We start from the raw sequence: 139,127 nt of genomic DNA on the forward strand, positions 1-139,127 counted from the left end.
GGCAGGAAAGAGGGCATTTCAGCTGCAACACTCAGTGACAGACCCGGAGCTCCATTTTCATCCTGCACGTTATTTAGGAGGAAGGATCGGTTCAAAGCACAACACTAAAGGCAATATAAATACAATCAAATTAATAATTGACAAGATAAGCTCGATCAGTAGATATTTCCATGTGTCCAGCACCAGATTTGCAGGCTGGCAGCGAGTGCAGAGGCAGCAGCACCTGCGGGCTCCGCAGCCTCCCCAGCACGCTCCCCCTCCCAGGTGAATCACTGTCTGCGTCCCGGCTGCGCTGGAGCCAGGAAGTGAGCGGGAGCTTCCCTAGCCTGGCATGTGAGTCATTCCCAGGAATGAGAGAGCCAGTTGCTCCACTTGCTCCTGGCCAGGGGAATTTTGACTCTCTGAGCAGGTATCCCCCCCAAAAAAGCCATCGGAAGCCCAAAAATCCTGCTGGCAGCCATGGTCGGTTCGGCTGCCCTCTCCCAGGAATTTCTCTCCTGCCCAGTGTAGCTCCAGGATGGGTTCTGCAGGAGTCTGAGGCGCCTCTGGGATGCAGCTCCGAGAGCGTAAGGCGACGATGGTGACAGGTAAGCGAGCTCTGATCATCCGAAAAGCATTCGATAAGTTGTTCAGTGAATCTGCTAGCACTTTCTCACCCTTGGCTGGAAAAACAGGAATTCAGATATAGTGCTGAAAGACAGACTTGGAACCATAAACTGAATGCTGGATCAATTCGAAGCCTGAAACGTTCTCAAAATAGCGTGCCTTTACCAACCTTTTATTCACTCGTACATGGTATTCATGGTGGCAAAAAAGTTCGGTTTCTACTGATCCTTCCTTCTCAGATACGACTCAAAGTGCAGGTGGGTCCATTGTTTCAGTAACTCGCTTCCTGACAGAACTTAACTCATATGAAATTAAATTCAGCAAATACAGTATCTGAATTTGCTTTAAAAGGGTTTTTACTGTATTCCCTTTCACCTCTTTCAGTACAGGAAAGCAAACTTGAGCTCTCTCTCTATATGAGGAGAATAAATGTTCTCTTCCTTCGTACTTCATTCAAGTCATGTTAAAACTTGTCAGGTTCACTGGAAAAACCACATAGCTCTGAATGAGCAGACTGATCTGATGAGTCTCGCGGCTTGGGAAATATCTGAGGTGCTTGCAAAAACCTCTGTCTTTTATGGAGATCTCATATTGGGAAGGTTGTTGTCGGTTACGGAGCGCTGGGAGAGCAGCGCGATTCGAGGGTTTGTTAAAAATCACTTCTTTGTGCACTCTGGGGCCTGCAGCCCCTCCTGAGTGCTGCATCTGGAAACTGGCAGCACTTCACACTTCTTTCCATCTTTTCAAAGAATTCTGCAACCCTCTTTAGAAAGGGAACCCAGGAAGCCCAGGCAGCCTTTGGCTGGTGTCGCTGATTCACTCGCAGGCGCTGGCCCTGAGCACGGCGCCACCAGCACTTTTCTGGTTGGGGGAAGCTTGCCCTGCTCTGCCCTGGGTGGGCCAGCAGCCGCGGGGCTCCGGCAGGGCCTCTCCTGGCTCCCCATCCATGGGAGGAGGGACGGCAGCGCCGGGGACAGCCCCGACACAGGGACCGAGCAGGGGAACCGGGGCTGGAGGGTGTGCGGGCATGTCCCGCACGGACACCGTGTGTGTGCACCGGGCTGGGGGAGAAAAACAGCAATTTGGGCAGCAGCAGCAGCGAGCCCTCCTCCTCCTGCTCCTGGTCAGCTGCTCGGGGCTGTCCCAGCTCAGCCCCGTGTCCCAGCCCCGGGGCAGGGAGGGAGCTCGGAGCCCAGAGAGCCCGGCCCGGCACACAGCCCGGCCCCGCACACACAGCCCGGCACACACAGCCCGGCCCGGCACACACAGCCCGGCCCCGCACACACAGCCCGGCCCGGCACACACAGCCCGGCCCCGCACACACAGCCCGGCCCCGCACACACAGCCCGGCCCCGCACACACAGCCCGGCACACACAGCCCGGCCCGGCACACACAGCCCGGCCCCGCACACACAGCCCGGCCCGGCACACACAGCCCGGCCCCGCACACACAGCCCGGCCCCGCACACACAGCCCGGCCCCGCACACACAGCCCGGCCCGGCCCGGCCCGGCACACACAGCCCGGCCCCGCACACACAGCCCGGCACACACAGCCCGGCCCGGCACACACAGCCCGGCCCCGCACACACAGCCCGGCCCCGCACACACAGCCCGGCCCGGCACACACAGCCCGGCACACACAGCCCGGCCCCGCACACACAGCCCGGCCCCGCACACACAGCCCGGCCCGGCCCGGCACACACAGCCCGGCCCGGCACACACAGCCCGGCACACACAGCCCGGCCCCGCACACACAGCCCGGCACACACAGCCCGGCCCGGCGCACACAGCCCGGCACACACAGCCCGGCCCCGCACACACAGCCCGGCCCGGCACACACAGCCCGGCCCCGCACACACAGCCCGGCCCGGCACACACAGCCCGGCCCCGCACACACAGCCCGGCCCCGCACACACAGCCCGGCCCCGCACACACAGCCCGGCCCGGCACACACAGCCCGGCACACACAGCCCGGCCCGGCCCGGCACACACAGCCCGGCCCGGCACACACAGCCCGGCCCCGCACACACAGCCCGGCCCCGCACACACAGCCCGGCCCCGCACACACAGCCCGGCCCCGCACACACAGCCCGGCACACACAGCCCGGCCCGGCACACAGAGCCCGGCTCCGCACACACAGCCCGGCCCGGCCCGGCACACACGGCCCGGCCCGGCACACACAGCCCGGCCCCGCACACACAGCCCCGTGCCGGGCTCCAGAACCCGACCCCGGGCACTCCCCTGGCTCCACACACCCTGGGGACACCCAGGGGCAGCACGGCCAAACGGGACGGGAGCCCCGGGACAGGGCAGCGGGGCTCCATCCCGACAGCTCCACACCACAGCGGCACTGCAGAGACCACAGGCTCCTTCCCAGCCCCCGGCACAGAGCCCTGGAGTGGTCAGGACAGGAACCAGGCACTGGGAATGCTCCTTCTCCTCACCTGGTGAGCAGTCCCTTGCTCACCTTCCCAAAGCAAATCTCCAGAAGAGCCTCCTCTTTGGTCCAGTGAGCACCAGCAGAAGCCAGGCAAGCCCCCTGTGCCCCAACTACAGCACTGAACCTGAACTGTGCAGTCTTATCAACAGAGTGGGGCTGGTGGAAACACACCCGACACACCCTGAGCTCCAGACCCTCGGCACACCTGTATCAGCTCCACGGGAGCCCAGGCTGCAGCAGACACCAACCCAGGGCTGCCAGGAGAACTCCAGAGAAAGGAGGCAAGATCCATCCATACATTTCAACATTAATCCTTTCCAACAGAAAAAAATACCGCAGCACCTTAAATGAACTCAAACATTGCACTGTCAACCATCAGAAACTGGGTTTCCACTCCTGACCAGCAATGAACCTCACACAGGGTGCTGCCGCAACCACTGCTTCTGGCTCTTGCTCAAGGCAATGTCAGTGGCATCTAAGGGACAGCAGATGCTGAGCAGCACAAACTGCACTGGGACCAGCCTGTGTCACCCTCCCTGCAGCAGCAGGCACTGCTCGGTGCCAGGAGCCAGAGCTGGGGGGCAGGAGGGGCAGCAGCTCCCACAGCTGTGCCCAATGCCGTGCCCAGAGCCAGCAGAACTCCCCAGAAATAACGGCCTTGCACCAGGCTGGACTTCTCCCTGAAATCCCCGTGTCCTTTCCTTCCTCTTTCAGGCAGTGGTGCTGCTGTGAGTAGCAAACAGCATGGTGTGGCAGCAGGATGGACTGGAGCACAGAGAAACAGGCACACGTGGATTTCTTGGTGCTCCTGTGATGTGAATTAGGACTGCATACAAAAAAATCAATAGAAATTGCTTCAGCACAAAGAAAAATGCCTGAAAGTTAGACTGGAGTTACTGAAAGGCTTAAATGGCAGTGGCTATGTGCACATACCAATAATTATTTTTGTTTCCCAAGATATTTTCTCACAGTGGTCCCTGAGGGATGTGATAGAGGCACAACAGACACAGGTCCAACAGATGAAGGTGCAGTGCTACCAATCACACACTGCATTTCTGTGTTTGTGCCCCAGACATCTTGATTCTTTTAAAGTGTCATTTTGAAATTTTTACTTAACGTTTTTTGCTGTGCAGTGAAATAAGCAAACCTAAAAGCGGATCTTTTCAGTAAAAACCTCTGACTCAAGCCTGACCATCTCAACTGTGGCCTTTGCTGGTGGGCAGCAGAGTGTGGCAGCCACAGCTCTCCCATGGCAGCTGTGGCACCAGTGACAGGGACAGGTACCAGTGACAGGGCACAGGCACATGCCACCCGTGCCATGGCACTGCCAGCGTGGCACCACGCTCTGCAGCAGTGCCAGGGCCCCCTGCTCACCTGCACGGGGGCTCTGGGCCCTGCCCTGCCCGTGGTCGCGCACGGGGCTGCAGCTCAGGGGTGAATCCTGGGTGGGGGCCAAGGAAAGCCTCTGTGCAGGGCCCAGGCTGCTCCCACAACCAACAGCAGCATCTTCTGCAAAGGAGCAAAGGAAACATTCCAGAGCTCCTTTCCTCCTTGCTAATTAGAGGCTGCCTTATGAGAAAACATTCATTATCCCAGCTCTGCCAGCCACTGTGTTGAGCTCTCTTTTTTTCTATCCCCTCCAAAAATCAGCCAGCAATTGCAACCCAGCTTCTCCTGCAGTGAGAGCAGCTGCTCTCCTGCTGCCCAGGTGATGCCAGCTGTGTGGGCAGAGCGCTCAGCCTCATGCAAAAGCCACTGCAGTCCTCAGGAGCAGGGCAGCTGTACCTTGCCATGACCCTCAGAGGTGACACAGCCAGGTTGGGCACAGCCAGGGCCTGACACAGCCACCCTGGGCACAGCTGGGCATGGGCACAGCCAGCCCTTGGCACAGCTGGGCATGGGCACGGCCACCCCGGGCACAGCCACCCCGGGCACAGCCACCCGTGGCAGTCCCAGCTGTCCCAGAGGAGCACTGAGCCTTGCTGTCACTCGGTGCCAGTGCGGGGGCTCTGCAGGGCACAGGTGACACTGGCACGGCAGGGATGGGGACCCTGGTCCCTTGGGCACGGCAGGGATGGGGACCCACACCGCTCCCTGCCAGCAGCGTGTCCCAGCACAGAGCCAAGGAGGGCTGCTCCCGTGGGCATCCCCACCTGGATGCCAGCTCACGGCCGGGCAGGGGTGCCCCCTGGCCACTGCCCTTCCTGTCCCTCCCGAGGACAGACGGACAGGGCAGGGCCCGGGTCCCAGAGAGCAGCCAAAGGCAGAGGGAAGCCGGCTGCACAGCAGCTTCCCAGGGCAGGATGCTGCTCTGAGACATGCGGGAGCAGAGCTGGGGGAAGCCCGAGGAGGAACCTGAAACACAGAAGGGGTGCTGTGCCAGATGCTGGAGCAGCTTTCCGAGCAGATGCAGGTTCCTATTTCTGGCTAGGACTAAGGAGAGGGGCAGCACGAGCCACAGCTGGGACAGTTGTACAGGCATGGGGGCACGGGGGGCACGGGGGGCACGGGGGGCACGGGGGGCACTGCTCTCACCCTCTCCCAGCCAAGGAAGGGACCCTGCTGGCTCTGACACCCCACGCTCAGTACCGGGGCTGCTCGGGGCCCCAGCACTCCTCAGAGCACGGGGGACCCCAGGAGCTCCCACCCCACCCTGCAGGGCCAGCACCAGGAGGTTCTGGCTACAAAACACCAGAACCGTCAGAGTGTACTGCAAAAACACCAGAACCATCAGTGTGCTACAAAACACCAGAAAGAACCATCAGAGTGTGCTACAAAACACCAGAAAGAGCCATCAGAGTGTGCTACAAAACACCAGAACCGTCAGAGTGTACTGCAAAAACACCAGAACCATCAGAGAGTGCTACAAAACACCAGAACGAACCATCAGAGAGTGCTACAAAACACCAGAAAGAACCATCAGAGTGTGCTACAAAACACCAGAAAGAACCATCAGAGTGTGCTACAAAACACCAGAAAGAACCATCAGAGTGTGCTACAAAAACACCAGAACCATCAGAGAGTGCTACAAAAACACCAGAACCTCAGAGTGTGCACAGCCCAGCAAAGAGGGCAACTCACCGAGGCAGGCAGCGACTCAAACAGGAATTTCAGGTTATTCCACTGTGCATTACCAGCACATTAACGTGCTCCTCCACCAAAAGGGAGCTGGACCATTTTTGAGAGAAGCCTCCCAGGAAGGGAAAGGCGGCAGTGCCATGGCAGCTGGGACTGGGCTTGCAGGGAGCAGGAGACAGCACTCAGACAAAGAAAGGAATGCAGGCAGGGCAAACAGAGCATGGAGGCTTGCTCAGGGACAGGGACAGGGACATGGGACAGGTGTGGGTGACACAGAGAGCAGAGGCACAGGCTCAGGCCTGCCTGCAGCAGCTCCATGCACACAAGCTCTTGCCCTGCACCAGTGCTTTCCCCCTGCATCTTTACAAACAACTCTGTGATGTGGTTCTGATGGGCAAAGGAAAGAAGGCTTTGCAGCAGCCTAGGGCAGGTTTAATATCTGCCCCACATGTCTATTGCTGCACCAACCCTGTCATTTACCCATCCTTACGGTGATGGGTGCAGCAGGAGGCAAGGAGGCAGACACCAACAAGTTATGGGTCCAAATAAAAAACATTGCTTGAGACTCTGCAGCCCCATGACCTAGAACAGCTGGTCTAGAACACAAAGAGAGTTTTCTAACTCTAAAAAGTTCTAAATAAGATGAAAAAAGATTAGATTTGAGGATGTACAATTTCTTTAAACAGGAAGGTAACTTAAAGCCTTAGTCACCAGAAGAACTCTGCAGTCATTCCCTATCCACCCGACACTGAAGGCTGCCATTCAGCCTATTATTTCATTTCTTCTCTGAGGTTACATCAGTCATGCACATAAACCAGTCTGTCCGCATCAGCAGCAAGAGATTATCTCATCAACCACGGACAAAGCACAGAAGCTACAAGAAGTAAAATGTATTCTGCTTTACAAAGCTGCTGGATAAAGCAGCAGCTTCTAGTGCATCTTCAAAGCCTTCCAAGCAGAATACATTTGTATAGCAGACTGAGACAGCTGCTTAGGATAAAATTGGTGAGGAAAGTGTCCAGAAAACTGGACAAGGAGAGGAAAGGCAGCCCTGCTGAGCACAAAAATACTGTATTCAGACAAGTAAAAAGTCCACAACTAGAGTACACAGACAGCGAGCATCTGCAAAATACCCTAAAATACTCTTCAAAGAGAGCACAGTCTTCATCTCTTGTTGCAATAAAACACATGAAAAAGAGTGAATTCTCCATATAACAAATGTGTTCCTACTCCTGGAATCTGCAATGTAGCAGGCTTTGTTGGAAAGAATGAAGCTACAGAGGACAGCTACCCCAGCTCTACACTTGATCACTACCCCAGTGTGTAAATAATGAAGCCACACTGCTCTCAGTGCTCTGCCCACCACAGCACCCCTCAGCCTGGCAGGCTTTGATAGGGAACTCTGGAAACACCTTTGGACTGCTGAGTCTGAGCAGGACCATGGCCCTGCATCCCACCTTCCGCCACACAGCAGCTCTGTGGTACAGGAGCACAGCTCTGCATCCCTTCCATCACACAGCAGCTCTGCAGCAGGAGCACAGCTCTGCATCCCTTCCATCACACAGCAGCTCTGCAGCAGGAGCACAGCTCTGCATCCCTTCCATCACACAGCAGCTCTGCAGCAGGAGCACAGCTCTGCATCCCTTCCGTCACACAGCAGCTCTGTGGTACAGGAGCACAGCTCTGCATCCCTTCTGTCACACAGCAGCTCTGCAGCAGGAGCACAGTTCTGCATCCCTTCCATCACACAGCAGCTCTGTGGTACAGGAGCACAGCTCTGCATCCCTTCCATCACACAGCAGCTCTGCAGCAGGAGCACAGCTCTGCATCCCTTCCATCACACAGCAGCTCTGCAGCAGGAGCACAGCTCTGCATCCCTTCCGTCACACAGCAGCTCTGCAGCAGGAGCACAGCTCTGCATCTCTTCCATCACACAGCAGCTCTGCAGCAGGAGCATCCCACCAGCACTGCAGGAGGTGTTTGGTGTGTGGGGAGGGCAGGCAGGTGCAGGTGCAGCCTCTCTGCTCCGCCCTGCAGCCACCAGAGCAACGCTGAGCTCAGGAGTGCTGAGCACAGGGCCCAAAGCCCCCTGGCACAGCTCACACTGGGGAACAGTTTGCTGCTTTCTGTTCCCAGCCACGTTTGTTGAGATCATTTCGGGACATATCCTGACACCAAAACCATCAGGAACAAGAAGACACAGAGAGGCTTGGCCTGCACACCAGCACGCAGCTCCCAGGATGGTTCCAGGGGCCTGGACGTCCCTGGGCAGTCTGAGGGTGGTCACAGCTTCCCTGGGCAGGGACACAGGGCAGGGTCCGCCCTGGGCAGGGCTCGGCAGGGCCACGACAGGAATGGCTCTGGGGACACTGCAGAGGGACAGCAGCTGTGTGCAGCCCGGGGCACACAGAGCCAGCCCCAGCAATGCTGCTGCAGCATTCCCAGGGTCACAGCAGGGCACACAGCAGCCCCAGCCATGCTGCAGCATTCCCAGGGGTACACAGCAGCCCCAGCAATGCTGCTGCAGCATTCCCAGGGGTACACAGGGCACACAGCAGCCCCAGCAATGCTGCTGCAGCATTCCCAGGGGTACACAGGGCACACAGAGCCCCAGCCATGCTGCTGCAGCATTCCCAGGGGTACACAGGGCACACAGAGCCCCAGCCATGCTGCAGCATTCCCAGGGGTACACAGGGCACACAGCAGCCCCTCCTGCTCTGCTCCAACCCCAGGTACCACATCCAGCACCTCCTGCCTTCCCTGCACTGAGGGTTTCATGGAGCACCTGCCTGAAGAGCCTGAGAACAGGGAGATTTCCAGGGGCCAGGAATTATGCAGACTTAAAAGAAACCCAGAAAAGCAGGGAAATAAGCACCTTATTTACATAAGGAGTTAGATATGCATCTTTTCATAAAATCACGTACTCTTTTGATCTCTGCCTGCTGGGCAGAAAAGAGAGCTGCAAATCCTCAACAACAGCAATGGATGGACTATTACAACTACAGCAATGATGGATTACTGCTGCTCAGACACACAGAAAACAAAACACCTGCAACCCCTTTGACAGCCTCGTCACTGTCAGAGCAAACAGCGCCAGCCAAGAAGCCAGACTGGTAAAAAGGTTAAAATACCCAAGTTAAAGGTTTTTACTGATGCTTTCACGCACCATTACTTGCTTTGGTGCCACCTAGTGCCACACAATACAGTTCCTACATGGGGATGGCACCGAGAACAGTTCTGATCTGCAAAAGGGCTGCAGGAATCCCATCCTCTATTTGTTCCCATGAGAACAGTTGGGTCTTGTGGAATTGGTGAGATCTGAACCATTTGCCAGTTTTCCTAGCAAAATTTGTAAGCAAAAAATGAATCCCAGAAAAGTTACTGCATTTGCATACTGATTGAGGCAAGAACAATTTGGAGAACAGCCTTACAAACTGGTACTGGCAAAATCCCTTTTGACAATATCAAACATTGTGATGCCATATGGCATTAATGAGTTTCTGCAGGTTTCAGTGCTCCTTGTGTGCCAGTTTCTATGAAAAAGGAACAGGAACTTGTCATTTCCACCATTTCCACCCCAATTTCGGGAATACACTATGAACTTATACACAGATATCTCATAATTACTGATAAAACTTTTTTGCTTCAAGAAGTGAATGATGATTAAAAAAAAAAAAAATCTACTCACTGAAATGAGCAAGAAGAGGGCAATAATGAAGCCCTGACAGCAGAACCACTGTGCAGTGTCAGCCACCTCACCTCCCTCTCTGGGAACTCCAGAGGCAGCTCCTGTCACAGGGCTCCTCTCATGCAGGGGACATGGACAGGAGCTCCAAGGTGGGCTCTTCTACTTTCCTTTGGTTTCAATTTGGATTTTCTTTCCCCAGAACATCATCCTGGCACAGGCCCTGCTGCATCCCAGACCCACGGCTGCCAGTGGGACTCCTGAAGAGCATTTCAGCCGGAAACCTACAGCAACACAAAGGATGGGGTACAATTTGTCCTATGGAAAACTGCCAGGTAAAATAACGATGGAAATACAAGAGATTGATAAGTGTTTATTTTATTACTGTAGTTCCTACCAGCTTTTGAAAGAAATCAGTCATTGCAGCACGGCTGTGTGAGCACTGCCCAGCCTGCCCCACAGCCAGCCTGCTTGGCCTCACCAGACAAGGTCAGAGCATAAACAACATGAAACAAAACATACTGACATTTATGGCACAGTTTATAAGCTTTTCACAAACATTTACATATGAAATCTTAAAATCCCCCAGAGACTGTGACTTTTGAGTGCATTTAAGTAAACCAAGTTAAAATTCACGTTTTGATAGGCCTGAGGAGTCCCTCCAGAGCCCTGTCCCATGACAAACATCTCAGCTCACAAGTCACACTCTGTCAAGAAAGCCAAGAGCTGACAACCCGCAGCTCTGAGTTATGGCTCACCCGGCAGCCTCAGACTGCCAGAGAGGGCAGCTCCAAACTGGCCAAGTCTGTAAAGCAGCAGAGAGCTTTACCATTGTTTCCTTGCTTGGTCCCATCTGTAAAACAGCATAAAGCTTTACCATTGTTTTCTTGCTTGGTCCCATCTGTAAAACACCATAAAGCTTTACCATTGTTTTCTTGCTTGGTCCCATCTGTAAAACACCATAAAGCTTTACCATTGTTTCCTTGCTTGGTCCCATCTGTAAAACACCATAAAGCTTTACCATTGTTTTCTTGCTTGGTCCTGTCTGTAAAGCACCATGCAGATTTACCTGTTGTTCCCCTCATTTGTCCCCACCTTAAAAGCACCATGAAGCTTTACCTGTAGTTTCCCTCCCTTGGCCCACCCATAAAGCACCATGAAGCTTTACCTGTAGTTTCCCTCCCTTGGCCCACCCATAAAGCACCATGAAGCTTTACCTGTAGTTTCCCTCACTTGTCCCCACCCATGAAGCTTTACCATTGTCTCCCTCCCTTGTCCCCACCCCTAAAGCACCCTAAATCCTTGCCATGGTGTCCCTGTCCCGCAGACAGCCGCCCCAGCCCCGAGAACAGCAGCTGGCCCAACGGCAGCTCGGCGGCGCGGGACGAGTTCACCACCATCGTGCTGCCCGTGCTCTACCTCCTCATCTTCCTGGCCAGCCTCCTGCTCAACGGCCTGGCCGTCTGGATCTTCTTTCACATCAGGAACAAGACCAGCTTCATCTTTTACCTCAAGAACATTGTGGTGGCGGACCTGCTCATGACGCTGACGTTCCCGTTCAAGATCATCCAGGACTCGCGGCTGGGGCCGTGGCACTTCAACTCCTTCCTGTGCCGCTACAGCACGGTGCTGTTCTACGCCAACATGTACACCACCATCGTCTTCCTGGGCCTCATCAGCATCGACCGCTACCTGAAGGTGGTGAAGCCCTTTGGGGACTCGCGCATGTACAGCATCACCTTCACCAAGGTGCTGTCGGCCTGCGTCTGGGTGGTGATGGCGTTCCTGGCGCTGCCGAACCTCATCCTCACCAACGGCTACCCCACCAGGCGCAACGTGGACGACTGCCTGAAGCTGAAGTCTCCCCTGGGAGTCAAGTGGCACGCGGCCGTCATCTACATCAACACCTGCATGTTCGTGGTGGTGCTGGTGGTGCTGATAGGCTGCTACATTGCCATTTCCAGGTACATCTACAAATCCAGCAAACAGTTCATCAGCTCCTCCAGCCGGAAGAGGAAGCACAACCAGAGTATAAGGGTTGTCGTGGCTGTGTTTTTCACCTGCTTTTTGCCCTACCATTTGTGCCGAATACCCTTCACTTTCAGTCATCTGGACAAAATTTTAGATGACTCTGCACATAGAATCTTGTATTACTGTAAGGAAATGACCCTGTTCCTGTCCGCATGCAACGTCTGTCTGGATCCCATCATTTATTTTTTCATGTGCCGATCATTCTCTCGAAGGCTGTTCAGGAAATCCAACATGAGAACCAGGAGTGAGAGCATCAGGTCCCTGCAGAGCGTCAGGAGGTCGGAGGTGCGCATCTACCACGAGTACACCGACGTCTGAGGGCACCCCAGAGACTGTGCTGACCTGTGAGGGTGCTTGTATATCATGTAAATAAAACGTCTCTAAGTGTCTGACCACGGAATCTCATTGAGAGATGTGCAGACACGTTCAGCTTTTCTGTGCCAGCTCAGCAACATCCACCTCAGATTCCATCCCCGCAGGGATCAGGCTCACTCCGTGGGGTTTGGGTGGGTGGGTGGGTGGGCGGGCTGGCTGGTTAGGGTTGGTTGGTTGGTTTGGAAGTCATCACTCCATGTGGCTGGGGTGTTTTGGTGGGTGGGCAGGCTGGCTGGTTAGGGTTGGTTGGTTTGGGGCCACCATGAGGCTGCCTGGGCTCAGAAGGCAGCCCCGGGCCAGGAGGCTGCAGCCAGGATGGGCTCTCTGGCATTGAGCAGACCCACTGGCAGCAACCCTGTTCCCCAGGGTCTGCAGAAGGCAGCAGGGGAAGGGGAGGGCAGGAGGTGGCACAGGCCCCGTGGGGACCCTCGGTGTGCCCAGGGCAGGGCTCTGGTGCCACTCGGCTCTGTGCCACAGCCCCGGGGCTCCGTGTCCCTCACCCGGCACCTGCACTGAACCCTCTGCACCCTGCGATGCCCACGTGGGTCAGTCTGTCCTGGGCTCGCTGGGACTAAATCAGGTTTGTTTAGAGCAAAAACTGCTGGCACAAAACCTGACCGAGCTGGCAAAGGCAGGCTGGAGCTGTCAGGAGCCCTGAGCAGCCTGCGCTCACAGCCAGCCCGGTGCAGTGCAGCCGCACAGGCAGGAGATGGCAACAGCCCATCGGCCACTGTCTGACACTCCAACCACTTCCCTTCTCATACACACACAAAAAAACAACACACCAGAAAATCCTCAAAATGCAGCACCCAAATGACAAAATTAAGCTCCGCATGAGAACATCTTTCATAAAGCTTTCCACTGAAAGAGCAGTTTCTTTCTTCTATTTTTTTTAACACTATTGGTTTAGGTTTAGATTTCGGTTTATGAATAATTAAGAAGTTGAAATGTAAGTATGATAATATTTGGATTAATGCAAGTATTATGAAACCACTTACATGATTAGGAGAGAGTATTTCTGGTAAGGAAGTCAGAATACTTTAGCTATTTATCCTACTTTAAATAAAAATATTTTAAATAGCTAAAATACCACAGATAAACCCTGTTTCTCAATCAGCTTTGTAGAAAACTGTTCGCACACAGCAGACAAGTTCTGGGACCAAATCTGCCATCTTGCACCCTGAGCAGTCCATGCACGTACAAAACCATATTAAGAGAGCCAGCTTGGGGACTGGGTTGCATAGCTTAAATTCTGACAAGCACCAGATGAAATGGAGTGATAGCATTGAGGACTGGAAGATCTGCCCACAGAACTGACGTTCCTAACCAAAGTCTGTCCCCTCAGGTCTTATATGGTTAAAGCCAATCAAGGCTGAGTGCTTCTGGTCTCCCTTTCACAAGTGTCGATCACCGAGGGTTTATGGCTTGTTAAATTGTGCCTGATGGTTGCTGTGTTAAATCCACAACGGCCTTTTCCCAGGTGGGCGGTGGGCTTCCCCCGCAAGCCCAGCAAAGCCCCAGGAGCCCCTTCAGGGGCAATGTCCCTGCTGGTCCCGAGCAGAGGGCACCAAAGGCAGCTGAGGAGGCAGAGCAGGGGCTGGGGCCGGCCCTGGCCCGGGGGGAGCTGCTGGGGCAGCGCAGGGGGGCTGCAAACACAACCTGTGCCTGCATCCCCCGGTGTGCTGCGTGCCCTCCCGACAGGACGCACACTCACCGCCCCTCTCACTGCCCACGAATTTTCAACTGAAGGATAGATTTTCATGGTGCTTCCCCCTAGGAGAGAAACTGCTGAACCCTCACATAAGAGCTTTCCACCAAAAACTCAGTCACCCAAAGCAGCTGCACTCAGGTGATGGCATGGTGCCCTCCAAAGCTCAGCCTGAACATTCCCCCTGTGCAGGGACACAGGCATGAAGCAATCAGCAGCGTCTGGGAAGGGTCCCAGAAGGGAAATCCGTGTTAAATGTGGGAAGGGAAGGCACAGCCATGCAGCCCCTGCACGCAGGCCAGGCAGGAGCAGCCCCTGCATGCAGCTGAGCTCTGATTGCAGGCAGCGCTGCAGCCTGAGCCCTGCATGCACCCTGCACTGCAGCCTGAGCCCCGCATGCAGGCAGCGCTGCAGCCTGAGCCCCGCATGCAGCTGAGCCCTGCATGCACCCAGCACTGCAGCCTGAGCCCCGCATGCAGGCATGCATGCATGCAGCCCTGCACTGCACAGCCGCCCCAGAGCAGCCCCGCATGCAGGCAGTGCTGCAGCCTGAGCCTTGCATGCAGCCATGCATGCATGCAGCCCTGCACTGCACAGCCGCCCCAGAGCAGCCCGCTGTCCTCGACTGGTGCATCTGTGACAATCTGGTCGCTGCTTCGTGCACACCCACATGCATGACGGCTCTTTGAAGATGCTCCTTGGGAAGTATTTTCCCAGGGCTAAATATGAATTGTACAACAACATCCCAATCCCCAAGTACCAGATAACTATATTTAATTTATCCAGATCTGACATGGAAATTTGGTCTCTAAGAGTTCATCGTGAAAGAAAAAGCCCCAAGGAAGTTGTGTGGAAAGTCTCTGACCTGTGACTGCCCTTTCAGAGAGCCTCATCAGAGCAGACATGGATATAAACTCTGGCTCTGCAGCCCCAGAGTCCCATTTTTAAGAGGAAACACAGTTTTCTGGTGGAACTACAACAGCAGATCTGATCCAAGAATGCAAGGAGCAATTCCTGAACAACTCATTAACATTTGGGGTTTTTTACATTCAGGAAGATGTGCATTACAGTGTTTGTAACTCAAATGCAATTATATCTTTCATATTCTGATTGAATAGCCAAGGCAGAGCTCTCCATGCCAGGGCATTATTGTGGCAGAAATGTGATTTGAACCTGTACTCAGAGTCAGCTCCAGATCACTACTGCTGCAGGACTTTTGTCATCACATTTATTTTGCACTCGGTTTCTGTGGTTTTTCTACTAATGACCTTTCCTGTGACTTTATACCAATGCAGCTTCACAGGAATCCTAAAAAAGGAAACTAAACCCACCAAATTTCTAAAAATCTGTCCTTGCATTGGCATCCACCACTCTCGAGGTGGATGAAGCAGTGGGAAAGCACTGACAAAGAGAGTGGCCGTGGCAGGTTCACCCAGCCTGGTCAGGGCTGGAAGCAAAAACCAGTGAAGAAAATGCAAAACTCAACCTGCCATGGAGGCCAGGGTTGGAAGGATAAAGCAGTGAAGAAAATGCAAAACTCAACCTGCCAAGGGGCCCGTGGTGCAGGCGCCGGGGCGGATGGGGCCCTGTGGTCTGTGTTAACCAGAAATGCTCTGCAAACCAAACCCACCCCTACCGACACAGCTGCCCTGTCAGAGCACCCACAGACGCCGGAAGGTTGGGCTGCAGTCCCACCACAGAGCCTCACACATCAGGGGCTACTGAGGTATAAAAGGTACCCCAATTCTGCATCTGACTGGGGCATGAGAATCCAACACAACACTGCAGGGACAGAAGGACGGGTTTGGCCTCCTCACCTCCCCACAAGAGACACCATTTCACAAGATTTCTGTCCTCATCTATGCCCAGTGCTCACCCAGATATAGGCTTGTGATCAAGACACTTGTGACCAGATATTAACCTTGTGACAGATATTAACCTTGTGACCAGAAATGGTGGAAGAATGAGAAAGAGGTAAAAAAAAAAAAAAAAAAAAAAAAGGAAAGAAAAATGTGGAAAAGATAAAGGAGTTATTTGTGCAGTATTTGAGGAGAGTTTGTCTTGCACACAAAATGAAATCAAAAGATCCCCATTTCCTGGAAAGGCTGCAGATGTAGAATGCATTATTCTGAAGTCAAAAATTATGTCGATGGCCTTTGAAGTACAAATGTGCAACTAGAAAAACTGCTGTCTGTGCCTGAAGGACAAGAGGACCATCTGCAGGAAAGCCTGCTTTGACTAAGTAAGGAAAATTACTCGATCAGATCCCACATGAAGGGTTTTCTAGTTCAGTCCAGCCCAGTCCCCTCTCCTGCCACCCCCTAAGGGCAAACACCAGCCTGGAGCAGCAGTGGTGCCACCCAAACGTGGGCACAGCTTGATGAGAGAGCCCCAGACAGATCCTTGTAAGGGCTCAGCAGGCACCCACCCATCACCCAAACAAAACCGAGCAGAAAACATTTGCTGGCAGATTTGACAGGGCAAAAACACAGCTGGAAGTCCTGCAATACTTTTGTAATTAGCTGGCTTCTGGGGGGATTATCCTAAAAACCATTTTTTTTTTGCTCATCCTGCTTTCAGCAGTTCCCAGCGCTGGCCACTGATAGCCCAGGACCTGCATGGATTCGTGCTCAGGAGGGCTGGCAGCACTGGCAGCTCTGCCAGCTGGGCTGGGGAGGGCACAGGAGAGACGCTGGGCACAGACACCCCTCCCCATGGCCAAGGCTTGGGGCTGCGTTTGGAGCCCCTGCGTTCAGAGCTCCGGCAGCACCCGTCAGCCCAGCCAGGGCTGCAGAGCTGCCAGCCCTCCCTGCGCTGCCGCTGCAGCCAGGCAGGAGCCGAACCAGCCCAGCGCCGCTGCCAGCACGACAGACCCGCTGGGACACGCCAGCAGCGCTCTCCCCTCTCTGGGGCACAAACCCACCACCAGGATCCTGCAAAGCATTCCCTTCTTGGGCCCTCAGCTCGGGCAGAGGGTTAACAGCTTCTCTCAATAGCACAGCCAGCAGCTGGAAATTTTGGTGTTTGTGGGAAGAAGCAGACTTGTATGGCTAAAGGTAAAATACATTATCAGTTTGTTCTTCAGCCACCTAAAGTGCATGGCAGAGTGCGGGGCCTTCTAGTGACCATGCTCACTGCCCACTTTATAACCCTTTGGAAACAGCAGCCGTATCTTGAGATCCTTAAACATTGGATTTGGCTGGCATGTTGGAAAAATCCCCATGTTTGTACAACAGAGCAACCCCTGGGTTTGCCCAGCTGCCCAGAGCCATTCCAATGGGGTGAAGCTGTACACAGAGCTCAGGCTCCCCACCCTCTCTTTGAGCCCTTAATCCTCTGCCCTGGACAACTGCTTACTTCTCACTGCAAAAAATTAACTGTGCTGCAACATTTAATCCATCACAGACTGGCATCTTACACTGGAGAACATTGCACATCCTCTTCTTTGGGGCTTCTCTCTCTTAGAGAGCCTGTGGCTTTTAAACCAAAGCCTTATCTGATTCACTCCTCCCCATCCCTGCTTCAAGAAATGACCACAGGGTGCACGGAAATAGAGGAGAAGCTTGGCTGCCTGGTGTCTTCTGGGGAGCCCCTGAGAAGCCTCATGCCCCATTTGTTCAGCCTGATCCATGGGGAAAGTACAAAATTGTCACTGAAGCCAACGCCCAAACCCAACCCCAAAGCCATGGATTGACCACTGCACCTTTGGGCTGTGAGTCTCAGGATGGAGAGGGGACAAGAGTATGGACAAGAATGTGCAGACAGTTCTGCCTCTCAAGATACTCCTTATTGCACTGAGAGATGATCAATGAAATCTGGAGAAGGAAGGACTGGGGGTTCAGGGTAGCTCACAGTGGCCCCATGTAAAGCATGTGGATATGGCAGCAGCACGCAGGGAGAAGGTGCATGTGTTTCCCCGTGGCTTTGGACCCTTTCTTTACACAGATAAACCCTCACAGAAGCAAAGTCCATGAGGAATTGTGTGTTTTCTGTAGGGTTTAGGTGACACACTGTCAAGCAGAGCTCAAGTCCTGCACTAAATGTTTACTTGTTCTAAGGTACACAATGTACATATTTCACAGTTTTTAAATAAACATTTAAACCTCGATTTATCTATCTCCCCAAACCTCAGCTCTCTCTCAGAATATATAGTCCTTTCCTACTTCCACAGAGAAGATACTAGCTCTTCTATTACCATACATTTCCACTAATTCTGTGCTTGATTTCAAAACTTTTGGGAGGAAGAGGAGGGGAGGAAGCCAAGCAGGTGTTTGAGCTTAAAAGAAAATAATAAAGCACAAAAAAGAAGAGAGGAAACAGCCAAGCACCAAGGATCCATCACGAATCCCCAGACGCCGTGTCCCAGCCCCGGCAGGCACCACGCGAGCCCGCGGCTCCGCTTCAAGCCCTGCCGAGCTCCGAGCCGCGGCTCTCGGGGCAGGATGCGTCACAGCAAAGGTCGCGGCCAGCCCTGGGAACAGCTTCGGAAAAGCAAACTCCATCCAGCCCGGCAGTCCAGCCCTCCGGCTGCTGTGCCAGCTGCACTTTCTGTCCCGAAAGGCGCTCGGCGCTGCTCTGCAGCGGGGACAGCTGCGGGCCGGGAGCCGGGCACGGCCAAGGCACGGCCAGAGCTGGGCAAGGGCACAGCTGGGCAGGGGCACGGCCAGAGCTGGGCAAGAGCACGGCCAAGGGCACGGCCAGAGCCAGAGAGGGGCACAGCTGGGCAAGGGCACGGCCAGAGCTGGGCAAAGGCACGGCCAAGGGCACGGCCAGAGCTGGGCAAGGGCACAGCTGGGCAGGGGCACGGCCAGAGCTGGGCAAGGGCACGGCCAAGGGCACGGCCGCAGCCAGAGAGGGGCACAGCTGGGCAGGGGCACGGCCCGGCTCGCCAGCCCTTCCCCTTTTGCTCCGCAATCCTCGCAGGGCTGCGCTGGGGCAGCGGCGGGGCGCGGGCACGGCGGGCGGGCAGGAGCGGCTGAGGCTCCCGGGAGCGGCTCCGCACGGCTGGACCGGGACCGGCTCCGAGGCTGATCCGTGCCCGGAGCGGCTCCCCGACCGATCCATCCCGGGAGTTCCCCGGCCGATCCTTCTGACCGACCCATCTCCGGAGCGGCTCCCTGACCGATCCGTCCCCGGCCGATCTCCTGACCGATCCATCCCCGGGGCGGCTCCCGCCGATCCCCGCTCAGCCCCGGCCGGAGCTCTCGGAGCGGCGCAGCCCCGGAGGCACCGCGCAGCCGCCCCGCTCCGCTGCCCAGGTGAGACGCTGCCTCCAGCACCCGCTCCCGTCCCCTGCAAACGCGCTCCAACACCCTCGCGTGCTTTTGAGTAACTGCCACCGCAATTTTACTGTTTAAATCGGCAAATAAGGCGAGCGTCCGCGCCTTCTGCCAACCACTAACAAACAAGCAGTTCTAACTAACTAACTAACTAACTAACTAACTAACTAACTAACTAACTAACTAACTAACTAACTAACTAACTAACGAAACCGGTACAGAAACTACTATTTCAGCCATGGAGCAGGCTCCAGCTGTGCCAGCAGACAGAGAACCTGCAGGCAAGGATTCTTCTTGTCTGCCTTAAAAAGATATTTTTCTTAAGCAACTAGTTTTGTTTTCATTTATGGCTGAGAAAATGTAACTATATGAAACTCATAGTTTAAAACATCAGAAAATTGAATTTAAAATATTTGAATGACAAATACTACCATTAAAATATAATATTAAAGGGGAAAACTTTCTTGAGCCACGTTTTACTACTTTAAAAACCCAGTTTTAGGACAATGTAACTAATAATCATTAAAATGCTTTATTGACGCAGGGCTCTGGTTTTAGCTGGGATAAAGTTAATTTTCTCCCAGTAGCTGGTACAGAAATGTGTTTGGGTTTGGGATGAAAGCGATGGTTCTCTGATGAACCCTGATGGTTTAGCTGTTGATGAGCAGGGCTTGCACCAAGTCAGGTGCAGCTTCTCATGCCCTGCCAGTGCAGAAGGGCATGCCAGGAAAGCTGACCCACTTGTTTTTCTTGGGGTTTATCTCTCTCCTGTTATTTTCCTTCATTACAATCTATTATTATTGTCATTGTTATTATTATTACCTTCTTAAGCAACTCTTACCTGACCTAACATTTCCTCTCACATCCACCACTCCCTAATTCCAGTATGAAAACTGATGTGAGATAGGAAGGCTCTCAGGGGAGGAATTTTGAGACTTAATTTAAGAAACTGAGTATTTGAATTAGTTCTGAAAATTATGCTGTATGCAAAGAGCTCAAGGCATTGTCCAAGTTTCCATCTGAATATCAGGGTTTGCGCGAATACGTCAGTCTACAATCTTTTAAGGTTAAAAGTGTGCCCAGAATAGTGCATACTCTTGTCTAAAAGTCAGACATAAAAAGAGAATGAAAAATTCAGCTGATGAGGAAGACAAAGCTGTTAAATTTCAGATACCAGAGAGCACAGAGGCTGCTGGACAGGAAGAAGAAATGAAACAGTCCCTGGCAGTTTTGCCAGACAGAAGTACAGTTCTGCCCTTGAGGTGTCCTGACACTGCGCCCAGAGGAGCCATGCTGTAATGGAAATGCAGAACCTTATCTCCTCCTCTCCGTGCACCTGCTGGCTCTGTCCCTGTGTCCTTGAGAGCTCCAGCAGCTCTGCAGGTGCCGGGAGAACATCACAGATCCTCTCCCTGATGTAACACTGCAGGGACACCACCCCACCCTCTGTCCCTCCTCACCACAGCACTCTGCATTTGGCCTTTGGGATCACAAGGGGGATGTCCTGCTAACATGCACAGAGGCAGTCCCACCTGTCCCTCCGTCCCATTTCTGGCAGCCGTGCAGACAGAGCACACCCGTGTCACCAGGGCCACCCCACGGGACACACACTCTGTTCTCAGCCCTGCCACAGGGAGCAGCTGGGGAGAGGCACGGCTCTGTGTGTGCTCTGTCCTTGCACAGCACACCTGAGGGGCCCAGACAGCAGGAGCTGGTGGGCACGGGTGAGAGACAGCGGTGGTTACTGCTGCACTGAGCCCTGCACCGCTGCCTGCAGCCCTGCGCTGCTGCCTGCAGCACAGAGGGGCACTGCCTGACCCGCGGCAGAGCCTCCCTTACTGCAATGGGAACGCCACCCGTTCCTTCTGCCCTCCTAACTCATCCCACTTTCCCCACAGCAGATCCTCCCTCGCTGCCTCCTGCAACAGGAATGCCTTTGGTTTTTTCTGCCATCCTAATTCCAGCATTCGTCCCGTTTTCCTCCACTACATTCTACACCAAACAAGAACAGCTACCACCCAACATGCCATTTCCAGAGGCTAAAATATCCCATTATTTTGCATTCTTTTATTCTCTTAAGTATTAAAGCCCAGACATTGCCCTATGACAAATGTCATAATAAGAACAGTAAATAACAAAATTTCAGTCTCTTGGCAAACTCACAACAAGTCCAGTGCCCCAACCACAGGCACGGTGAGCAGTGCCCTGCAGAGCAGAGCAGCCGTTCCAGCTGGAGCCCTGCAGGTCCCCCTGGCACAGCCCCGGGCTGGGCTCCTCTCTGGGCACACAGGGCAGGCTCAGAGCAGCCCTGGGCACACCAGGCTGAGAGATGCCCTGGGGTTCGGGGAGGAGGCTCCCCCCGGGCAGTCCCCAGCACACTCCTGAGCCTCACCCACAGCTGCCCCACAGGGACACCCACAGCTGCCTTCCACTGCATTGCACAGCACGGACAGCACTGCAAGTTCCACAGCACCAACATTCCGACCACATCAGAGAGAAAATCTTAAAATAAGGTTCTTCTTTTAGCACACTCAGCACAACTTGCAATGGCTGTGGTGTGTGTGGTGCCTCTTCCTCCTGCAGCTTCCTCCTAACATCAGAGGTACCATCCACCCTGATTGCCTCCCCTGATTAACTCCATTTTGCAGTTCAAAAAGACTTCTGGCAATAGTGACCGCTGTCACCAGTTCCTGACCCAGTAACTGTATTAATATTTATTAAACAGCTGCATTCGTTTCCATAAATAGCTAAAATGTGTACTTGGAACAACACAACTTCTGGTAAGGCCAGGGTAAATAAATTAAAAAACAACTTATAAATATTATTCTTATGTTCAGTAAAGCAGGGTGAACTTTGAAACTTGACAGCCATGTCACAGAAGTCAAGAATTGCCTTAATGCTACTGTGGAAGAGTCACAGGGGACAGCACAAGCGTGACCTCAGAAGGGACAGAGCTCTTCTAATGGTTTATGCAGCTTCCCTTTGGTGTGCTGTGCCAAGACAACACGATTTACACACTGAGAAAGTTCAGAACTTTTTTTTACTTTACCCAATCCATCTTGGCCATATGGTGAATCAAGTTTGCTGGTTTTGCACAACTAGCTGACATTATTCACAGAATCGATGTACTTTATGCTGGCCCAAGCATTCAAACAAGAACAGCTGCTTGAGTACGAAAGGCTGTGTGCCACCTGTCCCAAATGGCACTGACACACTCTGTGTGCCACCTGTCCCAAATGGCACTGACACACACTGTGTGCCACCTATCCCAAATGGCACTGACACACTCTTTGTGCCACCTGTCCCAAATGCTGGCACTGACACACTCTGTGTGCCACCTGTCCCAAATGGCACTGACACACTCTGTGTGCCACCTGTCCCAAATGGCACTGACACACTCTGTGTGCCACTTGCCCCAAATGGCACTGACACACTCTGTGTGCCACTTGCCCCAAATGGCACTGACACACTCTGTGTGCCACCTGTCCCAAATGGCACTGACACACACTGTGTGCCACCTATCCCAAATGGCACTGACACACTCTTTGTGCCACCTGTCCCAAATGCTGGCACTGACACACTCTGTGTGCCCCCTCCCAAATGCTGGCACTGACACCCCCCCTGTGTGCCGTGGGAGCCTCCCAGCAGCACAGGTGTGCTCTGCCAGGACACAGGGCTGTGTCTGTGTCCCCCACAGGTGTCCCAGCAAGAGCACAGCCCCGTGCCCGGGGATGGGCAGCGCTCCAGACCCTCAGCAAAGTGCCACAGCAGGCAGCTGAGGGGAGGTGAGGACGTGCCAATGACAGGGAAGGATGGACAGAGCCCGGCCTGGCCAGTGGCCCCCTCTCAGTGACACACAGCTGATCAATCTGCTGGTTTCAGATGTAAAACTCATCTAGGGTGTCCTCTGTGCTGCGCAGACACAGTGGACGTCACAAAGATTTGGTGTCCACATCTGCAGTCACACAGTTCTGAAATAATCCTTTGTTGTATGATGCCTCAGCACAAAACACACTTCGTGAACTTGTAAACAATTTAATACCTACCCCCAAATCCAAGCACAGACAGACCCACCTGGGGGTTCTTGGCTGTAGAAAACCCTGCAGAGAAGGAGCAAGTTCTTAATGCACCGCGTGCAGAGACAGCCTGGAGGGAGAAAGGGAGCAGGGACACAGCAGGAGAGAACAGCTCTAAATACAGTGTGTTGCTATTTAATTTAAAATGCCATTTGCTATTAGTGCCTTTCCAGAAGATGCTTCTGATTTCAGCAGTATCACCCCAAGCTCTACCCTCATAACCTCCCAGCTCTAACACACCTGTACATGTGGTAGTTTAATACCTACACTCCAAACCACCTTTATCGTTTAGAACCCCAGCCAAACAAAACCAAATGCCTTGATGGCAAAGGAGGAAAGGTGCTGCTCTGTCAGGATAGTGACCAGGACAAGGTTCAGTGCAGGCTTTGGGTGTCTCAGGGCAACACACCCACCCCACGCTCCAGAGCCCACCTGAGCTGATCAGCCTTCACACCATCTGCAAGAGGTACAGGACACAAATACACCAAAGGAGACCATTTTACCTATTTGAGAAAAAATGTCAATTTCTAGCTACTGCAAGCTTGCATTCAGGCTCCAACCCACTCCACAGAGACATCAGTTACCGACTCAGAATGGGGATAAAAGGAAATTTGTTATTTTCTACAAGACAAGGTGGGTTTTTTCCCAGCTCCAAGGCACATATTTTCCAGTTGCCCAGGGTTTCACTTGCCAAATACAGCAGCATTATATTTATATCTATATTTGTTCTGCCCTCCCCACAGAGGATAATCCACCCCCACAAACATTCTGGCAAAGAAAAGCAGACAGCAGATGTGATTTCTTCTTGGAGATTCTTTAAAATGTAAATCTGACTGACTTGAGAAGCCAGCTCAAACTCCCACATCACAAACTAACACAGACACACTGCTGGGCTGCTGGAATTTTGAAGTGAGCTCTGCCAGCTGCACATGCAAGTTCCTTGGAAGGGAACACTGGGGTATATTGCCATAGCTGGGTATCTCCAGCCTTGACTAACAGGAGCTTTTACAGAACACTTTGACCAGGAATATTCACATCCCTCGTGTTTCATGGCAAATCAATATTAAAAATCCACATTTAACGTTTAAAAAACACATCTCATTAACCCTGAGTCACCAGATTGCCATGGGTCAGTCCCAGCTCCCAGCACAGGGGCTCATGCCTGCAGGAAAGGGGCAGCCCTGGGCTGGAAGGTAAGGGGTTAAAGTCAAACAGAGAGGGAAATGCGTCCTCTGCTCAAAGCAACAACCTGGAGCATCACCAGAAGGTGAGATGGCCCCGCTCAGAGAACTCTCTCCATTCCCTGCTGCAATGCTGAGCTGTGGAACGTGGCTGTTTGTGAGGGGCACATTGAGCCTGCATGGAACTGAGGGCAGAACACTCAGAGCAGGCAGCAGAAAGCCCAGCACCACCCTGCCCTGCTCAGACACTCTTTTTCTGCTTCCAGGAATGAGGATACTGCAAGATGCTCAACTCCAGCAGCAGCCCCTCGGGCAACAACTGCAGCCACAGCACGGTGGTCAGCACCACGGTCATCCCGCTGCTCTACTGCCTCATCTTCCTCGCCGGGCTCTCGCTCAACGCCCTGGCAGCCTGGGTCTTCCTCTACGTGCCCAGCACTAAGAGCTTCATCGTCTATCTCAAGAACATCGCCGTGGCCGACCTCCTGATGAGCCTGACGTTCCCTTTCAAAATCCTCGCTGACTCGGGGCTTGCCCCTGCCCGGCTCAGCCTGTTCGTGTGCAGGTACTCGGCCGTCGTGTTCTACATGAACATGTACATCGGGATCACCTTCTTCGGCCTCATAGGCTTCGACAGGTACTACAAAATCGTCAAGCCTTTGTTCACCTCCTTCGTCCACACAGTTAACTACAGCAAGGCGGTCTCTGCAATCATATGGCTGGTACTAATGATTGTGTCATTTCCAAACATGATTTTAACCAATGAAATCACTAAGGACAGTTACTCCACAAAATGTATAGGTCTTAAAAGCGAGCTTGGCAGACAGTGGCACAAGGCAACAACTTATATTTGCACAGGGATTTTCTGGATTGTTTTTTTCCTGCTAATCGTATTTTACACTTCTATATCCAAAAAAATATACAGCTCTTACAAAAAATTCCAGAGGAACTCAGACACAGCCAAGAGAAAAACCAGCCGGAACATATTCACCATCATGTTTGTGTTTGTCATTTGCTTTGTGCCCTACCACCTCTGCAGGACCCCATACACCTTGAGCCAGACCAGCTCCCAGTTCACCTGCCAGTCCCAAAAATCGCTGTTCTATGCCAAGGAGTTCACTCTGGTGCTGTCTGCAGCAAACGTCTGCCTCGACCCCATTATTTATTTTTTCCTCTGCCTCCCCTTTAGAGAAAAGCTGTACCAAAAACTGCACCTCAAGATGAAAGCTTCAAGTGAGGTTGAAATTTCTAAATCCAGAAGATCAAATACGCTTGGGGAAAGCATAAACATAGTGTAGGTTTGTGTCTCCACAATAGCACACATTTCAGGAAATTATTCATGAACAGAGAAGAAACAGAGAAACAAGAGCACAGGACAACCAGCAGCCAGCAGGAGAGGGGCTCAGCAAAACACCAGGTGCTACTTCCCTGCCTAAACCCAGTATTGCATGTGGCAATATATTCACTGTGTGCTGTTCCAGCTGATGCCCTGATGGCATCGGGGTGTGACACGACCCACCTGGATCTCAGGAACACAGAGAGGAGAGCCTGGAACAGCACACCCTGGAGCTCCAGGCCCTGGGTCTGTGACAGGACCATCCAACTGTCCCAGCTGATGGCATCGGGGTGTGACACGACCCACCTGGATCTCAGGAACACACAGGGCAGAGCCTGGAGCAGCACACCCTGGAGCTCCAGGCCCTGGGTCTGTGACAGGACCATCCAACAGGCCCAAAGCCACAGCAACAGGCTTCTCTGGACTTGCATGAACAGAAACAGCCCCACACCAAACTGCAGCCACCCCCTCAGTGCTGGTGCAGCAAGAGGCAAGAGCACCACGGAGCCGTCTAGGAACATTCAAGTACAGCTGTGTAAAAACTCTGGTACATTTAAATGCAGAAAGAAAGGTTTGCTGGTTTTCCATGATTTTTACACAGCAACAAATCATTTCTGTCTGTACCAAAGTAAGAGCTGAAGGCCACCAACCTGCTCTATACAAATATAATCTCTGTTACAGCTTTATTTTTCAGAGCAGCTTTTTTTAAATTGATTTTATTATTGTACAGGAAAAATATACCAGGGCCTAAAGTATCACTAAAGCTTTCTGAGAGTGGCTCTGGAGCTGAATGTCTTCATTTTACTTAATAAAGAAGCTATAGGGACATAAATATCTTTCTGCCACTGCTTTTTGTTTTAGTCCAAACAGATCCAAGGGTGGACATTTTTTACAAACTCAGTGCTTTCCCAGCACATCAGGCTGGGGTCAGACAGCCCAAGCCAGCTGCTCACACACTCAGGGAGCTGCTCACATTCCAAGATCTGCTCTCTTCCCGTAACACTTCTGCAGGAAGGGCAGACCATTACACTGTAAAGGTTCACTGAACCATCACTTTGTTTTTTTAGGCCTGGAAAAGTTCCCTGCTCTGTAAACTGACTCTGCAGAAAAGGGCAGACTGACTGACAGAGACACACAGCCAGAAACAACTGCCAGTGCTGCAGTTTGGGCTCAAAAAACCCCTATGAGTATAGGAAATCAGCTTTGCATGAGCAGAACACTACACAATGAGTCCATGTTTGCTTGCAGCTGGACACGGGATCATTCCAATTATTAAGCTTTGCAAACCTTTTGACAAATATGGTCTGAACTTTCAGTTCATGACTAAACCTAGAACCAGACATTCTTCATCTGTTCCTCCACACAGCTCTGGTGCAGGGTTTGTAAATTCCTGTGGATTCTCAATTACAACCAAGGGCCACCAGCTGGAGTTTCAGTATTGCTGTCAGTACCTCACCCCCAGCACGGGTCAAAGCTTTTCTTGCGGTTTCCCAAACCAACCAAACAAAAAATAAAGATTTCCCTGACTTCCCTAATGTGCCATGTTATTTTAATAGTCCTTGGAAAATATCCAAATATTTAGAATGTTCATTGCAATCAGCAGAACCCCAAGGTGTCTTCAGATCTGCCAGCTAAGGTGAAACTCTAAAACAAACACCATGAGATCCCCAGAACCTTGAGGAACAGCTCCATTGCAAAGTCCTGATTTCAGGCAGATTTCAAATGTGAGATACACGTGGGGAAGGGGGAAAGGAGAGCTCCAGACTGACGAAAACAGAAGCAAAGGAGCTGATGCCACACAGATACAGCCCCCACACCTCTCCCCCAGAACAGGAAAGCGAGGGCTCTGGGCTGTTCCGTGAGCTCTTATTGCTTTCTGTCACTGCTCTTCTGGGTAATCCCCACGTGATTCAGCTGCTTGAATCTGGGTTTAACTGCGTCAATCAGCCCCTCTGGAAACCACAGCCCCGTCTGGGCCCAGCAGAGCATCCTGGGCAGCAGGATACAAACCAACCTGGGACAGCAGCCTGGGCAGCAGGTCACACACCAGCCCTGCAGAGCAGCCTGGGCAGCAGGATACAAACCAACCTGGGACAGCAGCCTGGGCAGCAGGACACACACCAGCCCTGCAGAGCAGCCTGGGCAGCAGGACACACACCAGCCTGGACAACAGGTCACACACCAGCCTCGGCAGCAGGTCACACACCAGCCCTGCAGAGCAGCCCTCGGGGACACCAGAACTCTGCAGACCATGCTCAGGACACCCCCGGCCACCAGCACAGGTAAGTGGCTTCAGTCTCTGTCTGTTACAGCCTGTTTAGATCTCCGTGGATGGACAGCCCAAAATCCAGCTGTCAGAGGTCGGGCTCAGCTTTTGGCAAGGCCCTGGCACTGCTCACAGCTGGGTACCCCTGCCCACGGAGCACGGGGACAAGCTGGGCTGCCCTGTGCCCTGTGCCTCAGCCCCGCCACCAGCAGCACTGCTGCCCTCACCCAGAGCCACTTCAGCCCCTCCTCAGCACAGGGACACCTGCACAGAGCCAGCTGCAGGGGCCAGGCTGCTTTCTCCAACGTCTCAAACCACCCGAGTATCTGCAGTCATTTTGCTTTACAAACTATGCAAATCTGGATACAACTTAACAGATTAAATTGCGTGAGCAGTAGTTCTCTTATGTTGTATAGAATATTCTGTGCAACACATAGAAATAGAGTGTTGCAGTCTGATGCCACTGAAGGCATAAATGTGCTGGTTCCAAGAAATTGAAAGGAACAGCCTTTCCCACAGCTGCTCTCTGCAGCAGGCTGACGCAGAGCAGCCAACAAACAAAAACCCCTCTGTCTTTGAGCAGTATTTAGTTAAATTAGGAACAAAATTTTCTACTTTCCTTTTCTACTGAAGCCTACAAAAGAAGTGAGCAAAATTATTTATTATCTGCTTCTTTCAAAATGTGCTTTTCCTAAAGGCTTCACAAAAATACGAGCTCTCTGCTCAAGCAGGAATGGAGAGCAGTTTGCTCTCCCCTTAGGGCTGATGAGGACCATTTGCTCACCCATCTGATATATCTGTATATTGGTTGGACAGTGCATTCCCTCTGAACTCCCAATGCATTTTACAGAAAGGGGATGCTACAAATACTACTTTTTTTTTTTTTTCCAGGTTATGATAGAACCTGGAAACCTTTTTTTTCAAAGGTTATGATGTTTCTGTATGATTGTTATTAACAAGATGCTTAAATAGATCCAAACCTTTTTCTCTAGCTTTCTGGCTGGAGGAGGGCGTTGGAGCAAACACTGCCAGAAAAGCTGCTGTAGTGGAAATGCTGCTCAGAGGGCTCTATTCTTTCAGAAACAAATCCTAATACACTCCTAATTCTTCCAGCATGAGAACAAAACTCTCCTGAATATTTGGGAAGCACCATGAAGAGAGAGAAAAATATTTCTTCCGAACTGTATTTTTTTTTTTAGAATTAATCAAGCAAAATTCTAAGAGAATAGCTACTGTTGCTGAGGAAAGGCTGATGGCATTGATGACCTTTTGGTTCTTTTGTAGCTCTGTGATACCTCCTGTCAGCAAAACCAACTCACACAAGGAGTTTACAATGTCAAGCAACATTTCTGAATGTCATCTCTATGAAGAAATGGAACCCTTTACCTATTTTTACTACTTGATTTTTCTTATGGGAATTATTGGAAGCTGTTTTGCACTGTGGGCATTCACCCAGAAGGAACAGAAACAGAAGTGCATGAGCATCTACTTGATCAACCTCCTCACTGCAGATTTCCTGCTGACTTTGACACTGCCAGTGAAGATTATTGTTGACCTAGGAATCGCATCCTGGAGTCTGAGAATATTCCACTGCCAAGTCACGGCCTGCTTCATCTACCTGAACATGTATTTGTCAATCGTATTTCTGGGATTCGTGAGCATGGATCGCTGCCTGCAGCTGATGCACAGCTCCAAGATGTACCGCGTGCAGGAGCCGGGCTTTGCCAAGGTGCTGTGCGCGGTGGTGTGGGCCATGCTTCTGCTCATCACCGTGCCCAACATGGCCATTCCCATCCGGCACGTCGAGGAGCGCCCGGGCGTCGGCTGCATCGACCTCAAAACCAAATTCGGGAGGGACTGGCACGTGTTCACCAACTTCATCTGCACAGCCATCTTCCTGAACTCCTCGGCGGTGGTGCTGGTGTCCAACTGCGTGGCGGCGCGGCAGCTGCGGCGGCACGGGCGGAGCGGGGAGCGCGGCGGGCGCGCGCGGCGGGCGCTGGCGCACGTGCTGCTGGTGACCGGGGCCTACCTGCTGTGCTTCGTGCCCTACCACGCCGTGCGCATCCCCTACACGCTGAGCCAGGGCCGCGCCAGCGCCGCCTGCCCCCTGCGCCGGGCCCTCTTCAAGGCCAAGGAGGCCACGCTGCTCCTCGCCGTCTGCAACCTCTGCCTCGACCCCCTGCTCTACTACCACCTGTCCAAGGCCTTCCGGATGAAATTCACCGAGGCCTTTGCGGCCCCCAAGGAGACAAAGGCGCTCACGGCCACAGAGATGGCACAGCAGAGCTCAGGGCAGAGCTGCAGCCCAGCCCGTGAAACAGCAGCAGAGCCCAGGGCAGAGCTGCAGCCCAGCCCGTGAAACAGCAGCAGAGCCCAGGGCAGAGCTGCAGCCCAGCCCGTGAAACAGCAGCAGAGCCCAGGGCAGAGCTGCAGCCTGGCCTGTGAAACAGCAGCAAAACCAAGGGCAGAGCTGCAGCCCGGCCCGTGAAACAGCAGCAGAGCCCAGGGCAGAGCTGCAGCCCTGCCTGTGAAACAGCAGCAGAGCAGAGCACACCTGCAGCACCAGCAGCTGCTGGGGGACTGCAGCTGTGGCAGCACTGCTGACAGCACTCCTGATGAGCCATGAGCCCAGGCAGGAGGGAAACACCACCAAGGAACAGCTCTGGCTGAGTGACTGCTCACACTGTGCCCTGAGCATTCACAGCCTCCAGAGATGCCTTCACCAACAGCCCAAAGAACAGTGCTGACCCACCAGGCATCAGCAACGTGTGAGAATACATGTTCAGACTCAAATATACCTTGGAATTATTTATGGCAGACACCTGGACTCGCCTTTACTAAGTTAAATATTGTGCATTTTTGATATTAAAGGACTTGGTGCTATCAAGTGAAGAAATTAGCAAACAGCAGCTCTTCAGCTGCAAAGCTGATTTGACAAGACTAACCAAAAAGCATTTCAGAGGGCATTATTTACTCCAAAAAGGGATTTTAAACTGTACTGATTAAAAACTATTGTATCTGCTTACACCACACCTGCAAGGCTTCATAAATAAATTTCCTCTTCTTGCCAAGTTCCACTGTCTATCCCTGCTGCTGCCTCAATGAATACAAGAAAAGCTAACAGCAGGTTATTGCAGAAAATTCAAGTGAATTGTAAAAGGAAGATAAAAAGCGTAAGTATCCATCATTTCTTTTCATCCAGGATTTCAGATTCACGATATTTCTGTACACAAATGCACACAATATCCCCAGCATTTGCATCTGAGGCCAGCACACTCTCTTACCTCTGCATCAAGTCCAGACTCACTCTAGAGTGACATGCTTTTCCTATTAACTAGTTTGGTTAGTTCTAAGGTGTTTTATTTAATCAATTTGGCTTACTGATAGGAAAGCAACTTCCAGGAGCACTGTGAATACAAAAGGAGTTCTCTTATCTGTGTAAATTACAGATGGAACACAGCCATGGCCCTGTGCTTCCCAGAGCTCCTACAGCTCCCTCACAGAGCAGCATCACCACGGGCTCACGGTCTGGGGCTGCCTGTGCAGGGCAGGACAGAGAAACCCCCTCACCCACAGAGCCCAGAGCTGGTCTGACCCAACAGCCTGCAGCTCTGCAGGAGGAAAAGCCCAGTGAGCTGTGGCTTGGGCTCCCAGTGCACACATTGCTGTCACTTGCACACATTTGCTTTCTTTGCAATGTTATCATATTAAATATAAGCTGGAAGCCAAAGAGAGAAAGTTTTCATGCCCCCAGTTTTCATACTGCTGATAGTCAAATCAAAATTTTACCTGATGACAAAGTTGCCTCATAAAATCAGTGAAGGGTGATGTGCTTTGTGAGCAAGAGGAAGAGGAGCAGTACCCACAGAGCCTCCAGCCCACTCACCACAGGATTTACACACTCATTCCTCCAGCCCTCCTCTGTCCATTTCCAGGCTGTGACTTGCATCACACTGACACATTACAGCAAACAAAACACCCCCGACTTCTAAAGATGTTATCTGTCAGATAGGCATGGTTGAAAAACTCCCCAAAAGCTCCATTTTATTTCTGACATTCTAAAGAAATACCATGTGTGTTTAGAACCCTGCATTTACAGAGCAGTAATGGGATGTAATGTGATAATATCCAGTCCTTTTTCCTTGTGCGCTCTGCTGATCTCACTTGTCCCTCCTAAGCTGGCCACCATCTCTGAAGACTTCAAAATACTTCAAAACACCAACCTGCAAACTAAAGAGATGTGCTTTTCCTTCTTTGCCCAGGATCAATGGAAGCTTCAGAGAGCAGTGGCCACCACAGGGGCTGGAGCCCAGCACAGCTCCCTCAGCCAGGGAGCACTTCCCCAGGGTGGCTGGGAATCACAGACCCAAGGGCATGGAAGCTCCTGCCTCACAGGCGTTCAGCTGCCCTCCTGAGGAGAGCAGAACATGGGTTTGTGCTGAGCGAGGCTGCTGCACACACACACACACACACACACCTCACAGGTGCCCCAGCTGCCCTCCTGAGGAGAACAGAACACGGGTTTGTGCTGAGCGAGGCTGCTGCACACACACACACACACACACCTCACAGGTGTCCCAGCTGCCCTCCTGAGGAGAACAGAACCCAGGTTTGTGCTGAGCGAGGCTGCTGCACACACACACACACACACACACACACACAGAGCCAGGGCAGGGGCTGGAGACAGGAGGGGAAATGCCTTTCTCTTGCCCAAATAAAGCAACACGATGGCACCACCACTGCCGTGGTGAGATCAGTCAGCTACCAACAGAACAGGGATGCTGCACATTTCTGAAGACAACGCAGAACAAAGACTCTGCTCTCCACTGATGCAGACTTTTGCTGGGCACGGCCAGAGCCATTCCCTCTGGGTTCTGGAACTCAGGGCCCCGGCAGCAGCTGGGACAGGAGAAGCTGCAAGGTCCGACCATCAAACATGTCATTTCACTCTTGACTGGAAATAACAAATGTGGAGCCACACAAAGGCTTCCTGTGTCACAAAGGCTGTACCTCAGGGTTCCTCCCTTCCAGCACCACCTTTACACGCACTCAGAATGCATCAGCCTCTCAGAATAACCAGGCTCTGTGCGTGTCTGACCTGGGGTCTTGCACTGCAGCTGGTCTGGCCTGGACAGGCACAGACCCCTCACCAGAGGGGCTCAAACTGCTGCCCCAGAGAGCAGCAGCAAGGTCACAAGGAAAGCAGGCTTGAAGCCGTGTGCTCCTCTCAAGGTCACTGTCAGTTATTCAAGTCACAGAATAAATTTTTACATTCCAGAGAGATTCTGCACTTTGACTCCTTTAGATGAGCAGGAACCTGGTGTTGGATTTGCTGGAACAGTTAAGGATGAAAACACCCAGACAGGTAATTAAGCAATTTGAGCAACCAAAGTAATGCTAACTGCATTATTAAAACTATTACAAGACTGCTCAGAACATGCTCCACTTTCTCAATGCTCCACTTTCTCAGTGCTTGGGAAAACAGACTGAATCTGCAGATATTATTTTGCTCATCTTGTCTCTCTTTCCTGTCAGGCAGCCCAGCACACTCAGATTTGGGTCCCTCACAAATGTAATTACAAATGTTAAATTGAAGCTCCGTGACTCCAAGACCCATCAGAGCTCCTTTCCCACAGCAGGGTGGGGAGTTTTGTTTGTCTGTGTCATTTCCAGAAATGTGATCTCAGAAAGACAAATATCAACTCTCTACATTTGTCACAAGTCCCATTCCTGAGAACCACATTTAAAACAGGACTTTTTCACTCTAAAGTGAAAAGCATCTCTTGGCATCATAAGAATTCAGATGGACTTCAAAGACAACATCAGAAACAAGACTAAATACAAGTACACATCCCTAAGCCTTAAAAGCAGAGACCTAAGTGCATAAATATCCATGGAGTTCCAGGATTCTAATAGTGATTTCAAGAAATTCCACATCAATCCTTTAAGACATCAATCACTCCCTTCTGTCACATCACATTCACTCCTGCACACTGGCTGGAAAATCCTCTACCAAGCTGCATTACCAGGGATTCCCCTACTGCTGAGGGGTATTTTGAGCTGTGCTTAACCAGGCTGTATTTTGCTACACAGGAGACTGGCAAGTTCAGGTTTCTCTAACCATTCTAAACATCTTAAAATGGATTAAAGAGATGAAAAAGCCATTCACTCTCAGTTCCCTTCCAAGGTGGTACCTGTGACAGACTATGATGGATAATAAAATACGCGTAGTTCACACGTTAGGGGAAATTTGAGTGGGTTTAAGCCCTAGGAAAATGACAGGTGAACTCACAGAGGAGTTGTTACAGACATGAGAAAGTCACTACTGCATTCTCCAGATCACCCTTTCGAGGACTCTGTTTCTGCCCAAATCAACTCCTTGCCCAGCTGGAGCTGCAGGTGAGTCACACATGTTCCAAGAATATGGTGTAATAAAATTTATTCCAACTGAAAACTGTACAGTAGCAACACAGACTGTTTACTGGATTTACACCTTGACCATAATCACCACTGTGAAAATCATTCTGGAGCTGTGCACAGGAGATGATTTGAGTCAAGGAAATGTCACATGGAAAATACTTGTGGCCAGAAATAAGGTCAGTAGTTTTCTCTGCAATACTATCTAAAAAGAAAGTGAATTTACTGCTTTATGACACAGAATAGGTTTCCAGATTTTGAGTCCTCCTACTCAAGCAAATCTCCCAAGGAACCCACACAATCAGAGAGAACCAGGAATGAGAGGTCCTATCCTTGCTCAGTGCACATGGCCACATTCACCAGGAGCAGCCCTGTCCCTGTGTTCATTGTGAAGTTGCATCTTTATGGGCCACCAGAACAGTTCAACAGTTGCTATCATTATTGAAACCTCATGAACAAGGAGCTGAGCCTCTGTCAGCCACAGCAAGTGCTGGGTTTGGGTTGCACACAGCCTGCTGGGAGCCCGTGCCTGTATGGAAACGTGCCACACAGGAGCCAGCTGGGACAGAATCACAGAATCGTCCCGGGTGGAAAAGGCTCCTAAGAGCATCACAACAAACCACCGGGACAGCACTGCCAACCGCCACTAAAACACGTGTCATCCAGGGTAAAGGCTCAAACCAAGTACCAAAACTGGAAAAACAGACAGGAAATAGGTTCCAAACATGCTTCACTTGGGCTCACATCAAAACACAGGCAGCGGACAGCTGTCCTTCAAAGAACATTTCTAAAAACAATAACAATGTCACTAGGCAGATGTCCTAGCAGGGGACATGCTATTTACAAAACAAAAATCCTTACAGGCTTACGTGAGCTGCCGGCTGAAAACAGCGCGCACAGCCTCGTGACTTACAGCCTCCTCTGCCAGGGAAAAGCAGAAGTTTATGAAGGGGAAGGAAGCAGGAGACAAAAAGAAGACAAACAGCACCGCACGTGGTGACATCCCCGCAGCGCAAAGAGCGGGGAGCGCCCGACATCCAGCGGCCGTGGGGCGGCTGGGCAGCCCCGGAACCTGCCCGGGCTCCGGGAACCTGCCCGGGCTCCGGGACACCCCTGCCCGAGCTCTGGGAACCTGCCCGGGATCCGGGACACCCCTGCCCGAGCTCTGGGAACCGTGCCCCGGGCCAAGGCAGGGCTGCCCGGTGCTCACCACAGCCCGCCCCGCAGGTGACACCCGAACCTGCACTGCCGAGGTGGCTGCGTGCGTTCCCTGACCACGGCAGGAGGATGGAACTGCATGATATTTAAGGTCCCTTCCAACCCAAACCATTCTCTGGTGCTTTGGAAGTTCAAATGTCAAAATGCACAGGCACCCGGGCACCATCCATCAAGAACTCTGCACCCCCATAGCTAACTAGACTCAGTCTTTAAGCCCAGATGATATAAAATTCTTGAGCCACCTGTAGAGCGTGTGCATACCAGCCAGTTGGTGTGATTCAGAGAAAACCCAGACCCTGTGCTTGCTGCGGCAGCCAGCAGCAGCAGGACATGAGACACAGGAGCTGTGCGTTCCTGAGCTCAGGGTGGGCTGGGCCTTCTGTCGAGCTGTAAGAGAAAACCTATTTGTGTATATTTGAAACCTGGACTGAACAGTTTGCTGAGCATTCTGCACACTGCAGTGTACATAACAGACACGCTGTCCCTGCCAGAGAACACCCTGACACGGAAAGTGAGTGCAAGAAAGTGCCCAAATGCAACTGGATACTGAACTGGGGCCTCCTGGCTTGGCAGGGTGCTGGGCATTACCTTAAAAAACAGCAAAAAAAGAAATGCACCCAGATTGAGAAAAAGAAAAACAAATCCCAAAACCAAGAAAACAAAACAACAACCAAAATATACAAGAGAGCACCTTGGCATTACTGGCTTTAGAAAAAAAACCTGCAAAAATAAGCCCTCTGGAAGCTTCCTTTATGGAAAGCAGACAATCAAATAGAGCAGCCAAGCTCGTCTCTGAACCCCCAACTCATCCACTGCCCGGGGGCTGGGACGAGAGAGCACTCATCAAATTACAGAGATCTGTCATCCTAAACCCTCGCTATCAAGTGACAGGGGATGCACTGCAACGTCTGCAAGCTGTACAGAAGGGCACGGGGAAAGGGAGCCTTTAGAGCATCCTCCAGCCAGGGCTGGGGCTGGCCGGGGCTCTGGGCATCGGGGCTGGGCCGGGGCTGGCCGGGCACTGCGGCTCCCGCACGGGGCTCTGGGCATCGGGGCTGGGCCGGGTTCCGGGGCTCTGGGCATCGGGGCTGGCCGGGTGCCGGGGCTCCGAGCATCGGGGCTGGGCCGGGTTCCGGGGCTCCGAGCATCGGGGCTGGCCGGGTGCCGGGGCTCTGGGCATCGGGGCTGGCCGGGTGCCGGGGCTCTGGGCATCGGGGCTGGGCCGGGCACTGCGGCTCCGAGCATCGGGGCTGGGCCGGGGCTCCCGCTCGGGTCCGCCCGGGCTCGGGGCGCTCGGGAGCCGCAGCGGCGCACGCAGCCCGTCCCGTCCCGTCCCGTCCCGTGCCGCGGCCGCGGCCAAGCATGCCGGCGCCGCAGAAGAAGCTGCTGTTCTGCACGGCCGGGCTGCTGAGCCTGGGCTGCGCGCTGGGCGCGGCGGCGGCCGTGGGCAGCCAGCTCTGGGTGCGGGGCTCCATCCTCTGCAGCACCGGAGCGCTGCTCGTCAACGCCAGCGGCCCCGAGCTGCACAAGTTCATCGGCGCCATCCAGTACGGGCTCTTCTCCGGGCAGCGGGTGCGGCAGTGCGGGCTCGGGGGCAGACCGCTGCACTTCTCATGTGAGTACCGCGGGCCATCGGTCCGTCCATCCATCGATCGGGCTGCCCGCACCCTGCGGCCGGCGGGACAGGGCTGCCCCTCGCTCCGACACCGAGCCCTTTAGTGCGCCGACCGGCAGGGCCGATAACTTGTTCTATGGTACTGATACAGCCTGCCTGATGCCTTCGAGAGTCTATTACTGCCGTTACACCGGTAGCCACATCCCAAGAGATTTATGATACTTCTTTTAAAAGAATATTTTGGGGGTTCAATTAATCTCTGTCATGTGTGCCAGCATTACAACATTACCTCTGTGCTGCCAAAAAGAATGAGCTAAACCAGCAAGAACCTCAGGAAAGAGCTGGGGCACTGGCTGCTATCGAGAAACCAAGCACCCCAAAAGTTGCACTCTGTGGCACTAATTGGAAGAAGGGCTGGGGAGGCTGTCTGGGGAATGCTGGCTGACTTGGTACCTGACACAGAGTGTCAAAGTATTAGTAATGGTTTCGCTTTACATTCATGACATATTAATCTACAAGGATAAGAAGATCAATGAGAAAATTATGAAGTGAGACACAATAGTATCCAGCAGCAGGCAGAGCAGGCAGTAAAAGCCAGTTGCTGTGTGTACAATACCTCCCCTGAAGTTACTACAGCACACAGATCACAATGATTCTGCTACAACAGCACATGTAAACTGCTCACATCCGTGATTTAATGCAAGGGAAGGTTGCCAGACTAGGTACTACAAATTATTTCCTATATAACATTTTCCAAAAATAGTAAACCAAGCTAATTTGATATGGTACCAGAATTTGCTCTCTCTGAATTCCATCACTAGTCTGTTCGTACCACTGCAGTTCCCTGTTGATTGCTTTGTGTGCCATCCCAGTGTTATTGCACCATGGCTGTATTTTCAGAGGGGTCTGTGCCCTCCCAAGGATTTGGGTTGCTGTAGGTGACAGCTAGCACCCAGGGCTGGCCCAGCGGTGGGGTGACACTCAGGGTGGGTCAGTGACAGCTGTGAGGGGTCAGGAGCATTCCCCCCGAGAGCCCTGGGGACAAGGTGCTGCTCCTGCTCCCCGGGGCTGCAGCAGCCCCCTCCCATCACCTCCGTACCCTGGAAGCTCACCAGGAGCATTCCAGAAAACAGGACAAACTTATAAAATACACAGCCACAGCTCAATGCACTCGCTGCACTGCAGCACGTCTGAGGGGAACAGACACGGAAAATAGGCTACGTGATTTAGTTCTGTGCTTGTTCCCATTAAGTGCTCCCCTCTGACCACTGTATCTCTTTTAATTGTAATATGAATTTGCTCTGCCAGCAAACCCAGTTCAGCTGGGGAAAACTTCTGCTCCATTTGTTCCCACTCATTCCCATCAGTTTCTAGGTCAGTGGTTCATTTTCTAAAGGTCTCTGCCATGCACAGCACACATGGGTTCATTCAGGACCATGAGGAATGTTTTACTTTCAAGACAACATTGCTTCTGGAATTAAGTTTTCCAGATAAATCGCATATAAAATGTTACTAACAGAACCAGCTGTAGACACAGGTGCCCAGGGGAGGATTTAATACCATGCCATAACTTGTTTTCTTAAAACAAACCATTAAAAATTGCATTATTAAATACACAGTTTTGCATGTTTTCCCAAAGCATCAGATAGTGTCACAGGAACTATTCCCTGTAGGAATCCTGCAGAGGGAACGCTGCAAGGGGCTCTGAGGCCTCAGGCTGAGCGCCCCCAGCTCTCCCAGCCTGGCCCCTTCGGGCTCACTCTGCTCTGTGTTTGGGCATTGGGGGCAGCTCTGCAGAGGGAGCCCCCCGAGCAGGGCAGAGGGGCAGAATGAATCGCCCTGTCCTGCTGCTCACGCTGTGGCCCAGCCCAGGGCAGGGTCTGGTCCAGAGCCCCCGGCCCAAGCACGGGAGGTGAGCCCAGGGCAGGTGCTGAGCCCAGGGCAGGGGCTGAGCCCAGGGCAGGGGCTGAGCCCAGGGCCCCCGGCCCAAGCACAGGAGCTGAGCCCAGGGCAGGGGCTGAGCCCAGGGCAGGGGCTGAGCCCAGGGCAGGGGCTGAGCCCAGGGCAGGGGCTGAGCCCAGGGCCCCCGGCCCAAGCACGGGAGGTGAGCCCAGGGCAGGGGCTGAGCCCAGGGCAGGTGCTGAGCCCAGGGCAGGGGCTGAGCCCAGGGCAGGTGCTGAGCCCAGGGCAGGGGCTGAGCCCAGGGCAGGGGCTGAGCCCAGGGCAGGGGCTGAGCCCAGGGCCCCCGGCCCAAGCACGGGGGGCTGCTCACCCCCAGCACCCCCGTCCTTCCCTGGGCAGCTCCCAGCACGTTCCCCACCAGCCTGGCCTGGCTCTGTGCTGGGATTGCCCTGGCCATCCCACAGGCAGCACCTCGCACTGGGCCTGGCCCAACCTCCCGAGACATTTATTTCATTAATTTCCCTTTCATTTAGTCAGGGGGATAATCGGATTTGATAGCCCGTTACCTGCTGCCCTGTGCTACTGCATGGAGCTGCAGAGCAGTTTGCTGGTACAGACTTTACACAGAGGAGTAATTGATGTGAGGCTGCTTTACTTTGCACACATTACAGCAAAACGGCACCAGGCATTATTACCTCACTTTAGTCATGCCCCCATAGATCAGGAACAGTGAAGTATATTTCACAGTTCCTTCCAAAACACCTCTTTTTTGCCAAACAGACAGGAATTTTTAAAAATCATTCTCTCTTGCTCTCTGAATGTCTATCTCTGTGTCCTAGACAAACAGGACTGCAATTTGAAACAGTAGCTTAAAAGTTGCACAAAAATATTTAGAGTAAATTATTCCTGAATTTGTGGATCCACAATCACAGCACAATTTCCTTTCCCATGTCACAACCCTTTGCGGGACCTCATGAACACGAATGGAAGAAGTCTAAAGAAATATTTATTGTCCCACTCCCAGAGAAGAGGGGATGGCCGAGCCTTCAGCCAAGGGAGATCAGCCCCTAACACTGGCACTGGAAGAGACCTCAGTGGCACCTTGTGCCAGACCTGCCTCCCCAAACACAGCTTCCTGCATTGTCCCCAAAAATGCTGTCACATTAAGGAGCAAAGAGCACCCTCAGGACGGGGAGGAGAGGCTTTTCCTGGAGCTGGTCTCTCTCCCTCCTGGCCAGTCTATGCCTCTGAGTTCCACAGAATTTTTCTGCCTCCAAACATCCATGAAAAACCATTTCTAGCGAATTATTACATCTGGTTGCATTTAGAAGAGCAGGATCAAAACAAATATCACAAACAAGCAGGAACCCCCAGCCTGACATCAGAGACAACTTTGCCTAATGTGTATAATAATGTTGTGTTTGTTTTGTTTTCAGTTTTTCCAGATTTGCTCAGAATTATCCCTGCAAGTATCCACGTCAGCGTCATTCTGTTCTGCACTGTGCTGATTGTCTTTGCCCTGGTGGGAGCAGGGTTCTTCATGTTCAATGCCTTTGGCAGCCCCTACGAGACGCTGCACGGCCCCGTGGGGCTCTACCTGTGGAGCTTCATCTCCTGTGAGTGCCAGGCTGGGCTGGCACTGCCAGCAGCACCCACTGCTCAGCACAGGGGCAGCTTGAACCGGGCCTGCTTGGGCTCTCAGTGGGCAAAAGCAAGGAAGGAGGCAGGAAGGCGGGGGCTCTGCCACGTCAAAACACGTGTTTTCCAAAGTGAAGTTGGGAGATAAACTGGAAAAATCCCCCACAAGGGGGGTGGCAGGATGGGAATGGGCAGGCAGCTGCAGGAGCCATGGCAGGGACCCAGAGCTGGGGTGGCATCACTGACACCCCACACACAGCCAGAACCAGGAGCCACCCAGAGCAGGAAAGGGGGGAGAAAAACCAAAATATGACAGTGATGCAGCTGGTTCCACAACAGGAGGGGTCCAGACAACGTGAGCAGGGCCAGCAGCCAGAGCAGCAGAGCCTTGCCGAGGACAGGAGAGCTGAGCAGCCAGAGGCAGCAGCAGCACTGCCCTGCAGGGAAAGCAGCCACACACCTGCTCCCTGGGCTGACAGGCAGGTTTACCCCGACCTCACAAGGTGTTACACGTTACAACCACAATTTCACAAAGGACTTCAGTACAAGTTTACGTTCAGGCACGCAGACAGCTCCGTTATGCTCAACGGGACAACGAGCAACTTAAAGCTGAACATGAACACAGACATCTCACTAGCTCAGGGCACTAAAGCAGCCATGCTAAATATTCCTGGTCCTGAGCCAAACTCAATTAGAAAAGCTTACCCATTTCAATAGCCATTGGCTTGGATTCCGAAAATAATCCCTGTTAAAGCTGTGTGGCCATACAAACATTCTCCCTGTGGCACTGGGCTGCAGCACACACCGTGCAGCACAGCTGAGGGATTCTGAGGTAATGAGCATCTCCCCCTCCCTTTCAGGTTCCTGTGGCTGCCTCATCATGATCCTCTTCTCCTCAGAGGTGAAGATCCACCACCTTTCAGAGAAAATTGCTAACTTCAAAGAGGGAACTTTTACATTCAAGACTCACAGTGAGCAGTTTGCAAATTCCTTCTGGACCATCCTGGTTTGCTCCCTGGTGCACTTCCTCAATGCCCTGCTAATCCGATTTGCTGGATTTGAATTTCCCTTTTCAAAATCAGAAGAGTCAGGGACAATCACAGGAGCGGTTGACTTGATGTATTAAAATGATGGGATTTAAAAACATTTCAAGCAAAGAAATTTGTTACTATTACATCAACTACCACCAGATGTACCAATCTGTGAATGATTGCCCTAGAGAAGGTAAAAAAAGGGAAAGTTTCAAATAAGTGTTAATGTGGTGTAAGCAGCGAACAAAAGAAGATGTGCAGTATGGTAATGCCTGGATGGAAAAGCCCTCTAAGACATTTTTTTCCTGTAAACTGTTTAAAAAGGGGCTGGTAAGAAGAAAACCAGGAATCTCAGTAGCATTGCACTGAATCTGGCAAGTCCAATCAATGGGTTCAGTGGAAGCACACACTCACCAGCAGCAGCTCTGCCCTCAGCCCTGGTGAAGGCAAGGATGCAGCAGAGACCAGGTCAGAGCAGCAGGGCCAGGGACAGCCAGCAAGGCACAGGGCAGTGCCCAGGCTCTGCCCCAGCACACCCAGACTCAGCTCATCTGCAGCGCTCAGAGGGCACAACCCAAACACCTGCACTTCCATCTGGCTCCCCATGCATGGCAACAGCATCGTTTCTCTCCATGAAACTCTCTGGGTTTTTCCTTTTAACAAACCAAACCGCTCCAAACCCAAAGCCCTGGGAGCCCTCGTTTCCCCAGCAGCTGCTGCAGCTTGGTGACAAAGCTGACACAGCACAGCAGATGCAGGGGAGATGCCACGGGCTGCTGCTGGCCTGAGGGAGGCAGCCAGGCTTGGCAGAGCTGAGCAAACCCTCTGCAGCTCACCAGGCAAAGGGCATTTCCCAGGGCAGAGCCACGGGACTGAGCCCAGGTACCGCCACCTTCCACTGCCCCCTCCAGACAACAGCCCTGCAGGTTCTCATCAAGCAATGCCAACAAACCCCATCAGAACCCCTGGTGAAGGGCAGCAACAGCACAGCAGACAGGCTCTCCTGCAGGCTGCAGCCCAGCAGGGACTGAAGAACAAACACAGGAGGGTCTGGCATGGGAAGCCAGAATGGATGGACACATCAACCCTCGCCCCTGGACAGCCCCAACCAGCTAAAGCACGGGATGCTCCCCAGGCTGAGCATCACAGCACCAAACGCTGCCCCTGTGGGCTTACCCGGGCACCAGGAGATGAGCTGCTCCTCACAGCACACAGAAACACACAGAGGCACAGAGCCCCTGCCCCATTTATTATCTGGGGGGGCTGTGCCCAGCTCTGGGTGAGGACAATCCCTGCCAGCTGTGGGTGAGGGCAATCCCTGCCAATCCCTGCCAGCTGTGAGTGAGGACAATCCCTACCAGCTGTGGGTGAGGCCAATCCCTGCCAGCATCCACCCCGTGCCCAGGTACAGATCAGACCCAGGTGCCAGGTATCGCAGCCCTCTGCACTTCAGGATCCACCAGCCCACAAGGCCTTACTGACTCTGATGTCATTTTTTTGCATTTTTTTTACTGTGAAAGGCAAAACACTGCCGGGTTGCTGCAAAGGTTTGTCAGCTGCATCTTTCCCAAGGTAGCTCTGCCTCCTCATCTCCCTGGATCTCATCAATGTGGAAGGGCTTCTGCAAGTCAGCACAACTCCCAGCTTCTTTCATCATTTTCTTCATAAACTATATGCATAGTCCTCCTAATGTTAATGTATGTTCTTAAAGCATCATTTGCGTTGCATCTCATGGTATTGTTTACTATACAGCAAACCCAAAAACACTCCTTTACTGAGCAGACAAGAGCAGCCCCAGCCTGGAGTCTGGGAGTGCTCACGGGGGTCCCCGTGCCCAAAGCCCGGTCTGACCACCCCCACATCCCACCCTGCAGCCTGAGGGAACCCCAGGAACGACCCTGGGGGAGTCCCAGCATGGACCCTGGACCCCCTTGCATCCATGAAAATGCCCCTGTTACTGCCCCGTGCTGGGAAATGCCCCCGTTACTGCCCCACTGTAGGACAATGCCCCCGCTCTGCCCCACTGTGGGACACAGCCCCGTTCCTGCTCATGCTGGACAATGCCCCGCTCCCGGCCCCGCTGTGGGACACAGCTCCGCTCCGGCCCCGCTCCGGCCCCGCTCCGGCCCCGCTCCGGCCCCGTTCCCGGCCCCGCTCCGGCCCCGTTCCCGGCCCCGTTCCCGACCCCGCTCCGGCCCCGCTGTGGGACACAGCCCCGCTCCGGCCCCGCTCCGGCCCCGCTCCAGCCCCGTTCCCGGCCCCGCTCCGGCCCCGTTCCCGGTCCCGCTGTGGGACACAGCCCCGCTCCGGCCCCGCTCCGGCCCCGCTCCCGGCCCCGCTGTGGGACACAGCCCCGCTCCGGCCCCGCTCCGGCCCCGCTCCGGCCCCGTTCCCGGCCCCGCTCCGGCCCCGTTCCCGGTCCCGCTGTGGGACACAGCCCCGCTCCGGCCCCGCTCCGGCCCCGCTCCCGGCCCCGCTGTGGGACACAGCCCCGCTCCGGCCCCGCTCCGGCCCCGCTCCAGCCCCGTTCCCGGCCCCGCTCCGGCCCCGTTCCCGGCCCCGCTGTGGGACACAGCCCCGCTCCGGCCCCGCTCCGGCCCCGCTCCGGCCCCGTTCCCGGCCCCGCTCCGGCCCCGTTCCCGGTCCCGCTCCCGGCCCCGCTGTGGGACACAGCTCCGCTCCGGCCCCGTTCCCGGCCCCGCTCCGGCCCCGCGTTCCCCAGCAGCCGCTCCCGCCGCATTAATCATTGATGCTCCGGGCTGTCTCACTCCCCACGGCGGGCGGCAGGGCTCGATGCCCCTCTCGGTGCCCGGAGCAGCGAGGGCAGCGCGGCCCCGCTCCGGACCATGGGTGACCCGGGCGCCGGGCACGCTGCGCCCGCTCCGCTGCAGGAGATCGCCAGCAGAATCTCTGACCTCAGCAAGTGGAGGGAAATCTTTAGTTCCTGTGGGTAAGGCTTTTATTCCGCTTCTTTGACACAGTTTTAATTCCAGGTGGTTATTTAACGCAATTTTTCAAGTTATGTTTTGTTACAAAACTTATGTGACAATGACAAAAGGTCCTTGTGCACCCGGTAATATAAATGCTACAGGTCTTATTCTTCCTTTGTTCTGGGGTTCTCTTCTGGCTGGACTCCGGTTTCCCCACATGCTAGTAATACCTCTGTTGGGTGTTTTCATTTGTACTTTATTTATGCTTTCAGCTTGGAACTCAACAGCACGACTCATCAGGTAACTCCTTTTCCAAAGGTAATATTTTCTGTTTGTCTGGTGAGTTTTGGGCTGTCCTTAGATGGCACACGTCCACACCTGCAGCCCAGGTATCCATGGAGATTCATTTCTCATGCTGCTTCTTTGAGAAACAGACTTCAGATATTTTGAAGTCAAAGGGGCAGACCAGTCCTGCACTTGATTAACCTTTCCATTAAAAACTAATGGTGAGTTTTAGAAAACAAACTAAGATCTCTAAAATGTAAGTATTTGGAAAGCCTGCTGTGCCCTTAGGTTGGGAGACACTGAAGTTATTCCCTGCAATTCAGACAAACACAGCACTATTACCTGCTGCAGTCATCGGCTCGGAGGGATGTGTTGGGAATGTCTGAAAACAGCTGGAATTCAAGGGCACCCCCGTTCCAGAGCAACCCGTGCCCCCAGCCCCCTGCCAGCCCAGGCACTGTGCCCACCTGGGGGCACTGGGGGCACGCTGGCTGGCGCAGCAGCAGCCCCGGTGATGGATGCCCTGCCTGCTCCTCTCCCGGCAGCAAGGACCGAGCAGCGCTGGCCCGGGTGATGCACTGGGGGCACTGCGGGCACTGGGGGCACGCTGGATGGGGGAGCAGCGCTGGCCCGGGTGATGCACTGGGGGCACTGGGGGCACTGGGGGCACTGGGGGCACTGGGGGCACGCTGGCTGGCGCAGCAGCAGCCCCGGTGATGCACTGGGGGCACTGGGGGCACTGGGGGCACTGGGGGCACTGGGGGCACGCTGGATGGGGGAGCAGCAGCCCCGGTGATGCACTGGGGGCACTGGGGGCACTGGGGGCACTGGGGGCACGCTGGCTGGCGCAGCAGCAGCCCCGGTGGTGCCCGGGGGAGCAGCAGCCCCGGTGATGGATGCCCTGCCTGCTCCTCTCCCCGCAGCAAGGACCGAGCCGCGCTGGCCCCGGAGCGCCCGGAGCCGGGGAGTCCCCGGGGTCACAGCCTCCCTCCACCGTCCCCCGGCCCCTCCGGCTCCCTCAGGGCACGGGCGGCTGCCCCATCTCCCCGGACACGGCCATGGTGAGCTGCCTGCTGAATTAAGCATGAGCTGTAATTGAATCTCCTGAAGGGAAAGAGACTGGGGAGCCTTTCCTGGTGCCCTGACTGCAGGGTTCAGCCTGCTGTCAGCTGAACAGGGTGTGGAATGGGGATGGATTATTTAGGAGACTCTTAACAAATATGGCTGGAATGCAACCTTAAAGCTGATACGCAATAATTCTCAGGAGAGAACCAGTCCAATGACAACAGGCAACATTTGCCGGCACTTGGGGGCTTTCCTGACAAACAGCCTCAGGACAGGAGGCAGGATCATGGAATCTCAGAATTGTTTGGCTTGGAAAGGGCCTTTAACACAAATCAGGGAGGGATTTCAGCTCCCGCTGAGTGCCTGGCCCCAAAAGCACTGCTGCCAGGTGCTGTTGTCCAGCAGCTTGGCAGCACTGCAGGCAATGGCAGGACTGGCCCCTGCGCAATCTTCCCCAAAATGTGCACTGTACCCAAATGTGAAATGTAAATGTACAACCAGGCTTCAGCAGAGAGGCTGAGTGCTGTGTGCAGTGCCTGCACTGAGCTCAAACATCACCTTGCTGTGAAGCGGAGAGGCTGGCTCTAGGCAGGTGCTGTGCCCGGCTGAGGGCATACACAGCACCTGCACCTGGAGAGCCCCGAGGGGACAGACCCTCACGGCAGGCCGGCAGCTCTGACCCGGCCCCTCTGCCTCCTGCTCCACAGAGGCTGCAGCAGCTGCTCTTCGGGAGCACGGCGCCCCTCTTCAGCTGCGAGTGGGCGGCAGCGCGCTTCAGGTTCCACCCGCCGCGCTCCCACCTGGCCTACGCGCTGCAGGCAGGACAGGTGAGACCCCGCACAGCACCTGCCACGGCTCTGCTGCCACAGACAGCGTGGGAGCCGGCAGCGGGGCAGGGGCCCCGGCAGCACACACACCTGTGTCCTGCACACCTGTGTCCTGCACCCCTGTACCCTGCACACCTGTACCCTGACACCTGTACCCTGCACATCTGCACCCCGCACACCTGTGTTCTGAACACCTGCACCCTGCACACCTGTGCCCTGCGCATCTGTATTCTGCACACCTGTGTCCTGAACACCTGTACCGTGCACATCTGTACCCTGCACACCTGTGCCCCACACACCTGTGTCCTGAACACCTGTACCCTGAACACCTGTACCCTGAACACCTGTACCCTGAACACCTGTACCCTGCACACACCTGTACTCTACACACTTGTACCTTGCACATCTATACCCCACACACCTGTACCCCGCACACCTGTGCCCCACACACCTGCTCAGGAGAGATGCAGCAGGTTGCAAAAAGCTCATATCTTTTCAGAGAATTAGACTTACCCGATTATTTCTGCTCCACCTAAAAATCCAACAAGTGAAGTCACCTAAACTATAATTTATAATTTTCTGAGATGGAGGTTTTCTTCTTCCTTATTTACCATCACAACGCTGCACCTGCAGCAGAAGGCCAAGATACACACTCGAATTGTAAATCCCCTCACCTTGTCCGGGGGCTGGAACGCTGGCCACAGCCACGGGTGCCACTCCCTGCATTCCAGAGCTCGGTGCTCACGGAGGGAGCACAGCCCGGGTGGGTGTCAGCACGATGGGTGAGCACAGCCCTGAGAGTGAGCACAGCCCGGGTGGGTCAGCACAGCCCTGGAGGGAGCCAGCACGGTGGGGAGCAGGCACAGGCACTCCTGTGTGCAGCCTCACATCAGCCCTGGGCTGCCCCAGCGCCTCTGTCCCTTTGCTGCGAGGCCAAAAACAAACCTTGGAGCTTCCCAGCACAGAGGGTCCCTGGAGCTGGGGGCTATTCCGTGGGACAGAGGAGGAAGGGCACCCACCCACAGGATCATGCACATGGCCAGGGCTACCCTGCAGCTTCCTCTCCATAAGGGCCTCTTGTTGTCCCCCCGGCCAGGGACTGCTGGGTGTGACAAGTGCTCCTTCAGACTCCTCAGATGGCAGGGGCTGTTTTTCTGTTCCTAGGGAGGAACAAGAGCCATTCTGGCAGCTGTACAAGCACACATCATCACATTCCTGCTCTTCACAAGAGAGACAGAATGTACTCACCTGGAAAGGTAAGCTGCTGGGCCTCATGGGATGCATGAAAATGATTTCCATGCACTGCTTGGTCAGTGCCAGCTTCTGGGTTGAGGCAAACCGGATCCAGGTTCAGGTGGGGATATACACTGGGAGAGAAGCCTTGGCTGACCCCCTGGCAAGGCTGCTTCCCACCAAACCCTGATTTGGGGACAGTGGCACATGCCCCCTCCTCTGCGGTGCCACAGCCGCAGCCCCTGGTTTCCCCTGGCACAGGCTGCGCCGGCTCGGGCACAGGGAGCAGGGCCAGGCACTGGCCACGGCCCTGGCAGAGACCCTGTGGGCAGCAGGAGGAGGTGGCAGAGCCGTCGTGTGCCTCGTCACTGCCCCTGTCACCACGATGCCATGTGAAGGCTGCAGGGCCAGCAGCTTCACAGAGAGAGTGAGTATGGAACCGTCTTCTGCCAACGGGGTTTTCCTTAGCGATACCTTGGCCCACAACACAGAACCTCCTGCACCTGCTCCCCCACCAATGCTGCCCTGCAAACAGGGGTCACCCCAGAGCCAGGTCTTGCTGCAGCCCGTGATACCTCCACCTCCCCTTCACCAAAGCCCACCTTCCTTCTCCTGCAAAAAGGAGAATCCTGTCAACACAGAGCTGCTGCCCTGACTCCCTGCACAGCGCCAGAGCCCACAGCTGGGCAAGGGGCACAGCAAACCTTTGCATTGTTCTTTCACTTGACTAATGGACAACAAGATTCAAAAGCTCAGCTTTTTTGTTATAATTCGTGTCTTCTTTGCACCACCCTCACGGTGTCCATGCCCAGCAGATCTGGCTGTTCGAGTTCTCGGAGAAAGCTGCTGCTCAGGAGTTCATCTCTGATCACATAAACTGTGTAAGTGGGGATAACTGCTTTATCCAAGTTATTTTCTTGCTAAATTACATCTTATTTCCCATTCAAATTGGGCATTTTGGACACAGCAGTGTTAACATCATCAGGACATTCACACAGTTAAGGTACAGTTAGTTCATTTCCAGCCTTTTCTATGGGAAGGGATTCTGCTCCCAAGTAAACCCCTGTGACTTTATCCATTATTACAGATCTTTCAGCCCACAAACACTGGGTAAACAGGGCAGTATTTTGGACATCATTCAAAGATGTGATTCCTTGCAGCCTCAGAAAAAATATGGGAAAAAATGTACAAAACCCGTTTAGCCAATAACTGGAAGTTTCTTCTTTCATTTTTTACCTGAACTTATTAAACAAAATTAGTTACAAAATCTTCCTGGAATAACACCTTACTCGTCTAACTTAACACACTCACCTAGGGCTGTATTGAAGCAGAGGAATTGTTTTAATTAAATATTATTTACAGGCCATAATTTCTCCGCTGTGATGCCTTATTTCTTTTTTCAGTTCAAAGGTGAAGGAAGCCATGGAGTGATCCTATTTTTATACAGTTTACTTTTCTCTAGGACACTTGAAAGGTATATTTTGCTTTTTAAACATTTTCCTGTAGTTTGGTTACATCACCTGAAAGGCCTTTTCCTTTCCTCCCATTTCTGGTGGCCAGGCAGGGAGGTACAGTGTTGCCTCTGGCACAGGCCCAGCGCTGCCCTGATGATCTCTGCTTGGCCACACAGGGTCCAAGAGGATTTGGGTGATGCAGCTCCTCTGTTGAACATCAGTTCTGGAAATATCACCTGTACGGAGGTAGGATCAGCCACATGTATCAAGCGTTCTGGTTTTATTATTCCCACATCTAGTTTAGGAAAAAAAATATCACTTGGTAATTAATCCAAAGAAAAAATAAGCCTAAGTTCATTTAAAAAAAATTTGCAATTTTAATCATGACTGTGGACTTAAAAAACAGGTGATGATGATGATGATGATGATGGTAACAATAATTTCTAAAATGGCACTGGCAGCCCGGCATTGCCACAAGCTGGGAGCAGGCCACGGCCTGCACGGGCGTTTGCCGGTGTGCCCGGTGCGAGCGGGCCGTTTCCCGCAGGCCGTGCTCAGCCTGCTCCTGACGGGCCGGGCCAGCCCGCGGCAGCTCGGCGGCGGCGGCGGCGGCCGGGAGCCGGAGCCCGGCGCTGGGGACGGCGGAGGCGGCGAGGCTGCGTGCCCGCGGGGCTGCGTGGGCTTCCTGCGCTGGGAGCGGGCGCGGCGGCAGCGGCAGGTGAGCGCAGGGCACAGAGCGGGACCCCCCCGGCACAGCCCAGGTGAGCGCAGGGCACAGAGCGGGACTCCCTCGGCACAGCCCAGGTGAGCGCAGGGCACAGAGCGGGACTCCCTCGGCACAGCCAGGTGAGCGCAGGGCACAGAGCGGGACCCGGCACAGCCAGGTGAGCGCAGGGCACAGAGCGGGACCCGGCACAGCCAGGTGAGCGCAGGGCACAGAGCGGGACCCGGCACAGCCAGGTGAGCGCAGGGCACAGAGCGGGACCCGGCACAGCCAGGTGAGCGCAGGGCACAGAGCGGGACCCCCCCGGCACAGCCCAGGTGAGCGCAGGGCACAGAGCGGGACTCCCTCGCCACAGCCCAGGTGAGCGCAGGGCACAGAGCGGGACCCGGCACAGCCCAGGTGAGCGCAGGGCAGCCCCACGGGCAGTGGGACCCCCAGGCTCCCGACAAGTGTCCTCCTGGCCAGGTGAGCCCCGCGCTGCGGACGCCCCGGCTGCCCGTGTGGCTGTGCAGCCTCTCGGGCAGGCACAGCGTGCTCTTCGGCACCGACAGCCGGCTGCTCTCCGACTGGAAAGCCGAGAGAATTTTCCACCTGTACTTCTACAGTGGGCAGCAGGAGCAGACCCAAACTGCCCGCCTGACGATAGGTACGGACCCAGATTTACCAGGGACTGAGGTGTGGGCAGCACAGATAACTCGTTCCTGCATTAAACACTCAATACAAACTTTAAACGCACCAGGAAGCTGGACTGTTTCATGATTAGTTCAACATTTATAATAACATTCTCTCCGGCTGCTGGGGTTTTACCCCAGCCAGCCCTGCCCTCAAGCCCCATGCAGCTGCTCACTCACTCACTCACTTCCCCACCCACAGCATCAGGGAGGGAATTGGAAGGGTAGAAGCTAAAGAACTTGTGGGTCCAAACAGAGACAGGGTAATAAGAGAAGCAAAAGCCACACACACAAGCCAAGGAAAATAAAGAATGAATTTGCTGCCTCCATAGGCAGGCAGGTGTTGCAGGGCCCATCGCACACAGCAGTGACTTGGGAAGACAAACACCATACTCAAAAGGCCTTTCTCTTCCTTGTCCCCTGTTCATATACTGAGCATGATGTCCCAGGGTCTGCAATACCCCTTTGATCATTTTGGGTGCTCTGTCCTGGCTGTGCCTTCTCCCAGCCTGCCATGCACTCCCACCTTCCTCACCAGCGTGGCAGCAGGTGGGAGCAAAAAGGCCTTGGCTGTGGGGGCACTGCCCAGGAGTAACAAAATCACCTCTGTAAAATCAGCCCTGTGTTCAGCACAAAGCCAAAACACAGCTCCATACCAGACCAGGGAAGGCAATGAATTGTATCCCAGACAAAACCTGCCCACCAAGGCAGCGAGGCTGGCACGCAGCGGGGCCACCTGCCTGGCTGACTGCGGCTGAAGTCTGTCCTCCTGCCCAGCACCAGCTGCCACCACGGTCCTCGTGTTCCCCATCGAGTTTCATATCCCCTCAGGAGGGATGAACTGCTTCTGTAGCAATGCTTGGGTTGTGAACCAGGCTTTGTGCTTGGGGTGCAAGGTTCGTGTTTCTCTGCTGCTGTGCATCCCTTACCTTCCTCACTGGGTGCCTCCTTCCTTGCTCTCCTTTCACTGCAGCATTTAAAGCAAAGTCAGAACCTTGAAACTAAAGGGTAAATCTGCAAGGAAGCAGAGTGATTTGAGATAACTGTCATGATACCTGGTGTGGCCACAGATACTATCTGAGCATCTGCCCAGAAACGCAATATGCAAACACATCGTGCAAGGAGCCCAGAGCCGCACCCAGAGCAGCGGAATTTCCCGAGGGGCGCTCGGTGCAGGGGCAGTCCCCAGCCCGGGAGGCCCTGCTCAGCCTCCACCTGCTCCCTGGGGCGGGATGGCAGCATATCTACACCAATACAGCTGCAGAGGCTTCTGCTTTTAGCTGTCACTGAAGCCTTTTTGAGTGGGGTTGGGTTGTTAAGATTTTTTTAGACATTTATTTTTCACTTCCTCTTCAGACACTCATTCGCATCACTGGGAAGAGGCTCAGAGGGAAGGCCCCTGCAGCCCAGGGAGGAGGCGCCCAGCCCTGGAGATGGCAATCAGGACCAAGTGGCCAGGTGCGACCGTCAGCTGGAGCGGGACAGACCCCTTCTTCTGAGGAGGGAGCAGGATGGACCCCTGCTCCTGCCGGGCACTGCCATCTCCACACACTGCCAGCTGCACTGGTCACTGCACTCTGGAGCACAAAAAGCTCTCTCCAGTCAAACAGCCTTTGGTGCATTGAAGGGACACCCTGTCCATAAGGCATCACACCCACTGCAAAAGCGTGCACTGCAGGAACAGTGACTTGCAACCCTGTGCCACTGCATGCCTTTTCCAGGTGGTAGGATGCAGGTTCTCCTGCTCCCCACGACAGCTGGCAGGAAAAGGAAAGAGTCAAGCGCTGGCAAAGACGCCATGGCAGCGGTGGAGTCTCCATCCCTGGAGGGACTCAAAAGCTGTGCAGGTGTGTGATTTGGGAACATGTTTAGTGGTGGCCTTGGCAGTGCTGGGGTAGTGGTTGAACTTACTGGGTCTTAGAGGGCTTTTTCAACCCAAACTGCTCTGGGGTTCTGTGATTCAGTGATTTTACTGCCTTTGCCAAATCCTGGCACCCTACGTTCACCTGACAAGCATGGGCAGGGCATATTGCTTCTAGTTGACAGAAACCACTGTCCACTTCCTTTTTCATTGTCATCACTCCAGAACGACCTGTAAGTCACACCCTTACTGTGTTGCTAACAACAATTGAGAACAATAAACCGTCTGCAAGTGATCCAGAAACTTGGTTCCCATTTATTGAATTTTACAAAAAACAAAAAGAAGCCGCGGCACCCGGCCCGAGATTATGCTGGGCCAGGATGAGGAGATGCTGGTTACAGCACACGCGGGGTCTGAGACCGCGCTGCGGGCCCCGGGCACCCGCAGCTCCCGCCGCACCGGGACAGGGGCCAGGGCCGCGGGGCACGCACGGGCCCGGCGAGGGGCACGGGCCCGCCGGCACGGCACGGGCCCGCTGAGGGCGGGCAGTTCCGCTATGGGGCACGCTCCCGGTGAGGGCTGGCAGGGCACGGTGCCGGTAGAGAGACACGGTGCCGCTGAGGGGCTGACAGGACACGGTCCCGCTGAGGAGACACGGTGCCGGTATAGGGACACGGTGCCGCTGAGGAGACACGGTGCCGGTAAAGGGACACGGTCCCGCTGAGGAGACACGGTGCCGTTAAAGAGACACGATGCCGGTAAAGGGACACGGTGCCGGTAAAGAGACACGGTGCCGGTACAGGGACACGGTGCCGGTATAGGGACACGGTGCCGGTAAAGGGACACGGTGCCGCTGAGGGGACACAGTGCCGTTAAAGAGACACGATGCCGGTAAAGGGACACGGTGCCGGTAAAGGGACACGGTCCCGCTGAGGGGACACAGTGCCGTTAAAGAGACACGATGCCGGTACAGGGACACGGTGCCGGTAAAGGGACACAGTGCCGGTATAGGGACACGGTGCGGGTAAAGGGACACGGTGCCGCTGAGGGGCTGACAGGACACGGTGCCGGTAAAGGGACACGGTGCCGGTAAAGGGACACGGTCCCGCTGAGGGGACACAGTGCCGTTAAAGAGACACGATGCCGGTACAGGGACACGGTGCCGGTAAAGGGACACAGTGCCGGTATAGGGACACGGTGCGGGTAAAGGGACACGGTGCCGCTGAGGGGCTGACAGGACACGGTGCCGGTAAAGGGACACGGTGCCGGTAAAGGGACACGGTCCCGCTGAGGGGACACAGTGCCGTTAAAGAGACACGATGCCGGTACAGGGACACGGTGCCGGTAAAGGGACACAGTGCCGGTATAGGGACACGGTGCGGGTAAAGGGACACGGTGCCGCTGAGGGGCTGACAGGACACGGTGCCGGTAAAGGGACACGGTGCCGGTAAAGGGACACGGTGCCGGTAAAGGGACACGGTCCCGCTGAGGGGACGCTCCCGCGCAGCGCCGGCAGTCCGGGGCGGGCCCGCGCGGGGCACGCCGGGAGCGGGGCGGGGGCTGCGCGCAGCCGCCGCTCGCCCAGCGCCGCCCCGTCCATCATCATCATCATCCTCCTCCTCCTCCTCCTCCTCCTCCTCCTCCTCCTCCTCCTCCTCCTCCTCCTCCTCCTCCTCCTGAGCCGCCGCCTCCGCCCCGTCCCCAGCGCGGCCCGATGGTGGCGGCGGTGGCGAGGCGCGATGAGCCGCCCGTCCTCCGCCGGCCCCGGCCCTAGCAAGCCTTGCGGAAAGCAGCAGCAGCACGCCCCGTCCCCTGCCGCCGTCCTGCCGGGGACCGGCGGGGCTTCTCCGCCGCCTCCCCCTCCTCCTCCTCTTCCTCCCCCCCAGCAGCAGCAGCAGCAGGAGCTGACCTCGCTCTTCGAGTGCCCCATCTGCTTCGACTATGTCCTGCCGCCCATCCTGCAGTGCCAGGCCGGGCACCTGGTGTGCAAGCAATGCCGGCAGCAGCTGAGCCTCTGTCCCACCTGCCGGGGCTCCCTCACCCCCAACATCAGGAACCTGGCCATGGAGAAGGTGGCCTCGGCTGTCCTCTTCCCTTGCAAGGTAAGGATGAGCGGCTGGGTAGGGGGACGGGCCCGGACCACCCCCGATCCCTGCACCCCTGCGGAAAACCCTCAAGCATCACCCCGATCCCTGCACCCCTGCGGAAAACCCTCAAGCATCACCCGGATCCCTGCACCCCTGCGGAAAACCCTCAAGCATCACCCCGATCCCTGCACCCCTGCCGAAAACCCCCAGGCATCACCCCCACATCCATATCCCCAGACCACCCCCCACATCCCCCTGCAGAGGACACTCACCCACCACCCCAGTTGTTGAAACTAGAATCCTCTGTTCTTTTTAAAGAAAAGGAATATCCAAGCCAGGACCTCTCCAGGTGATCTGGACGGATCAGGTCTAACTGCAGCAGCAGATCTAAATACAACTCAGCCATACAGCCCATTTTATCTAAGTGCTTGCGTTAGGAAAAAACAACCACAAAAGACAAGAAGAATCCATTTTAAGTGGAAACAAAAACTAAGTAAAGCTCAGCTTGAATCCAGGGCCCCGTACAAGTAATGTAATATTTGCAATGAGCACAGGAGCTCTGGTTGATCACCTGTGTTTGCAGCTGACGGGTGGGAGCAGCGCATACCAGTGCCGGTGCCTTTCCTGACGGCTTGTGTTTGGTCTCTTTCCAGTATGCCACAACAGGCTGCTCCCTGACCCTCCACCACACAGAAAAGCCAAAACATGAAGCCATCTGTGAGTACCGTCCCTACTCCTGCCCGTGCCCCGGTACCTCCTGTGACTGGGAGGGATCCTTGGAAGCCGTCATGTCCCACCTCATGCATGCCCACAAAAGCATTACCACCCTTCAGGGAGAAGACATCATTTTCCTTGCCACAGACATTAACCTGCCGGGGGCAGTGGACTGGGTGATGATGCAGTCGTGCTTCGGTCACCACTTCATGCTGGTGCTGAAGAAACAGGAGAAGTGCGAAGGTCACCAGCAGTTTTTTGCCACCGTGCTGCTCATTGGCACCCGCAAGCAGGCAGAGAACTTCCAGTACAGACTGGAGCTGCACGGCAGCTGCCACCGGCTGACCTGGGAGGCGTCTCCCTGCTCCATCCACGACGGCGTGCTCGTGGCCATCCGCAACAGCAACTGCCTCGTTTTTGATACGGCCACTGCACACCTCTTTGCTGACAACGGAAACCTCGGCATCAACGTGACCATTTCTATGTGTTGCCCGTGATGCATTGCTGGCAGACTCGAGCTGGCTGGAGGTAGTGCTTCACTGGGGTTTGGTTTTGGTTCCTGTTTTTTACGCTGTTCAGCTGTGTCATCTTGTATGCTAAGGTTTCTGACTAGCCAACGGTTGCAGCTTTGGGCAGAAGAGGAACAAGAGTGTGCTGTAAGTAATGTGAGCAGGACAAGGTCTTTTAAAATTCTTGGGTGCCTTAGGAAGATTACACACACAGTTACTTTTTATAATTTAATTATATTTTATGTGAAGAGTGCTTCCATTGGATATATGGCTTAAGAGGCTCCTGTTTGGAGCACACCTATAAGCCTTTTCATTAGCAGTACAGACTCCCTGTGATGCTGCTGAGCTTTAAGAAAAGGCTTTAGTATCACAAGAGGGTTTGGTTTGGAAGAGACTATCATCTGTTCCAATCCCCCTGTCATGGGCAGGGACACCTTCCACTGTCCCAGGCTGCTCCCAGCCCTGTCCAGCCTGGCCTTGGGCACTGCCTGGGATTCAGGGGCAGCCCCAGCTGCTCTGGGCACCTGTGCCAGGGCCTGCCCACCCTCCCAGGGAACAATTCCTTCCCAATATCCCATCTCGCCCTATCCGCTGGCAGTGGGAAGCCAGTCCCCCTTGTCCTGTCACTCCAGGCCCTTGTCCAAAGTCCCTCTCCAGCTCTCTTGTAGCACCTTTAGGCACTGGAAGGAGCTCTAAGTTCTCATGATTTACCCTTAGTGAAGCCACGTTGGCTATCACCAATCACCTCCTTGTTTTCCGTGTGCCTTAGCATAGCTTCCAGGAGGATATGCTCCAATCTCTTTCCAGGCACTGAGGTGAGACCTGACCACCTGTAGCTCTGGATCTTCCTTTTTCCTCTTTCTAACAAAAGAGGGTTATGTTTCCCCTTTCGAAGTCAGTGGGAACTCCTCTGGACTGCCTCAACTTCTCAAACAACTTCTCAAAATGATAGTGGCCAAGCCACTTCCTCCACCAGTCCCTCTGAACCTGCAGGTGCATCTCATTAGGTCCCATGGACTTGTGCACCTTCAGGTCCCTTCGACCTCCTCGACCCCACTCCTCCCCTGCTGCGGGCAGTTCTTTGTTCTCCCACTCTCTGCCTTTGCCTCCTGCAACTTGGGCAGAGTGGCTGGAGCAGCTTGCCACGAAGGCTGAGTCAGAAACATGGCTGAGTACCTCAGCCCTCTCCACATCCCAGGGAACTGGGGCTCCCATTTTCTTCCTTAGAGGGTCCACGTTCTCCCAAGTCTTCCTTTTATCACCGGTGTACCTATAGAGGTTGCTTTGCTTGTTGCCCTTGATGCCCCTGGCCAGATTTAATTCTTTCAGGCTTTAGCATTCCTAACCTGATCCCTGGCTGCTCACAATCCTCCCTGGCTGCCTGTCCTTTCCTGATAGGTGAGAAAGGAAAGAAATCCAAGGAACCTCTCACAGGAGAAGCCGTGGGGGGAACAGTAGGTACTTCAGCAATGTTTCTCCATTCCCTGCTACCTTACGGAAGGGAAGGGCACTGGGTCAGCTGTGGTGGTGGCTTCAACAGGAAAAAGGAGAGAAGGAGCTGGGGTATGGCATGGTACATTTCACATGGAATTGCTGGCTGCTGTCTGCTTTAGGGGGATCAGGCCAGGTACAGGTGCAAGCAGGAGGCACAAGTCCCACAGACTGCAGATGGATGGAGCCAGAGACACAGGGTTGTCCACGTGCAGCTGCCCTGGGACACATTCTACTATTGATTATTGTAAAAGATTCATAATATAGCAAGAGCTTTATGGCCAGTGTCTTGTCATTTGGTATTTAAGTTTTGTTGCCATATTTCTTTTATTTTGCAATAAATATTTTGCAAAACCTGCGCTGAGGAGCTGTGCTAACCCACGAGTGCGCGGCAGCTGCTCCGCGGTTACGCCGCGGGCTCGGCTGGGCTGGATCAGCTGGCATCCCCTGGCATGGGCTGGCTCTCCTGGAGGGGTCCTTGCCCCTGTCACCGTGCTGGCACCACAGCTGACTCTGCCTGCAGCTCCCAGCTCTGCCACGGGGTCGTTGTGCTTGAACCACTGACAGCAAACTGCAGCTCCCGTAGGCTGTGCCAGACCTCGTCCCCGTGTGTGCCCTTTGGAGCAGGCAGTGAGCCACGGGGTGACGCTGCCAGGGGAAGCCTCACAGGAGTGGAAAATAGCAGGGAAAGGGACAGGTGAGACTCGGTGTCAATAAATACAATACAAACGAGGAAAAACAGTCCTGACTGTTCCTCCTGGGAGAGCTCTATGTCCAAGCCCATAGCAGCCATCACCAGCCCTCAGAAAAGTGCACAAGGACAAGTTTAGCCTCAGTGAAGGGAAGCTCAGTCTGGCTGCAAGAACTTGCAAGTAGCCATGGAAAAAACCTCCCAAGGATTTACTCTCTAGGCACTGAACACCAACAATTTAAGATTCTACACCTGGTCTCACACTGTGCTCTGGCAGAACTCTGGCCTGGTGAACTAATTGCCTCCTGCATAAGCAGGATCAAAGTCATGCCATGGTTCCAACACCTGTTACCACCTGTGCTTTCATCAGGATTCATCAAGCAAGAATTCCTAAGGATTTGATTAACTTTTCTGTAATTCAGCAAAACTTGTAGCGGAAGGTAGTTTTCTTACTGACAGCTGGGACATAAGAGGATTTTTGCATAAAGCAGAATTCCGGAGTGTGTCTTTGAATACAGCAGCATTAATTACTCCAGTGTTACCTATAATCCACATTAGATAAGTTAACACATGTTATCATTAGGTCTGTCCAGACCACTCAGTTCTGAAGAAGTGGCAAACTATTGTTAGATTTCACTTCAAAAAAAGCCCACACAAAATAAACCCATCACCTTGTGTCTTTTCTGACTGAAATTGAGTTTAGGATAAGGAATACCTCAGCTGGCACTGCCAAGAAGGGAGGTGTTTCCAGTTCAGGTCACTGAGCAGACAAGTGACATTCATTTCAGGATTCCCTCAGGTTTCAGGTTTTCTTCCCAAGGCAGCTGATACGACTTGCCAAGTAAAAGTTCCTCAAGACATTGAGGTTATTGAGGCCTGCCTGGTTCTCTGAACAGAGCTGACCCTCTCCCTCAGACTTGAAAGGGAGGGTGAAGCACATCCAGACAGAGCTCGCAGCAGACAGACCTGCGTGCCGGGCAGAGCCCCAGCCAGGTGCCCTGCAGCCCCTTGGCTGCTCTCCAGCCCACCAGAAGCACCTGCTGTGGATCTAGAGTTCTCCCTAGAAACTATTTCCACTTCAGACAGAAATTAAAATGTGCCTGTCCAGGGACTGATGAGTTTAGAGCGAGCACAGCTCACCTCGAGGGCCTGCCCCGGCCGTGCTGCCGGCCCTCTGCTGTCGGGACCATGGAAGTGATGTCGCAGTGCTATGGGGAGTTCTCGACACCAGGTGAGCCACCGAGACACTGGCTGCACCTCAACATGCTCTGTCTGAAAAGTACGTGAAACTGACTTCTCCGTTGTGGAACTCACGTGCTAGTAAGACATTGCGAATTCTTACCGACAGCACAGGTAAGGTAGCGCACACCTGCTCTCCCGAGGGGAATCCAAACCTGGCTGGGTTTGTGCAAGACGGTTTTCTCTCTTTTATTCTCCGAACTGTATGTGCAGATTCCTTGGAGAGGTTCGACAGCGCCAAGTCCTACGGGAGAGATCGGGAAGATGTGTGACAAGCGTGTGACACAGGTGTAAGGAATCCACTCGGGCAGGTGTTCCAGGTGCAGACAGGCCGTGTCCGAACAGGCAGTCACGCCGGGTTTGGTATCGCGTGTCACCCCCAGTCCGGCTCCCAGCTGCGCCGGGACGGCGGGACCAGGACCGAGCGCGGCGGCTCGGGCCCCGCCAGCGCCACGGGCCCCGCCAGCACCAAGAGCCCCGCCAGCACCAAGAGCCCCGCCAGCGCCAAGAGCCCCGCCAGCACCACGGGCCCCGCCAGCGCCACGGGCCCCGCCAGCACCAAGGGCCCCGACAGCACCACGGGCCCCGCCAGCACTAAGAGCCCCGCCAGCACCACGGGCCCCGCCAGCACCAAGAGCCCCGCCAGCACCACGGGCCCCGCCAGCACCACGGGCCCCCGCAGCCCCGCGCAGCCCGGGCGCCTCCGGCTGCCCCCTGAGAGCCGCCCCGGCTCCGCTCCCGGCCGTGGCCCCCGGGCGGTGCGGCCGGCACCGCGCCCGCAGCCCCGCCGAGGCGGGCACGGGGAACGGAGCAGCCGCAGCTGCCGCCCGGAGGAGCAGCGCCGCGGGGCAGCGGCGGCCCGGCCAGAGGCGGGCACCGGGCGGAGCGCCGGGGCCGAGGCCGGGCTGGGGCGGGGCCGGTACCGGGCGGAGCCGCCCCGCGCGGTCCCGGCGTGCCCCGCGCCCCCGGCGTCGCCCTGGAGACGGCGGCGCAGCGGGCCGGGCATGGACGGGCCGGGCCGGGCCGCGGAGCCCAGCGGAGGGGCGGACGGTGCGGCGGGCGGGCCCCGCTGGCCCCCGGCCCCCGAGGAGGGCGCAGAGCCCCTGGCAGAGCCGCAGTGCGGGACACCCCCCGGGACACCCCCGGCCGGCCCGCAGCCGACCCCCCCCCCCACGGTCCTGCCCACCCTCCTGGCCTACAGACCCGAGTCCTCAGAGTCAAACGTACACCACGAGGTCAGTTGGAGTGGGCGCTCCCCGCTGCTTCGTACACACGGTTCCACGTGGAAAACAGGGAACCGACGCCCTTTGCCGAGCCCGCAAAGGAGCCTCTTCATGACAGCTTTTTCTTCTGCGAGGCTGTTGAAACAGCCTGGGCAGCAAGAGGCTATGCACCCACCCCCCCTGCATCCTCTGTTGAGAATTTCCCAGCAGAATATTTTGTCTAAATCAGACAAAAAATGTATATAAATAGATACAGCCACCTAATACAAGCAGGGCACAGAGTTCCCCGCAGCAGAGCAAAGTTACCAAAGAGTTAACTCAAAGCATGAGGTGGGGAGCAATTTTGTTTCAGGACATCAGTACTCATCCTCAAAGCACAACCTGCTGTCAGCCTGGTTTGCATCTGGTCAGATGTGACCAGCTCTGTATCACCAAGTCTGCTGGTGCTTCCTCAGAAACTCCCACAACTGGAGTTTTTCTCTCTGTAATGCACTCAAATCCTCAGCTCCAGTGTTCTGTGCTCTCAGCTTCCCTGGGAAGGAGCAGAACTCACAAATACCAATCATTCCCTTTGTTTGGGGGCATTTATTGATTTATTTATAACACATCTGCTATTCTCTTTGGTGGTTTTCTGAACCTAATGTTTTGAGTCATTCCAAGATATCCCAGATGTGGATCTGTTGTGAGTGCCCTTAGGTGCTTTGTCACATGTGTTGCATTTTCACCGTGCTAACCGGTGATCTGGGGGCTGGTGCCCCTCATCCTTTCACCATCGCTGCAGGCAGAGGAGGATGCTGAGCCAACCTGCGAGTACTGTGGCAACCTGCTGAGGCCGTTCCCCTTCTCCCAGGATGTGCCTCTCTCCGAAGACCAGGAGGACGTAAGCTGGCAGGGAGGATGAGCAGGGGTTTGCTGTGGAACAGCCACGCTCACGGCTCTGCTCTCTCACCTCTAGAAATTCTGCTGCAAGCGCAGCCGGGAGCTCTATGAGTTCATCATGAAGGAGAAGAAGAGGCTCGAGGATGCCAGCAGCCTTCCCAGAGCTGTCAGCACCCAGGAATCCCTCAGCGCTGAAGCCAACCTGCTGCTGTCAAAGGAGCAAGACAGCCAGAGGTACTAGGAGGACTGGGGATCAGGTCTGTGTAATGAACAACAGGGAGTTTGAGGGGAAAAAGAGCGTTAAGAAACCACAGGGAGAGGAACGAAAGAAGAAAAACCTTTGCTTTAGGCACCAGTCCTGATTCTCTCTGGTCCCTCCTGGCTCCTCTATTGCCAGGCTGCACAAGGAGGTGGCAAGGCATGTGCTGAGTGAAATGTTAATTCCAATCCTGACAGACGAACTATCTAGAGACAGGTAGAGCCAAAAAACCCCACAGCTGTGGGAAGGGACAGTATTTGGGTGTAGCTTCTACCTCTGGCACTGAAATAAAGCTGGTGTTTGTATTTCTGTTTTGATCTATAAACTGTGTTTGGATTACAGTTTCCAGAGGCACACACAAGAACTCTGCAAGTTCTCAGGCTGTTTAGCAGGAGACCCAAAGCTTGTGCAAGAGTTTAAGCCTCCAGGGAAAGTCTAAGCCACAGGTGTACTGGTTTAGTTTTCCTTTTCCTTTAGGGAAAAGGAAAACTAAACTAGTACACCTGGAAGTAAACTGTTGGTCTCCTCGAAAATCCTTCACAGTCTGAGGGTGCAAGTGCCTCCTACTATGTACAGAGCACACACCAAGCCACTGTCAGATTCACAGGAAGCTACACAATAGTGAAAATATTCTTGGAGATGAGCTGTTTTCTTGATCTTGTGGCATTTGTCCTTCTCTTTCACATGAAATACTGATCCAAACCCCATTACAATATTCAGCTCTCCTTCCTTCACTGCAGTGGCAGTCTGTTCACTGGAATCTGTGTGGGCACAATTCCTTTCTGTTGAGGTATGAGTATTTTGGTGACATTCTGCTGCTTATTACTTGGAATTGTGAGCAGGGAGAAAAACAGATTCAGAAATTGTGTTCCTAAAGCAGGGGTATCCACTACTTGCAGCTTTCTAAACATGATACATGAGGTGTCAACAACACTTCTATTTTCCAGGCAGCAGAAGAGACACCTGGCTAGAGAGTTGGCTGACCAGTCTTTAAGGCTGAGTGCCACTAAAGGTGAGCTGGTATTTCCTTATGGATTTGTCTATTTATCTCAACAGTGCATTCAGTGGAATTGCTGGTTTCCAACTGGGGTATTTTATACAGCGACATGTTCATTCATTGTCAGACATGCAATCTCAGTAAATTAGATACAAATCATCCCTCATACATGAGCACAAGAGGAGGCACATCTTTGCACAGAGTTTGTCATGATTTTCAGTATGTATCTGTGATGTTTCCAGCTGAGATGCACAGAACCTGACCTGAGAGGCTAAGCTGGCAAAGCCAATCCCTTAGGAAACAGGAACTGCCAAAATGAGTCTTGCCCATATTTTGCCTGATCAGGTGGTTATTCCACCAATTCCTAGCCCAGGCTGTAGATGACTGAGCAGCCTTTGGATAGAGGAGTTTTGACAGGTGAACCAGATTTTCAATATGGGCATGTTTTCAGAGAGGATGGCAGGGCAGTGAGGCTTCTGCAGCACTGGGATCTCAAATGGTCAGTTCCAGTGTGTGGAGCCAAATGTTATCCCAAAAAGTTGCTCTTTACACAAATGTGTGTATATATGTAACTGAAAAAAATGCTATCTTTTATCATAATCCTGTGCTCTGAAATAGCTGAGCACTTTGGACTGCTCTTGTTAGAAAATAGCCCGAGACAGACTGTGAGGAGGGAGTGTTTCAGCCAGGAACTCCCACTCCCCCAGTTACAGCAGCGATGTCGGGCAGCCCCGCGGTGGGCGCTGCCGACCCTCTCTGCTGCACAGAGGCCCTCCCTATGCCCTGCAGGGTTACGGCAAGCTGGATCCGCTTCCTACAAGCCTTCCCAGGAACGCACGTCTCCCAAAGGCGGGACACCAGCGCCTCCTGCAAGCGCAGCCAAGCACGAGCCCTGGGCCAAGGAGAAGCACAAGCTCGAACTCGAGCCCTGGCCCGACGAGAAGCCTGAACTAGAATCCCAGCCCAAGGAGGAGCCTGAACTGGAATCCCAGCCTAAGGAGAAACCTGAACTGGAACCCCGGCCCGAGGAGGAGCTTGAGGAAGAGCCCCAGCCCGAGGAGGAGTCTGAGCTGGAGCTTTGGCCTGAGGAGGAGCCCGAGCTGGAGAACGAGCCCGAGCTGGAGAACGAGCCCAAGACCCAGCCCGAAGAGGAGCCTGAGTCCAAGAAAGAGCCCAAGCACGACAAGAAGCCCGTGTCCCGCAGCGTCCTCTGCTACGAATTCAGTCTTCTGGGGAAGAAGGCAGGTACCTGCGGCCGACAGCGACGGGAGTACCTTGGACATGTCAGTGCTGGCAGAGCCTGGCAGTGCCCATTTTCACAGGGCAGCTGTGCCAGACTGCTCTCATCCGTTTTATCCTTCCAATCTTAGGTGGGGAAGGGTAAACTGGTGCAGAAGTACTACAAAAATGGAAAGAAATTCCTTACCATGCTCCCAGACGGAACATCGCAGTTATTGTATCCTTTACAGGGTTCACTTGCCTGCCTTAGTCCAGGGCTGTTGCTAATTTAAGTGTGTCCCAGTCCGCTTTACTACAACCCAGCTCATCGATCCCACTTGCTCTGAGGAGCAGTGAAACTTGACACAGCTCCCGGGCTGAGGTTTCAAAGAACAGCCAGCTCCAATGAGCACTAGCTTCCAAGACCCAGCCCACACTTTTAACACCGTGCTCTGGGTAATATATCAGTTTTTACACTCCAAAGTAGTACCCAGAAGTATTTAGTGTGTAATAACAGATCAACCAAGCAAAGCAGGGGGTTACAAACACCTTACCTAGCAGCAGCTATCCATCTGGAAACCTGGCCATCATCATTGCACAAGCCACCGACCAGCTGATGTGCATAGTACAGGAAGACGAGCCAAGGACAGCCAAAATCCGAGCACTGTTTCAGTCTGATGGCAGGAGCACATGCTATTACCCTTCCGGAGATGAGTGGTGCGTTCAGCAGCTTTGCTGTCTCCTCTGTGTATTGACATCCCAAAGGCCATAAAGGCTATTTTTAACAGTATCCAAAAATAGACAAATTGAGCAGCTCATAGGCCCTGCTTCAGGTGCCCCCAGAGCAGCAAGGCCACCCAGCTGTGCCTTGAGGGGTGGGGAACAGACCCTGCCCCTGCTGTGCCTCTGTCCCATCCCTCAGAGGAATAAGAGACCTTCTGCCACAAGAGCTTACAGGGTTCAGAGCTTCCATTTCCCTTTCTTTAGGATAAATATGAGTATGCAGGGTGGGCAGTATTTGGACCAAGCAGGCAACAGGGTAAGAAGGTGGATGTGGCCAAACTTGTTACCAGAGCCCCAGGTCCCACTGAGCCCCATTTTCATCTCACTGAACCACTACGTGGGGGTCAGGATCCTGGCCCAGGACAAGATCTTCGTCTCCTTCCTCGCCATGGGGCGACAAGCAAAACTCAACATGGGAACCAAAGTGCAGGTAATTGTTCCTGTGCTGAGCCACTCCCCCCAGCGGGAGCGGGGCAGCCAGGGAAGCTCCCCTCCCTCTGTGCTTATCCTGTGGCGGATGCTCCCTATGTTGTCCCATGCTCCGTCCCCAAAAAGAAAGCTGTGGAGATGCACATATTCCTGCCACTCCTATGGAGATGGGACACTTGCCAGCCTCAGCTCTCTGCAAGGGGCCACAGTGTGGGACTCCACTCCCAGGCAGATGCCTGGCAACATCCCCAAGGTCACCCTGGCTCTGTGATCCATGTGGGCAGGGTGCACAGCAGCTCCTTTCCTCCGCAGGCTCCTGTCCCACGGACAGGTTTGTCTGCTGGAGACGGAAGCCCCGTGCCCAGCTCGGGTGGCTCTGCTGACACGTGTGCTCTGTTCTGCAGGTCAGCACTGACAGCCAGCTGCCTCCTCCAGCCCGGCTGGGTGAGGATGAGCTGCTGCTGCTCGCCTTCCGCGTGAAGATCCTGCAGCTCTTCGACAGGATGCGGGGCTGCCTCACCTTCCCCTCCAGTGAGCAGTGGAACAAAATGCAGCCTCCCATGTACCTCATCAGCCAGGCTGTGAAGATCCTGGAGCTCTGCGTGACTGCTGACATAAGTGATGAGCTGGCCAACTCCATCAAGGCGATAGTAAATGCCCAGCAGTTCTGACCAGTGTGTGTGTGGTGTAAGGTGTCCCTGACACTGTGGCACCTGCATGTGCTCAGCAAGGTTTCTCCTCCAGCCCTGCCTGCCCTGGTGCAGAGCAAAGGGCAGTCCAGGGCTGATCCACAAAGCCCCAAATGGGTCTTGCTCAGGGCAGGCGGTACCAGCCCACACTGACAGCACCTTGGTCATGGAGGCACGGGAGGGCTTTGCTCAGGCAACCCCGTGCTCCACAGCAGTGCACTGCTCCTGAGCAGGCTCCCTTCTGTCTGCAGCCCCAGCTGAGCACTCACCTCAGCCCTCGGGAAGGCACAAGGCACAAAGGCACAGCTACAGGGGTACTGCTCTGCCGCTCCTGACAAGAAGGTGGCATCAGCAGGAAGCCCCAGGTGTTCCTGGTGCCCACGCCCACGGCAGCTCAGCCAGCTGCAGGTACAAGGCAAGGTGGTTCCCTGCGCAGAGAGCGACAAATGCCCTCAGAGTGCCCAAAGCAATCACCTATGCTTGGCCCAGGGAGCACCAGCTGCAGCCTGGGACGGGCTCTGGTTCAAGCACTGCAAACACAGAGCTGTCAGTGGGTGTTTAGAGGCTCATGGTGCCGCAGTCAGCCTCTCAGAGCTGCCTTTGAAACTAGGGGTTCACCTGGCCAACTTCCCTCAGGGAGGCCACACCTGAACTGTGGCAGGTGCCTGAAGGATAAGACCATGCCCCATGTGCCCCTCCCCACACTGGAGGTTCTTAGGGGCTTACACAGGACAAATACAAGGTCAGTAACTTTGGAAAGTTGGCTTTTTATGCAGTTTTTCCATTGCAGTTCCAAGAATGTCCATCGGTGACAAACAAGGTACTTCACACAGGAAATGGGAACTCTTTATTTCAATTAATGTTCTTGGGTTCTGTTCAGGACAGCAGGATGGCCCAGCTCATCTCTCAAATGGCCAAGGAAGAACTGCTGGAGCTGGTCCACATGATTAAAGAGCAGCTGATCTTAATTTTCACTGAAGTCACCAAGTGATGTAACAATTCTGCATATAATTTTGCTTATATAATTCAGTATATAATGCACTGTTCGACTCTGCCATAGATTTTGAAAAATATACAAACCTGTTTTAACCACATTAAAGAGATTTGATAGACAGCTATCAATTACTCAACAGTTTAGGACAATATCAGACACTCCTATAACTTCATTTTAAACTACAAAAAGAACATAAATTCATATAAAATACAACAGATTAAACAAACTTCTCTTTTTCCAAGGAAAAATTAGGTTTCAACTCAATCTGCCATAGTGTGAAACATGAATATAAAATAAGTTACCATTAGTAATGCCTGCATTGCTGATCTATGAACTGGTCGAATGAAGTCTTAAAAAAACTATACAGTATTATTGCACTCGTGGCTGTGCAGTGTGGACTGGCCAGCACTGAAACAGGGCTCATTGAGTGTTTGTCCAGGAGGCACAACGTGGCTGCAAGAGAGGCATCCAGCCTGCACCAACAGCAGCTGTCTTCAGTGCAGGCCTTCATGGGTCTGCACCACGTGGCCCGGGAACCACCACCCAATGCCTGCGGAGAGACACCTGGGTTACAGTCCTGCAGCACAGCAGCACACCTGCACTGAGCCAGCCCCAGGATGGGGAATCGTAAGCCATGCATTTTGAAAGCCACAGGTGACACAGGGACGTGCAATGCAGAGGAACAGGGCAGGACACCAGAGCATGACATTGTTCTGCTCTCCAGGGTTAAGCAAGGAATAGACAGCATCCTGTTCCCCAAGGCTCTGGAATTCAACTGGGTTAAAAGCCAGGGAGACCTCAAGCCCCAGGACAGAGGCTATTGTAACGCACAAAGCAGTTTCACTGACATTAGGCCTGCACCACAGTTTCACTGACATGAGGCTTTCTGCCTGTAGTAACACACATTTTCCTGCCTCATGGAATGCCAGCTTCCTGCTCTGAGACAGGCAGAATGAGCTACATCCCAAAACCTCCCACCCAAACAGCCTCTGTGACACCACATGTGGCAGTTTAACATCATGGGAGCTGGTTCTCCAGGAAAACATTTAACTGAACAAACACACAATCCTAAAATCCAGTCTCCAGTGTGCCTGTCTTATGTGGGCAAACGCACTGGAGGAGACTTACGAGAAGTTTCAGTGCTGATCGATGGGGCTATGATCGATGATGGGGCATTGACTCCATGTGCACATTGAGCTTCATCTCGTTATCAAGGATCTGTACAAGCTGCTGCATGGAGGGGAGGTGGCCAGACTCCAGCTTAGACCACACTGGGACATCTAGTGCAGAACACACACGGGAGAGAAACACCATTACACTGGGAGCATCAGAAAACAGGCAGATGTGCTGTAAACACGGAATTGAAAAGCGCCAGGAAACTGTCTGAGCTGGTACTGATCTATGTTGAGGAAAGCATCTGAATCAACAATGCTTCCAACCTCTGGCTATGCTGAATCCTAGCCCAACTAGGAGAGCAGAGTGTCTAATGCTTCCATTTAGAAGTGTATCATATTGATGGAGAGGTGCAGAATATCCACTGACATTCCCCTCTACCTGAAAAATCAGTACTGTTGTCCATCAGTACTGATAATCCGGCAATAGTAATGGATTCTTTAGGATTCCAAAGCTAAAGCATGCTGCAGAACAGACAGGAAAAGCATCTAATTGGAAAGTACATGCCCCTAGCTGATGATTTCTTATTTAATGCCCATCACACACAAAGAAAGAATATAACACAGTTATTTCAAGGCACCAAATATCCCTCTGAGAAAGTTTTTACAGACCTGTTCTAGAATATCTGACATCTGTATAAATTGCTTTATAAGACTTCTATGATTTTCATGATTTATTCTGATAGGCAACACCTGAAGATCCAAATGGATGGCAATGTCCACATATCACATTTGGGACATAAATTTATTGACATCATGCCTCATTCTCCACACCCCACAGCCCTCACATATGTGACACCCCTCAAACAAAGTCTCAGCTCACCATTCAAAGTGATTTCAAAAGCCCCAGTGGACATACACTGGTTCTCAATCATGTTGCTCAGGAAGAAGACCATCATGCAGGCGTACACCTGGAAGGGAACAGAGACCCACACAGACCTCAGCCATGTCAGGCACACCTGCTGTTGTCCACAGCTGCCTCTGAACTCCCTGTCATTGCTCAAGGAATGTTCCCATCTACAGACACCTCCCCTTCCTCCTTTTACAAACTGCACCTTGCCTCCCCCAGAAAAGCACCAAGCCAGCTCCAACCCCAGCCAACTCGCAGCCCTCTGCACCCCTCTGGACCCAGCACAGGCAGCTGCAGGGGGCTGGCAGTGTGACATGGGAACTCCACTGTCCCCAGACACAGCCTGTCACTGTCACAGCAATCTCCAGATCACAGAGCCTAGGGCCCAGCCACAAACAGCAGAGCAAGGCAAGTCACGTGCACAGGACCCTCCTGCACACCTCCAAGCCTTCATCTGGAATCTTCTCTGTGCATGGGTGACTAAGGAGGAAAGGACAGCATCTTCAGCAGTGCAGCTCCTCCCTCACCACCAGCATCTCTCTAATTTCCTTTTCCAGTTCACAGGCACACTCACACAAGTCACTGCAACACCACAGAACCTGGCACAGGGACAGCAGCCACGCACTGCAGCCAGTCCAGCCAGGCATGCAGTTGGCCCATTTAATTCAAATGGAAATATTACAGCTTCTGGGCATGCAAACTGGCCAGTGAGAGACCCAGGGCACTGGGCAGCTCAGCATGAAGGTCTGTAAATTAGTTTAGTTTAGTGGAATAAATCTAGAACAAGATTACTCTAAATCAGAGTACAAAACACTGAATCTACTGGCATCATCAGTACTGACGCATGGGAATATTCTCCCACAACGTCATGCCAGTCTGCTCTCCGAAAACACCCACAACATTTCAACTTCATTTCTCTAACGCCCTTCTAATTGCTGCCTAATCTATCAGGAGTCTGATGGAAGCATCAACTGCAAAACCATTATGAGACAACAGAGAAGGGAAATGGTAATTTTAACATCAACAATATTGGCTTGAAATGTTCTTCTTGAGCCCTAAAAAATAAAGAACTCTTTTATTGTCTTTGTCAGCACTTTAACCTCAGCTGCCCCTCTGCAGTAGCAGCAGCCTGGAAAGAGATCACAGAAGCACATCTGGCTTTGTCAAAAGCATAAAGCACAATTGGTAAGAATTATTCTACCGTAAGGCTGCAGCATATGAAAGGTAAATCAGTCAGAACTGAGGGACCCAGAGTGCACCCTCATGAAGTAACTTTGAAGCTGCTTTTTCAGATTAAAAGAAGTATGTCCTTTACCTTGTTTTCCTGGCCCCACTGCCAGATGCTTGGAGCTTGCATGCCAAAGAAAGCAAACGGGTCCTTGCCAACAATGATTAAGCCAATTAATACTAGTTTGAAGACAGACAGGAAGGATGCTATGTGCCTGTTGGAGACAACACACAGCAGTGACTGAAAGGTTCAGTTCCTACTTCACCATACACAACTGTAATTCACATCACTAGGAGACAGTACAATCAAATGTTTCAGGGAAGTACAAAACTTTCCAAAGTTTATCTCACTGTAAAAAAAACCCAAACCAAGTCAAACCAACAAAACAAAAAAGCAACACACATAACAACACCTCCAATAAGGCCCTGCTTCTGCACAGCACCCCAGAAAGCTACCTTCCTGTAAACCACAGAGAGATTATTTTGCTCCTCAGCAGACTTCAAACTTCAAATAGGACTTTGCCTTTATGCCTGGATAACAGATTCAGTTTCTAAAGCTGCTCCATATTACACTGACGGGCACCCTTCCTGTGGAGCATTTCCCAGTGATGTGCAACTCCCCAGAGCCAGCCCACACGGAGGCACTGCGCCCCGCAGCCTCCCACCACCACAACCCTGCCAGAAACCGGGCCAACGAGCGCTCCAGGAGCCACCCAGTAACTATGGCATCACTCTCCAGCGTGGGCACACTGCTTTAAGTAACAGGAATGACACTGTTCTGCCTTCTTCTGAATTTCTTTGGGCTTCCCCCCACAGCTGCACCAAAGGCCATTCCGGCAGCCCCTAACCTGAGCTGAGCTCTCCCTGATTCAGATGTTAACACTGAACTTTCCCTTCCTCTGTGTCCTTGAATCCATTACAGGCATTTGTCACTAAGTGCATAAGCCTGAGCAACAAACTGAATTTATGTCCAGATACAGCATGAAGAAAAGCTAGGAAAATTCACTATTTCAAAAACAAGTTATGTAATTTATTTTAGGTTGGATATGACAGGCCTCATCATACAGATATACGGATAGTGATACTTGTATGGAAAACTAAGGCAGCTACCTGGAAGGCAGAAAATCACATACAAGAAAATCATACAAGCATCCCTGTATGTAATCGCAGTAGAAAATCCCCTCAAGATGACATTTTCAGTATTGTTTCAGTGTAAGTGCATATGTTTAGCAGTGGAAAGCAGACAGAGAGCACACAGTAGGAGGCACACGCTCACCTATAGATAGGTTGAGGAAGGTAGTTCTCCCCTTCGATTCGGATGTCTGGGTACCGCTGGCTGATGACCCGCATGTACTCCTCAAACACCCGCCTGTAGCCTCAGGAGACACTGAACACAGACAGCACGGTCACCTCAGCTCCAGGGCCGCGCTGCTCAGCAGCACTCACCCTCCTCAGAACCCCGCCTAGCTAAAACAGAACTCACATTTTTTATGGCTCAGAGAAAACCTCATCTGCAGTGAAATTACACATCACAAATCCCAACAGGTAAACCCTGGGTGTGACACTGATTTGCTCCACATCCCAGCAGACACAGAGCTCTGGAAATACCCACTTAAGCATCAAATCACTCGCTTTCCTTGTAAAAATCTGTTAAGTTACGATTAATTTAGGAACTCAATGTAAGCAATCCCTTGCTCTGTGCTGAAAAAGTCTTCACATAGAGCCGTCTGAATCCCTCTCTGGGACTGTCCAGACAGGCAATGTCTCTCCCAGCGCCATCTCTACGTCAGCACGACACGGGAACTGCAGGAGTTAAATATTAAATATTCCCGAGCTGTCCTCCGCCTCGCCTTTCGGCAGCCCCCTCTATAAAACTGCGGTAAACCGCCGAAGACCCCGAACGCGGCACTTTCCGCTGAGAGTTTCTGCGGTGCCTCGAGGACCCGCAGGGCCCGCCCAAGCTCGGCTCCGGCCTCCACCGGGCCCTGCGCACCCCGACGGCCGGGAACCGGAGTGACGAGTGCTCCGGGCCTGCGGAGCTTTTTTCGCCCTGCCAACGGGCTCCGTGCTGCTCCGGGGCTGCCTGAACCTGCTCGGAGCTGCTGACACCATCGGCAACACCGCCGGAATGGTGCAAAGGTGCCCCAACGCACCGACTGCAATACGGGCACTGCACCAACACAGTACATTACAGCCATTACTAAGACATCGGTTCCTCCCAAACGCTAGTCCCGCACTAGCACAACGCCATACACGGCATTAAAGGGCCCGAAAAGCGCGATTTTATGGCGGGTGGCCATAGAGCGGGACCCACTGAAAGAGCCGCCGCCCGCGGCCCGGCGCCGCCTCCCACGCTCCAACAAGGCCGAGCACCCCGACAGGTCGCCTGGGGCGAGGCGGCCCCTGGCCCTGGGGGAGGCCCCTCCACGGACAAGAGCGAGCGAGGCCGCCGCAGCGCTGAGGGAAAAGAAGGGAAGAAAAAGGAACGAGGCAGGGAGAAGCGACGGCCCGGCGGACGCCGCCATTTTGGCCGCCGCCATCTTGGCGGGCGCCCCTCACCAGATCTGAAACTTGAGCAGCGGCCCGGTGGCGTACGCCATGCGCAGCTTCTTCGCCGGCAGCCCGCCCTGCTCCGCCGCCGCGGCGCCGCCGCCGCCCGGTGCCGCCGCCAGCCCCGCCAGCAGCAGCAGCAGCAGCAGCAGCCGCCGCAGCCCCGCCGCTCGCATCTCGCCGCCGCCGCCGCCGCCGCTGAGGCACCGCGCGCGCGCCGCCTCGCCAAGGTCACGCGCGCGGCGGGGCGGAGCCAAGGCCGGAGCCCCGCCCCCTGGCGCCCCCTGGCGGGCACACAGCGCTCGACAGCTCGCTGTTATAAATGCTCTTTATTTCATCTACAGCCCGTCATCGCATAAAGATCGCATCTCTTCTTAAATATAATAAAGCTATCAAATGTCTTTGTCGCCTTCCCTTCTCCCACCCAAATAAGGAAAAAAAATCTGATCTAGGCAGTATGTTCTCAGAAAAGGAGCGCATTTCTTGTTGGAACAGCAGCAGAACTGGCTGACGGATACTCATCACTTGCTTACGGCTTTATGTGCACAAATCTTTAGGAAAACTCTTTTTTAAAGGCAAATGAGCAGCAAATCTGTGGACTGTCGAACCCTTGGTCATCTGCTGAAATGTTTAACGAAACTACATTTTGCATGAACTTTGTGATAGCACCACACTGGAGCTCGAGGAAGATTTAAACACCCAGTTCTAGGTCTTCCAGTTCCTTAAGGAGAGCAGCTTCTTTCTGAATCTTCTCCACCTAGAGCAGAAAATGTCATAGATGTAGCTTATTATAAAATGAACCTGGAATAAATTGTACAGATCTCAATCATACCTGATTCTTCTCCAGCTGTTTGCCAGCAGCTGCCTGTTCTTTCAGCTGCTCAATTGCCTTTAGTTTCTGAAACAAACAAACAAACAAACAAAAATATTGGTGAAACAACAACAGAAAATAAATCTTACAAGTTGCTGATGTGTCTGGAGGCAGGTCTCTATGGAAAGCACAATCCCTTGACCATCTACAGAGGCTTCACCCAGAATTTCCCACCCACAACCCACATTTCTTTCAGGAATAGAACTTAGGAACAGCAGTACTTCATCCCAGAAACAAACACCAGGCATTGTCTCACTGAAGGGCTAGATCCAAAACTGGGAATTACTCCATCACCATCCCTCTTCACCACACATTCTCCTCAAAAAGCCTGGAAAGTTAATCCAGAGACTATGAGCAGCAGGAGGCAGCAAGATAAATGGGAAAGATTCTCTAGCCAGAACTTAACAATTCCTGTTCTGGAATTATTTAATGCAAGAATTCTCAGGACTGGCAGTAAACTTTGCACTCAGGCCACAAGGGCACTGCTCCCTTGGCAGATGCAGGTCCCAACACCCACAGAAGGCACAGAGCTCCCGTCTGAGCACCAACACCTGCCAGGGCACCCTGACCCTCAGCTGGGACTGGCTGCACCTCCACAGCGTTCCTGAGGGTCAGCTTTAGAAACTCCTCCCTGTGCTGCCACCTCTGATGGGACCTTCAGGAGCCCTGGCACACGATGGCTGCACAGGTGGGAGGGCAAAGGGAGGGGGGTACAAATCTGGGACAATTCCGTGAAGGTTCCTGCATGCTCCTGGACTCAGCTCACCTTACACTTGCACTAGGTCTGACAGACCAGCCCTTGGAGGAATACTGTCTGTTAGAAATCTAAGAATCTCTTTGCACCTTTTTCAAATTCTTTATCTTCTTATCCACTTCAGGATCTCCCGTTGTCATGGCTGGCACAGTGTTCTGTAGGGCATTCTGTGGGGTTCTGACCTGGGCAGGGCCTTGGGGCACATCAGCTTTGGCCTCCTGTAGACACATAAACACAATATAGAAAATACCTTTGATTACAAAGAGAATGAAAAATGTCTTTAATCACTTTAGAGGATCCATTTAATATTCCTTCTTTCCCCAGTTTGCTGGACGTATTCCAAAATCCAGGATGACTTGCTCTGAGGTACTGCATTATCTATTGATCTGCCTTCCATGGACAAAGGCTTATGTGGAACAGCTCACATGCTGTTTCTTGTTTAATTTCTACTTCCTCAAGGTCCCAACCACACACAGCACAGGGAAACACCAGTTTAAGGGTGATACGACAAATACATACACAAATATTTTACAAAGCAGACTGGGTCATTGTCTGTGAAGCAAAAAGAAAGGGCTCAAAAGCAGTGCTAGAAATTTTTTTAAATAGCATTTAAAGAAATTATTGTGGCAGAGGTTTGTAGTAATTGGAAGGCTAATACCATAAGCTGACTTTTATCTACCTAGTCAATGAACAGTAAGTCCAGAATTGACAGACAGGCTGTCTCTGGTCTGCCCTAAATACACACCTCAGCCTTGACCTGCAGGGAACACAAAGCACCCACCTGTTCCTCCCTCCTACCTAAAACCAAACCACATTCTGCAGGATGTGAGGAGCCAGAATCACCTTGTCTCCACACTGATTTTAGCTAACATTTGCAGCGACTCAGCAAAGCTGTTACTACTGAATCACCCTTCTGTAGCTGCTCTTCTCTGGTTAAACTCTGCTGCCCTTCCCACACTGCCACATAAGACTGACCACTGCCTTTGGGGAAGCTAATTAACGTGATTCTTACAACAACGACTTTTGCAGTACCTGTTTAGCAGCTTTCTTAGCTTCGTGCTTCCTCTGATTTTTGAGAGCTATTTTAGACACTGGCTTATCACTGCCTCCCAGCTGGGGTTTCATGTTCTGGGGTGGCTCATCTTCATGCTGCGGGACATGCAAAATGGTTAAAACCCCACATTCCATGTTGGCACAGAAACCCCAAAATCTACCTCAGACAACATCATATGCAAAGATGAAAGAAAAAAGAAAGAAAAAAGAAAAAAGAAAGTGGAGGAAAAAGTACACACTCCTTGGAACAGCCAAAGAAAGGTGAAAAGTGTTTCAAACTCATCCACTAGAGTATGCATGGGACTACCCCGTGTGCCCCAATGATTTCACAGTTTTCCAGTAAGTAAACAAAATCACTGTTTTCTATCTCAGGAAGGAAACAAAATCCAAGAAGAATAACCAATCACAAAATGACTGAAGCCTGGCATTTTGCTGTTGCTGACAGCTTTGTAGTTCAAACTCCTGATGACCAGAGAGGAAGGCTGAGTGCTGGGAGGGGACTTGGGAGGCAGTGAGGGCTGAGAAAGGGGGCTGTTTGGTGTTTTTAAGATAACTCTCAACTGTGGAACTGTATTTTTTTAATGCGTGTGACAAAACTTTTTGCCCATATAAGTAAGGAGAATTATTTTGCTGACTGTATCTTTTCCCTACTCCCTCTGCTCAGGGATGGTCTGTGAGAGCAGCCCTCAGCATGGCTAACAACAGACTGCTCACAGTCTCCTGCAAAGCACCAGGCTCAAAATCAAAGCTTTCCAGGACCCAAACACTAAGGGTGCAGCTGTTACATGGAATTAGTTCTACTGAGCCTACTCTGGAAACCTTCAGAAAGAAACTAATTATACAAGCAGATCACTGTACTGAAATGTGTTTAAGCTGCAGCTGACTTGCTAATGATCCAATCTCCAGTAAGTACATTTACCTCATTAAAAACAAAAAACCCAAGAAAGAATGGCTGTTGGGAGGCTATTCAAGCCCCAGGCTGGCTGGGGTCAGAACTGGCAGGGTCAAGTCACCCAGATCAGAGGCTTCTTTCCTAACCAGAGTACTCAATTTCAGCACATGAGTTTAGTGTTCCAGTGCATGTTGCAAAGAGTATTATAGAAGGTTGCAAACGCTTTGCGAAAGGACAGTGTTTGGGCCAAAGAGATGAGAGCTTTCTAGCATACATTCTTGCAAACTGTGAGCAGAGTGCCAAAGGAGGTCACCAAAACCCCTCCGAGCCCCCGCAGTGCTGCCAGCCTGGCTGCTGCTCTCAGGCTCCTCTCAAAAGCACGCGGATGGCAGGCCAAGCTCCAAGGAGCCGCGAGCGGGCGGGCAGAGCCCCGGGGCAGCGGCACTCACCAGCTTGGAGCTCGCGGCGGGCCGGTGGCGCAGGGCGGGCGGGCGGTACGCCTGCGCGGGGCCGGGCGCGGCGCGGGGCGGCTCGCCGGGCGCCGCCTGGTACCGCACCGCTCTCTCGGGGAACACGCCGTCCAGGAAGGGCTGCCAGAACACCTGCCACATCTCCTGGTCCGCCGGCACCTCGTGGGCGTGCAGCACGGAGCCCGTGTAGTGCCAGATCTTGTAGCCGTTGCCGACGCGCAGCCGCGGGGCGCACGTGGCCGTCACGATGTGCTCCCCGTCGGGACACCACGCGAAGTACGTGGAATCCGAGGCCACCGGCTTGGAAATCAGCTTGTAGTTCTTAACGTCCCACACTTCCATCTGTCCCCTGAGGTTCCCAAACCCTGCCAGCACCAGGATGTGTCCGTGGGGGCTGTAGTAGGCAGCATTGCGAGGCCCGGTGCCAAAATCAAACACGGGGTCACACTTCAGGTTAAAAACCGTGGCTTTGGCGGGCATGAAACCATACACAGCGCAGAACTCGACAGAATTTGGGCTCCAGGCAACATCGTAAATAGGGCCGTTTTTGGCTAAAGGAAAAGGAAGAACATGCAGCTGTTGGGAGACACTGTTTTTTCAGAGCAAGCCAAAATAAAATCCATAGTGACTCTTCATGCTTTGCTAAAATGATGTATTCTAATTATGGACGGTGAAAATTAATTCTGCTAACAACAGAGGGAAAAACAACCTTGTATCTTCTGATAACTTTAGTTACAGTTTGCAACAACAACTGCAGTCATTCCAAATTACCTCTGTACGGCCAGCACCAACACTTTAACAGTAAGCATAGCTTGACATGTAAAAAAATTCCGTTTTTTTTTTTCCTCAAGTATGACCTCAGGGCCTTCTCAAATTGTCCCACTGGAAACCTGCAAAAACAGGAGTTTTATACCAGCTGGATAATAGCTTCTCTTCTTTTAATCTAAGAAATATTGTGTAGTTCAGCTTTGTAAAGGTAAGCAATAGTGACTTATCTTTGGACCATGCCCATGCACAATATTTCATAACTCAGACTTTAATGTGGGTGAGCACACAAAAATGGCCTTACATGTAACGATCAAAACTTGCTACTGTTAGAAGCTATTCTGGGGGTTGGAACATTAGGATATACTGAAGAATAATGAATTAGTGATGAAAACTGAGGTAAAATACCCAGAGGTAAATACAAACCATATAACTTTTCATCATCTGGGTATATTCACCTATAGTTCAGATAAATGCCAAATGCATTACTGAATCCTTAAATTCAGACTTGACCCAAGATGTTCAAACTGAGTTAAATGGTTCATGTCTGTTGTCACTCTGAAGTCTCATTATCTTTACAAACAAGGATCACACTGTATTCCCCTTCGAAACCTTTTCAGTGACATTAACCCAATGCAGCTCAGCTACAGAGGTGACAGAAAATGACACTTGGTGACAGCAACAGCTGGAGAGATGAGGACAGCTCCATGCAGGCTTCAGAGCTCTGCCAGAGCCTGCAGCAGCACCACATCTTAGTCGAAAATGAAAAGCCCTTTGCAAATGCCAGAGTGGAAAAAAGCTTCAAAATTGCACTTCAAAAATGATCCAACTCCACAGGCACTCTCAGTCCAAGTGCCAGCACTTGCTTTTATCAGTTTGGACTTTTCCTTGAAAAGGAATAGCTAAATTAAATGAAAAGACTTCCTGTTAAATACAGATGCAGTAGAAATAAAGAACATTTTAGTAGGTATGTAGTTAAACAAGTAGTGCTCTACTTGTAAGCTAGGTCAAACTACTCCCCATGAGATTCTATATACTGAGTCATGACCCCAATTCTCCTTCCCCAGGGGAGTTACTATCAAGGGGAAACAGGGCACAGTACTCATCCACAAGTTTTGCAGCAGAAGGCAAACTGGAAATGCTCCCAGCCAGCACTGTTATGGAAGTCACATTCACCTCCAGCACAGGTAGTCCACGTCACCCCAACCCCAGTGCTCCCAAGCACTCCCAACAAACCAGCCTCTACAATCCCAAGCAGGCCAGATGTTTGCACACAAGAGCAAGAGCTTGAGAGAAGGAAAAAAGACCCCCACAGCAGAAGTTCAGGCATGGATTTCCAGTTAAAGCTAGACACTGGAATGAAGCACATTCATCTGCTGCCCTCCAATATGTCATTTTTAGGTTTTAAAACACTTTCAGTATTACAATACAAAATAAAGGAGTTTTATTTTCCCACAGACTTCGAAACACTGCTGTCACTCTGCCCTGGCTCACTGAGGGCAGTATCTTGCATGTGTTTAAGTGCAGGTAGGACTATTCAGTTTGGTTACACACATTCCTGCCCGTTATGGATTCTCAGACATCAACCTGGCTCCATTATCCAGGTGTTTTCTCAGAAAATGAGTATAGTTCCCTCCCTGTGCACCTGAACACCTTCCCAGTCAAATTATCAGTATGTATTTACTGGAACCTTTATGTATATATTAACTGAACGCCACTGACATCAAGATGGTAAGTCTATCATAGGTAATAAAATCCAGCTACTGAAAAAAACTCCACACCAACCCAGAAAAAAGCAACATCCCCCTGCAGAGATAAAAAACAAACAACAAACAACAACAAAAAAAAAGGTGAAGGATTTTTTTGTTTAGAGGATTTTGTTCTAACGGTCATTTCATGAGACTAAGGAGCCTGGCAGAGGCAGGAGCTGCAGGGCAGCGGAGCCTGGCCCGGCCCCGCCCCGCATAGCCCCGCCCCGCATAGCCCCGCCCCGCATAGCCCCGCCCCGCATAGCCCCGCCCCGCATAGCCCCGCCCCGCATAGCCCCGCCCCGCATAGCCCCGCCCCGCATAGCCCGGCCCCGCATAGCCCCGCCCCGCATAGCCCCGCCCCGCATAGCCCCGCCCCGCATAGCCCCGCCCCGCATAGCCCCGCCCCGCATAGCCCCGCCCCGCATAGCCCCGCCCCGCATAGCCCCGCCCCGCCCGGCCCCGCCCGTACTCACGCAGCTGCACCACGGCGCTCTCCCCGCTGGCCGCCAGGTAGTGCAGCGTCTGCTCGCCGTAGTACGAGGCACCGCTCTTGTCCACCTCGGTGCTGGCAACCACCAGCACGGCCGTGGCTGCGAACACACACAGTTACTGCAGCGCAGCTGCTGCAAACCACGGCAGCCGCTGCACTAAACACCTGACTGAGCAAAACCAGCTCTGCTATGAGCTCCTACTGGGCGCTTGTGTGGTATCGGTCTCTTTTGAACTGAGTTTTTCCTAAATGCGAACACAAAAGCACTGAATACATTCCTTTCTCTATACATTTACTGTTAGATCACAAGCAAGTGAACATCCTTTGCGGCTATTAAAAAAAATTAAACTATGGCAGAAACCAAACATCCTGATCAATCCTTGACTGAAACATTTCTTCAACATCTTATGTATGCACATCTGTTATCCAAAGCTTGGGGGGTGCAGAGCAGGGCACTGTCTCACCAGGGCAAGGCCCAGCCTGCCCCTTCCCACAGACACACGCACCCCAAAATGTCTCAAGCAACAATCTTTGCTGTCTCTCACAGTCCCCAAGCATGGTTTCAACACCTTCCTTTACATTCCAAACTATGTGGGTTGAAGGAAAATGATTTGTACAAAACCATTCTGAAACAGCTCATTGCTAACAAACAACAAAGCGCAGAGGCCTCTCAGCTCACCCCAGTTATCATATGTATGCATACAGATAATTCTACAGGTTAAGATCATATCATCACATGAACTGTTGTTATGTTTACAATCCAATTTCATTATCGACACAGAATGCAAAATTATATAGGAATTTGTCATTCAACTGAAAACTTTACCAGCATGTATGGAATATTTTCAAGTACAACACAAAAAATGATGAAAGTCACAGGATAAGTGCTGAGGACTCCAGGGTGTGCAGAAATGCACCTCAGCAAAGCATTAATGGCCGCCCTCAGGATTTATCAACATATGCAAACTAAACACAAACCCCACACAGCAAACAAAGTCAATGCCAAACGAGCACAATATAAAAGTGTCAGTACACAGCTGCTATACCTTTTTTGTTCCACAGCATTGTCACCTTGTCAGCTTTAAAGAAGCTTTTGTTGGCTAGTGCTGACTGCGGGCCCCCGAAGTTGGGGTACTGGTAGAGCCTGACAAAGGATGGAGCACCTTTGCTGCCTGGGACATAAACAGCAACCTGAAACAGCCATGAGATTTCACTGCGGGTTAAAGCCTTGGTAGCTGGGGCATAGTTACTAAAATAGTTACACTAGTACTAAAATCACAGTGCGTTTTTTTTTTTAAGAAAACAAAAAAAAAAAAGGTTGGAAGCTGGATCAGAAGTACCTTGGTTGGCTGTGCTCCTGGGGACAGCACAAAATCACTGACCTTCTGCAAATGCAGCTTGTTTGCAATGGTATCTGCCAAGAAAAAGGCCACAGATGTCTGATGTTAATGACAAACCATGTTACCTGGATGTCCTAACCACATCCTGCTGTGGGGCTGTATCCTGCATAACGCAGACCAGTAAAGAGAATCACAAAGGATCTCTTTTTCTAGGCAAACAACTATTATTTTCCCATTTCACCTACAAAACCAGCTTTAATCAAGCCTATGCCTGAAACTCAGCACTTAGTATCTGGAAGTTCAAAAAGCAAAGGAAGCCTCTGAACCCAAGGTGAATGCAGCCTGTGTTTGAAGCAGATCTTCTTCACCTCATCTGTGCTGGCTTCAGTCACATTCAGGTGCCATCACACAGGGGCAGGGGCTCTCCCCTCACACCTCCATGGGATAACTCTTCCCAACAGGCTGCTCAGGGCTCAGCACAACTGACGGCAACAGCATCACCCCACAGCTCCACTGCAGCCAGCAATGCGCACTGCCAGCACACATCCTGCTGAGGCTGACATTCCATGCTTCCCACAGCTTGATTAACATCACCAGGGCTAATTCTCAGGAAACTGAACCTCTTGTAGCCCTAATTCTTCTATCAACTTTATATTTAAAACAAAACAAAGAATGCAAAACTAAATACAAAAGTAAAATCACATGCTGCTGTTCTCCCCTCAGTTTTCTCTTCACTCCTTTACATTTTTGTTCTAATTAGTTTTTATCTTTCTGCTTTTTTCTTCCCCTTTCCCTTTTAAACACCTATCGACTCCAAATATTCTATCACCAACAGTAAATCTCTGTGGTAAAAATCTTCAGGCTTCACTATTTCATTTTTGCCACCAATTTTTTAATGAGCCATTTTTAGCAATCTATTGACAGAATATGCACAACCCAAGGAAGTAATGGCAGATCACGTTTTCTACAAAACAATTTCACGGATCTCATTAAATGAGTAACAATATAGAATAAGGCCTTTTTTACTGAGAATCAGATGCATTTCACATCATGTCAGTCAGTGAAAAGATAAATAAGAAAGTGAAATAATGATTCTGAATTCCAAACTGAAATAAAATGTAGGCAGTATTTAAAATAAAAGGCAAGCAAATGAAGAAACAAAGAAAAACCTGAAAACAAAAACCACCCCTCAAACGAAGCAGCGTTTATAGAGGGAATTAAATGTAGAGAAATACTCGCATACTGAAGTTGTTGTTTTCAAAGAAGTGCACCTCATTGTTCACATTTCTGGCACAAATACTTTCATCCTCTGCCCAGCAAGGACACCTGCACATCAAGGGGAAAGTCAGAAACACGAAATGACGCTCATCATTAGCACTCCAGGATTGTTTTTTCCCTCTACTGTGAACCCACAATGTTCAAACATGATACATTTAATGTGGATAAATGACATCTGCATAGCAAAAATATACAAGTGGACTTAGTTATTGTCTGCTCAGCTTTCCTCTGTGGTGCAAAGTGAGAGTGAATTTACAATAAACTACACACAGGCACTCACAGGCACAGACTCTGGCTTTCAGTTAGCAGCGGGCATTGCTTTGAAAGCCAACACCACACTAACAGCTCCATTTACCTGGATCAGATTTTGAAAACCACATTTCTTTGTAAACAATTAGCATCTGGAAGGCTTATTTACCAGTTCTGCATCTTTTTCTGCACAAAAGACTTTAAGCATTTTCCAGTTCTCAGATCATGGAGCTGCAGGTTGGGCACCCCGGCTGTGCCATCCTTAGCAGCTGCAAAAAAACATAGTGGTATTTGAGGCTTAAATCTGCTTCACCCCAGCATCCCACCTCATGGTTCTGCATGAACATCTCGAAAGCATGCAGCTTCTGCCCCCGAGGGACCAAACCCATGAATGCTGATTGCTGCACCTATTAACCTCAGCCTGCTTGCATAAAGAACTCATATTTGGAGTGCAGGGTTTCTACTCCCCACTGCAAGGCTGCAACCAACACCTGCACAGCTCTTTAATCCAAACCCAAAACCATCCTCAGGGCAAACAACGGAGGCATGTTCTCCACTCCAGTGTTTTGCTCTCACAGGAATGAGGTGATTTTGTCCCTTCCGCTGTAGTCACTGCTGCTCTCTCTGCAAGCCATGCAAAACGGCTCTGCTGCTTTTAAGCTGTCTGTACTCTCCTCCTTACCCAGGCTAGCCCAGCTCGCCTGCTGCTGTCAGTGACTCACAGCAGCCCCAGAGCAGCTCACAGCTTGTGATGTTCTCTTACCCTACAGCCTGTCCCAGCTCCCAGTGTCCCCACAGCCTGGCCAGCTCCCAAGGCCCAGCCTTGCCCAGCTCTTCCCTCCCAAGGCAGCATTCACACTGTCTGTGCCTCAGGCAGGACCGCAGCTCTCCGAACCAGGATCTCTAACCCCCCAGGGATGCAGAGCAGGAATAAAGCTCTGGACACGAAGAACCCTCCAGCCACGGGCCCCAGGCAGGACACAACTCTCCAGGACAGCACACCATGTCCCTTGCCTACCCAAGAACAGGAGCTGCCTGCAGGGCACACGGCACCAGGACCACTTCCCAAAGCTCAGGAAAGACATGCCTGAGTGACAGAGGGACTGTGAGCACGGGCACTGACAGAGCGTGGGTGAGCACGGCCCACACCCGCTGCTCTCAGAGGCATCCCTCCCTCTGCACTGTGCTCCTGACTGCCCACACAACCTCCTGCGCCTTCCTGCACTGCTCATTTGGCCAGCACACGTGGCCTCAAAGCCTCCCAGCTGGCACAAAGCCCCCCCAGCTGGTACAATACTCACTTGCATAGGCCTGCCACGTTGCCAGAACGTTATTCTTTGGCGAGAATTCAAGGCAAACTGTCTTTGGGAGATCAAAGGAATGCAGTAACTCAGCTCTGGTGACGTTAAAAACATTGACTCTGGAACCAAAAGATGCTATTTCAATAAAACATGCTTACAATAGTTAATTAATGCTGAGAGAATTGTTCAAGTCTTTGACTCTTCTAGATCTGCTCCAAATTTGGCCAATGGAACAAAATTGGAAGAGCTTCCCCTGCCCCCCTTGTTTTTACAAAATTTTCCCAAGAGCACATTTTAAAACCAGACACCCAAGCCTGACAGAAACCACTGGTCAAAACATAATATGTATTTTTGTATGCAACACATAAGCTCTAAATATGAGATTGAACTCTATAATGCACCTGACCTATAAAAAAGGAACCTTGTATTGTAATGTTCACAAGGTGAATAGACTCATTATTTTCTGTGCACTCTACTAATAGATTAATCCCAGAGACCAGGTACTGGGAGCCATGAATAAAAAAACAACCAAATAAAAGAGAGCATACCAGACTGCATGGGAATGGGTGCATCACGGCTGCACCAAGAACACAAAATATTTCATCTGATAAAATCCATTTCAAGTGTACTTGCATTAACAGCAATCATCTTTACACAGACAAGAGTAAATAAGGCATAACTGATTACATTTCATACAAGCTAAACATAAGATAATAAAATGCACCCACTTTTCTCCATTGCACCAGGCAAAGAGGGAGCCATCTTTGCTAAAAGCAACAGCTTTGCAATTTTTTCCAGAATCCCTAAAGAAATGAGAAACGTACATAAGTACCCAACAGCACCATAGTTAAGGTTTTCTCAACAAAAACCAACCCAAGAGCTTTCCTGCCGTGCTCCTGAGGAGCCCTGTGTCACAGTGCAGCCCCTGCTACCCCTGCCCAGGGACTGTCACCTGGCAGCAAGAGCTCAGGCAAGTGCAAAGCCTTCCAAGCCATCGGTGCTCTGAACTCACTTATACTCACACATTTTTCAATCCCACAGTCTACCCTTACTTTTCAGAAAGCAATTTCTTTAGTGCCAGTGCCAGCAGTACCTTTGGAATGCCACGCTCTCAGTGAAGCTGGGGGGCCCATTCACCATGTAGAGCCCCTCAGAGCCTCTCACTGCAGGGGAAACAAACAACTCATTTCAAATGCAGGAAATTGGAAAAGCAGGTGATTTTCTAACTTGTGAACCCTGAGCCATGCACAGTGTTTCCCAGCCTTGCTACAAGGAAATTCCCAGACACAGCCGGGACGCGGCCCTGGAGCTGCCATCCCTGTGCAGGATGTGCCCCAGGGTGGGCAGCCACAGCCTCACAGGAGAGCAGCTCTTCTCACGCCCGAGTACAATTGTACAGGGTTCACGCACGGCACAGCCCCCAGAGACCCTAAGGGAACCCCTAACACACCTGAGGTGTGCCCCAGGACCGTGTTCTCCAGCCCTCCCGTCACGCTCCCCGTTACGATCCAAACTCACAACAGACGGCAGTGAGCAGCCAAAAATCCACACGAGCAACTGCCGCCCCCACGGGCCCGAGCGCGGGTTAACGGGCTCGTGTTTAAAGCTCAAAAATACAGAAAAGGACAATACGCATCCCTTATGTTGAGGGAGTTTAAAAAGTGAGACACGGAAAGGGAACACGCCTCTCGAGAAGCGGCAGCCAAAGCCCGCGGAGCGCAGCGGACACGGCAGCGGCTGCCCGCACGCCCCGGTACCCGCGAGTGAACCACCCGCGGCCGGAGAACGAATCCGCGACACGGGGCCACGAGGGCTCCGCGGGGCGAGGGAGCCGGCGGCGGGGCGGCTGCTCGGGGCAGGACCGGGGCCTCCCCTGGGGCGCCGCCGCTCGCCCTGGCCCAGCGAGCACAGGGCCCGGCGAGCCCTGACCAGCGCCGGGGCCGGCACCGCCAAGAACTCCACGACCGGGGCCGGACTTGGCCACGCCGCGGCAGCGCACGCCGGGGAGGACCGCGCGGCGGAAACCGACGGGCACCGGAGGGGCCCCGGGCCACCCCACCCCAACTCGGCTGCCATCTCCCGCGCACCGGCCCCGGGCCCGGGCCAGACGCACCTGCGAGCAGCGGCGTGGGCGGCGCCATCTTAGGGCGCGGGCGGAGCGGTGTTTCCGGTTCCGGGGCGGCGGCGGCGAAGCGGCCGCAGCGCGCGCCACGTTACCGGGCGGGGCGGGGCCCGGGGCGCGCGCGCGGGTTGGCGCGCGCGGGCCCCGCCCCCGGCGCGCTCCCGGCGTGCGGCGCGCGCGGTGCTGACGCGGCAGCGGCGGCCGGGCCGGACCGGACCGGGCCGAGCGCGGACATGGTGGCCAAGCAGCGCATCCGCATGGCCAACGAGAAGCACAGCAAGAACATCACCCAGCGGGGGAACGTCGCCAAGACCTCGGTGCGCGGGGCCGGGCCGAGCCGGGCGGGCACGGGCGGGGGTGGCGGGGCCGGGCCGGGCCGCGCTGACGGCGGTGCTGTGCTCGCAGAGAACGGCCCCGGAGGAGAAGGCGTCGGTCGGGCCCTGGCTGTTGGCTCTCTTCATCTTCGTGGTCTGCGGATCAGGTGAGCGGCCGCGCGCGGGCGGACGGGTCCGGCGGCGGCTCGGGCCGGGCATTGCCCTTCCGGGCCGGGCATTGCCTCTCCGGGCCCGGTGCTGCCCCTCGGGGCCCGGTACTGCCCCTCCGGTCCGGGCGCTGCCCCTCGGGGCCGCGAGCCCGCTGCTGGCGCTGCCCGGCGAGCGCTCCCCTCTCCGCTCTCTTGCAGCTATCTTCCAGATCATCCAGAGCATCCGGATGGGCATGTGAGGGGCCGGTGTCGGGCCATGGCCCGCCGGCCCCGGCCGCCGCGGCAGCTGCCGAGGAGCGGCGCGCGGCTCCGGCCGTGTCGCATTCCAGGTCCCTTCACGAGTCATTCCGAGTTTTCTAGCCCGTGCCACAGTGCCTTGAACAGCACCACATGTATAAAGCAATAAAAGTCTGTTGTTGATCTACAATCGTGGACCTACTTATTCGCTGAAGATCCGGCCTGGTCTCTGTAATACGTGGAGCTATACGCGACGTAGGTCCGTAGGAACTGGCATCTGTTTAAACACCGGTCCCAGATCAGTGCCACCCTCGCTGTATAGCTGGAAATGGCTTTATTTGACGCTGGAAGCCAGGATTCCTGTAGAGGCTGGAGCCCGACTGTGCAGCACGTTCCCGAGGAGCCTCTCTTGCTCCGACCCCGCCGTGCATCCTCCCGTGTGCGCCGGGCGGGCCCACTGCAGCATGGGCAGTGCTCGCCGTGCCCACGCCACGGCACCGCCTGTAGCTTTGTCCTAATCCACGCCAAACGCTTGTCTGTGTAGGGGTAGAGGGGTGTGAGGAGCTGGCACGGCCGGGCAGCAGCTGCTCTGGCAGGACCAGCGCTGGAGCTCCGTGGACTGCGGGAGCACCCTGGCCAGACCTGCGGCTCCCCAAGCCTCTCCCGGCCCTGCCTGTGCTGTAAATACTTCTTGGACAACTTTCAACAAGTGGTGATAGTTTTAAATTTGACAATGTTGTGTGGGAATATTGGGTGTGGGGGGGGACACACGCTGCCTCCCTGCCCACAGTTCTGCTTCTGTATGTGCAGCTCCTGCAGAGTGTGGTGTGTCTTGCAATATATATTTAATCCTATTTAAGGTAAAACCTGCCTTCAACTCAATTTCTTTTAACAATGGATTCAGTAATTAACTGCTTCCCTACTGGTGATCACAGTTCCTTCTTCTGTAGACGACTGTAACTTGAGATCACGTGGAAAATGCTGCTATTGATCATATTTCCCTGCTGATGGCCCTGACTCCTGCTGGCTCTGCTGTCTGCGTGGTGACAAAGGTGGTGGGAATTGCTCAGCTGGTGCACGCTGTTGCTAAAGGAAGATTTCTCCAGATTTCTTAGAAGACAAATTTTAAGTCTGGTTACACTAGATATCATAGAAAACAAAATGGGTTGAGGTTACTGAATTGCCTGTTAGCCGTGAAGGAGCAGATCTGTACGCGTTGTATTTCCATATGGAATCACTGGACTGCTGTGAGCCGGGGCTGCCCAGGGCACGGGGACCTTGTGCTGTGACAGCGGGGGCAGTCTGTATCATCGCTGATTTTAAATAAAGTTCTTTTCAAACGCAAGCTGTGTTCACTCTGCTGTGGGCAAGGCAGGGCGCTGCTGGCTGTTGAGGCTCGACCATTCACACCGAGCAGGGATTGACTGGCTTTTCCCTAGGAGGAGCCTCTGTGCCATGGGCCAGGCTGGCACCGGGGGCCTGAGCCGGGGCTGCCGAGGCTCTGGGTACGCCCAGCTGCCGCTGCCCTTCTCTCGGGCCCGGCCATCCCCCAGGGGCTCGGCAGGCGCCCTCCTGTCCTCCCCTGTCCCTCTGCTCCCGGGGATGGCACGGCGGCCCCGGGTCCGGCTGTGCCAGCGCAGCGGCTGCTCCCGGGCTGTGGGAGCCTTCAGGGTGGTTGTACGAGTTGGTTCTTGGAAGTTCAGTGAATCCTTGCTTTGGTGCGAGCTGGGCAGAGGTGTGTGCAGCACTGTGCCTGCATTGCGAGGGTCGTGGGCAGCTGCAGTGCCAGAACCGGGGCTGGGGGCATCTCTGCAGGGCCCTTCTGGGCCCAGCTGTGCTCTGGCTGCACACATCCAGGAACAATTGCTGCAGAACACCACACTTGTTTCTTTCCGAAACCCATCAGAGCAATACCCGTCTGTTTCCCCTCGTGAGATGCAGTTTGTCGTTGCCAGGCCCTGAGAGCCGAGGCGCTCTGAGGCGCTGGGTGACCGCGCCACAGCCGCGGCTGCTCGGGCTCCTCCGCCGAGCTGAGCCTGCCCAGCTGACGTCACCAACCACCTGCAACACACTTGTCTCTCAATTATTGCTTTTTCTTTTCACCTGTGAAGCCTTCTCAAGGCTGGCTGCAGGACTGCGCTTCAGCAGCGCATCGGGAGGGGCACACGGTTTGCTTCCCAAGGCCCTGAGAGCTCCCTGCTGTCCTGCCAGGCCTCTCGCAGCTGCTGGCACCGCGCAGAGCGCCGCAGCCACGTCCCCGGCGCCGCGTCCCGCCCATCTGCGCACACGCAGCTCGGAGGGGACCCGGCAGCGACAGGAGCCGCGTTCTCCAGGAACAGCCTCGTGGAGCGGGGACAACCCCTGCGCCGAGGCGGGAGCCCGGGACAGGCGGCGGCAGCGCCGCTGGCAGTGACGGCGCGAGGGCCCGAGCGACGGGGAACCGGGCCGAGGCAGCGGATCCTGGAACGGGAACGGGACCGAGAACAGGACCGGGACCGGGAATGGGAACGAGAACGGGAACGGGCGGGGGCGGTGCGGGGACAGCCCCGCCCCGCTCCACAGCGCCGCCTCGCGGCCCCCGCAGGTCCCGCTGCGCCATGGGCGGAGCCGCCCGCCGCAGCCGGGGAAGGCTCGAGGGAAGGTTCGGGAGAAGGGAAGGGTCTGTGCGGCTCTGTGCTCACCTCACCCGGAACCTGCTCCAGAGCCGCCTCACGGCTGTGCCAGCCTCCTCCTGCAAGCGCTCCCCTCTGAGCCACGGCCGCGGCCTTGAAGCTCTCCTCAGAAAGCATTTCCTCCGCATCCTCCACTGTTTCCGTAGCTTTTCCCCTCATCTTCTGTCACGTCCGGTCTTAGACGCCGGGCCTAACTCGGAGCCTCTTCTGCCCAGCTTCAGTGCATTCAGAGCGTTCTGTGACACCGCGGCTGCAGCCCGCTCCCCACCCGTGCCAAAGCACACGCTGCCGCGAACACAGCAGCTGAATCCTTTAAACCAAAGCTATGGAACAATGTCGAAGACACGTGTTAGAGCACCCGCACCTGGCGCGGAGAGCCGGCCCCCGCAGCCAGCTCGGCCCCGGGCCGGCCCAAGCGCGCCCGGCCAGCGGCGGGAGCCGGGCCAAGGACGGGGCCCAGCAGCACCGAGGCTCCCTGGCACTGGTAGCCGCACACCTGCTGACACCGCGGCGGTGTCCCTGTGAGAACTGCTGCTCCTTTTCCTCAGGCTGCCTCTCGACAAGAGCCCGCAGCATTCTCTGACCCTTTCCTACAGTTCACAGGGCTCTCACAAGCCGAGCCGCTGTCCACAGCTGAATACAGCTTATCTCGACGCGAAAACTCAACACAAACCCCCAAAGCAAACCTGACAGGAGCAAAGCGAGGGCTTTCCAACAGCATCAGTTCAATCTTTGTTTCATCCCCTTTTTCAGATTTACTAAATGCTTCTTGCTTTTGGAGAAAGCGCCTCTGCAGCGCCCCGGTGTGAAGGACGCACCCATCGCTGCCCCACAGCTCTCACACGCAGAGGAACAGGCGTTCCCACCCAGGGGAGCAGAGCTGCTCCCTCTGCTCCCAGCAGGAAAACAATCACCATCTGGGGCAGCTTCAGAAAGGTGCCTCTGTTCTGTTTCACTCAAAAGTGAACTGACAGGTACAGAGAATCCTCCAAGAAGTTTTAATCAACTACTCACCTGAGGGACTCTTGTTCCCAGAAATCCCCAATTTGTCCCTTTTTTCTTACTTTGCCAGCATCATCCTCATTGCACAGCTGGAGTGAACCACTGATCACACTGCAGAGGAAACGCACATAGCTACTGGAATATTTTGCTTTCTAACCTGTGGCACTAAAGCCTCCCAGCAGTGCTCACAGCACAGGGGTGCAGCAGGCAGAAAAAACCAATCCACAGCTAATGGAAAGATCATTCTGGCGTTACTTTAGCAAGAACTTTTCAATAAGCACACAACACAGGCTTTGTTTGAACTGTGCTGAACTGATGCTTACCAGGAGATGCCTCTCTGTTTCCAGGACATGGACACGTCTTTGAGATCTGAAGACACCAAAACTTGCAGTTTCCAATGCTTCCTCTGTTCTTCCTTAGACATAAACCTGAGCAGAGTTAGAGCTGCTCAGGGCTCCAGTACTGAAGCAGACATTCACAGTAGTGACTGAGCAGGCCCAGATGTTTATTCAGAGCTATCAGTGCAAACCCAAACCCCTAAGGCAGCCACTGACAGCATTAGAAGATGCTTCTCCTAGAAGAGAAGAAACCAGTCTGCTGCATGAAAAGTGGTAACCCTGGCATTGGTCTGTTACTGCCTCACTGACACTACATTTCTCCATTTTGTTCAGAAAAGAGCTACTGATTTTAATTACACTGCAACAATATCTACAGCCAAAAAATTCAACAAAACTGGTTTAATTTCAGAAAATGTGTTAAAATATATATATATTTGTACATCAATTTGACACACTGCATTAGTTTACACAAATGATGGTCTTTTTTGAAACTGTATTTATGAAATGTACATTTTTAATTTAAATACTCAGTATACACTGCATTTAATCTGCATGTTGCATTTATTAAATACATTAAATCTGCAATGTAACAAAACGTTTTCTGCATACGAAATTCAAAACACCATTTTAAATGAACAAAAGATGGCTCACTTCATTTATTTGTTTTAACAACTAGTGCCTAGCACACTAGCTTAGCTCCACCAACACCAGCTGTTCTTTCTGTTTATTGACATTGTTCACAGACTAGTACATATTACACTAAGAGTGCTGGATAAAAACATGAGGTACGGAAGTGGTTCAAAGATTACAGGTCATGCAGATCATGCGAGACAGCAAAGAAAGTTGTGAATGAGAAAACACTAAATAAAAAATACATAAAGAATGTGCATTATAAAATTAAAAAAAAAAAACGCAAAACAAAAAACCAACAACCAACTCAATTATACAGCTTTGCTTCTTTGGTTACAAAGTAGGTTGAACAATTTCACAGCTTTTTATTCCCACCCAAAAAACCAAACCAAAAACGAAATGTCAAAAAGCAGAGGAATCATGGCCCCCTTCTCTCTATTAAAAAGTAGAAACAGAAATGAGCAAAGTTTTCTTCATCAAAATAGCCCATCACTTATTTATTATATCACAAGGACTGGTGACTACCTGTACAGATGCACTATGGTCTTCATACTTACACTCTATACAAAATTTACATTCAAGCTGGATCTTTACTACCGTAAATAAATACCAAAGGTCAATTGCCATTAGTGTTAGAAATACGCCAGGATTCTTTGTTCAATTATTGCCTAGACATTGCATCTATTAACGCAATCCCATCTATCATTTTACCCATACAGAGGTTTATTAAAAAAAAAAAAATTCAAAAGTTCTGTGACATTGTTCATGTACATTATGAAAATAGCAGCCCTGTAATAAATAAAACAAATAAATGAAACTAACATAGGCAAATGTTACTTATATGAAAAGAACAGTGGCTCTGAAGAGGAACTGCCGCTCCTTACCAGCCAGCAAGGCTCCAAGCAGCCCAGGAGCGATGGGAGCCTCGGAGAGCCGCGCAGGCCGTGCAGAGCTCGGGCCCGCAGCCGGGCGCGGGCACGTCCTGCGCCGCAGCAGCGCGGGTGATTGTCTAATACTGAGAAGGCCAAACACACAACGCAAGCAGGCTGCTGGCTCGGCGGGCCGGCGCTGGCGCGGACGGGCCGGCTCACGCCGAGGACACGTTGGGCTGCGGCGGCTGCGCGGGCTGCGCCTGCGACGTGCTGCTGGGGGCGGCCTGTTGGCTCGACAGCTGCGATAACTGATCGTTGTTGGAAAGGGATTTCAACAGTGCATTTTCTCGTTCAAGTAAAGAGTTTCTTTCAACTAATTCTTTTATTTGTTCCTTCAGAACTTCCACTTCTTCTCTCACTGCATACATCAAATGGCTTTTCACTAGATCCTGCAAAGAACAAGCGGACGGTTACACCACGGGGAAGAACAAGTTTCCTTCACCCCAGCCCCAGAACTTACTGCTTTCACTGCAGTAAGCCTGGGAGAAAAAAAGCACTCATCACCAAACATTTATGAATAAATCAGCCTTTGAGCACAAACAACCCAGCCCTTATGTGAAGTGGGCCTGATATGAAAAGCTTTGTCTCCAGCACTCCAGTCACTTCAGTTCTGCGGAAGCCAAGGAGAAAAGTGATGCCCCAGCTCCTCAGAAGGAAAGCACCTGCTCTGATGCTGTCACCTGGGGGTATGGGTCTGTGGAACGCAGGCCCAGCCACTGAGGCGTGTGAGAACCAAATCAACAAGAAAGCTTTTACGTCATCACAAGCAAAAATCCAATAGCTCTAACGGAAGCTGAGCAGTGTGTTAAGGATGACCCTTCAGAAAAACTAGTAATGAACTTGGCTAGAGTAATATGCACTCTATTTTCAGCACTCCTTCAAGTTCAATCACCTTGCTCACAGCAATTTGTAAGAAAATTAACTAAAAAACATTTCTAGGCCAACAGTAAAAGCAATAATGGTTTGTGGTCATTCACAGATGATACAGAAAATCCTTTATTGATGCTCTCAGTCTTACCCACCTGGAGGGATATCACAGCCTCACAGAAACACAATAAAGCAGGAAACTTATGTTCAGTGATGAGCCACATTAATCCTAATAGAAATAACAACTTATATTTTACTTACCATTGCCTGTTCTATTTTGTTGTCAATGGCAACAACACTTGCACCAGAGGCACTGTAAATACAATGAGAAAACTCCGTGAGTGTTATTGTATCACTCGGGTAAAACTGTGCACCTGCAGGGCTCCTGGATCATGCTGTCACTGGAAGGCTGAAGATTAGAGTCAAGAATCCAGTACACACTCACAGGGGGGTGTCCCATGTCCCTCCCACCCCTCCATTCAGTTGCCCAGCATAGATGTGACTCACAAGAAACACTGCTCCTTCAGTTTATATCTTGTCACACTGGGCTTATGACACCCATAACCATAAAAATGCATTAGAATAAACACTGTATCAACTGCTTTAATTCCTGGCCTCATTTACCAGCTTTCTTCACTGAGGGAAACAAAAATTCATGGGATATTCATCAGATTCTTACCACTAGCATTATTTCTTCCCAACTGTTTTTATAAAGCAATGAAGAAAACATCCTATTTTAATATCTGTTCTCTGGACTCACTAGAGTCCACCTTCCAGGTAAGGAGCTCCTGGCACAGCACTGCCCCTGCAGTCTGTGGCAGCAGCCGGCAGGAGGGCAAGGCAGGACCAGAGCCCCGAGCCTGCAGCCACTTCCCGGCTGGCAGTGAATTCTGCCTGGATCCTGTCTGACAGCTGACAAACACACGGCCGTGGGTCACAGCTAGGGCCAGGTTTGTTCCACAGGCACACTGGGGCAGGGCATCTACCAGCACACCGCAGTACGCTGTGAGGATGTTAATTCCTGCGCCAACAGGATCCCAAACTGGGACCTCTGCATCCTGTGCGACAGAAATGCAGCCCTGAATAGCCAGGGTCTGTTTCCAAGTCACACCAGAGGCACAGAAGCCAAGCCTCACTGGCAGCTCTGGAGCTGCATTTCAGCAGGCCGGGGGTGCCCTGCTCCCCCACAGACTCTGGTTTCTCCCTTCAGAGAGGAGCTGTGGCTCTCCCCAGGGCACGCAGGGCTGCAGCCTGCAGCAGCCACCGCCCCCCCTCCGCATCAGCCTCCCAGCCCGGGTCTCAGGGTCCCATTTCCCACCCAGCCCCGGTCTGACACAGACAGGAGCTCCTGGGCTGTGACAGCCCCACCACTGAGGGCTGCTGATAACACTCCCAGCCATGCACATGGCTATCAGCAGTGCGCAGCCACCTTCAGTAGCGTTAACACGGGGAAACTGCAAGGGTTGCAGTCATGCTGGAAAACTCGCCTCTCACCAAAACCAAGTGTTAAGAAAAAAAATCACTCAAGGCTTTTTACAAAGAGTATGGCAATGTGCTCAGCAGTACTAGTCACAGATGTGAAACACAGCTCAGCTCCTGAAAAGTGATACTGGCCAGAGAAGTTAATTTTAAGGGCTCCCACAGAACCATCAGCACTAGAACTGGGCTTTTACAAGCAGAGGGCATCAGGTTTGCAGACTGGGGAAGTAACAGCCTCTATTTCTACTGAACCAATCTTGAAACCCAAACCAAAAGCACTGAATATCCATTTCAGAAGAAAATTGTTCCAATCTCTTACTGTCTTCTAAGCCTCTTCCAAACCCTATCTATGGTAAACCTCCTCAGAATAAAAGCTATTTATAACTCATGCCAAGGGAAGCATGCCTTTTTATGCTGAGTTAACATATGTCAGACTCATCTGACACTGTCAGAAGTATCTGTGTTCATGAACCACAAAATCCCCAAGACTCTATGTCCTCTCACAGTCCTTCACGGACACCACTCTACAGATCAGATGACGCAGCTCTGAAGAGGTAACAACAAGAGGAGGACAATTAAAGCAAACTGCACACTTGGCAGTGGGATCTCCTTCCCCATCTCTGCACCATAATCGTACAACTTTTGTCAAGATCCATCTAGTCAAACTTGAGATTGGAACTTTGTTCTTCTATCCCTGTTTCAGCTACTTTGTAGTGTGATTATTTAAAACAACAAACCCCACTACATGACTCTAAGTAAAGGCATTCAAGCAGTCACTTTCACGAGAAAGACAGGCAGCCTTCCCTCAGCCTCCCCAAGAGCTGTACCTGCATGGCACACTGCAGAGGCACCTTTCCTCTGTGTACCTTGTGCTCTGAGCTGCTCTCTGCCTGTTGGGTGGGTGTAGGAGCTGTGCCTCCCTGCAGTGTGACTGGAAAGAGCCAGGGAAACCACTGCTTTACCACACACACCCCACACACCAACAGTGCTGAAAGCTCTAAGCAGCTTTATACACTACTCCGTAAAGTTCTTGCTGCCCTCGTTCCCAGAGCAGCTGAGTCTGGGTTCCAGCCCTGCTCCCTGTACACGTCCTCAGTCCCAACTTCAGCAGGCAGAGGCTGGCACCATGCAGACCCCTCCTCACCCACCCAGGAGAAGCTCCACACTGACACCAGGTGCCCCAGTTTGCAATCAGGATAAAAACAGCTGACTATACTTCATGTCACTTTCTCAAAGCAGATGAGAATTAGATGTTATGGTTGCACAATCCCACAGGATTTCGTTCATCTGACAGTGCTCCCAATACCAAGCAGCTCCTATGGGACATTCATGAGCAGAGCCCTCCAGTGACAGCTGCTCTCATGGGAAACTCCAAACACGCTGCCAAATCTTAAAATTTTGTATATTTTTCTCAAATCCTAAACTCTTGACATCAAATTCCAGTTTGCATAAAAATATTTTTATCCCATGTCTGCAGAATGGCATTTATAAATACAATCCAGTCCTTATGAAAAGGCCAGGAAGAAATCCAAAATACCCCTTTAACAAGTCTTTTTGGATGACTGAGTGGAGAGAGAGTCTGACACATTCTGTGAGTGCACTATCCACTGCAGAGCCAATGCCTCAACTTGCAAATACTGGAATCAGAAGAGGAAAGACACCATTTAGTTCTTGTAAAAAAAGAGCAATTGCTGATTGCTCCAAGAGCTACAGAAGTCTGACAACTATTGTCAAAACTGCAAAAAACTCCACATCAAGTACCACAGGGCAGATTAAGGAGTGCATTAGGCATGTAATACTTGTTTTTAACAGCAAAACCCCCATCCCATACTGAGCTTCTGCAGCCCACAAAGTATCAGATACACTGAACATGCACACTTCATTTTGACTTGGACCTCGCAGTTAAGGCTCTACCCAAAAGGATGCTATATTGTTACACCAAGTTCACACTGAAGCCCACAAGGTACATGGCAAGATTTACAGTCAGCAATTAACATCAAAGGTGCCCCAAGCACAGTTTGTCATTCCCAGAGATGGAGAGTAATCCCAGTGTTTTCCTACCTTAAACACCAGGTAGACAAAACCCCATTTTGTCAGAGAAATCCTCATTTTGATGGTTTAAAAAAAATCTCAGCGGCTTTTGCTTTACCTATTAAATTGTCTTTATCTCAGCTGACACGTTCTCTCACTTTTCCCATTGTGGGAGAAGGGGGAGCTGAGCAAGTTGCTGCACGGGGCTTAGTGCCAGCAGGATTAAACCAAAACAGCCCTTTTTGGCACCCAGCATGGGCCTGGAAGGGTTCGAGGTAAGGACAGATTTGACTGGGATGTTCTAGACTGAATGGATTGCTGTTCCTTCTGTGCAGCTATTGCCTGGAAGCTCCTGTGTTTGCCATGGGCCTGCTTGCCTGAGTCTCTCAGAGCCCATGCTTGCTAGTGGCCACTCTTTGCTCTCCCTGCTGCCACACTGCTCCTTATCACCTCACTGCTGTGCCTGGAACACTTGGTAACAGCCACCAACTACTATGTGCCTGGGCTGGCAGGTGCCCAGGAAGTGCTGCCACACTGGGCAGGCCGGAGCTCCAGCCCTGTGGTCATTTATTCCTTCCCCTCATTGTTTACTCATTTATGAGCTACTGTCTTAGCACTGGGTGAGCTATTCTGTCTACCCAGAGAAATCTTTTCTATTCTTGAAAGAGTTAATGTCTATTTAATTAGCTCCATCCCATAAAGAGATTTTATAGTGATAGCATCCCAAGCAGTCCAATCACCTATCCAGCCTGGAAAGAGGATCTGTGTGACTACTGCAGACTTCCGTTATTGTTCTTTGTCAAAGCCATGTGAGAATGTGCAACAACCTGAGGCAGTGAACTCACTGCCTCAGGAGTTCCCACACACACTTTGAGTTAATTTATATTGTGAAGGCTTAATGCTTCACACATAAATGCAATGGAAACATAAATCCTACTACTTTAAATTCAAGATTCCTAATACTGTCTGTGCTTTAGGCAGACCCACCTAAAGCTGTGCACCTTTACTGTGCAAGGACAACCCAGGCCCAGAAGAGCAACCACCCAGACTCACGTGGACATGCCAAGAAGCCACTATTCCCCTTCTTAAATCACATCAGCTGAAAAAACCAACCATGAGACTTGTGCCTCCAGCAACACCTATGCAAGCACTGCGCATGAAAACATCCCTGCTAACGTGTCAGTAACAACAGCATCTCCCCAACACTTACTGGTCTGAGTGCCACCAGCACTCTTCCTGCCACAGCGTGTTGGTGAAAAATAAAATAGTTTCTATTCACTGGAGCAATTCAGCAATCTCTTTCTCTCTATTGCAGTATCATGTGTCTACCTATGCCGATTTCAGCAGGTCCCTGGAGACAGTTACTCATAGGGGAATAATCCATATTTGTTAGAAAAAAATACTAGAATTACACAGAAAGATTTTCTGTTTATCCTGAAGTCTCCTAAGTCAAGCCCCTCAGGTTCACAAAGTACTTCTGAAAGAACTGCAAAATGCAATTAAGAGCTCACTGCCAGCAGCCTCATGATCCTGGTGCTCTGCAGTGTGTCAACCCCCACATCTTGTGATGGGCAAACAAAGGGACAAGTCACACAAGTTTCTTGCTTTCACAGCAGCAATTTTTCTTTCCCAAACCAGAGATGCCAAAAAGAAGCCCCAGGCCACGTTCTTGTTAGAGCCCCCACTGTGTCCTGCCCAGCTCCATCCTGCAAGGGTCCCACCACCAGCTGCACTGCTCACTGATGGCCCTGGTGCTCCCTCCACCAGCTTTTACTGCAAGTTTATAGCTGACGGCCTCTCAGTTTCAGTCATCCAGTGAAGGAAAGCTGCCTAATGTGACCTTAAAATCCAGTAACTGGGGTATAAATGCAAAACCTGCCAAATCCCATCCAAGACTTTGGAATTTGAATGGATTATAAGTTTAAAACATGTATCAATCCTAATGAATTGCATTCTATGTTCTCACAAATGCTTGTTTCTACCACAAAGAGTTCACTGGCAAAGATGCAAGGTTATTTTAAAGGTAACCATTTACATTCTTCTATCTGAATTTAATGTTTTATATCCTGCATTTCCAGCATTTGCTTCAGGAATTGTTCATAAACGTCAGATTTGTGAATCCTCCATCTTAATAATTCATTATTTGGTTTTAGGGTTTTTTGAATTAGCTTCCTCATCTTAAGACTTATGTTGAGGCATGAAAATAAAAAAACAGCTGAAGGCTAGACCACAAAGTGACCTTTTGGTCTACAAACCAAATGTGTATTCTAAGCCCTGAAGTTCGTTCCAGTGAAATAACAAAGTCCTTGAAACCTAAATACCAACTCTGTTCCATAAATACAGGGAAGTGGCATCATCCAGAGCTTGAAGCAAAAACATAAATTCATCCAACTTACTGCTGAAAAAGGAAGATGTGCTTTGAAACTGAGCTTAATGCCAGCACCCCAGCAATACAAAATAATTTTTTTAAAAAAGAGCAGAACACTAAGCATTACTTATAACCTTCATCATTGTGCAGTATACAAACTGTTGCCAAGCAAACTTTAAAGGATTCAGTTGAGCTGTGCAAGTTGAGAAGCCTTTCAAGTCAAATACAGCCAGGACAGTGACGAAATGGTTATCAATACTTCAACAGCCAAACAAAATTTACATTCTACACAGCTTGTTAAGCAGAAGTTTCGACAAGCCAGAGCAGCACAAGGCATTAAATCACATCATCACTAGGACTTTGATTAATGCTGACAAAAAAAAAATCCCTCAAAATCATTAAAGCACAGGAGAGAAACAGTTTGCAGCTACTGATGAATTAATAATGCACCTCTCTCAAGTCCTATCCATGCCAGATAAGACTTTGTTGCACTTCACTGCAGTTTCTCACCATGAGTTCAATGCTAACCTTGGAGATTTACTTTGTCCTTGCCACAGTTCACCTATGTTCCCCATCCAGCTTTACTTGAGCAGAATGAAAGTAAGCCAGAAAGCTTTTTTTCCTGGTTTAAAGATGTATATATATATATATATCTTAACTTTGCCAAAACTGTTTAAATGTAGTATTTTCACAATGTGTTTTCTGACATAGGACTCAATGCCAAAAAGTTTCCTCTTTTGGAAAAGGAAACTGAATATTTAGGCAAAGGTCACCTAGGAGCTGACTAGCATTAAACTCTGAGCTTACACATCATGTATGATACATGCATAATGGAAGGAAGAAGAAAAAAAAGTCATGTCATATTTTGGAGTTTAGTTCCATGTTTCAGAACAAACACTTCACTTCCATGACCGCTTTCACCTCTTCAAACTGCAGAAGCCCAATATGGAGCTGTGAACACAGGCAGCAGTTGTGTGCAAACAACAACAATGAGAAACTTGCACAGAGCAAAGCAGTTCATGCATACCTCAGCATGTATGCATTCCATACTCAAGCATCCATACCTATCCCCGGTGGTCTTTGACTCGTGTAACTTGTTGAAATGGAACGCTTGGTAGAATGCAGTTGACGGATTCCTATGAGATCCAAGAATCAGACAGACATATTGAAAATGGGTACGTAATAAAAATACCAACACTCTTCATTCAACCTGCATTACAAAGTGAATTAGCTGTCCAGACAGGTTAAACTAATGTTTGAAAGGCCCCACTGTTTCTGTGAGTTTGCATTAAGGACACAAGGATCCAAAACAAAATAGTAATTCTCCAGCCCTATGGATTTTCAGGCTATAGCAAGCTGCTCCTCTACAAAGATGAGACTGTAAGGTCAACAATAAGACATCTCCTGTCCTGCTGGCAACACTGTGTAGTTTAGCTAACCACCACCCTAATGCCAAACATACCTAAACCCAAGAGACACCTTTCCCATTTTTGGTATGTTCCAGACAACCTCTACACACAGTGCCCAGTGTTTCCATCCTACTTAACCTCCTGCTTTGTACTCAAAACAGATGATTCCTTCAAGGAGACCTGGAAGTCAGAGCTCAATACACCACATTCAAACTATGACAGATGAAGTTACAACTGACAAACAGATCCAGCTAGAAATGAGAAATGGAACATCAAGTACCTTTGTAAGCACCTATCAGCCACCTTGCCCGTGCCGAGGCACAAGAGGGCAAGGGCTGCTGGAGCCCCTGCCCGGCACTCCCCAGAGTGCTCTCACAGCCACAAGCCCAGAGCACAGTCCCCTTCTCACTGAAAACCCTACACTGTGGCCCCGTTCCAGGGCCAGAGCCCTGAGGCTGCCTGACCCTCCCGCCTCAGCCCCACCATGGCAACTACACTGACAGTGCAATTAGACAATTCTACTTCTCCAAAGCCTCATCTGAACATTTGTTGTGAAGTGGATACTGGATGAAGCACACACTTCTCTGCTGCCAGTGGCTGCAGCAGCGTTATACTGAAACTTAGAAACTCCCTTCCTCAACTGCTCATCTTCACATGGGCAGAGCTGCACCAGTCCTAGAGACAAATGCAACAGCCTTGCTGAAAGATCTTCAGAAATGCAAACATAAGCTCAAATTCCTTTTAGAATCTGTTTTAAAACAGGATGCTTATATCACATTGGAAGCACAGGTATCAATCCCTTTTCTAAGTTAACGGCAAGAATATTTCTAAAAACAACAGTCTTCAAGCTACTCAAATATTTCAACTGAAATACAATTACTGCATAATAAAAATCACATAAAATAAAACAAAAACATCACAGAGGCAGCACCATAACAAAACACTATCAGAAGTAATTAGATTCTCATGGCAGGTATACGCCAAAAATCTTGGAAGGATAGTGGTATTTTTGTATCAGCAATGATCAGCAAGTGTCTGAGTTTAAAGTGCCTGTCACTCCTCCCACCTTCAGCACTGTACCCTTCAATAAAAGAAAATTCACACAAGTCTGGAATTTAGCTTAAAACCTGCTACAGAAGTTGCTTGATTGAAACTGATAAACACCATCCTCCTAGTTTGGTAATATCCACATTTTCCTAAGAAGCACTGCACACAACTCAACAAATAATTACAGGAAGAGCAACACAATAGCTAAAGGACATTTGTGTAATAGGACTTCACATGTGGAAAACAACTGGCATCTGCAGATCAGGAGAGCACTCCAGGCCCAGGCTCTTCTTTCTAACGCAGCTGTCAGGAGCATGTACAGTCCCTTCCTTGGAATGAGGCTGTAAATAGAAAGTCATTCAACTTCCAAGATAAATTTACTTGTAGCATATAAAGTCACGTTGCTACTGTTAGGTATAAAAAGTGGTTTATAACACACAGCATGTACTCCATATAGTTTATTTTTGTACTGATACACTCTATGCTCTGTATTTGTGTACTGTTTTTAAGCAAGCATCTGAAAAGATATGGAAAAATTTTCCTTATTAGATTCTTATTTGTAACCCCTACTGTTGAAATTGCTTTTGCATTACTTCTGACAAGTAAGAGAATTTTTTCTACTCCACAGCTATATATTTTAAAAATAATTAATTGGGGTGTGTGTACCTAAACAGGAAAAGTAAATCCACAGAGGCATCATGAATGATACCTCACATGCAGATCTGAACTAATATGATTGAGTTTCAGATTGCTCAGGCATTTAGTTTAACCATAAGAAACAGTGAAAGGCTAGAGAACAACTAAAATGCCTTTCTGCTTGCAGGAACAACTGAGAAAACAGCTTACAGGAGCACTAAAGCCTAGCCTGCTGCTGCTGTGCCACAGCTGGAGCCCCACAAGTCCTGCTGACGCTGCCCTAAGTGAATGCAGGGACAGCCTGGACCAGAAAAGCACACTGCCTATGTCTCCTTCCAGGCAGAATGCCAGGGCTGAGGTCAGGACTCAGTCCCACTCCTTGCAGATTGATGCAGAGGAACTGAGAGCCACACAGGACAGAAATGTCCCAGATGCTGACCCAGAGAAAGAGCGAGCACCTTCCACAGAAGGTGCTCCAGAACTTCTCTTCCTCCATCTTTAGTGAGAGAGATCAGGTATCCCCAAGGGTACGCGGGCTGATTTCATTCCCAGCTTAGTACACTTAAACATTTGAAGCGTATTTCAAGTGGCCAAAAATGCCTCTATGTCTCTCTAAACAAGTACTACAACATATACTGCATTTATGTTCTTTAAAAGCTCATGAATGCCAATATTCTCAACTCACTCCCACGCTCTTGTTTCTAAGAACAGTTTTCAAACAACAGAAAATTTGATCCAAATTTAAAGAAGGAGACCTTACTCAGTTCTCTGAATGCCCAGGACATCAAGCTGTCCCTTTAAAAGGGAAGCCTAGACCTCATCCCAAGTCTCATGTCACTGTTGGAAGTGTATCCTTCCACTGCAAATCATCTGGACAATATGCCAAGTACAAACTTCATCCTTGAAGGCTCTGTTTGCTAGAAACCATGCCTGTGAAAGCTGGCAAATCATCAAGTATACAGATAAATGCCTTTTGGTTCAAGTAATGATACTGGCTCTGGACTGTGTATCAGCCTGACCACAGATGCCTTTTTACCAGCTACTTCCTTTGAAAGAAATAGTAACATCATTGTCCACGAACAAGTCCCAGTCTTCAAACTACTGACCAACCTCAGAAACTGAGGGCAACAACAAGAAGAACACACGTAAAACAGCACATTTTTCCCAGTAAAAAATCAATATCAATTCAGACAGTTCTCTCACAACCTGAGTTATTTTCTTGAGATTTGAGAATAGGAATGACGCAAAACATTCAAAAGGCCCAACCACCTGTCTTTGAAGAACACGAGAACAACAGGTCAGACCATCCACACTCAGTACCTCTAAGGAAAACTAAAGAGGAACAGAAGCACATATTCACAACCCAGACAGAAGCAAGCACACATGGGTGACCTTTACAGAAGCTCACTTCAGCCATAATTCCCTCAGAGAACAATTAACAGGTCTCATATAGAAAGCCACAGGAGATGTGACCGTGTCATAAAATTAGTTGCACTTTTAATGCCACCTTGTGTGACATTTTTGTTGGTAACAAAAGGCTGTTTACTGGGGTACTGACTATGACCTGCAATGGACACTGATTACAGCTGCTCTCAATATTACAGACTTGGCAGGGTTCATCTGAGATCTGGAAGAAGGATTTGACGATCACTTGATCACAGTTTATCAAGAAACTTGCAGCATAGTTTATGGCATTGTGAGATTATGTTTACACTAGTAACATAATTCCTTCTCTATCCTTCTCCATCTCCTTTTAAAAGGTGTTTCACTTTATTTTTAGCACCTTCTATTTAAAGCAGCTGCAACTTTCAATTAGCTTTCTTTCGTAAGACTCAATCTACAGAACAGTAACTGGAGCACAAAGCTTTGCAGGAGAAAACTAACAGGCACTAAATGTGGGGGAGTCAGTGCAAAACTAAGGAAAATAACATCTCAAGCTCTGAAGCAATGTGTTTAATTGCATATTCTGTTCATGCAGTTCCTCAAAGCCATTATACCTGCTATACACACCCAGAAGGCCAGCAAGAATTCAGAGGTTTAACACTCAGTTTTAGGTGTATTGTAGCTACAGATAAGAGGAAGGGCTGATTCAATGACCAACCCACATGACAGTTTTTGGGACAGCGGCTCTCAAACACCACAATGGATTTAAAGGGGCTTCACATGCTACTACAAAACAAACATATTGTAACAGCATAGAGAAAGCACACTGCAGGGAACTGATCTTCACTGGATAAACCAAAAGCAGTAGCCCATACTTCTTCACCTTGCTCTCAAAAGAATATTTTGGCAAATAATTTCCTGCAGTGACCAGAAGTCTCTAAGGAGAAGGAAACACAGACAACTGCCTCAAATACACAGAATATGAAGTCTGGCAGAGGCATTTCACTGACCACTTCCCTGCTCTGTTGAAACATTGGCATCAAGCTTCCCCTGCTCTGAGTGGCCTTGAGTATTTAAAAACAATACCAGGAATATTTTCCAAATCCTACCAAGGTTATTACTTGCTTGATGTAATTATGTGATTTTAATAAATAACAAAAAAAAAGTTTCTTTATTACCTATACTGGGTCATAACCCTACACTAATTCTGAAGCAGCTTTGCTGAAGAGTTCAAATAGTAAATTCTAGTATGACTATTTAATACTAATCAGAGAAAGAATACAACAATTTCTAAGTATCTTGTTATTCCTGATTTCAACAGCTGCAGCTCAAAACTCTGAAGTCCAGTTCTCTTGGGTCCCACAGATTGGTCCCCAAGGCTCAGGAGTGCTGCACACAACTGTAATCACAACAGCTTTATGATTTCCAGATCCAGTGATGACCCTTTCCATCCTCAGGCTCTCCTGCTCCTCCTGTCCCAGACAGCACTGCCACAGACAAGCTAATTAACACAGCACCTGCTAATGGAGCACGGCTCTTCTGTGAAGGCTGCCAGTCAGACTGAACTTTAATTACTTCATCTCACCAACTGTGTGAGGACTAATCTGAGAGCTTCTGTTCTTAAATCAAAATATGTAACAAGTGTAAGATTTTTTTGTACTAACGATTTGTCTTCTCACTGGATATAATCAACCTTCAATTCTTGGAGGGAGGATACAGAACAAAGTAGTTCACACAATGCACAGCTTGGCTTCCAGGCAAAAAAAATCTACAGCAGATCACATTTTCAGAGAGAAACTTATAGATTACAAGTTGATAACAGCAATGCAGAAAGTCTGCCTGATCTAGTCAGGGATTCTTGCCTCTATCAAGTAGCTTTCAAAAAAAAGCCATAGAAAAACTCACCAATATTATCCACGTTTGAATGAACTGAGAAAAGTTTAAAAAACCCCCAAAAACAAAAAACCAAAGTCTTATTGATAATAACACCCATGGTCACAACAAACACCTTGAACTCCATAAGGAGTGGAGCCCTTCAGCATCTACTGATACCTGCCAAAGAATATCACTATGCCATCATACTCTCCTGCAAATTACCCCATCCATTCAAGAGAGCAAGCTCTGAGTGCTCCTACCCAGCAGACCCTGATATGCTCGTATAAAGGAGGGAGCAAAATAATAAATTCAGCATTTCTGAAATAAAAAAAATCACATTTGCTAGTATTGCATTATAGGTCAAAAAATCTGCAAAACTCCTCAAAATTATTGACTTTTATACAACATGGCTGGTAAAGAAAATGCATGTATTTGTATGTATGAACCTGTTATTGAAGATGATCAGGCTCCTGCTGCCTGTGATGCCCACAAAACATGATTTTCTCAAACACAGTGATAAAGGGAAAGGTGCCCGTGATTTCTGATGAAAAGTGGCCCTGCATAGTGGAACAGGGCTTGAATACTCATTCTCAAATAAAACTGCACTAAAATGAGATTCCCCCCCCCCCCCCACTAAGTCGCAGTGACACTTTCAGCTATTTCAGTCATCTATAAATACAAATGGGTCCTGTTTTTTGACAACAAAATATTTCAGTATCTGGGGGGGGCGGGGAATGAGCGGATAAAACAGCTTCAAGCAGACTCAGATGAATCCCACCTGTCCTACTCATGTGATAATGGTCAGGAATGCATGTATGAGCAAATGTTTCAAATTACACATTTGGCTTTAAAAAAAAGATGTTAGATCCTAGGCCATGTATGGCACTTTGTTTTTACACAGTATATTATAAATCTGTCTACCTTCCCACAACATTTACAAAGTCTCCACCACTCAAGTTTCAGGCCAGCCTGTGCTGTCAGTGAGTGTTCACCACTTGGTTTACAGAAAAAGTATTTTTAAAAATGCATTTGAAGGGTTGGTCAAGGTATTTACAGGCCTTGCACCCACCAAAGAGTGCTCTACATAGGAGACATTCCCAAGAGCTCTCATCCACACCCGTACAAAAATAGCCAAAGTAACTTGATGGAGAAGCAAGCAGGGTTTTTTTAACCCTCATTTCTGACCACCTTATCCTCTATTGGATATTACATCTGCCTGAGATGCAAAAGCTTCAGACACTTGACTGCAAGCAGTATGTCATCTCCTATCCGAAGCTCACACACCTGCCACAGTCATCCCCTCCCAGACAAACGGGTCAGACTCTGCCCTCCCTGCAGAGGGGGTGATTGCCCTCCTGGGCTGCCCAGGGCAAAGTGCAGCAGGTGGAGGGAGGGCATCCCTCCTTCCCCCAGCACTGCTGAGGCCGCACTGCGGGGCTGTGCCCACATCCCCACGCCACCTTCGGCCTCTCACGTGTACGGACAAACCCACCAGCTGTCAGTGCCACTGACAGCTGACGCCTCTCCAGGGCGCTGATTAATGTTCCTGCCTTCTCTCCACACTGACAAAAGCACTCAAGCAGGCTGTCACAATTCAAATACATCCTTTATGGCTTCAAAGGGAGACCAGATATACACGCTCTTGGACTAATTTTGTCTTGATTGACAAAGAAAATTAAGACAAGCGTATAGCTGTTCTTCATGTGGCCAAGTTATTCACCTGCCCTGCCTGAGTGAAAATAGACTATCCCATAAGGCAAACATTTCCTGACACTTAATACACGTTCATATTTATGAAGGTGAAGTTTAAAGACGGAGTAATTTTCAAGAGGAATGAAAGTACAACCTTACTCTGCACTTCAATTGACCTCTTATGTCTGGAGAATCTTCTCAGAAGACAGTGGCTTTAGCAGTTACTATAAATATTTCTATCTTTATACTTTGTCAAATATAGGAATAAAAGCAGAAACCTGTGCTTGACAATCTAGATTTACTGAACAGAACCATCCAGATGTACTTTAGCAGGAGGAGTGTCACAAAAGTTTAAGGAATCGTTGCTGACACATAAAGCATAAACAAGATTTGCACTTTTCCTGAGCAAGAGAAACTGCTAATTGCTAGCTTTTAAGCAGGAAAATTATTATACAGCCTCAACACGCAACAGGCTGATAACTCAAATATCCAGGAGAGTAACAGGGAGCAACTCCTCTTTACTATAGTGTCACCCGAAGTCATAAAAATTATCAGCAGCTTCCATAAAAGTGCAGCCTCTGAGAACTTTCAGCCCGTCTGGTGTCTGAGAGCAGTTTGGTAGTCCTGCCTTTTCAAAACATCCAAATACTTCAATATTCAGCTTTTAACAAGAAGTTTAAAATAGATTCCATAAAACATATGCAGTTATTTCTGTCATGCAGACAGTACTCAGAAATCAGCTATGGAACATCTTTTGTAGGAGATGAGGAAAAAACTAACCCCCAGCAGCTGAGCAGAACACTTGTGAGTCTGAGGTACAGGGAACCTCTCCTGTCAGGGCTGGTCACTACAGTCTTTGAAACAACCTGAAGAGTACCACTGTCAATTTCTTTCAACTACTTTCCCCATTCCCTCCTTTTAATAGCTCTCTCATCTGAAACGCTTAATGTACCTCATAATTTTTAAGAGTATATTGACTCCTCCTTAACAAAGGCATTTGGATGTTTAAACTGGGAAACAGTACTGTCAAACAAGCAACCACAGTTTTGTTATCTTGCAGCACTCTAAAAGTGACTGCACAGCACGACAGGCTTTCTATAGTGCAGACACCCATGCAGCACTGCAGTTACCTTTGGTAATTTTTGTTATAGAAAGTACAGCAAGCAGTGAACACAACCAACTGGAGTTCCTTTGCATCAACCATCGTTTGCTGCCATGAGCTGCAGGGGCCACCCCAGAAGTCCCAGCTCAGTTTTCGAACTGCCCGTCAAACCAAAGGCTCTCCAGGCTCTGGAGCGTGTCTGTCCAGGCTTCATTCCCACCTGCTCCCACACACACTCACAAACACAGGCCTTCAGCAGGAGAGCTGAGAACAAGTCTGCAGCTGTAAGAGAGCTCAAGCCTCTGTAAAGTTTAGGAGCAAGGTGAAGAAAGGGATAACAATGCAAACTAATGCAATTCAACTATCATGTACTGGTAGGTACTTGCAGAAAACTTACTTTTCTTTTTAGGAGCACAATAAAAATATGCATGTAGGGCAATAGTTAAGTGATCCCATGCCCAGTTTTGTCTTATGTGATGGACATGGTCTCAAGAACACAGTTCCCGCAGCAGTTAGTGCTCCATAGAAGTCCGTGATTCAGCTGAGCTCGCAGCCACGCTGCAGAGAGCCCTGCACAATCAGGTTCTCAACAGCTCAGCTGCCATGGCTGACAGCTCACAATTGCAGCCATTCATTAGTGTTCCTGGAATACAGCCGGAACAGTTCAAGCCGGGCAGTTATCTCTGGAAAATGATCTATACTCTGCGCCTTTTCCAACAGCCCTAGTAATATTTTGCCCCAAAAGTCTGCCAAACATGTAGGAGGTTTGAACAAGCTTTCTCAGTAACATTCTTTTAACAGAAGCCACATATTTCTTTTCCCTCAAGAGCCAAAATAAAGTTATTAAGCCAGATGAAATATTCTGCTTGTCAATTACAAATTTGTGTATACACGGGCATAAGGGCAAGCAGAGAACCTGACACACACTGATACCAACATTCTCTCAGGTGCTCTAACTGCCCTCCCTTCAAAATAATTACTACTAGTGCTGAAGTCCAACAAAAGAAGAGTCAGAGCAATTTTGAGACCTAGTTCCAATAGCGTTTTCACACAATTACTATTTTCCCTGTTTGACACAGCAATACTCGCATCTGCCTCAGTACCAGTACTGGTTCCTCCATCCTTTAATACTGCTGCAGCTTATTTTATTTGCAGCCACATTTAAAGAGGAAAATGTGTTATGCGGTAAATATTTCATAACTTTCACACACATTTTTTTCTTTTTAAGAGCTTAGCAATTTGGAAACATCAACTGAAATACTGGCATTGCTTTTCAAGGAAGGTGTAACACACCGAAGGCTTTTTTCTTTTTCATTCTTTTGGGCCACCTATCCACCCTTTCTTCCCCCACAGACAAGATTTTCCAATTAATTGATTCTTCACTATTCATCAGGTCAATGCAGGAAACCACAGGTTTTTATGGACTACTGGCAAAGTGTACTGGGCTATGGGAACATGAAATTAAAAGTCTTTGGGCAATGGCTTGGAAGAAAGCAATCTATAAACACAGTTCTCTTTATATATCATACTGGACCACCTCCACCCCAATAACCTTAGATGCTGTTCAACTTAAAACAGCAGATTATAAGATAGGAGTAATACAAAAACCGTTTCAGAAGTACATGTACTGATCAACTTTTTACACCATGTTTACTGTTTTACCAACATGCTGCTTTCAAAGAATTTTCATCCTATTTTACCTTTAAAACAGTTCCTCTTCATATTCAGAATGGTAACTTCCCAGGTAAATCCAGGGTATTGAGAGCTATACACTACTCCTTGATGAGTCACTGCTTTAGAAGATGACTATAGGAGAACGATCTAACAAGTCTGTGAAGCTTCAAGTATGTGCAAATACTGAAGTATAACTGCAGGTGCCAGAAGAAACCTGGATACCTGCCTCCACGCTGAGCCCCCTTTCGGGGAATGTTACAGATTAATAGTACAAAAGACAAAGAGAAAAATGCTTTCCACAGATTTATAGCTTCTATGACCACCAAGTAACCTCTCTGAACTGAGCTGTGTGCTAACTTCCTGGACCTGCCAGCACAAACCATGACTCATGATGTATCAGCTCCCTTTGTGCTTTAATAGCTTTATCAGTGTCAACCCCCAGCCTATTAATGACACTTGAAGGTCTTCATTAACTATTTCACCACTGATTCCAGTAGATAAGGCAGCTGGGCAAAGCCCATGGGAGTGGCAGCACAATTTAAATGGCTGGAAAGCGGAAAAAAGCAGGAGCAAGAACAGAACAGCCGACAAGCAGGAGACAGTTTTACAATAAAGCCTTCTCAGAGAATAAAGCAAATAAAAACCAAAGGTAAAACAGCCTTAACAAGCTGCTAGGTTTTCATTCTCACCTTTCTCTGTCTGAAGCCAGTGCAAATCAGTCTACTGTTTGAGAGAAGCAAAGAATAAACTCCCATCTACTGTGTCTGTATCTATCTCCTACGTTATGTATGAGGTCTAGGTCTGTTTAAGGTGAGTTTTCGTGGCTTGCCAGAATCACTTTCCCAGCTGGGAAAGACTCTCACACCGTACATGTGCTCCTGGCTTTCTGACAACCCAGCACACGGCACAGTTTTATCACCCAGTGCAGAAGCTGACAAACGACACATAGGCACTCCTCCACTGATAACCAGACTTTCATTTCTCTACTGAACACCACAGCATGGCCTACCAAAAAGGGCACACTGCATTCACACCCCATTTCCATTTCTTATTCATAGTTCTCATGGCAAAGTGTCTGTAAGAGTCTCTTTAGATATGAACACCATGTAAAGCACCACTGCAAGGTGGCAAGTGCAAGGACTAAACTAGAAAATTAACTTTAAGAATCACTGTTCTGGTAAGAGCGCCAAGAACTGACCCACTGGAGTGCCACACAAAGTTACATGTCCGTAATTTGAGTAAGCAGAATAAGTGTTTCTCTGTCTTTACACAGAAGTTATTAAATTGTCACAGATAATCATGTTCATTGCCACAATTTATATTAAGTATTAGAAGCTATGGAAAACAAATGCAAAATGCATTTCTTTCTGATTCCTGAATCAAGAGAATGATTAAACACCAGACAAATCGTCTTCTCAAAAAACACTGAGCTATGAAAAGAACCCACCAGCTTGAAATCAAACCTTACTTGCACAAGGCAGTTTGTCAGCCAGATTAGCAGTCTTCTTAAGGTGGACAAACTGCGAGTAAATTTTAAACTTTCAGTTAGTCCTTCACCCCTTTATTCAAAACCAGCACAGGTTTCCAAACCACAGCTTTTCCTTGCAGAAAAGCACAGCAGTTACTTTCTCAGACACAGCGTCAGCCAGTGCTCCAGCAAGCACAGGCCTGCATTAAACCTGCAGCCTGAACTCTCCATACACTTTGAGGTGCTCTCTCCATCCACTGCACCCCAACTCCACAGACACAGCTGCTTCACTAAAACATCCTCAAAGCAACTCTGACTATATTATCTTCATGTCTGGTGCTGCCTCAAGGTGAGAGAAGACTTACAGAGAAATTCACCACAAGATCTGCTCATGATGGACTAATGCCTGTTTTTAAAAACAAGTAACACACATGTATTCCCTTCCTCCAAACTGCAGCAATTCTGACAGCAAATGTCGGGACTTGAATTCAGTGCTCAAACACTGCTTGATTCTTCTTTCCCTCAAAGAAGTCAATCAAGTGGTTTGGCCTTCAGAGCAGTCCGACGTGTCCATGGGAACAGCAGCCACACACCCACTCCCTCTCTCAGGCCCTCTTCGGAGTCTGCTCACACCACACCCCTCCGTTACAAGTTAGAGCTCCAAATTACTTTCCAACTTAAAAAAACTCACTGTAAGGCTGTACTTCCCACCGTGTCCACATCTTTGCCCAAGTAGTGTCTGTTTTCTCAGCACAAAGGACCATTCTCTGCAGAGCTTTCCCTGCATACGGATTTGCACACAAATCCATATACAAATCCAAGTACTTTCCTTACTAACTGACACTATAAAGTGTCAACTCTACAGCAGAGTAAAAATCAAGACTCTATGTTCAAAGCCCTGAGATAGCACCACACAGATTTAACACTGCAATACAGTGTCATTTTAACCCAACTGCCATTGAAGTGCTTTATAATGCATTCAGGAAAAATGAGAGAACAGCCCTTCGCACAGCCTCAGCCACTGGCTACAGAAAGGCAGCTTTCAGTCTTCTGATTTGGAAGAGGTAATATTATTCATGCATTAAGCAGCTTCCAGGATACTTTGTACCCCATTTTGTGAGAAAAGTAATCACACTCACACCCTGCAAAAAACAAGTACAATTCACTACTGGCCTAAGTACTTAGCTATGGCTTGCGCTCTTAAAAGAAAAATATAGTTCAGGTGAACCTCAGCATGACCTTCTGAAAATGAGAATTTACAAAAAACACTGGGCAATAACTTGAAAGTTGACTTCTCCCCCCTCCCCTAAAAACACAGTTCTTTTTTATGGCATTATAAAATAATTCATACCTGTCTTCATCACCATCAACAGGAATGGATATGCCAAAAACAGAGCTGGCAAGACTGTTCATTGGAGTACTTGCAGGTAACTGAAGAGGATTTGCTAGAGTGTCTGGGATGGGAGGCTTCACAAGAGGTTTATTTTCAGCTATAAGAGAAAGTGGTGGCTGAGGTAGGGGTTCCGATTTTCTTCTAGTATCATCAATCTGGCCTGCTAAGGACTGGGCCTGGGTCTGAAACTGTCCGAGGCTGGCCTGAGGCAGACTGGCGGGTGCGCTGGGCGCACCTTGCATCATCGAGTGTCCGACGTGCTGGGACTGGACCGCGCCAGTGCTTCTGCTGGCAGAAGGGTGGCTCGTCAGCTGGGACTGCACCAGCGTAACAGGGACGTTTGGCATAGCAGCTGAGGCGGTGGTGGACGCACTAGGCACACTTGTACCGGGCACAACCGCAGGCACGCTCTGAACTCCAGGGACCACAGCATGGGGAGCACCAGGCATTCCCGACACTTGACTGCTTCCCCCCATTGGATGCTGAGTCACAGATTTCTGTTGCACAACCCCCGTATGCCCAAGGCCTGGCTGCACCACACCTCCCTGCTGCGGGAGGGCAGGCTGACTCGCTGGTGCCTGGCCACTCTGCAGCAGCCCCGATCCCTGCCCGACTGCTTCGCTGGGCTGCGCTGACACCCCCATCACTGGCGCTCCCACAGCTGAGGGGTTCTGGCCCGTCACCTGCCCCACAGGAAGGCTGGAGGCCACAGTACTTGGAGCAGAGCTTGTAGTAGCCTGCTGAATAGCTCCTTGAGACTGCATAATTGTCATGTGCTGCATGTATTCAGCCTGCCCAGGAGGCTGCGTCGGCAGTAGATGCACTGGTGGAATCTGGGACTGAGAATAAGCAAATTGTTGAGGCTGAGTCACTGGTATGTTTGCCTGCTGCACCTGCTGCTGGGCCACAGGAATGCTTGACTGCCCTACTGTCACATTTGACGGTGCCATGCCTTTCCCGTTGGGTCCAGCCTGTGAAACACCCTGTGGATTTACCTGTGGCTGTGGTTGCTGCGGCACTATCATCTGCTGACTTGCTCCCGAAGCCCCAGAAAACACAGGCTGAGCAGTACTCTGAGGCACGGCCCCACCTACGGGCTGTTGCTGTTGCCCAATGACAAAATTAGGTTGCTGTAGAGAGGACTGGTTCATTTTCTCTGTCTGAAGCAGCTGTGACACAGCAGCCAGGGAGCTGTCAGCTATAGAATCGGGGCCATGGGCTGACGCCGGCACAGTCGAGATCACAACAGAGCCTCCTGTGGCACCGAGGCCACTGTCCCTCTCTTGAGCAGCCTGCTCGAAGGTGCTGCTGTGCCTAATGCAATCTCCAGTCCTGCCCAGAACACCACCACCATCGGAGTCCCGGTCATAGTACTCCATACACGTCCATCGGCCTCGCCTGTAGGGCTCCCCAGTACCGTGGTCCAGCTTGATCACCCTGAAGCGAGAGCTGCACGCAGCAGCCGCCGTCTGAGACATGGCCCCGGGGGCAGTGGGTGCCTGAGCACTGCTGCCTCCCCCCACAGCAGTGCCAGGAGCAACAGCTGGCAGGGGCACAGCCGAACTTTTGGGCACAGCCCCCCCGTTGGGGCCTGCAGCCACCCCAGCAGCAGCCACAGCCAGCTGTCCGTCCAAAATGAGATTGGGAGAGACGCTGCTGGGAGTTTCAGCCTCGCCCACGTTGTTGAGAGTCTCTTCGGAGGAGCTCCGCTCACAGACGTCCTCGGGGCCGTAGTCGGTGGCTCGGGAAACATCAAAGATTTCAGAAGACACGTCCTCGGTGCGGGACTCATCCGGGTCATCCAGGCTCTCGGTGTCCTCGGTGATGCTGCTGGCCACCTGCGCCGTGGTCACGCTGGTGATCTGGAAGCAGCTCTTCTTCTTGGCCGGCATCTTGGACATGTTTCGTCCACAGGAAGGGGCTCGGCCGGCCGTGGCGAGGCGAGCGGGACGCTGGGGCGGGCTGTCACGGCGTGCCGGCCGGGCCCCCGGCGCTACCGTACATCCTCCGGCGGCTTCCTGCGGCGGGCGGAGGGCGGCGGGGCTCCTCCTCTTCCTCCCTCTCCGCAGCCCTCTTCCCGCGGCCGGGCCTCCTTCGCCTCCCTGCCGCCGCTCCGAGCGCCCCGCGGCTTCCTGCGGCCCGCAGCAGCGGGCCCGCGGCCCGCCCCGCGCGAGGGGCCCCGCGCTGGCCGGGCGAGGCCCGGGCGGCCCCGTGTCCCACCCCCCCCCCGCTGTCTCCGCGCTCTACCTGGAGACCAGCGCCAGGCGCATCCTGCTCACAACGGGCCCGCGGGCTCGCCCCACGGGCAAACCCCCGCCGCGGGCGGGGTGCCGGCGCCGCGGCGGCCCGGGGAGCGGCGCTCAGCGGCCGCGGGCGGGCGGACCCGCTGCGCTGCACCGGCCCCGGAGCTCCCGGAGCGCGGTAGGGCCGCGGCTCCTCTCGCCCAAGATGGGGCTCAACTTGTGCGCTGCACCCTGGGAGCGACGTGGCCACGCCCCCGGCGGGTGACGTCACGGCCCGGCGCAAAGCAGCGCAACGCGGCGCGGGGGTGGCGGGGGAGTGCGGCCTGCGGGGGGACAGTTGCGATATGGCGGCGCACGCCGAGTTCCCCCCTTCCCCCCGGGGGTTGGTCGCGCCCGGCCGCACGCAGCCCCGGCCGGCGGAGAGTGCGCGGCCCCGCCGGAGCGCCGGCGAACGCGAGAGAGCGCCCTCGTCGGGCGGGGCCGGGCAGCGCTCCCGCTGCGGTCGGACCAGCGCCGGGCCCGGGAGCTGCGCGGCGGCCCCGGCCCGGGGCCCTGACCCGCGGCACCGCGGCCTCATTCCGGCTGGAACGGACCGCTGAGACCGAACCGTGCCCTATGCCCACCTTGTCACCCAGCCCAGAGTACCGGGTGCCACGTTCAGCCCTTCCTGGGCCACCTCAGGGATGAGCACTCCAAACCTCCCTGGGCAGTGCCAAAGCCTTACTCCCCTTTCCATGGGGAAATTCCTGCTTGTGCCTACCCTGAGCCTGCCCTGGCCCAGCCTGAGGCCGTTCTCTCTGCTCCTGTCCCTGTTCCCTGGAGCAGAGCCCGACCCCCCCGGCTGTCCCCTCCTGGCAGGAGCTGTGCAGAGCCACAAGGGCCCCCCTGATCGCCCTTTTCTCCAGGCTGAGCCCCTTGTCAGCTCCTTCAGCCCCTCCTGGTGTTCCAGCCCCTTTCCCAGCTCCGTTCCCCTCCCTGGATACTCTCCAGCCCCTCCGTGTCCCTCCGGGCTGCGGGCCCCGGGCCTGACCCCAGCGGTCTCTCAGCAGGGCCCGGTCCCTCAGCAGGGTTCGGTCCCTCAGCAGGGCCCGGTCCCTCAGCAGGGCCCGGTCCCTCAGCAGGGTTCGGTCCCTCAGCAGGGCCCGGTCCCTCAGCAGGGTTCGGTCCCTCAGCAGGGCCCGGTCCCTCAGCAGGGTTCGGTCCCTCAGCAGGGCCCGGTCCCTCAGCAGGGCCCGGTCCCTCAGCAGGGTTCGGTCCCTCAGCAGGGCTCGGTCCCTCAGCAGGGCCCGGTCCCTCAGCAGGGTTCGGTCCCTCAGCAGGGCCCGGTCCCTCAGCAGGGCCCGGTCCCTCAGCAGGGTTCGGTCCCTCAGCAGGGCTCGGTCCCTCAGCAGGGCCCGGTCCCTCAGCAGGGTTCGGTCCCCGCCGCTCCGACGGCCGCGCTGCTCCCACACCGGCCGGGCGCCGCCGTCAGGAGCGCAACAAGGAACGGGCTAGTGTGGTCTAGCAAAGAGAATGGGAGATTAATAAAAGTAAAATAGTCAAAGGATAAGGAACAAGAATGAATAAAGTGAACTGATTCACTAACAAACCAGAAAGGTTTCTGAAAAATCAAGTATGAAAATTGCTACAGCCCACAGCCATGTTAGCCAAGATCCACACAGTAGACCACACAATGGCCTTGCCAGCGTTACGCTGATAATATTTTTGTGATGTTGAAATAGTGCTGAACAATATTCCAGTATGTTGGGCACAAATACACTGATATTTTCATTAAGTGTCAAGCATGTACTTATTCCTTTTTCCCTTCAAGAACAACAGTGGCCACAGTTAGCTAAAAGGAATTCCCAGGTGCCTTTTGTTTGCGTGTGCGAGCACCGGCTCAGCGGCACCCTCCCGGTGTCCGTGTGCTGGCTGTTTGGACCTGGACAGGCCAGATGGAGCAGGCAGGGAAGGGCCGCAGGCTCCTTCTCACCGCTGCCGTGTCACCCGACAGGGGTTTGGGTAATTCTCCTCTGCTCTCTCCATCACCTTCACCATTACACTCTTCACTAGGAGGATCCCCATACAGGTGTCAGTGAGACCCTTAGTGGCTTTTCTTGTGGTTCTCCTGTTCTCACTGTGGGTGATTTTACATATTTTGCCATTTAAAGATCATGCACCAGTCATGTGAAAGTATCTCTCACACAGCCTCTGGACTGAGGGCAGAAATGCCCCCACAAGTGATAGAAGACTAAAAAAGAAGCTATTCTGGAGTGTGATAGTTGTAGATACCCAGTGAAAATGGCACTACAATGTTCTGTTTGTTTCTAGAATTTTAAATGGTCAAAAGGTGGTGCTTCCGCTGATGGTGGCTGAAGTCTGTGTGGCACTAGCACACACTAAACCCCTGAATGCTTATGGAGTGCACACTGCCCCACACGTGCTCACACCCAGAAATGAATGTATGGCTGGATAAAGATGTATGTCAATATATGTATTATATATTATTATACATTAATATTAATGTGTATTAATAGGTGTATGTGTACATTTAAGCTTTTGAAAAGCCCTGATATAAACTTTAAAATTACGATGCTTTTCAAAAGAAAGAGATAGGAATATTAAAAAGAGTCAGTTTATTAGTATCCAGAGCGCATGGGTTCAGTTATCTCAGCCTTTAATAACATTAGGTGATTACTGTTAGAGACTAAAATCTAGCCTGAGGATGCCATTGATCTAACAAAAAGGGCATCTAGTCAAGGGTCAGGAGTCCAGGCTGAGACTGTTTGAGGGGAAGTCAGTAGGAAACGTTTAGGGGATTGTTTTTTAGCTTCAGTCTCACCCCTCAGTTGGTATTGATCTGCAGTATGGCTTTGTACAAGTTATTTTTCATTCTTTGATCTTCATTTTTTTCTCTCTCATCTGCCTTATCTGCAGATATAGAGAACTGTTGAGGGCTCCACTTACCATTCTTTTGTGTGTTGAGTACTGAGACCTAAATTTTAGTCAGGCCATGTGATACTGTCTTAGCAATAGTAACATACTGGCACAGTAATGAACAAGTGACAAGCAGTTTATTTTTCCCTAGGGTCTTTTCAAATTTGAGGAGAAATTTAGGAGTTACTAAAAACTGGATATTTTAAGAGAGCACTCTGTTTCTGATGACCCATATCAAATCCTGCATTACCATTATAAATTTTAAAATAAGCAGTAGTATAGAAATTCCTTACTGTAAACTGTACATCTTCCTTTTTATGAAACTCGTGGTTCTAGACAGTAATACATTGCCTAAATTATTCTTGTTTTTAAGACTCCTCTAAAGTAGCCCAAATCTCAATCCAAACTGAGATGCAATTGTAAATTAAATTTCAAGTTCTTTTGAATTTCAAGCTGTAAGACACAAGACCTGGAAGACAAATACCGGGTTACAGACTGCTGGAGGGAAGAAGGCACAAAAAATGGCAAATCAGTTATTTGAATGTCTAAGTGGGATTTTTGCATTTATAAAGGCCACTAACTATCCAGAGAACCATGAATAGTACTGCAGTATTTAGCTTCAGGCTCCTAAAGTTTCATGTGACAAAGAGCACAGAATTTTCCTCTCCCCTGACTCTAAAAAAAATTGCTCTTTTTGTCTTTGTAGTGTTCATAGTCTTCTACATGGGAAATAATAAGCACTAAATCCAACAACCAATGAAAAAAAAACCATAGGAATAACAAGTGAGAAAGATGGACACTGTTTCACACATTGAAACACATTGAAAGGGCAAGTAGAAATGAATAGATGTTAGGAAATACCATCATCAGTTTTTAGCCTGATTCTGATCCCTTTCAAGTCAGTGGCAAAACCCATCAAATGTCAGTGGCAGGTGTGTCTTTCTTTACTGAGAGATGTTAAAATCTAGAATGCGCATTTGCACAGATCAACAGACAGGCCTTTAGCGTATTAGGCTCTTCTTCATGATGGGCACCTTTACTTTTTCTGAAGATCTTGTGCTGCACACAGCTGTGGTGTTTGAATAGGAGCAGCTCCTCCAGTCAGAATGATGGGTCAAACACCGCTGTTCTGTAAATTATTCTGTAAATAACTGAGGGAAATGACAGCATTCTGTGGAGACTGCCGTTCCACTGGGGGGCCTGAGGTGTTCTCTTGGTGGATGGGTTACTGCCAATACCTCGTGGGCTGAATAAGCCCCTGTATGGATTTCATCTGTGGGATTTGGCTGCTGTTATTTACCACAGTTGTTCTCAGCCTCGCTGTCTGCTGTATTTTGAACCATTTGTGGTTCAGAGGCAGAGGGAAGAGAAGTATGGACAAAATCTGAGCTGCAAATCTGGTTTGGGATTGTAGTTTGGGATTGTTCTTGATGCTAAAAAAGAACTGTGGATTTGGAAGTCATCATAAGGCAACTACCATGTTTTGGCACTAATGATGAATTACTGCTGCCAGGCTTTTAGGGAAGGCACAGAGCAAACCTGGGTTTGGGCCACAGTTTTAAAGCCAGGAAATCAATCCTGGCTTTAGGATAAATAAGTTGCGTTGGTCTGTCTTTTTCTCAGTTTGAACGTGAAACAGTTTGTAAACTGTTGCTGTTTAGCTAATACACTGGAATGCAGTGAAATTTAAAGACATGCAATGTTTCTTCAATTTGATGTATAAATAGATTACAGCATTTTCAGCATTCCAGTCTTATGATCAAGTGGAATCCAGATCAGGTTTCATTTAACCTAGTAAAGAGAGAAATGTGAACGGTTTCAGAGAGCTCATGTGGCGTTCAGCAGCATACTCTCTCATTTATTTCAAACTCATATTAAGTAAGGTGTGATATCAATATTGGAGAAAATCCACATCTCTTTGATAGACTTGGTGTGTCTGAAATATTTCTGTTTGGCATGGTTTTATTTTAATGGACTTTTCAATAATTCATGGCTGGATTTCCTAGAATCTAGGTTGCTAATTTTCTTGAAAACTTCAGCTTTGAACAGTAAGTAATCACTTTGCTTTGTATATAAATCATTCTTCAGACTTTTCACCAGCTTTATCAATTACATCTCAGTGTTAAAAGCATGAATAATGGCAGGGCATTTGTTTTTAATATGTTGTCTAAGCAAAAAAGGGAACATAGACAAACTTCAGAGAGCTTGTCAGATATTTTAAATAAGTACTATGTGGCACAATTTGATCTGTAGTCATAAATCCATTTTCAGGACTGAGTTCCTAAAGGACTTATGTAATACTTGTCTACAGAGTAGACATTAAAGCCATTGCAACTCCACAATAATGATGTTTCGATGGCCTATTTAAATGGAGCTCCCAGGGAGTCCTGGTTGTTTGGAGTGGTGGTATCTGTGCTAAGGAGCCACTGCTTGGGTCCGTGGGATGCTCAGGTACCTGCAGCCCTCACATTTCACTTCCAGAAGCGCAATGCCCTCTTTCCCCTTTTCCTGCTAAGCAGGAATTCAAAAGCAGAGATCAGAGCTGGATAAATAAAGGTGTGGGGAAGCATGTACATATTTAAGTTCTGAGCAATTTTTGACAGCTCTATTGCTGCCACATCATGTAGGACATGAGACAGCAGTCAGCCAAAACTGGTTCCCTGGCCTTTTCTGCATAAACATGCTTCAGAAAACTTACAGTCTGGATTAGCTCTAACTTTGCTACAAAAGCAGAAATGTGGGGTTTGTAGCAGATAGTGGATTGATGGATTCCCTGTCTCCACATGGAATCTGTATGCAAAATACATACCAAAAAATAGTACTTCTGTGGCTAATTCTTGCTTTTCTCATCCAACTGTACAGCTACTATCAACGTCTGTGACTGCATCTACTGAAATAGTCCTGCTGTCAGACACTAAAATGACGTGTTGAATATAAACCTAAATTCTCTTCATGTAAATCTCTGCTTTTCTGTTGTTAATTTTGTTTTAAACCTTATATGAGTAGTTCTGCTGAAATCCACTAAAAATAGAATCATCAGAAACGGAGAGCTTGCTAAACACAACTAAAAGTGTTTGGGGTAGACAAATAACAGTTGTTTATGAGGACCTGCATTTTGTATTGTTATTATTATTTTATAATTGAGCATTTCCATTACAAACATGATTAAAAGGCACAACTTGTCCTTCATTAATGCTGAAGAAGTGATCTCAGTGTGTATCTGGTTTGCAAATTCAAACCATTTTCAGAGGTCAGGTTTTGGAGCCTGAGAAAAAAGGGAAAACAGAACGTTTGGGGAAGTGAATGTTCTGACATTTGTCAGAGTAAACTGATGGAAGTGATACAAACTACTGGGTTAAATGAAAAATACCACAATAATTAAATTACACTACTAGGATTCCCAAAGTAATTACCTGTTTCATGGCAAGCCCTAACAGATTCTCCATGAGAATTTTGATGAGTGGAATTGTCCTGTAGGTGTTAAATGGTGTGGGAACTCTTTAGTAATGCATTGCAAAGAGGTGATATACTCAGCATCATCCTTTGGAGGATTTTTTTCCTCAGTTGCACTATAAATAATTCCATATGGATAAAAATTAGCTCATAAATTCTGCAAGTTAAGACTAGGAATTTTCTCTTCAGGGGCTTGTATTCTGTTAAGACATCTGAAAGTCATTAAAAGCTCTCAACATGGAATTGTCTCCAAGAAGAGAAGCTGTGGTCTCTGTGGGGACTAGTCAGGACATAGAGACTCCCTCCAAAACAAGGAGAGGGGGATTGTTGGGTGTTTGTCCAACCACAATCACACTTGCTGTTGTTTGCATGAACCTGACAGCACCTGAAGCGAACTCGTGGAGGTTCAGGTGTTGCTCTGCAGCTGCCAGGTCAGGGTGGGGAGGGATGGGCACAAAGTGCTGCACGTACAAACCAGACACAGGAACAGCACACTGGGCTTTGGCTTTATCTCAGGGGAAATGTGGTGGTGGTGGTGCCCGAATCAGCGGCACTGACCTGTGCAGTGCCCGGTGTCACCCACACACACCCACCCGTGTCCTGCCGGGGCAGCTGGCCAGCAGGAGCACAGACAGGCACTGGGGTCAGGATCAGTCTGTGCCTGCGCTGCCTGTGGCACCAGGGGTGCACTGCTCACGCAACATCAAGGCTTCTCCAGCACCCAGCAAGGGCAAGGTCAGCAGTTGGGGGACAGGGCCCTGTGCCATGAGCAGGGTCAGCAGTTGGGTGACAGTGCCCCGTGCCAAGGGCAGGGTCAGCAGTTGGGTGACAGTGCCCCGTGCCATGGGCAGGGTCAGCAGTTGGGTGACAGGGCCCGTGGGTGACAGAGGTGGCACGGTGCTGCCCAGGAGGGCACACGGTGGGACAGAGCCCACGTTGTGCTGTGGGCTGGGTGCTGTGACGCGTGTGGCCCGTCCCCAGCAGCCCTCCCTGTCAGCACCGATGGAATGCTGGCATGGCTGAGCCAGTGCAAACCAGGTGGGCACACAGTGAGAGCTGCGTACAGGTTTGCTGAAGGAAAGGATGTGGGCTCTGAGAAAACATCCCTGTCAGAGGTGGAGGCCGGGGGCACATGTGCCTGCTCTCTCCACCCGGCTGAGCGGGACTGTGGCAAGCAGCTCCTGCAGCCTGCTCTGTGCTCTGGGTGCCTCCTCAGGCACGGGTGGCACTCAGGGGGAGCCTGCCCAGCACAGGGGCTCACGCCAGCCAGGCCTTTGGGACTGCACATAGCTCAGAACAAGCCAGAGAACTAAAAATTCTGTGGAAGCAGGGTGCTGAAACACAGAACAGTGCAGTTTTATTCTATATAGTCCAATATCACAGTTAACCTGGGCAAATATTTCTGTGTTTATTCATGTGGTAAAAGACTTTTATAATGGTGAGTAAATACCTAGTAGGATAGATTTAGTATGTGGGAAGGCTCACAGTGAGCCTTGTAAGAACCTGAAGGTTGAGTAATACCAATGTAGACACAAGCAGCAGAAAGGGGGTGGTTTATAAAAGTTAAATTTCTGCATGCAGGCATGATGTTCATATTAGCATGCTAGTACATACAGAATTTATTTGAAATTTCTCTTTTTAAGAACACAGACATATTTAAATATCTTTTCCTAGGGCATGATGCATAAGGAAATACCTGTTTTCTTCCAGTGTACTTCGCAGAACCAGGCCTTAAACACCCCATTGTTAAAAGAAATATGCCATCTCTTCTGTACCATGAACTGTTTCTGAAGTTCTGCTTCTGTGAAGGGTACACAGACACATCTCAGCTTCTGCTGAAATGTAATTAACAGGTGGATTTTAGGCAAATTTTGTGGAAGTTCTCCAAGCCTTATAAATAATACCTCCTAGTTTTTTTCAGACAGTAAAACCGAAACCTAAGTTGGAAATTATTCCCCTTTACTCAAAACTTCAGAGCAAGTCAGTGCTCAAATTAAAATCGAAGGTTTCTTGATCTCCTGCCTAGTCCTGTGAACACTGAGCAGTGCCCTGTGTAAACTCTCTTGAGCATATCTTGCAGTGAATAATGCACATTGCACTACCCTGTTGTTTCTGTATCTGTGTTTTTGCAGATGAATTGGTACCATGTAGGATATGGGGTGAAAAAATGCTTTTGAGTGTTAAATAACTAAAGGATTTTCAAGCCTGTACTTCATGGCGTTTCTCAGACAAGGGAAACAAGGTACTGTTCTGCATGTAGAAGAGGTGATGAACAGCAGAAACTTGGAAAGCTGGAGCTGAAGTTGTGCAAGGAAAAGAGAGATGCTTTCAGTTCCCTCCCACATTTTCTGTTTATATCTTTCCCTATCAGAATTGCTTCCTCGTTCCTGTGGCAGCAGCATGTGCTGGGCTCAGAGTAAGCCCTGGGAGGATGGTCAGCGGTGCCAGGGGGCTGCCGGAGCTCTGATCAGAGCTCTCCAGCACAGCCCCTGCAGGCTGCGAGCCAGAGCCGCACTCGGGCAGGGGTCTGGCACCGCAGTGCCACTGAGGGCACACCAGCTGAAATCAGTTCAGGCACCATTGCATAGGTCTGGGATTTTGCTCCCAAAGACAAGCTGGGGGATGTGAAATAGAGCCAGTGACAGGAACCTGACAGGGACCTGCATTCTGCACAAAGAACCCCAAGTGACAAGTCCATATGGCTTTTCCCTGTGGAATATGGACTGTGGATTGCTTCCTCCTATGACTCATTGACAGTTGCACACAGGTGGGATCCCTGTAACCCTGATTTCACTTTGTAAATCATTAGACTTAACACTTTTCAGACTCCTCTTGCTGAAATACTAAAATGAACCCCACAGCCTGGTAATGCCTGCTGGCCCTTGTTCCACGCGGGCACGCTCTGCTGCAGGGGTCACTGGCACGGGCCCTCTCAGCTCTAAGAGAAAAAGCTTTCTCACAGGGTGCTTCTGGCAGGATCATGACTTCAGGACAATCCTTCTTTTTTAACGTCATGTTTGTAGGGAGTAGCACACGGTACATTAAGACATTTGGAGATCTGCAAATCCAAAGCTGTACAGCAGTGACGTTCTGGTCAATAAGCAATCTCACTAGGCAGAATGCTGGTTCACACTAACAAAAGGGTTTAATGATGAAAGTGATCAGAATCTGATCCATAGCAATGTCACTGCAGGCATTAACGCTTGGTTGGACTCAGGGTTCTTCAGGAGCACAGTGAGGGAACAGAAGGGCAGAATGTGAGAGGAACTACATGGTGAAAGAATGCACTGTGAGGGCTCTTTCCTGCAGCTGCTGAAGCCTTCTTTTCTCTCATAACAGTCATTCTTAAAAAAAAACAAACTGAGAGAAGGGAAGATTTATTGCTTAGTCCTTTGATGCCATGGTCTGTTGAAGCATGGAGAATGGCCATAAGAACTGGGTTTAGTGTTCTTTTGTGGTAAGTTACAAATGGCACCAAGAATGAGGAAATGTGTCTAATCCTTGCATGGACATCAATTGATTCAATGGTATCGAGTGAGTTTCTTCATCTCATTGCATCACAGTTACTCCATTTCTGAATTCAGGTCGATGACTATCAAGCATTGTTCATTGTTTGAGATCTGCAGTTATAAAATAGGAGCAGCATGGGCAGAGCCAGGATGCCCCACGTGCAGCTGTGGGTCCTGTGGGGTCCTGCCCTGTGCTGCCCAGATGGGTGATCCAATAGCCCACAGCAGTTGCCAAGTAACCACTGGAGATTATGAAAAATCTAATAGTCAGAATTAAAAACTATGGAAAGATCCAAGCTCACCACAAGACCTCTCCCAAGGCTTCCTTATAATTCCGTGTTTGGGCAACATTTTAAATTCATCACTGACATTATTTTTATGTTGCTAATTCCCAGAGCCCTATTCAAGTTTTATGCATCAAAAAGGATAATTGTGTTATCCAAGTAGGTCTTCAGAAATTGACTTCTATCTTTGATACCCAATAGCTACAGTCACCTGTAGGTGTTTGGGTTTGCCATCAATATAAAAATCTATTTATTCAGCACTTATCTAGATACTGAGTAGTTTACAGTGAGCAAAGGTGTTCAATATAGAGTCTGATCCTTTGGATATTGCCCAAGGAATAGCATTTAAAGTTATGCTTTGACCCATGCCAATCCTGAGCAATTCCCACCCTTATGGAAATCTCTGTATGATATGACATTTGTTTTCTGTAATCCAGGATGTGCCTTTGTAACCATAACTTTTCTTTGCACACATATGTATGCCTCTAAAACTGTCTGGTTCTGTCTGACAACATAAGAAATTTTCAGAATTATATTAATTTTGGGGACATGCACTTATGTCTTGGAAAAGACTAAATTTATAAGCTTTGAGGGTGTAAGGTATAGCTTTCATCCTAAATTTAATTTAACTTTAAATCCTGTTGATAAATTCTCTGTACTGATTTCAAAGTCATAGGGCATGTTAGCTGGATGGCTAAAATTTCTAGAGAAAGGGGGTTTTGTATTTATAAGGATTACAGTAATATTCAGAGTGACCTTAGTAAGGGTTATAAAAATAATTAAAAGAGTTGAGTTTAAGAATTAATACATGACCACAAAGAATAACAAGTGAGGAGAAGGAAAATGCAATTCCTCTGTTATGCTGTCCTCTTGCTGATGGCATGGCAGGGTTGGACACCAGACTGGATCCATCACTAAAGAGAATGCCTCCCTCACCTCCCCAGGTGAGCAGACACCAGATCTCACAGTCCCTCATAAACGCAGTCTGGTTTCCCAAGGGAACATTTATGGTTTTGGCAGTACATGCTGCGAGCCTGGCTGTTCATGCTGTGGGAAAACAGTGTGCTTGCTCTCGTGTGCATCCTCACCTGGAGGCTGCCCGTGCCTGTTTGTTCCCTCAGTTTGCTCTCTGTCCCTTCCTGCAGAGCAGTGAGTGCAGTGTGGGGGCACTGCCATGGGGATAAGATCACACTTGTTCTGTTCTCTGACCTGAAGGAATGCAAACTTGCTGACCTCATGTATCTGCTGACGTTGGCAGATGCTCTTACTCACAGCACCTTGTAATTCAGCATTATGCTTACTCCTCACCCTGCTCCGTGCTGTGCTCCTGGGAGATGCCACCGCTCCGTGCAGCACAAAGCAAACTCCTCAGGCAGGCTGACTGAGGGCAGAGATGGCCCAGGGAGGCCCAGAGTCCTCATTCCCTGGGCAGGCCACGAGAAGGGACCTGACTGCTGTGTCAGTTTGTGCAGACAATGCCCCAGAGGCTACAGTGAGATGGGCAGCGGAGTCTCTAAGCCCACCACCTGAGCCCAGGTGAGCTGTGGGGAAATCCTCCGGCACACTGAGACACCAGATACCTGCCTCCATAGCTGCCTCCCTGCAGGCGTGGGAGCCCTAATTCCCTTTGGAACATTCATTACTGGTGTGACTTCCCCATGGAAGTCTGCTGTCAGCAACCCTCACGAGTGTGCAAAGTGCATCTGCTGTCTTACCTCAAACTGTCTTCTCCACGCCCTGCTGCAGCTCAAGTTGGCCCCAGAGGCAAATCTGTGACATTCCAGTTGAGCATGGTTCCATGTGAAGGTGCCACAGCGCTCTGTTCCACGGGGGCAGAGAAGGGGTTTCTGAACAGGATCCACCTCTGAGCAACGCCTGGAAGGAGCAGACTGTCCCACACAAACTGCAGTCACTGCTGAGGAAGTGAGAAGTTGGCACTGACCTCTTATCATACATGCTCCTTTTCTCCCATAAAATGGGGGGCTGGAGCACCACACTTCTGTGTCATTAGGGAGTATGTCTATGCTGGGCTATGCATTATTGGGCTTTACTTTGATTTCAGAAGCTGTAGCAATATGGGTCATGATTTACATATCTGGTAGGTTGTAGTAGCCAGAAGAAGCAAACAACTGCTCTTGTATTTGACATTTTAAGTGCTTTTTAGCAGTGTTACTATCAAGACAAACCAACATTACTTTGAAAGCTACTGGGGAAATTCACAAATGATAATATAGCAAGAGACAATTATAAACATGTAAAACAAAGATGTTGTTTTCTAAACATGACTCTAAGGGCTGACCACTGGCTCTCCATCATATGCACTCCAAAGGGTCCATGGATCTGTTATAAAGAGTAAATTTGTATATATAGCAAAAATTTAAAAATAGGTCACAGTTACATGCAAAACTAACACTTCTCCTTTAAGGATGACTGGCTGAGAGCCATATCTCCCCAGGGGCAGTTGCAGCTCCAGTGAGGATAGCTGTGGGAGCAGAGGGACCTGAAGTCAGGTCCAATTCTTGTTTGCTTATTCTAGCAAAAAACCTTCTTAGAACAGTAAGAAAAAGCTCTTTATTCCTGCAAAACTTGTGGCATTATCCACTGTAACCTTCCTGAGGGTGGGGTCACTGCCACAACCTTTGCAGAGCTTCCCTCTGAGGAGTCATCACAAGCCCTTGCACTTCTCAATACAGAACAAAGTTACACCAACACCCTCGCTTCAAAATGCAAAGGGTTATTGCTGCAGGAATAAATCCTCTTTCTTGGAAAGAGAGGCATAGAATGGAGCAGGGAAATTGAAAGATTTTGACTTGTTCCTGCTGCAAACGTTTGAAATGCATAAGACTGAATTATCTAGGGAGCATGTCAAGGGCCTGACAAAACCTGGCAGTTTTAATTAATGGCCTCTGTTCAGCTGTCAGAATCCAGTGGCTCTGCTGACAAGACAGAGTGATGACAGATCAACCTCCACTGACATCCTGTGTAGATGCCTCTAAAGTAGTAAAACGTACATTTAAAAATTTATACTTAGGCATGTACACAAAACTTGAAGTCTTTCACAGGTGCTCAGATTTGTATCTCAATTACAGATTCCCTTCAGTGAGGCATGCAATTTAAATCCCCAAACCAAGTCAAACATGACACAAAAATGATTCATTATGGAAAAATAACACATTGTTATTGTTATTGTGGATAACAAGAAGAGGGGAGTTTTACCACTGCAAATACAAAATTCACAGTTGTAAGACCTGGAGTGAGCTTGGAGCTTTTTTAATTGCCAGAGGAATCATGGATTTTGGAATCACTACAATGATTTAACATGGCTTTGGGTGCTATTATTTTGTTTTGCAGTGACAGAGACTTCTGCAGGAGAAAAATGTGGAATCCCAGTGTAAAATCTCCCATTGCATAGGTAATGCCTTTAACCTCACATGGAGCCAGGCCTGGCCACCTGCTCAGGAACGCTGCTGAAAGGCAGCAGTGAGAGCAGGTCAGGCCTTCCAGCGCCAGCAGGGACGGCTGCCCGGGCTGCAGGGATGGCTGCATGGGCTGCCCGGGCTGCAGGGATGGCTGCATGGGCTGCAGGGACGGCTGCCCGGGCTGCAGGGATGGCTGCCTGGGCTGCATGGGCTGCAGGGATGGCTGCATGGGCTGCAGGGATGGCTGCCTGGGCTGCCTGGGCTGCAGGGATGGCTGCATGGGCTGCAGGGACGGCTGCCCGGGCTGCAGGGATGGCTGCATGGGCTGCAGGGATGGCTGCATGGGCTGCAGGGACGGCTGCCCGGGCTGCAGGGATGGCTGCCTGGGCTGCCTGGGCTGCAGGGATGGCTGCATGGGCTGCCTGGGCTGCAGGGATGGCTGCCTGGGCTGCCTGGGCTGCAGGGATGGCTGCATGGGCTGCAGGGATGGCTGCATGGGCTGCCTGGGCTGCAGGGATGGCTGCCTGGGCTGCCTGGGCTGCAGGGATGGCTGCATGGGCTGCAGGGATGGCTGCCTGGGCTGCCTGGGCTGCAGGGATGGCTGCCCGGGCTGTGCAGCAGCAGGGTGGGCACCAGGCTGGGCATCCCCTCCCGGCCGGGCTCGCCCCCGGACAGGAACCGCGCCTGACACGCAGCTCAGCTGAGCACACAGCCAGCGGGAAAAGCACTCCTGGCAGCAGAGACAAAGCCAGAAAGTGACAAGTGACAGAAATGGGCCTTCAGGTTGGCACTTGTGTCCATATCACCCCTGAGAGTGAGTTCATAGGCCCTCAGACAATCTGTTGTTGAGATCCTCAGTGCACACTGGCTCTCCCCGTGCACACACCAGCCCTGTGTGAGCGCCCCTTGTGCAGCTGCTGGCAGATTTTGGAGGCTCTGAACCTATGACCAAAATAGGTGGGTCTGGTTTCCCTAGTCATCGTGTTCAGGGTTACACATGCCATGATGATGAAGCACTGTAAATCATGAGTCTGCTTGCATACACTGATAAACCAGTCATGCAGAAGGTTCCTTGGAGTAGGAATTCAGCACAAGGCATTTCACATCTGTCAGAAATAATTCAAGGGTGTGGAATGACTAATTGGGAACTGCATGAATAATCAAGACTTCATTTTCAGCAAGACAAAGCCATGAACTTTTGTCTGGCACATCAGTAGGGAATATGTTCCCTTCATTAAGGCCCATGTTCTGGGGACTGATGCTAGCAAAAATACCAGAAGGAGGGATTTTTGTGATGATCAGTGTCCACTTTTAAAGTGCAGCTCATAAGTCTAGCTAAAGGACAGAGCTATCGGAGAAGCAGATGATGCTATGTAAACCTTAAAAAGAAATGATTAAACTGAAAATAAAGAAATAAAATTTGAAAGTAGAATAAAAAAAATGGCAAATGAAATCAGCCTAAGCCAAGGTTTTTAATATTAAGCAAGGACTCAGATCTTTCCCTTGGCCAAGTCTAGAAACCAGCCACTGGTCTGCCAACCACTACTGTGGAAAATAGGAGCTGGGACTCCTTTTTTCCCTCCAGACTGCAGAACAAGCAACAATAAGAGTTGTGCTGGTCTGAGGTTTTGATTTGCTGTGCTGTGTAAGAACATCCCTGAGAAAGGGGGAGATGGGACCATTTTCCATGTGGCCTGTGCCAGGTTCAGAGTGCAGGCACCCTCCAGGGTGAGGGGCTTGTCCCACCAGAGCTCCCCCCAGGCACTGCATCCCTGGGGACTGGAGACTTGGCAAATGTGAGAGACGGCAGGAAAAGCTTTAAAAGCTGAGCACGGGCTGGGAGAAAGCTGGTGAACTCTGGTCACAGCTTATAGAACAGACAAAAGCATGTCAAACAACGGACACTGCTGGATTTCTATGTGTACTGAGGTCCAAAGATTCTCACTACAGATAAGTATTTCCAGTACATTTTTTCTTTATACAAATTGTAAAATACGTCCCAAAAGTACTGGTTAGATGACAGGATCTGTTCTTTCAAGGACAGGGCTGGGGCTAAACCCATCATGACCACAACTTGCCAGCACTTCATATAACCTGATCCCATGTGAATAACAGGGTGAGTGGGAGCTCTGAGAGCTGAGTCCATGAACAAAGCATGTCTTGGAGCGGGGTGAGGAATGCAGAGGCGTGTGCTGCAAGGTGTGGCAGCTATGTGTGAGCTGTTAATGACCATGCTGAAGAAATCCTGGTGATGCAGAGGTGAAGGAGTCCAAGAACTGGAGGAGTCCAGAACCCATGCTGTAGGATCAGCTGAAGGATGGATCTGCATCCATAGCAGCTGCTGCAGGTTCCTGGCATGGAACTGCTGTTCAGCAGCAACACTTCTGAATCTCACACTAGCAGCAGGTTTGGGCCTGCACTAGTATTATCTTAATTTTCAAAGACTTTATCATGCTTTTCAGAGCCTTCTTTTCTTTAATTTGAGACTTCACTAGATAGGGCACTCCATGGCTACTACCACTGTTCTCTGAACCAGCCTCTCTGAAGGTGACCTCCTCCACTTAAAGTGAGAAAAGGCAGAAAAAATAGAGTTTAATGGGTGGAACTCTGGATGGAGCATGGATAAACCCAAGAAGTTTAACAGATGAAAAGTGGCTAAACCACTGACGAGCATTTGCAGAGCTGAAATGCAAAAAGCTTAAGATCTGCAACTTGCAAAGCACGGAGTGCGTCTAGTTGTGAGTCAAAACTGTGGCAGGATCTGACCCTGCCTGCTGAGCCCTGCAACTGAGGCTCTCTTTCTCCATGTTAGGGGCTTCAGCTTCAGCAGAGGGACCTGCACCATCCTGACATGAACACTGCTCTGCCTGCCCACACCGCCTCGCTGCAAAGAGGGGCTCTGAATTATGGCTGGGCAACATTCACCAAAATGGATTCCCCAGAAAGTTTGGTGCCATTCACCTTATTTGCTCCAAGGGTTTTCTCAACCCCTTGGAGGTCCCACGCCACTGGGGAGGGCTCTAACACTCCTGGAACAAGGTACACCTTGCTGGGGAAGTGACCTGTGGCCGTAAGTGATCTTTCCTAACAGCTGGCAGTTGCCCCACCCAGGCTTCACCTGCATCTCCTTCAGCCACAGGAAGGATGGGGATCAGGCTGCTGGGTGAACAGCACGCTCCTGGCCCTGTGTCCAACCAGCACTAATGACCAGGCATGCCACCAACAGACCTTCCCAGGAATTCCAGGCAGGAGACGTGCCGTGTCCATCTCATCTTGATTTTTGATATTTTTCCACCCTAAATTGATTTTACATATTTTTCTACTTGGCTAGGTTGGTTGGCTTTTTAAGTTCTTCTGTATGGCAACTGAAGATGTTTACCATCAGGCAGGAGTTTTGTTTCCCCAAGAGCAGCAGCCTCAGCTCCTGGAAGCAGGCAGCTTCAGTGGCTGTACCGGGCACCTACTGACCTCAGGCCTTATTCTTTCACCTGTCTTGTCACTGACCTGTGTCTGCTGGTGCTGAGGGATTGAATATATGATGCCAACAGCCCTCCCCTCTGGGGAGGTGCAAAGGAAACACCAGACGTTGATTTCTAGTTGTCTCTCTTCACATTTTGTACTGGAAATTCACTGATAGGCATTCAAGCACGGAATGCAGCGATTGTTTGGAAGGTGGCCAGACAACCCTGGCATTCTGGGAGCAAGTTATCTTTCTGCAGTTTGTCTAGCAGAGAGGCACTGTGGTTCTATGAAATTTTTCTGCCTATAGCCTGAGGTGATGCTGGTTGCTTCAAGTCATAAGCAGCAAAATCTCAGGGCTGTGAAACCTTCCAAGACAGGAGTGGCACCTGTGTTAATACAGAAAGACACGGAGTTTGCTTCTGACCCATTTCCATGTCATAGGGCATTATAATTCTGTGCTGTCAGGTTGTGCTGAATCTAGCCATGGTTAACAGTGGGCTGAGGCAGCTGGGTGCTCACTGGCGGGGCAGGGGCAGCTCGGGGCCCACCAGCAGGCTGGCCTCATCTCAGCTGTCACTGTGAACTCTTCAACCCCTGTGCTGAAGGGCTGAACACATTCAACAGCTTCACATTTGTCTTCTCTCTTACAGACTTTCTCTTCCAAAAATTCTGACTGCTAAGGGCCACAGCCAAGCTGGAGGCCCACTGGCCCCCGGGATGCCCAGGTGGGGAGGGGGCTCTCTCCATTGCCAGGGAACTCCAGGCTGGGAGCAGGTGCCCTCTGTCCCCGGGGAGCCCCAGCCAGCTGTGCAGGGCAGCGCTGGCACAGGTGGGATCAGCTGCTGCACTCAGCAGGCACCGAGCATGTTTGCCCAAGGATTAAGCAAGGTAAGCCTCTGGGCTTGTCCATCCCCATTTAGGGGGCCCAGTCCCTTTACCTTTCTCTGTGCACAGGGCACTTCAGGGCTGGTATTTAAGGCCCTGGTCCCCTCAGGAGGGCTCCTCGGGCTGGCAGGACGTGCTGAGCCCCATGCCCTGCTGCTTTGGGCAGGCACGGCTGTGGCGTCTGCTGTCTGCTCAGCTTTACTTTGAGGTATTCAGACTTAGCAGAGTGGCTTTTTTTAGATCCAAATGCATAGATCAGGTGGTCACCTGTGTCAATATGTTTATTCACAGATCCTAGCTGCTCTCAGAACCAGCCTTCTCTAAACATAACTAGGCTATTTAAGTAGTTGCTCACAATTACCTCTTGGTTCACACAAAACACCATGAATTCCCTCACTGAGCAAAATCTCCAGGTGACACCAGGGTGAACAGCAACAAGGATTTTGCTGTTGAGTGCCTCAAAGATACTACTGTCAATGGATGTTTACTCCTGAAGAGCTGCCCACTGTCTACTCTGCCATTATGTCAGTTTTCAGCCCAGCAGCTTTACCGGGCACTTTGACAGCTCTTCCCTCCTGTCAGCCTCCCTCGTCCTGGCTCACACTAATTAGGCTGGAGGTATATGCAGCAAAGCCTGATTTGGGGCTGGATGTGAATAGAAGCTTTTCAGCTTTTCTCCTTTTGCCTGCCCTAAATTATTGATTTCTGGGATTGCAGCAAGGCCATCACTGTGTGTGTGTGTCTGTATGAGAGTGGGCGAGCAGAGCCCCACACCTGGCCCCAGCAGGCACTGAACTATCGGGTCATCTGGAACATGAGTCTCATTTTCAGCACTGCACAATTTTCTCCACACTGATGTTATCTTTGCCATCAGCTACTGGCATGCAGCAGCTCACATATGCCATTAGCAGGTGGCAGAAGACATAAATGGAATTTTCTCTCAGAACATTTCTTCCATTCTTCCTCCCAGACTGATGAAGTGCAAGTTCAAGCTAAAGGCATGCAGTAACTACAGCCCGTTCCCAAACAGGGCCATGGAGAGTTAAAAGCAGGCTCCAGGAGAAACTCTCACATCTTTCAGTCTCTCTGCCATGTTAGCTCTCAGCACACTGCCCTTGGAGCATGGGGAGTGCAGCTGTGTGTGCCTGAACTCTTTTCACCCTGGTGGCCAAGGCACTTGCCCATGGTCTCAGCAATTGCTGGCAGCCTGGCTCTGCTCTGGGCTCTGGAGATGAACACAGAAATTTAAGGATCAGGCAAACAAATCGCCAGAAAAGGCATGAATTCAGGGACACAGCATGTGCACACTGTGTGGCCTCCAAAAGGAGGAGGCAGAAGCATGAGGAGCTCCAGATCATCCCACAGTTATGCTTCCAGCAGAGCCACACTCAGAGGCAGCTGGGAGCTGCTGCTGGAACCGTGTGCCCGAGTGCACTCCTGACTCACCATTCCCTTTTGCATCTGCATGTCTTACAGAAGATATAAATGGCTTTTTGAAAAACCTTATCCAGGGTTCTTCTTTTATTTTTAATATGATTTTTTTTGTCTCCCTCAACTGCAGCAAATCCTGCTCAAAGTTGCTCCTGAACTTGATGGAAAAGAAACATATTAAAGACCATGGCTCAGGACCCCCTTGGTCTCCAGACCTGACATGAGCATTTATTTTTCATCTATTTTGTTTTGTCCCGAAAGGACAATTTCATTCCAGCTTCATGAGCTCATACTGAAAAACAATAGAACATTTCCAAAGTCACAAAATTCTGTGGAATTGCAAGTCTAATGCTTTAGATCCAAAGCTCAACTTTGGATTTTTTTCCCCACAAGCAGATACTCGACCAAATGAAAAGTGCTTCAGTGCTACAAGTGCCACATTGATGCTCTTGTCTGTCTGAACGGGGGAGGGGACTGCCATTACCTTTTGTTCATGAAAACCTTTACATTCCAAGGTTATTTAAAATTATTTTCTTCCACACAAACATAGTTTCTATTGCCCAGTGTGCTCTCTCATCATATGTGGGAATGCCATTCCCTGGCTTCAAGAAGCGTTTGGGTTTTTGAATGCTGCTCCTTCCCCACGTGGGGGTGGTCTCTGCCCCCTTTCCCCTGGGCTGCTGGGGGCCAGGGCAGTGCAGAGAACACTGAACTATTGAAGCCAGACTGCTGCGTGCACCTGGGCACTGCTGCCACTGGAGAGGTGCTGGGGAGAGGCACTTTGTTCCAACCACAGAAATAATTTCCTTAGAAAAGTATTTTGCCTAAAGCCCACTATAGATTGTAGACCCAGATAACTCACTTGCTTTGTCCAGGATCAGAGCTGAAACTCTGCAGAGGGGGCATGGCCAGCCCTGGTGTGAGCACTGCTGGCCATACAGGCAAAGGATCTCCTGTGCCCGATGACCCAGGGCAGAAGGAAAGAAAAGGCAGTAAGGAAAACAGGGGTTGCAATAATTCTGTTGTACTGCAGGGAAAAAAAGAACTTGTCATCTGGCTAAGAAAGCAAACTCCACTGGATCCTAAATTTCCTACCAATCTCCATGGAACAACTTCTGTCAAGTGCTGTCAATACCTCAGAGTTCTCCCATGCTCCTTTCTTTTAAAGTTCAAAGTCAAAAGGTGACTTTGAGGTGGCTGCAACTATTTGCCCTTTTCTTCCCTTGAAGCAAACAACCAGTAAAATTCCCTGGCATATTTTTCTCCTTTCTGAAGTTTCTTTCCTCCATTGCCCTCCTCCATAAAATCAGACCCCTTTTCACACATGGGTGAACCTAGAAAATTATTTAGAGTGGGAAGCACGTGAACCACTTCAGTGAACATCAGGTAATTGTATGTTAGAGGCCTTTTGAAAGGTCATCTATTTCTGGGTAACTTTTCCAGCTGCTTTCTTTGTGAACTGAAGCTCAGTGGCACCGAGGGAAGAGCAGGGTGGCTTTGCACACATCTCCAGCTCCCTGGCCCTGTGATTCCTTTGATGTTTTCTTTCCAAGATGCCCATCTCCACCTGCTTGTGCCATGTTTGTATCACTCACCTGTCCTGGGAATGGCTGAGGTTTTCAAACACACTGCTCATTAGATTCTACACTTTTCTGAAAAAGGTTGACTTTTCAGTAGCATCAGGATATGAAAAACAAGCTGAAAATCACGAGACACACAAACAGACTCACAGACAGAGCGAGCACCGGAGTGCTGGTGAACCTGCCTGTCCATGGCTGCTCCCAGTGCATTTCTCCTACAACGAGGATCCCAGGGGGGCTCACGCTGCAGCTGCACCTTCTCAGCACCACAAATCTGGGTATTATTCCTAACAAACCAATAAACTTTGCGGTAATAAATAAGAAACTAAAACATTAATTTAAATGAACTGACAAGTGTTACAGCCACAAGATGGTAATACAATCCCAATTTCCATTCTAAACCAGACAAAAACCATCAAGCAACACTAAAGAAACTTTATGTTCTTTAGTAATGCAACTTCAACTACAGAAGTGAATAAATTTGTTTTATACTAAGAATGGAAGCACATAGAGGGACTTCTCTAGATAAAATTTCTATTTTAGCAGAGATTTAAATTTCCTAAACTGATCTTGTTTTCTGAAAAACAACCCAGAACAAAAAAAGAACAATGACACTCAGGCTGCACATTCATTAAAGTAAAGGCTTTTTAAAAATTGCAAACCTGGCAATCGAGGCCCTGATTTGTCCTCCTGGGAATGCAAGTACAGTCAGCTCCCAGTCCCAGATTCCTAACTGCTGCTGCAGACACTGCCCAGGTTCTGCCACATTTGCCTGTGCAGGGTTCTGTTCCTGAGGCTGCATTCCTGGGTTCTGACAGCAGCCACCACACAGCTCCAAACATGGCAGCACTCAGGCAGACACATGTGCACAGAGGCATGTGCACAGAGGCAGGGATAGCTGAAATTTTAATTAAGGAAAGCGAAAGTGACATATCCATTTGAGAAAGTGATGGTTGTGCAGTGCAAGTGCATCAGTGCCAAGCTCCATTGCTGCAGCCAGCAGTGCCTCTGCTGCAGGAGAGCAGGAGTCCAGCTCTGCCCCATGCCTTATAATTCTTTTTACTAGTTATTGCAGTTACTGTTTGGAATGCGCTTCACTGTGGAGGCAGCAAAGCCCCACGGACATTTACATGAAAGAAACATTGATGTGACTCTGTTAAAGAGACCAAAAGGCATTTTGTGTTTTTTTTTTAGGTTTGCCCAAGTCCTGTATATTTGTATTTCTTGATACTACGGCAGAGTATAGGAGATATTGGCAGCTGTGCCTTGGCACCAGCACTGGCCCTGGCAGTCTGTGCCAAGGTCATGGCCAGCAGCCCCAGAGTGGCCTCACTGACCCTGCACTGACCTGCACTCCCACCGCCACACAACATTAATTCTGACTTATCCATGAAAATGAACAATTTTCCAATGGCACAATGGACTCAAATTGGTGATCTTGGCAGGCTCCAGCCAGGTGAAAGCTGACGCTGTTACAGTGCTGTGAGCACAAAGGAACGCCTCAGCCGTTCTTCTAATGTGGAATGGGACCATAAAGCAGCTCTGACCCCCTGGCACTGCCAGAAAATCCTACACTTGCGTGTCCTAAACCACTCTAGGCTGAGCTTGTTGTAAGTCTCTGATCTCTGCATGTTACTCATTCCAATGCACACTCTAGGGCTAACCACAGTAGAGAGAAAAACAGCCGAGGACACAAAACACCAGAATAATTTTAAGCATTCACTATTAAAATACTGTATAAATTAAAAATGCTGTCAGCATTTACACTAAAATCAAAAGCATCCCTAGTTTTAGGCTTTGTTTTACATTTCATGCTGAGTTCAACAATAAATATTCAATCACAAGAACTTAGTTTGAAAGTTCAGCAATTTTTCAGACCGCCCAAAGCGAGTTTGAAGCGGGCCTTTCCCAGCAGCCAGAGCTCAGGGGGCTGTGCGGGACTGGCAGCGTCACCCACAGCCTGCCTGCGGCAGGGGGGCTCCGGGAGCCGAGGCCAAGGTTTGCTGCGCTGGCTGCTCTCACCAGGCCCAGCCCCAGCGGCCGTGGCTCTGGCAGAGCCTCCCTGCCAGCCATGCCCAGGAACGCTCGCCCCGAGCTCCAGGCGAACACCCAGAGGCGCTGGACACTGCCCGCTCAGGGACTGCCCTGCTGCCCGGCAGCCCAGAGCCCCTGCGCAGAGGCTGCCCTGCCCAGACACTGCGGGTGGCAGAGGCGGCTGAGCTCAGCACCTCATCACCAGGTCTGCCTGCTCATTGTTAATTAGTGCTCCCCAGCCCCAGGAAGCAGCAGCGCTTCACTTCCAGGGGAGCCACCCAGAGGATGCGCCCCTGTGGGTGGGACATGGGGAATGTGGGCCATGGCAGGTGGGCACTGCCATGGCAGGTGGGCACTGCCGGGGTGGGACTGGGCACGTGGGATGTGGGCAGCACGGCAGGTGAACCACGGGCATGTGCCCATTGCTGCCTCAGTAATTGCACAGACTTCAGGACCAGAATTTCTCATCCAGAATGCCAAAGAGCAAATCTCCACACTTTCCTGCAGTAGTTAAATCTTTTCTTTATTTATCAGGGCAATATCGTTCAGAAATCAAAAGCTCAGGTCCTTCCTCCCCCAGTGCAGAGCTCATGTGACACAGCAACAGCCAGCCCCAGTGATGCCTCTGCAGCACTCACCCCTCTCCATGGCCAGGCTCCCAGGGCTGCTGAAGCAGGCTCCAGGGGCTGGAGAGCGAGGCTTTGGCAAGTGCCGTCACTCACAAGGGAGTGTACCTGTCCTATACGTTTGCTGGTCCCCTGAAATGAGAGATGAAATGAAACTCATTAAACTATTCGAAGCAAGGACTAAAAAAAAATTACTGCAATGAGGAATGAATTTAAAAGAAATGATACAGGTATTATCAGCTAAAGAGGCTGCTGTCTCTTCCAGAACATGCTGCTGCTGACAAGACCTTAA

General features: G+C 50.9%; 11 protein-coding genes across 14 annotated transcripts; 8 read left to right on the forward strand and 3 right to left on the reverse strand.

Annotated features, from left to right (window-relative positions):
- Positions 1-371: 371 nt before the first annotated feature.
- On the forward strand, positions 372-12,179 carry GPR87 (G protein-coupled receptor 87). Its single transcript, XM_058812437.1, has 3 exons — positions 372-587; positions 10,014-10,146; positions 11,139-12,179. Exons 2-3 carry the CDS (start codon positions 10,113-10,115, stop codon positions 12,158-12,160), a joined length of 1,056 nt encoding a protein of 351 aa, XP_058668420.1. The 5' UTR covers positions 372-587; positions 10,014-10,112; the 3' UTR covers positions 12,161-12,179.
- Positions 12,180-18,954: 6,775 nt separating this feature from the next.
- Positions 18,955-26,608, forward strand: P2RY14 (purinergic receptor P2Y14). Its single transcript, XM_058812351.1, has 2 exons — positions 18,955-19,183; positions 24,728-26,608. Exon 2 carries the CDS (start codon positions 24,746-24,748, stop codon positions 25,757-25,759), a length of 1,014 nt encoding a protein of 337 aa, XP_058668334.1. The 5' UTR covers positions 18,955-19,183; positions 24,728-24,745; the 3' UTR covers positions 25,760-26,608.
- Positions 26,609-27,963: 1,355 nt separating this feature from the next.
- GPR171 (G protein-coupled receptor 171) lies at positions 27,964-30,967 on the forward strand. Its single transcript, XM_058812350.1, is given in 4 exon segments — positions 27,964-28,079; positions 29,348-30,378; positions 30,611-30,649; positions 30,652-30,967. Coding segments are annotated over 3 exon segments (1,062 nt in total). The 5' UTR covers positions 27,964-28,079; positions 29,348-29,396; the 3' UTR covers positions 30,693-30,967.
- Positions 30,968-37,063: 6,096 nt separating this feature from the next.
- Positions 37,064-41,982, forward strand: CLRN1 (clarin 1). 2 transcript variants are annotated; one of them, XM_058812352.1, is made up of 3 exons: positions 37,064-37,316; positions 40,655-40,888; positions 41,717-41,982. In XM_058812352.1, exons 1-3 carry the CDS (start codon positions 37,064-37,066, stop codon positions 41,980-41,982), a joined length of 753 nt encoding a protein of 250 aa, XP_058668335.1. The 2 variants fall into 2 exon arrangements, with proteins under 2 accessions (XP_058668335.1, XP_058668337.1); XM_058812354.1 differs by having other exon boundaries at positions 40,655-40,834.
- A 4,016-nt stretch (positions 41,983-45,998) lies between these two features.
- MINDY4B (MINDY family member 4B) lies at positions 45,999-52,575 on the forward strand. The gene is made up of 10 exons (XM_058811874.1): positions 45,999-46,163; positions 46,875-46,994; positions 48,159-48,250; positions 48,489-48,654; positions 49,043-49,108; positions 49,631-49,701; positions 49,858-49,927; positions 50,088-50,399; positions 50,871-51,051; positions 52,433-52,575. The coding sequence occupies exons 1-10, from the start codon at positions 45,999-46,001 to the stop codon at positions 52,573-52,575; spliced, it is 1,386 nt and encodes a 461-aa protein (XP_058667857.1).
- Positions 52,576-54,676: 2,101 nt separating this feature from the next.
- On the forward strand, positions 54,677-57,959 carry SIAH2 (siah E3 ubiquitin protein ligase 2). Its single transcript, XM_058812310.1, has 2 exons — positions 54,677-55,039; positions 55,678-57,959. Exons 1-2 carry the CDS (start codon positions 54,677-54,679, stop codon positions 56,233-56,235), a joined length of 921 nt encoding a protein of 306 aa, XP_058668293.1. The 3' UTR covers positions 56,236-57,959.
- A 2,713-nt stretch (positions 57,960-60,672) lies between these two features.
- On the forward strand, positions 60,673-66,127 carry ERICH6 (glutamate rich 6). The gene is made up of 9 exons (XM_058812574.1): positions 60,673-60,903; positions 61,673-61,771; positions 61,847-62,004; positions 62,977-63,041; positions 63,816-64,267; positions 64,397-64,482; positions 64,809-64,961; positions 65,232-65,457; positions 65,861-66,127. The coding sequence occupies exons 1-9, from the start codon at positions 60,673-60,675 to the stop codon at positions 66,125-66,127; spliced, it is 1,737 nt and encodes a 578-aa protein (XP_058668557.1).
- Positions 66,128-66,966: 839 nt separating this feature from the next.
- Positions 66,967-73,140, reverse strand: SELENOT (selenoprotein T). The gene is made up of 6 exons (XM_058812186.1): positions 72,948-73,140; positions 71,665-71,775; positions 70,477-70,603; positions 69,135-69,222; positions 68,268-68,419; positions 66,967-67,689 (listed from the first exon to the last, which is right to left on the reverse strand). Exons 1-5 carry the CDS (start codon positions 73,112-73,114, stop codon positions 68,295-68,297), a joined length of 618 nt encoding a protein of 205 aa, XP_058668169.1. The 5' UTR covers positions 73,115-73,140; the 3' UTR covers positions 66,967-67,689; positions 68,268-68,294.
- A 132-nt stretch (positions 73,141-73,272) lies between these two features.
- On the reverse strand, positions 73,273-86,293 carry EIF2A (eukaryotic translation initiation factor 2A). Its single transcript, XM_058812283.1, has 14 exons — positions 86,266-86,293; positions 85,246-85,315; positions 84,881-84,955; positions 84,153-84,271; positions 83,021-83,120; positions 82,568-82,650; positions 81,325-81,398; positions 81,031-81,175; positions 79,968-80,084; positions 76,958-77,529; positions 75,596-75,712; positions 74,653-74,781; positions 73,771-73,836; positions 73,273-73,695 (listed from the first exon to the last, which is right to left on the reverse strand). Exons 1-14 carry the CDS (start codon positions 86,291-86,293, stop codon positions 73,630-73,632), a joined length of 1,761 nt encoding a protein of 586 aa, XP_058668266.1. The 3' UTR covers positions 73,273-73,629.
- Positions 86,294-86,425: 132 nt separating this feature from the next.
- On the forward strand, positions 86,426-88,340 carry SERP1 (stress associated endoplasmic reticulum protein 1). The gene is made up of 3 exons (XM_058812180.1): positions 86,426-86,591; positions 86,680-86,755; positions 86,957-88,340. The coding sequence occupies exons 1-3, from the start codon at positions 86,508-86,510 to the stop codon at positions 86,995-86,997; spliced, it is 201 nt and encodes a 66-aa protein (XP_058668163.1). The 5' UTR covers positions 86,426-86,507; the 3' UTR covers positions 86,998-88,340.
- Positions 88,341-91,449: 3,109 nt separating this feature from the next.
- Positions 91,450-115,123, reverse strand: TSC22D2 (TSC22 domain family member 2). Of its 3 annotated transcripts, none has more exons than XM_058812153.1 (4): positions 112,952-115,123; positions 100,379-100,450; positions 93,698-93,749; positions 91,450-92,958 (listed from the first exon to the last, which is right to left on the reverse strand). In XM_058812153.1, exons 1-4 carry the CDS (start codon positions 114,892-114,894, stop codon positions 92,725-92,727), a joined length of 2,301 nt encoding a protein of 766 aa, XP_058668136.1. In that variant the 5' UTR covers positions 114,895-115,123; the 3' UTR covers positions 91,450-92,724. The 3 variants fall into 3 exon arrangements, with proteins under 3 accessions (XP_058668136.1, XP_058668137.1, XP_058668138.1); XM_058812155.1 differs by having other exon boundaries at positions 92,741-92,958; positions 100,342-100,450; XM_058812154.1 differs by lacking the exon at positions 100,379-100,450.
- Positions 115,124-139,127: the final 24,004 nt, after the last annotated feature.

Source organism: Ammospiza caudacuta, chromosome 11 (assembly GCF_027887145.1).
Source record: "Ammospiza caudacuta isolate bAmmCau1 chromosome 11, bAmmCau1.pri, whole genome shotgun sequence".
In the NCBI taxonomy this organism is placed as follows: Eukaryota; Metazoa; Chordata; class Aves; order Passeriformes; family Passerellidae; genus Ammospiza; species Ammospiza caudacuta.

Coding starts and splice junctions, on each gene's coding strand:
- GPR87 (XM_058812437.1), top strand. CDS start 10,113: ATGGGGTACAATTTGTCCTATGGAAAACTGCCAG. Junction 10,147..11,138: donor GTCCTATGGAAAACTGCCAG/GTAAAATAACGA, acceptor CCTGTCCCGCAG/ACAGCCGCCCCAGCCCCGAG.
- P2RY14 (XM_058812351.1), top strand. CDS start 24,746: ATGCTCAACTCCAGCAGCAGCCCCTCGGGCAACAACTGCAGCCACAGC.
- CLRN1 (XM_058812352.1), top strand. CDS start 37,064: ATGCCGGCGCCGCAGAAGAAGCTGCTGTTCTGCACGGCCGGGCTGCTG. Junction 37,317..40,654: donor CAGACCGCTGCACTTCTCAT/GTGAGTACCGCG, acceptor TTTTGTTTTCAG/TTTTTCCAGATTTGCTCAGA. Junction 40,889..41,716: donor ACCCACTGCTCAGCACAGGG/GCAGCTTGAACC, acceptor CCTCCCTTTCAG/GTTCCTGTGGCTGCCTCATC.
- MINDY4B (XM_058811874.1), top strand. CDS start 45,999: ATGCCCTGCCTGCTCCTCTCCCCGCAGCAAGGACCGAGCCGCGCTGGC. Junction 49,109..49,630: donor TCTCTGATCACATAAACTGT/GTAAGTGGGGAT, acceptor TTCTTTTTTCAG/TTCAAAGGTGAAGGAAGCCA. Junction 50,400..50,870: donor GGGCGCGGCGGCAGCGGCAG/GTGAGCGCAGGG, acceptor CCTCCTGGCCAG/GTGAGCCCCGCGCTGCGGAC.
- SIAH2 (XM_058812310.1), top strand. CDS start 54,677: ATGAGCCGCCCGTCCTCCGCCGGCCCCGGCCCTAGCAAGCCTTGCGGA. Junction 55,040..55,677: donor CTGTCCTCTTCCCTTGCAAG/GTAAGGATGAGC, acceptor GTCTCTTTCCAG/TATGCCACAACAGGCTGCTC.
- ERICH6 (XM_058812574.1), top strand. CDS start 60,673: ATGGACGGGCCGGGCCGGGCCGCGGAGCCCAGCGGAGGGGCGGACGGT. Junction 60,904..61,672: donor AGTCAAACGTACACCACGAG/GTCAGTTGGAGT, acceptor CCATCGCTGCAG/GCAGAGGAGGATGCTGAGCC. Junction 64,483..64,808: donor GACGGAACATCGCAGTTATT/GTATCCTTTACA, acceptor ACCTAGCAGCAG/CTATCCATCTGGAAACCTGG.
- EIF2A (XM_058812283.1), bottom strand. CDS start 86,293: ATGGCGCCGCCCACGCCGCTGCTCGCAG. Junction 75,713..76,957: donor CCGCCGCGAGCTCCAAGCTG/GTGAGTGCCGCT, acceptor CATGTCCCGCAG/CATGAAGATGAGCCACCCCA. Junction 74,782..75,595: donor CTAAGAAAGCTGCTAAACAG/GTACTGCAAAAG, acceptor ATGTGTCTACAG/GAGGCCAAAGCTGATGTGCC.
- SERP1 (XM_058812180.1), top strand. CDS start 86,508: ATGGTGGCCAAGCAGCGCATCCGCATGGCCAACGAGAAGCACAGCAAG. Junction 86,592..86,679: donor GGAACGTCGCCAAGACCTCG/GTGCGCGGGGCC, acceptor CTGTGCTCGCAG/AGAACGGCCCCGGAGGAGAA. Junction 86,756..86,956: donor CTTCGTGGTCTGCGGATCAG/GTGAGCGGCCGC, acceptor GCTCTCTTGCAG/CTATCTTCCAGATCATCCAG.
- TSC22D2 (XM_058812153.1), bottom strand. CDS start 114,894: ATGTCCAAGATGCCGGCCAAGAAGAAGAGCTGCTTCCAGATCACCAGC. Junction 100,451..112,951: donor GTTGATGGTGATGAAGACAG/GTATGAATTATT, acceptor TGGATCTCATAG/GAATCCGTCAACTGCATTCT. Junction 92,959..93,697: donor ACAAAATAGAACAGGCAATG/GTAAGTAAAATA, acceptor TGTTCTTTGCAG/GATCTAGTGAAAAGCCATTT.